Here is a 144,179-nt window from a genome sequence, read left to right as displayed (position 1 = left end):
GAGGAATACTGGTTTTTGTGCTGTGGAGAGGTGGCATGTCACACTGTGGTAACTACAGGCACAGTAATACACTGCACTGCTGCTCAGGTGGAGTTCTTCCAATATCAAAGTGCAGTTCTGGCCTTTGGATGCACCCCCCTTCATCTTTACAGCCATTCCAGGTTCTGGATTTGCAGAGTTTATCCACATGTAACCGAGGAGCTGAAAGCTCCCATCCACACTCTGCTTGTACCAGAGGATTTGATCATAGTTATAAATAGTGTGTGAACAGTGGATTTCAGCAGTTTGGTTTTCTTTTCTGAACAGGTCAGGAGGAGTCTGGTGTATCTGATCACTTAGTGAGGAACCTGTGAATAAAGTAATAACATATATGGATTTCCTGATATCTTTTCAAACTTAACAGGTGAGGTTTGGTCGACTTACCATGAAGAACTTCAAAATGTACTAATATGCAAAAGATGGTGATCATCAAGTTTTGATTGAAGGTGAACATGAAGAACATCCTTGTTGTTTCTTTGCATCCATTCATTTAGTTGCATCTAAATGTGAGCTCACACATTCTGCAGTGATAAAGTGGGTGGTATCATATCATATATAATATAGTGGCATTCTCTGCCTTCACTTTGGTTTTTAGCTGTAGACACACTGCCACCATGTGGAGCAGGAAAACATGTTACAGTAACTATAAAGGAGGAACCTTAGCAGCAGGTTCAGTTCTGAGGGTCATGTGAGATAAACAAAGTTAAAGCAGAGTTTTGTAAATAAAACGTACTGGTGCACAGATCTGCTGAGATTGTATAAAGCACATATGCAATATGGCAGCCTTGGGGTCACTTGCAGCCCTCGGCCTTTTTTGTGTTGCCTCTAAAGTAAACGCACAAAATTAAAATAAATAATAAAAGCTGCCCATATTTGGTATAAAGCAGCAGTGGTGAAGTAAAACCATTAAACACAGGACGTGATGTTAAATCGTCCTTTGTACCAAAAGATGGTAGTCACATGAGGTTTACCATTTGAGAGTGGCGTGGGAGCTTTGTCTCTGATATTTGGGACACATCATCAGTAGTGTTCCTTTAGATCAGGAGGTGTTTTGGCCCTTTACACACTGGACACCCTCATCAAAGGTGGCCAGCTACAGGTTGATCAAGCACAAATGTTCACTGTGACTAAAAACCATGTTGCATTTCATGCTGCAGGTGGATCCACAAGAGCACCACACACTGTATGAGACACTTTACACTCATTGATCAATACAATCAAATCAGTCACCTGTTAAATCATATGATGTTGGGACGGTGGGTGAAACATGGAAAACAATCTGCATCATCAATAAAAGGTTGAGCAACAATGCTACTATGTAACATACAACGTATATCATATTTGAAATGAATTTAAAGGTATTTTGATGTTCTTAGGAGATCAGTTGGTTATGTTTCATTTGATTAATCGATTTTATTTTGTTTTATAGTTCAACATATAAAGTCCACACTCGACGTTCAACATTTTTAACTTCAAGTTTGAGTCCAAGTTATTTCTGCTCATCCTAAAATGTGATTTTGCAAACATATACAAATGTAATTTGCTATTAAAGCTTATGGTGCCTTTGATATTATTTGCAGGGCAATTGGATACCGCTCCATGTCAGTAGATGTCAGTAATTGGCACAATCGTAATGCTATGAGTCCAGTGCACCTCGTCCCAAAATGAAGATGCTTTAGGATTTAGCAATATTGTTCACTGAATAGGTCCTTCAGAGCTGCTTATACACAGACAAAATGTATTGTTTTAGAAAAATGTAATAAAGCCAAAGAAAACAGTATTTTCAGAAAATTAATCACCACAATCTCTCTATAAAAGCAAGAAAGTTCTGAGTGCATGTGTGTGTGTGGACTTTTTCTAACAGCTTCCACATAGACCGAGTGTGTGCATCCGTGATTTTGGACTTATTTGGTGTTGCAAAACTTGTTTTTAAATTTTATTTCTGCGGATGGCACATTTATGTTTACCCAAAAGTGAAACCTATTCAGTTTTTGGCCTCAGTGTGAGGGGGCGCTTTTTTCGTGGTACTTCCATGCTTGGTTTTTTTTTCTCTCTCAAGTATCACGCGTTGGGTGTGAGACACACGCATTTCAACAGCCTGTGACGGAGTTTGTGCATGGGCGCGTTTGATGCACGTGCGTGTGTGTGTGAGAGAACCCATGGAGGAGATGGAGAAAGTCCCACACACACACACACACATCTCAAAACACGCCCTCAACACACATAAGGTATTTATAATAAAAATAAACTAAAGGAGTAAAATAAAAATAAAAACTAAACAATGTTTATACAAAAAGTAAGCAAAACGACAACAGAAATGCACAAAAATATACAAAAAGGCTCCAAAAACACACAAAATAACTCCAAAAAACATACAATACAGAAAAATACACTGTGGGGGGCGAAATTATTAGTTAGGCTTAATAATATATTTACTCATATATTTTAATCCTTAAGCCTTGGGTAACTTTCCATTGTGTGATTTTCATGTCATCAACTTTGCTGGGTCAGACTGCCTTGTCCAAAGCACACGATATCTCCCCAAAACAATAATCGCACAAGGACGCATAGGCACTCTGTGTGCGCACTCACATGCTCACACAGTCACATGTCACACATACACACGCCATACACATTCATTCACACACACAAACACATAAACGCACACCCCTCCGTCTCTATGACAACCGGCAGATACCAGAACTGGTTGTTTAGACCAGTCACGGTGGTCGGCCCTGCGTCACGGTGGTCGGCCGGTGGTCGGCCCTCGGACAGAGACTGGAGCACGAACCATCGGTTGAACCTCAAACAGCAATTCGGACTAAGGTAAAGCTGCCTTTATAAACATATATATATAAATTTTCATTTACATATATATTCGCTCTGTGTTGATTTTTTTGTAACCAGTCAAGCATTGTATTGATTTTCAGCTTTGATCTTGATCCTCAGCTGTTCTGTGTTTTGACAGTGAATAGGCTGCTATGAGAAAGGCTCAAATGGTTGAGGTTCTTTGCTTTTTAATGCTGTGGGTTCCCTCTGTTTTTCTTCGGGCTGGTCATTATTTACTTTGGGTTTGTTCAGGCACCTCCACGGACAGCCCGTGAGGTCCTGACCATAAGATAGGCAGGCAACCAAAGTTTCCAAAACACCCCGCTGAGTTCACCTCTGTACCGATATAAAAATAGAGTTTTACTTCTTTTTATCTTTGTTTTTATTTTGTTTGAACGTGTGAATGGTTGTTTGGCTTTAATGCTTTCATTTGGACGAGTGTCAGCTTTTGGCTTCTGTGCGCCTTGGTTTTTTTCTCTCGCAGAGAGAGTCTCTCACACACACACACACACACACACACGCACACACACACACACACACACACACACACACACACAAGAGAGAGAGAAAAGGAGAGAAAGAGAGAGAGGCAAACACGCACGCATGCACCCACGCACAGAGAGAGAGAGGGAAGTACGCGCACGAGCGCACACGCACACGCACAGCCACACCCACGCACAGAGAGGGTGGAAGAAGTCACACACACACACAAGAGAGAGAGGTAGCGCCCCTCATTGATTTCGTGACACAACATTGTGATTTCTCACGTCTCCCCCTGCCGACAGAATAGTGCCATTACACACAGACACTATTTTTATTTTTATTTTAAATTTTATTTTGATTTCATGTTTGATGGGTTCACTCTAGAATGACCATGAGCAACACACACTCAAACACACACACACAGATGAACACAGTATTTCATTTTATACTTAATTTTAATATTACTGTTATCATCATTATCATTTTTTATTATTTCATTGTTAGTTTCTGTTGGCTTTGCGGTTGTCCCTCTGAAACGACATCTTCAATAAAAGAAATCACCATCAACTCTTATGCAAATAGACCAAGCATCAGAAGAGGACCAAGCATCAGAAAGACAATCAAAAAACTCAACTCCCATTCAGCAAAGCAATGCTGAAATAACTCGCTCTGTCCCAAGTCAACTCTTCATCGTCTAAGAATGGGCCGCATGCCAATGCTGGGATTAACACATCCTGCCCCATCATCAAAGACTGAGAACCTGTGGGCGTCGGAGTGGTTGGACGCTCCCCCACCAATGAGTTGCGAGTTAAACGCCACGATTACTGCCTGAATGATGGGCAGCAACTGCAGATTGGTCACACGTCTGCTGGAATATCTTCACCAAAAAAAAGACACTGTTTCAAAAGCCACAAGGATACCAAGCCACAAGAAGTCCACCACAGCCTTTGGTGGTAGTGCTATATCACCTTAGCCTTGAACTTTGGCATGGAGGGGGACAACTAGCAAAGAGCCAACAAGCTTCTCCTTCGATAGGACAATACTAACCCCTCTATCTTCTGACTGTGCACTAGATTATTTTGTTTTCATTTATTCTCTCACACGCAGACAGACCAGACATACAGTCACACACCCACATTCATAACTATGAGCTGAAACACAGGACCACCAGAACTTCACACAGAACCCTTCTGTTTGCCACATGAGACCATGTGTGCCCATCATTTATCTTTGCTTTTATCCATTATGTTGCTCATTTATTTACACTGCATTTGCCTTTATGAGAAAAGAACAAACAAAGGGGAAGAAAATAGTGTTACTGATAAGGTTGTTTTTGTTTGCTTTTCTTTCATTTATTTTCTTGTTGAGGGGAGGCCCCCCACAATGCAAGATATGGTTACATCCGCTGAAGAAAGAGCCCTCTGTTGCCTCAGCTTTTGGAGCTGAAGTTTTAATTTTTTATTCTTTTAATTGGCCATGATTTTTTTGAGCTCACACGTTTTTCTCCTTTGTTATTTCTGAACGATTCTTCTTTTACTCTTTTGTTTTTACTCAATTTCAGGAAAATTGAGACGGAGATTGAGGACTGCAGCCTCAACCAAGTTTACATTTTGACATTTTTTGACCGATACCCTCGTAAACAATCTGTACCTTACCCTTTTTGAAGCTGCTTGCGACAGACAGCCTAGTTCAACATTCATTGTTTTCATTTTGCGCGCCTCCCCCTTACCGCGTCGGACTGTCTTGCCGGCCCGAAGCCACTGGACAGCAGGGGGGGGTACCAAATTTTTCCTGAGAAAACTGTCCCATTAGTTGCTATGAGTACATAGGCAATTACTTTTTAAACAAGAAGTCCTGGTTTAATGTGCAGGGAAAAAAAAGGATAAACCTTGCTAGGGAAAGCGCTCTTCGGGGGATAGTGGTCCACCTGATTTGATACATGCTTGGTAACCGAATACCGTTCTGAACAAATTTCTACGTTCCCTTAGAGTAAGGGTTATTAGAGGTTGCGTGCTCCGTTCAATCTTAGAGGTGCCCAATAAAGTCCTGACAGTCTGCGTTGGTGTTTATAGTTCTCCCCAGCGGTAGCCGGAGGTTGAGAGTGTGTTCATAGTTCTCCCCAGCGGTAGCCGGAGGTTGAGAGTGTGTTCATAGTTCTCCCCAGCTGTAGCCGGAGGTCGAGAGTTGTTGTTGTGTCCATAGTTCTCCCCAGCTTTAGCTGGAGGTCGTTGTTGAGCTTTAGCCGGAGGTTGAGGGGTCCCCCCCCCCCCCCATAGTTCTTCCCAGCTTTAGCCGGAGGTCGTTGTTGAGCTTTAGCCGGAGGTTGAGAGTTCTCCCCAGCTTTATATTTTACAAAGCCGGAGGTCGAGAGTTGTTGAGTTTGTTGCGTTAGGCACGGCCGTGCAAGTTCTGCCTGATCAGCAGCTAGTAGACTGTCTGTACTGCAACGGGCAATAATCTAAGTGTAGACTCCGCAAAGGCGGAAGTAAAAAGGAGCGTACCTCTTAGTAATCAGATGATACCAGTAAAAAGCAATTAATTAACACTAAAAGGTTGCCAAGCATGGGGGGGCAATAAGAGCTCATTGACCCCGAGAGACGAGGTGGACTGGCTATCGCCGCTGGTGGTCTAGATGAGGCCTATATTCTACTTAGACACTATGCAGCAAAACCTTGTGAATGCATGGACGTGAAAATTGAGGCATGAACGTGTGCGGTGCATGAATGACTGCCTGAGAGACGTGTCATTGAGTGATTGACCGATGAATGGCTGTTTGACTAAACATGTTCCTCTGTTTTGCCTTCCTTTCCTCCTGGGTTTTGATGCACTAGATCTTCTCCCTGTTTTTGCCAATTATGTAGTGGGGTGTTCAGAAAACACTGCTGCTTGTTAAAAAAATTATGGTTTTAGGCCTTGGGCCTTCTAAAAAGTTTACCAGGTTTTAAAGGTTTTTTTCTGGGTGTTTAAAAACACCAAACGACGTTTTTTATATATGATACCACTTTCAGTGGAATGACTGGCTTTGACCTTGACTGACCTTACTGTTCACGTTCAGTGTCCATGTTAGTTGTTGTTATATGTGTATACTCGTTGTTATGTGCACTTGTCTATGTCTTCGTCTTAGTTGTTGTTATTGTGTTGTTTTTTCCAATACACAGGTCGCTGACTGTATACTCAAAGGAGACGAATCAAATCCAACTAAAGAAAAGAGATATTTTAAATTATCCAGTTAAGTCTTAATGTTTTCCTCTCTTTCTGTTTCTGAGTGTTTCCTAACAGACAATGCCACCGCCTTCTCGACTCCGATCCTACCCCCTTCGCCGCCATGCCTGGTCACTGCTCTTATGATGAAGGATGAGAATTAAAGGGAAGTATTGTCCATAACTGTAACTGGGAAGCAAAGGGGAAAGAGATTGAAATAGACATGTGACAATATGACATATTGTGGATGTTCTAACATAATATCTATTCCAGAGACTACAGAGACTTCCAATCCAACTGCGAAAGTGGGGACAGATCTTCAAATTTCCAAAAGGAGCGTACAGTTGACCCTGGCTTTGACCTTTATGGCTGAGGAGGAGGAGGTCGAGGAGGTTGGAGGGCACAAAGGCAGGCGGACACAAGAGAGAGGAAAACGGAGACACATCCAAAATGATCAGATAAGTGATTTTCCAATGATATTTATCATATGGTTTTAAGAATTCAAATGTATTCTTATGTAAAAAAGGGAAGGGAGCGGGCCAACGTCCCTCTGATTTTTTGATTTATATTTTATCATAGGAAAATATACCTCAAAACCCTCCAACCATTTTCTTCTTGTTCCACCAGCACTTAGCGTGCAAGACCATAAAACACCTTCACTGGGTTTAGACACTTTTAAGGGAAAAATTAAGCGTTCTCAACATTGGGTTGGTGGCCCAATCTGGGTCGCCTGAGATTTAAAAAGGGTCCTCCTGAAATTCTTGATAATTGATTGAAATAAGAGATAGTTTAAAGTTAAGTAACTTCCAAGCATTTAAGGAAGCTCTCCAAACCGTGCTGGGGCTCGTCACCCCAACAAATGGGATAAATACAGAGAGCAAAAGACAATATGATTGTTCGACTCAACTTAACTTTAATCCTGTCTAACCTTAAAGGGCCAATAGTCTTGCTAAACTCTGGTTCAGACGCAGAATAGGAGACACTTTTGCCACCAATTGACCTTCAAAATTAAGTAAATTACATCTCAAATAATAATTATGAAAATAATGAAATAAATGAACTGACAAATTCAGCTCTATAAAAGAATTAGGCTATGTAAATAGGTGTGGAGTGTTAACATTATTCAGAATAAATAAAGGATAGAATAAGATTTCTCCTTCACAAATTAGAGATAGCAAAGAAAAATAAACAAACAATTTAAATAAATAAATAACATTATTTATTTATTTGGTTAAACTTATTTAGCTTTCTCACATCTCCATGTCTCCCAATTGTATGTATTCATCTTGAGAAGACATGTAATCACACTCCACACTTCTCCGTCCGACTTGCATGTCCTTCTCCGTCCGACTTGCATGTCCTTGTAAATAGTGGTTCTCAAATTGTTGCTTCTCACCAGGTAAGTAGACGTACCACAGTTTGAGAATCACTGCAACTCCAGCTATGCTTCTTCTTGCTCCAGGAAAAGAGAATCGAATTAATACTTCCTGCTTTTCTTTCAGCCTCATATTTTCCCACTCGCGTGCGAATGCTACAGATAACATTGAGCTAGCTCACTAACCCACACCTAACCATTGTGTGATTGTGCAGCAGCACCTTTCAGGATCTGAAAAGCTCTCAGATCCTGACCTCTGACCTGTCTCTGCGTTCCTGGCCATACTAACTATTCATTTAGTTAGTTAACTAACCCTAACACCCCTAAACTTTTATTTTATTTTATTTTATTTTATTTTATTTTATTTTATTTTATTTTTATTTTATTTTATTTTATTTATTTATTTATTTTTTTTATTTATTTTTTTTTTCTCCCCCCCCCCCCCTTTTTCTGTTCAGGTACCAGCTAAAGCCTACCAGGTACCAGGTACCAGCTAAAGCCTCAGTAGTGGGATCGCGCCTGTTTTCAGGTACCAGCCAATCCCAAGAGTTTTGTTTTGGTGTCCCCCCCCCCACCTCTCTCTTCTGTTCAGGTACCAGCCGATCCCAAGAGAGGTTGCCAGGTGTGTGGAGACTACCCTTCCTCAGACAACAACCAATCATCTACAACGCCGACCTAGAAATGAACGACCGAAGGTGGACCGACACTTTCCGAATTCAACTTACGACCCACACGGCAGTGAAGGTCGCGGAGCGAGCCACGTGGATTCACGCATCACACTCCAGGTAGGTGCCAACATCACCACTGATCGTGGAACCGCAGTAAGGAGCGTTTCCTCTTTTCTGGATTAGGAGCAGTGTTTTGAGGAGCCTTTGTTTGCCTTGAAAGTTGCAACGAAAGGCAGAAAAAAAGACCCCGGGGTTAAAAGCTAATCTTTCAAACGGGGCATATGGTCTGTTGAAACCTTTGAAATCTAACCTTGAGGACATTGTGGGAGATCACAAGCATTTTCCCGCTGTGATTGAAGAGGTCACGAGTCCCTCTGTTTATGCCCCAGGAGCAGGCTGGAATTATGCCACTATTCTGTCGTTTCATGTCACTCGTGTTCTGGTCATCGATTGGCACGATGGCCCTGTCCGCAAGTCCAGTACTCCTCTGGCTCCTGGCCTCCAAGGGGGCAATCAAGGACACTGGACTTGAACCAATGAATACAAGTGTTGTTCCTAATGAATGCTTTTTTACAGGGTGACTAACGCAAGCAGAAATAGACGTTGGATAAACGACATCGTCCTGCACGACACTTTAGCTGCGACCGATGTCACTCATCCGTTTTTCACGAACACCTGGTACCGATACTCGCACTATCAAGCTAAAAGTAGAGGCCTATCCAACTGTTATGTTTGTTCTTACATGCCTGTGTCATCAACACCCCCCCGCTTAACCGCGATACCAATGGATGCTTCCGACTCCTTTTGTTATTTGTCTTACTCTAACTTCGGCATGGGGGACCCCAACCGTTGTTCTAAACAGCCAGTAAAAAACTGACTACACTACGCGATGACACATCTTCCGTATGTAGATTACACGCGATCCACACTTTTTCCCTTCTGTTTCGCCAGAAATGGAACTCGCAAACTAGGCCAGATTCCCGGTCACAATTGCAATTATACCCTGGGTCCTGAATGCGACACCGCACATAATTCGCACACATGTGCCCACGTTCATACACCCGGGACTAATAGCACGTTTAATTTAGCAAACGGTTTTGACTATGACTTTAATCCACACGACAATCTGGGGTACGGCTGCGCGTCGAAACCTTAGAATACAGGTTTAAGTCCTTCGTTAACGCGTCATTTTTGGCCCTTACTGGCCTCTCGGGGGGGAAATCACGAATATACGCTTAAGGGTCCCACAAAGTAGAATGGTCCTAGACCTACAGACCGTGGCCAAAAGAGGCGTTTTGCGCAATGGTAGGTGCATCTTGCCACGCGACGCCATGAACAAAGACCGCCACGTCCTATAACCCTTCCGCCGCCGGAAGTCCAGCCTGAAGTGTTTATGATGAGTGTTTTTGATGTCTCAGATGATGACTCTGCTTACTGATGACACCTACATATGTTTTTGTTGTGTGCTGTGCTTACATTTATACCATGTGTGTTTTTGCTACTAGTGATATATATATATATATATATATATATATTCCATATTCATTGATTACCAATGATGGTAGTTGCTAAGGATATTTGATTTTATTGTGCAGATGGTCTTGTCTCACGTAATATTCATTATGTGTTCATGGGGTTCTTTGCCTTCTCCTCCTTTTTCTTGCTCCGACTTTGCTTATATCCATAGTGTTATAACGGTGTCAATATCATTTGTCCTACGGACCATGAGGTTGCGCTAGAATTACACTAATTTTGATTAATGTTTTATGTGTTTTGGGCTGTGCTTTGCTAAAGTTAAACAATTTACTAACTAATTTCGTTTTTTTTGTGTTGGACTTTGTCCAAAAAGAGTGGATTGTGGGGGGCGAAATTATTAGTTAGGCTTAATAATATATTTACTCATATATTTTAATCCTTAAGCCTTGGGTAACTTTCCATTGTGTGATTTTCATGTCTTCAACTTTGCTGGGTCTGACTGCCTTGTCCAAAGCACACGATATCTCCCCAAAACAATAATCGCCCAAGGACGCATAGGCACTCTGTGTGCGCACTCACATGCTCACATAGTCACATGTCACACATACACACGCCATACACATTCATTCACACACACAAACACATAAACGCACACCCCTCCGTCTCTATGACAACCGGCAGATACCAGAACTGGTTGTTTAGACCCAAAGAAGAAACTGTCTTTCTTTTTCACCCTCTGTCCTCACCTCCTCCCTCTCCCTTTATCTCTATCTCCTGGGGGGAGGAGGGAGGGGGACTGAGGGGAATATACGTGTTGGATCAGAACTGTGTGTCACTGAATCATCGGACCTCCGGCCCGGACTGCCACCATCCACATGAACACACCCCAAGTCACCCACTGAACCCCCATTCAACCAGAGCAATAAATCATGTCTCCAAATGAGGTCAACTGCAAATTTTGCCGTAACAACACCAACTGAAAAAAATACAAATATGAGTAAAAAAAACAACAAACACATTCTTCATGTGCATGTCCCATAGAATTTAATCAGGGAAATCACACACACTATTTTACTTTGCACCTGCAAATAAACCCCTTTTTAACACTACAGAGTACTGAGTATGTACACCTCTTTGTACATCCAACATTCAAAAACATACTAATTTCGCCATAATTGACTACTCTACTTAAGCTCCTCCCATTATATTAATACATAATTCCAATGGGCACTGTACTAGTACATATAAAACACTTGATGAAGTGAGTATTTTTGGGAATGTATTAACCTTTCTAGCTTATATTTGCCAGGTTTAAAGAACTGATATGAAGCAAGTATGGTGAGGCCTAAAGCTTGTATTTGTAATCTAAACTTACAAATTCTCATTTACTAAACACAGTCTTCTTACACATTGTTCCATAATTCTCATCTAAGAAACAGAGCGCCGCCCTGCTGCCCGCTGCTCCACAGTTCTCCCGCCCCTGTCCCCCCATGTTATAAGTGATTGTCTTTTCATGTTTCTTGGTCAGGATGTAATTGAAACTGAATTTCCCCTCTGGGGATTAGTAAAGTAAAATCAATCAATCAATGAGTTTGAAAATGTACATCAGACTGATAATACAAAGTACTGCACAACAACAGAACAACACCCACAATGTGTTGGGAAAAAAAAGGAAAAAATGATTAAATCTCCTGATGCTCTGTTGTCTGAGGTCTTTGCAGGTGTTGAGGAGGGTAGATGTGTTTGCTGTCAGGCAGTTTAAAGGAGGTTTTTGTGCTAACTTTGTTCTTATTTACAGCACTGTGTAGCTCGCAGCGCAGAAATACAAGGCACTATCATTGAAGTTTAAATCAGTAACTCTGAGGGTTGATTCTTTACGACCATCACCGTCAAAACGGATCCTTTCTTCGAGATCTTCCTCATAGTTTGGGATGTCCGTGTACAGATATCCCAGGAGCTTGAGAGATTTTCCTCTGTCTTGTTTGTACCAAAGAATAACTTGATAATTTGTTATGTTGTGTTTACATTTGATTTCATTGTTGACTGAATCTCCATATTTCCTAATTATGAATGGAGGTTTTTGCTCCACATGTTTGCTGTCAGATGCTCCTGTAAAAACAGCAGAAAGGATTTTTTTAAATAAGATATTTGAATTCTCTAATTTTGGAATATTGTTTTTTTTCTCACCCACAGTTCCTGACAAATGAAGAAAGCAATTTAATAAGCCCAGGAGTATCATAGTGAAGCTGTTCATACTTCTTTCACTGCAGACATCAATGACTAAAGTCCTGTTTGTTGCCCTTAAACAGGAAGTAACAGAAGGAGGTGACAAAGATGCGTCAACAGGACTTTTTTTTCTTTTAAATCAGAAATACGATACACTATTTTTTAACATGTTCCTACTGCCCATTGGGTCATTCCATGTGATTTAAACAAATGGCCCACACACTTCGGTCTAAAGAAAATCGGAAATTTTTACCAATTGGTTTTACCCTTCAATAAACAACTTAGCATATGCCTTAGCTCCCTGTAATTGTATCATATTTGAGCTACGAACATAGACTGTTTACATCACTAATGATTAGTCACATATTAAAAATCCTTTAAATGAGGTCATTTGCCTCTGTGTCTTCATATCATTTATTGTTTATTAGTTTTTCACTAGTAACATAAATTAAATCACATTTTGCTTTCAAACATTAACACTGGTATCCACACAGCTTTCTCACTAACCACAATTGTGTTGTCCTTCTCAAAGGATTATTAATTTATATTTCATTATTGTGTTAAGATTTTTCATTTAATTTTTTCTATTGACTTTAAAGTAGCACGTCACAATATTTTGGTGGATCAGTTAATAATATTTTTATTTTACTACTGATAAATTTTTGAATTTAAAATCTGAATATTTGGAGTGAGTTTTTGTGTTTGATAAATAGTTTTTTTTTTCATTTATTCACAAAACAAATTCATTAGTGTAAAATGAAAGGCCCACAATGATATAAAACCACATTTATTATAATGTTTGACTTGCAACATTTGTTTGACCATTTCAAATAATTATGGTATTTGGCCTGAATATCTTCACAGCAGAAAGTTCTTTAGGTGAATGTGTTAAAATGGAATTTATTGTTCAGAGGGATGCCCTCTGCTCCTCTGAACTCCTCTGCAATGTCATCAAAAGTGTGACCTTTGGTCTCTGGCAGGTGATTCCAGGTCAGAATGAAGGCAAACAGCGCCACCATCATGAAGAGGAGGTAAACATAGGCACCGAGGATTTTCTGTTTGTGAGGGAGACAAAAAGAGAAAACACTGAAGTGTTAAACTTTGGATCACACCAGACTAACACCAGAATCACTATGTAGTTTTTACACAATAGATGACTTTGGTGTAATTTGCACTATATAAATGAAGTTGAATTTAACTGAATAATAAACGTGTGTTGTGCAACATTTTAAAGACTTTAGAAGTAAGAGTGTCCAGACCATAAAATATATTAGATTATATCAGTCATATCAACCTTTTTATTTTATACAGATGCCTTTGTGGAAAATAATAAAAGTTCAATTGTGCAAGATTTCATCTCTTCCTTTATAAGTTTATACATGAGATATTTACTGTATACAAGGGAACTGTGGCAAGATTTATTACCAAAAATAAACGTGGGGGTTAAAGTAACTCGTAACTTTTACTTTGAGAACTTTCTAATTGAGCTACTTTTTGTTTGTACTTGAGTACTTTATGTATAACTTACTTGTACTTGTATTTGAGTACAATTTCAATCAAGTAACAGTACTTCTACTTGAGTAGAATATATCAGTAGTATTTACACCTCTGGTTGTTCTGACTTAAGAAAAGGAGTATTTATAATAATTTTATATCATTACGGGTTTGTTTTGTTTTTGTTGGATTACTGTAATCTCCACTTTACTGCTTTTAAGGCAACATATATACTGTGGGCTGTGCTGCCACCTGTTGACAGAAGCTGCTCAATTTACATCTTCTATGTAAGATCTGAATGTTCTTCATGCCATGATTTTGTATTTTAATTTAAGATTGCTTGGAAGTCTGACCTTAAAAGTAAATATGTGTAATGGGTACACACAAAATATTTATGCTTAATAAGTAACTTAATAAGGAATTTTCACCATGTACTTCCATGTATCTGTAGGTAGCAGTTAGTATTATTCAGGCAATGATCCTTTATTGATATTGGTCATAGGCTGATAAACATTAAACTACAACTTTGCTGAAGGTAAACACATCATTGTTTATTAAAGAAAACCCTTCTGTCAGTTCACCACAATAGGATGTCAGTAAATAACAGGGACAACACAAGTCTATTGATTAGTGAGTCATTGATTGGTGTTATGATTATGTATATTACTACAAGTCAACAAAGTCTTTCTGAAGCAGATAATCCAAAGATCATGTAAAACCTAAATATGTAGATCTGCATACACAGAACCAGCAGCTGATTTAGGTTTGAGCCAAAAATACACATTAGATACATTATTATGTATGATATATATATATATACATATAAATGTGGAAGATGATTTATGTTTTTTTTTTAAATATAAAAATGAGATGATTAATACACTAATCGATTGCTTCCTTAACCACTACGCCACCACTGCCTAAACTTTTGAAGAAAAAGTGTGATTCTGCGTGGATGTTGAAATTCATACATGAACAAGAATAAGTAAATCAGCATCTTTCAGGCTTTCATGACAGCATCTAACACTTTCTGGAGTTGTTGCACAAACCAGTCATTGTGGATTTGTCCTCAGTGTGTTTTTGTCACAGTCCAGGGCTCGACACAGCACTGTGCAAAGCTGGCAGCACACAGATAGAAAGCTTCATCTCTCTCCTGAATCCTGGATATGGTGAGGGTCCACTGCTTTTTGCTCAGCCTCACCGCCTGATACCCAGATTTATACTCATCTTCATAGTCAGCTGTGCCAGCTAATACGCTGGCCATCATCTGAATGGTTCCACCTTTCTGTTGTTTATACCAGTAAAGGTATTCATATTCTGTGTCATTCTGATAACAGTTTAATTCTATTGAATTATTTAAATGGCTGAAGATGTAACGAGGCCACTGAGTGATCAAAATACACTCAGACACACCTGAAACACAGAGAGGAGGAAAAGTTACAAACTTACATAGTGAACAATACATGTCCAGAAAAGACTTTGAAATTCAATGAAAAATATGGCCAAATATGTAATTAAGCAATGTTTAATTTTGTGTATAGTTGTTCCTCTTACCTGCAGCCCAAAGAATGAAGAAAGTGTGCCAGGTGAGACTCATTTTCAGTGTGAACTAGACTCTAGTCACTGAGTGATCCAACTGATGGTGACTGTTGACAGGAAATAACGTCACTAAGTCTCTGACGTGTGAAGTGCATCAAAGTCAATACTTTGGGATCAAAAATGACTGGAAGTAATAATTTAATCCATCACAACATGTTCATAATGTTCTTGGTTCTTTATGCAAAAATAAAGGTTCAATCAGTGAAAAACTGTATTGTTTGTTCTAATGTCAACATTCATGGAAACATGCTGACTAAACATTCCAACTGTAACATGTGCGACAAATAAGTGTTTGTGTCTGTATCAATAAATCATTAAACCACTTTCCTGCAGGTGCATCTTTGTGGCAGTGATATAACAGATATTTGAAGTTTAACCAGTAAATATTAACTGTTATATTTGACACTAGGAACGTTCTCTGTAGCATCTGCTGAATCCCTGTTAGAGGCGTTACAAACTGGGTTTTACTTTTTTACTGGAAATGAGGATTTTTATGGTCTATATGGGTTCCAGTGACGCATTAATATCATTGATGTTAACATTTTACATCTAAATGTTCATATTACAATTAAAATATATGTCATGTTTGAATGATGTAAAGCACTTTTAATTATATTTTATATATGAAAAGTACTATATAAATAGAGTTTGATTTGATTTTGATTTGAAAAATAATAATAATTAGGAGAAAAAAAGTCCTGCAAACCTGAAAAAAAGGAGTAAGAGGGTCAGAAAATGCATAAATGGATTTAAAAAAGTCAAATAACAATATTAATGTTTTATTGCTTATAAATCTAACATGGTCAGACATTTGGGGCCTTTCATTGATATGATCTTATTCTGACCGTCATTGGCTGCAAACTTTAGCTACAAACAGTAATCAATGTTGTGCTTCAGTGGAAATTTTTTTGAATTTCTCCCAAAAGTAGTTTTTTCAGTAAAAATCAAAGGATACTTGCAACTAAAGCATATTCTCAACTTCTGGGTCAAGACCCAAAATGGGTTCTGGGAATCTGCTTGGATCCAATAAAAAAAAAAGGCGGTGGCTATCCGTAAGGTTGCCGTATCAATATACCGACTATTTGGCCAGTTTAGGTCCTGTGACTAAGACTAAACTTTACCTTAATCCTAACCCTAAAAATTGTTACAAAACTAGATTATAACCTAACTTTAAACCTAACCTTAAACCTAACCCTAACCGTACCACCGTGGTTGTCCGTATGGCAACCGTACAAATAGACTTTCTAAAAAAAATTTGATGAGCTTTTATTTTGAAATATTTTTTTTTATAAACAGGCAGACTTTTCTCGAATACAAAGAAGTACTTATTATTTCCAACGTACAACCTTTTTAAAATTATTCCTATTGATAATAAAAAAAATAAAAAAATAAAAAATATATATATTAAAAAACAACCTTAAAAACTACTGCAGAATTTGATTTTCAAAAATGCAGCTGATTGAGAGTTAAAGGGTGTCATTCTCCATCTGGTGTCATTGTCCCAAAACTTGATATCCAGGCTCCTGTAATATAGCAGCCCAATGCTACCCCTTAGGATAAATAATTTTACTGTATAGTGATTATTAAATGATAATATTACCTGCTATACATACAGTAATTGCTTTTAAGTTATCGTATGGATCGTTTCAAGTTCAAACTCCACAGATTCTTTGAAGTTTAAGTTCAAAGTTTTTTCATTTATTTTTATTTCTCATGAATAATAATTTATGGGTCCCAAAGCCATACCAATTGAGAAACACTGATCTGTTGTGATGAAATAATAAATTAGTCTGCATCATTTTTAGTCATTTAAATATTGAACCTCATGGATTTTGAATGTTAGAGAAAACTGTGAGAGCCTATACTGTGCTGACTTATTAGGATACAGTCCCATAGCTCAGAGGTTTCCTGCTGATATGTGTTTATCTGTAGAATCATTATGAAGGTTTTTGTACCACACAGTCACTCTTTCTGTGACTGTGTGCCTTGCTGCACCAAAATATACCCCTCTGTCCTCAGGTCTCAGGTCCAGGAGGTGAAGAAGTGCTTCCTTTTCTCCATCTCCACTCACATTAAAACGGTCCACGAAAGGCTGCTCAACAGTTGGGTCTTTATAATACATGTAGGCAATGAGAATGAGGGCAGTGTCGCCTGGTGAGCACCGATACCAAAGAATAGTATCATATTCTGATGTTACTTGAATGCTCATACAATCTGTAATCTGTGTTTTCACATTAATGTCAATTAAAAATATAGAAATTCATATCCATGGCAGCACCTGGAAGAAATACAGAGAGAAGATATTAAACAATCAGTCATAAGAAACGCAGTGTAACCTTGACCAAATATGACACAGACATGCACTTAATTTGGTGGGATTTGATGGATATTACAAGAATCAATCTCTCAGTTTCATCAAAACTGTTTGTACTGCTAGATGCATGAGGTAGGAGGGGCATGTTAATCATTCTTTCTATAGGCTACCAAATCAATGGTAGTCTATATACTGTATATCATATCAATAAGCAGATTGGATTGTACATGTATTTCTCACATAGTTCATGCATCTCTAATCAGGAGACACTGTTCCTATTAAACTGATGGGTGGAGGTTATTGTATGAGGCTGAGGGCATTTGTTGCCATTGTGCATAGCTAGCAGCACAGTAGTACACTGCACTGTGCTCAGATGTCTTCAGGTTGGAGATGGTCAGAGTTATATTTTTAGCTTTATCTCCACTCAGATCTCCAGTGAAGATAAAATCCTTTTGGAATCCTTCTTCATACTCCTTGTCATTATAATTCACATGCCCTATGCGCTTCAATCCTGGCTCTCTGTGGGATTGTTGATACCACTGCATGTACCTATAGTCAATCTCTCCATGGCTGCAGACCAGCTGGACTTTGTCTCCAGGTTTTCTGAAAGCTTCTACAGGTGTTTGGTCTACTTTGACGCTCAGACTCACACCTATAGGAGAAGAGAAAGTGAGTGAGCAGCAGTACATGTAGATATCACTCTGACATTTCTAAAAGGTGAAAGTGGATACCAGTGAGCCAAGATATGATGGTTAATAGTAACATGTTCATCCTCTGCCCTCTAATACAAGACACTGGTTCACACCAGTAAACTAGTTTATATCCTGTGATCGTCCAACCTCTTAGTGACATGGAAGCCAACAATGAGAATAATTTACCACTCACTAGTGACATCTACTGGAATGATAGAAAAGTGAAACAAGCTCAAAGTATTTTACTGGTGATATACACGCCCATATAATTTACTGCTGTAAATCAGTGTCAGTCCTCAACAATTTGTCGCCCCAGGTAGGATTTTAGGTGGCGCTCCATTGTTATTTTAAATATATTTGCACAAGAAGCTGAATATCTTTGTCTTTGACCATTTCTTTTATTTTTAGAAAAAATAAGAACTCTAACAGAATAGTTACTTAAATTAAAGTACTCATAATATATTTAATTTTTTTAAACAAGCAAACATTAAACTATATTTTGATGAATAGATGTGATAAAATTTGTCTGAATGAAATGAAAAAAGGTAAACAAGTGACATGAAATAGATTATATACAGTATACAAAATAATTGAAAAATATCTTCATCTGCCTCAAATAACACATCTCACAGTGAGATGTGGTATATTGAGTATAACTATACTTCTCTTTTTCGAGTGTCATCTGCTGGAATAATGTATAAGTGACGTGACATGAGGAGTGATAAACTTTAACAATGTTTATTTTACAGATATTTTTAGACTGAGGTGAGAAATCTCAAGATGGTTTGGACTTTTTTTTTAAAATATTATTGCACTGTGCTTTCACATGTACAGGAACACATATTTTATCAGGACAATACATTTGTAGTTGTAAAATAAAACCTTGGGGGTTTAGATTCACTCTGACATTCAGAATAATACATTTTCAGTCTTGGTTTCATTTTATTTCAGTCAGACTGAAACAAGGGGGAAGGCTGAAACCAAGAAAAAGCAGAAAAACAAGATAGTTAAATTAACCCAAGTAATAGATAGGCCGACACCTGCAGGGGTTGATGGGAGGAATACTGGTTTTTGTGCTGTGAAGCAGTGGCATGTCACACTGTGGTAACTACAGGCACAGTAATACACTGCACTGCTGCTCAGGTGGAGTTCTTCCAATATTAAAGTGCAGTTCTGGCCTTTGGATGCACCCCCCTTCATCTTTACAGCCATTCCAGGTTCTGGATTTGCAGAGTTTGTCAACATGTAACCGAGGAGCTGAAAGCTCCCATCCACACTCTGCTTATACCAGAGGATTATATTATAGTTATCAATAGTGTGTGAACAGTGGATTTCAGCAGTTTGGTTTTGTTTTCTGAACAGGTCTGGAGGAGTCTGGTGTATCTGATCACTTAGTGAGGAACCTGTGAATAAAGTCATAACATATATGGATTTACTGATATCTTTTCAAACTTAACAGGTGAGTTTTGGTCGACTTACCATGAAGAACTTCAAAATGTACTAATATGCAAAAGATGGTGATCATCAAGTTTTGATTGAAGGTGAACATGAAGAACATCCTTGTTGTTTCTTTGCTTCCATTCATTTAGTTGCATCTAAATGTGAGCTCACACATTCTGCAGTGATAAAGTGGGTGGTATCATATCATATATAATATAGTGGCATTCTCTGCCTTCACTTTGGTTTTTAGCTGTAGACACACTGCCACCATGTGGAGCAGGAAAACATGTTACAGTAACTATAAAGGAGGAACCTTAGCAGCAGGTTCAATTCTGAGGGTCATGTGAGATAAACAAAGTTAAAGCAGAGTTTTGTAAATAAAACATACTGGTGCACAGATCTGCTGAGATTGTATAAAGCACATATGCAATATGGCAGCCTTGGGGTCACTTGCAGCCCTCGGCCTCATTTTGTGTTGCCTCTAAAGTAAACGCACAAAATTAAAATAAATAATAAAAGCTGCCCATGTTTGGTATAAAGCAGCAGTCATGAAGTAAAACCATTAAACACAGGACGTTATGTTAAATCATCCTTTGTACCAAAAGATGGTAGTCACATGAGGTTTACCATTTGAGAGTGGTGTGGGAGCTTTGTCTCCGATTTGGGAAGGATGTAAATTTGGGACACATCATCAGTAGTGTTCCTTTTGATCAGGAGGTATTTTGGCCTTTTACACACTAGACATTCTCATCAACGGTGGCCAGCTACAGGGTGATCAAGCACAAATGTTCACTGTGAATAAAACCTATGTTGCATTTCATGCTGCAGGTGGATCCACAAGAGCACCACACACTGTATGAGACACTTTACACTCATTGATCAATACAATCAAATCAGTCACCTGTTAAATCACATGATGTTGGGACGGTGGGTGAAACATGGAAAACAATCTGCATCATGGATAAAAGGTTGAGCAACAATGCTACTAAGTAACATAAAACATATATCAGAAGTTGGAATGAACTTAAAGGTAATTTGATGTTTTTAGGAAATCAGTTGGTTATGTTTCATTTGATTAATTCATTTGTTTTTGTTTTATAGGTCAACATATAAGGTCCACACTAGACGTTCAACATTTTCAATCTCAAGTTTGAGTCCAAGTTATTTATGCTAGTTCTAAAATGTGGTTTTGCAAACATATTTGCGTATAATTTGCTATTAAAAGCTTTTGGTGATAATATTTGCAGGGTAATTGGATACCACCTCATGTCAGTAGATGTCAGTAATTTGCACAATCGTGATGATATGAGTCCAGTATACCTCGATTTAAGAATTCTTTGTATTCTTTTAGAAAAATGTAATCAAGCAAAGGAAAACAGCATTTTTAGAAAATCAATCACCAGAATACATTTAAATCACTTGATAAAGTTAATATTCTTGTGAATGTATTAACTATTCTAGTTTTTATTTGTCAGGTTTAAAGGACTAATATGAAGCAAATATGTTTAGGCTTATTTATGGGCAGAGATCTAAAGCTTGTATTTGTAATCTAAGCTTAAAAATGTTCATTTACTAAACACAATGAGTTTGAAAATGTACATCACACTGATAATACAAAGTACTGCACAACTACAGAACAACACCCACAATGTGTTGTGAGAATGTAAAGGAAAAAATGATTAAATCTCCTGATGCTCTGTTGTCTGAGGTCTTTGCAGGTGTTGAGGAGGGTAGATGTGTTTGCTGTCAGGCAGTTTAAAGGAGGTTTTTGTGCTAACTTTGTTCTTATTTACAGCACTGTGTAGCTCGCAGCACAGAAATACAAGGCACTATCATTGAAGTTTAAATCAGTAACTCTGAGGGTTGATTCTTTACGACCATCACCGTCAAAACGGATCCTTTCTTCTAGATCTTCCTCATAGTTTGGGATGTTGTTGTTCAGATATCCCAGGAGCTTGAGAGATTTTCCTCTGTCTTGTTTGTACCAAAGAATAACATCATAATCTGTTATGTTGTGTTTACATTTGATTTCATTGTTGACTGAATCTCCATATTTCCTAATTATGAATGGAGGTTTTTGCTCCACTTGTTTGCTGTCAGATGCTCCTGTAAAAACAGCAGAAATGATTTTTTAAATAAGATATTTGAATCTTATAATTTTGGAATATTATTATTTTTCTCACCCACAGTTCCTGACAAATGAAGAAAGCAATTTAATAAGCCCAGGAGTATCATAGTGAAGCTGTTCATACTTCTTTCACTGCAGACATCAATGACTAAAGTCCTGTTTGTTGCCCTTAGACAGGAAGTAACAGAAGGAGGTGACAAACATGCATCAATAGGACTTTTTTATTTATTTTTTTAACATGTTCCTACTGCCCATTGGGTCATTCTATGTCATTTCAACAAATAGTACACGCACTTTGGTCTCAAACAAATCTGAATTTTTTACCACATGTTACTTAATAATTAAATTGACACACTGTACATTTTTAGTTTGATCAGATGAACAGTTTTTGAGATATGGACATTTAGGGAGAGGTGAATGAGCCAATTTTTGTGCATCCTTTTCAGCTTCTAATATCTCAAAGATTTCACCACACAGGAAACTAAAATCTTGTATACTAATACAGCTCCACCTACTCTCTCAGAATCTACAAACACATCTGCTATACATCCTATCTAGTGGACATGCCAGCACCTCAAAATTAAAAAAAAGTTTTTCTGGGTTTGGGGGCTCGATCCTCTTTGTGCCTTCAATAAACAACTTAGCATATGCTTTAGCTCCCTGTAATTGTATCAGCTTTGAGCTATGAACATAGACTGTTTACATCACTAATGATTAGTCACATATATGCATTGGTTCTTGAGTGACAGTCTCTTAAAATCTGAAAAATTAAATTTTTTTTTTACTTTTTTAACTAACATTCATTGGCCCATAATTACATGTGGGTATGAAAGCAAAAATATGATATTTGCTTAAATTTATAGTATAAAGATTACTTGGGATATAAAACATTTTTTTTTTTTTTATACGACTCATTCATATTTATTTTGGACCCCAGGTTTAGGTTATTAACACTATTCACGGATATTGAAAATATTTTACATGAGGTCATTGTAGCTTGCCTCTGTGTCTTATAATCATTTTTTGTTCATTAGTTTTTCACTAGTAACATAAATTAAATCAAATTTTAATGTCAAAAATTAACACTGGTATCCACACAGCTTTCTCACTAGTTACAATTTAGTTGTTGTAACACTGTCTTGGCACAGTGTGTGCCAAATCAATCTCAGAGAATTATTAATTTCCAATATTTCAGTGCATATTGCATATTTATATATTTTATACATTTACACAATTGCAGCTGTGATGTACACATGCAAGTGGAGAAGAAGCAGGCATGAGAAAAAGAGTTTCAGCACATAAAAAAGTTTCCTGTTGTGATGAAGCACCGTTGATGACTGTGTTGCCAAATTTACTTTTGAATAGATAAACCATCACAGGATGGAAAGGAAGAGCAGCTGCTGGGAGTGTTAGAGGACTGGTTTTACTGGGGGAGACAGAGCCAAGGGTTTTTGTTCAGTGGTTATATTTAACTGTATTACTGTGCACTCACAGCACAGAAATATAAGCCTTCATCTCCCGGCTCCACATGTTTTACTGTGAATGTCCCTTGTTCAGCAACAGTCTTTGTCGCTGCAAATTTCTCAGTGCTGAAGGTTCCAAAGTCGTGATCTTTTGATCCGGTTGTTGTAAAAACAATTATTTCCATGGTTTTCATGGGCAGCTGTCTGTACCAGTACATCTGGTAGTAGGATGTTCCCATGTTGTGTCTGCAGTCCATGGTGGCATTCTGGCCCCTTATTGTCCACAGGACAGACGTCTGATTGACTTCACTTCCAGCTAGGGCACCTGTGTGTGTTTTACAGAACAAGTTAGTGACAAACATGCAAGACCTTGACTTAAAAGGCAATCTGATTGGCCCATGTGTTACCTGAAGTCCACAATAAAAGTATTAACATCATAAAGCAGATGTTATCCATACTGTACTGGACAGAGACTGGCTGTGTATGATGCTGTTGTAGAGAAATAATAAGAGAACAGAAATAAAGTGCTGTCATCCAGGTCTGCTTCAAACCAATGGTATCAGTGAGGTGGGATCATTATCAGCAGTGCTTGACTCCCCCTACAGCACACATTTGGAGAGAGTAACTTTACATCAACATCGTTGTACATCATGTTTTCCCACATCATGTTTTTCTGTCTGTGTGTTGATCATTTATTTTTATTTTTATTTATTCAGTTTATTTCCGACATGGTTACATTCACTTTTTTTTTTTTTTTTACATTTTTTGTACATGCCGAAAAAGGAGACGAGAGAAGCAGTTTGCTTATCTGGGTCCCGTCCCCTGTTTTACCATCGCAAATTTACATGGGTTTACATGTCTCTCTGGTCAAACATTCTTGAGTTGTTGAACAGTCCTTTCTTGTGTATTCTCATCTGTAGTCAGTGTTGTCTTGTTTTTATTCCTCTTCCTCTCTATCGTTGTTCGTGTTGGCCTTGTTCCCTGCCAGACGTTGTTAGCATTCCTCCAGTTCAAGAATAGTTCCTCTTTCGAAGTTGTTTGGAAGTTTTTTTTTTTTTCCCTTTTCATCCATAATGTCACCACTCTGGAATGTCTCTTGTTTTGTCTCTACATGAAGGATAATCCAGCTGTTAGTTCTATTGGCAGTGTTGTATTTTCCACTGTTAGATTTAACTTGTATAAACACATTATTATATCTTAGTTCATAAGCAAGGTAGTAATTTCATTGTACAGGAAAACGTGTTTCTAACTGCACATATGACAATAAACACTTTGAATTTAAATTTAATGTAATCCTTAATCACCCCACCACCTAGCAATTGAAATGAATAAATGACAGACCTTTTTTACTCTTGGTTTCCACATTTAATTCAGTCTCCGTAAAATAATCACAGTCTGAGTTTTGTTTCCAGTGTTTATATAGATCTGGGTCCATATCCATGATTACCATCAGTAATGTTGTTGTTTAGGTGGATCCTTCGTATTTTCCCAGGTCTTCCATCGTTTTGACGAGGATTGGTTTTCCGTTTATTGGGGTGGGGGGGTTAGGAAAAGGCAGAGGGTGGGGCTGGAAAACCGTACATCATTTGGTTATTTTTGGTTATTTTTGGTCAGTCTTTGATTTATTTGTTTTTTAATCAATTGTTTGTAATCTGCTTGATTTTGTTGTTATTTATTTATTTATTTCTCAATAATTGTACTTCTGTTGACTTAATTTCTCTTGCCTGCCTGGGTCCAAAGCTCCACCATCTCCATCCTTCAACCTCCACAAGAACACACAGGGACAGAATCATCTGGCCAAACTTGATCCATAATGAGGGTATTTTTATTTACTTTTAAACAAACTCTCACACAGCTGATATCTGAATAGACTCCACCCATCACTATCCAACATCACACCAAGTATCTGATGGAGTAGTGCTTAGATTTAGAACCTTTTTTGTCATTCCACAGTGTGCAACGAACATTTGGGTATTGTCCTACATAAGGTGCAAAAAACTTTCACTGAAAAAACATATAGAGTTACACATATTAAGATAAAAAGATGAAAAAAATACAATGCATAAATATATAGAATTACAAATAATGTATATAGATACATATATAAACATGTACATATATACTGTATATGCATACACACATATGTACACGTGCCTATATATACAGTATATTGTCCCTAAGTTTATTTGTTCTTGACCTCAGCACTCTATATCTCCTTCCAGAGGACAGCAGCTTCAACACCTGATGTCCTGTGTTTGTGGTCTTTTTAGACAACGGGTGCTGTAAAGGTCCTTCAGGGAGGAGAAAAGGAGTCCATTAGTGACTATTCATCATGCCTTCTTGTGTGCCCTGGTGCAGCTAGTGAATCACACAAAGATACAGTAATATCAGCATAATCCTAATCTCAATGAAGTTGCGGAAGAAGATGGTTATTGGTCAGCAGCTCTCAACTCCTGATGATCCTCAGAAAGTGGAGATGATGTTGGACCTTTTTCACAACTATTGTAGTGTATGGAGCTCCACCTAAATATGCAGATCTGCATACACAGTACCGGCAAGGAGCTGATTTAAGCTTGAGCTAAAAATATACATTAGATACAATATTATATATTATATATATATATATATATATATATATATATGTATGTATCTATTTTTAAATGTGTAAGACATTTTATGTTTTTTGAAAAAAAATTAATTGAATGATTAATACACTAATTGATCATTCTTTGAAATATATCAAATTAAGGTAACTTTCTGAATCAGATCGTAGTTGTTTGTAGTTTTCTGTATCTATACATTTGTTTTCTAAATAATAACACTAATGTATCCTTTATTAATCACCATAGCACAACCATAGTGAAATTCTATCTCTGCTTTTAACCCATTTTCCTCGAGGGGTAGCAGTGGAAAACTGTATTGTTTGTTCTAATGTCAGCATACATAGAAACATGTTGACAATTTCACTCTTTAATTGTCATTTCATAAAGATTCCAACTGTGTGGGAACATGTGTGACAAAGAAGTGTTTGTTTCTGTATCAATAAATCATTAAACCACTTTTCTGCAGGTGCAACTTTGAGGCAGTGACATAACAGATATTTGAAACTGAACCAGTAAATATTAACTGTAATATGTGACTATAGATACGTTCTCTGGAGAGTCTTACTTCACATTTTCTACACACATACACATTACTACAGAGTAGAGTCTGTAGAGTCTGTAGAGTACACACACATTATCTCACATTTACTTGGACTTTTTACTTCTTAATGAAACGTGGTTGAATGATGGTGATACTATTCTCAATGAAAGTGCACCACAAAACTTTATTTATTTCAATAAGTGTCGTACTTGCAGGAAAAGTAGTGGAGTTGCCGCCATCTTTAAATCAATATTTCAGTGCAAAGAAATAACATTTGGTGATTTTATCTCCATTGAATATATGTTCTAAATAAAATGTGATCCAAGAGTTCTGTTTTTAGTTGTTTATAGACCACCAAAATATTCTGACCAATTCATGGATGAGTTTTCTGAACTGCTGTCAGTTGTATGCACTGAATACAAAATGTCATTAATAACAAGTGACTTTAATATTCATGACAATAACATTGTCAATACTGCCAAAGCACTATATGCTTTATGGACACTTTTGGTCTTATATAACATGTGACTGGTCTGACACATACTCAAGGTCACACTTTGGATCTGATTATATCTATAGGTGTTGATATCTCTGCTTTTGATGTAAGAGACTTTGCTCTATCTGATCATTTCTGTGTCTTTTTGACTTAGAAACTGTAACATTTGTTCCCCCAACGTATGTGTTTGAAGAAAAGGTACATTAATGACAACACGTGCACTGTTTATGGAAGCCATAGCAATGACACCAACCTTGAGTGCTGAGACAGTTATAATAATATTTTGGATGAGTTTAATACAAAAGTCTATAATGTCATAGATGTGGTGGCCAATCAAAACTAAGAGAAAAACCAAACACACAGAAAACACCTTGGAGGAGGACTGAGATAATGCAGAATTTGAAATCTGACTGTAGAAGAGCTGAGCGTAAATGGAGATCAACAAAACTCCAAATTCATCTAGAACTGTACAAAACAAGTCTGCATAAATTCAATGATGGCTTGTTCAAAGCGAGGCAGCAATATTTTTCTGAAATGATTGCTAAAAATGTCAACAACTTTCACATATTGTTTTCTGGAATTTAAAAGCTCACAAACACCCCCCCAGATCAGATAACCCCTGAATTATTGACAACTGGAAAATACAATAAATTTGCTTCATATTTCAATGAAAAAATACATTTAATAAGGTTAAACATTAGAACAAGCCAGTAAAATAATGAAAAGCTTCAACAACTACAATGTTAGAATTTTTTACAGTGAACCCAAAAACAATAGAGTAAACTGTTCAGCAGCTGAATTCATCATAGTGTTGTCTTGACACAATACCTTCAAACTTCTTTAAAACTGTTGTAAAGTCAATTATCACTGATTTGTGTCAGATAATTAACTGCTCATTCCAATCAGACATGTACCAAAATCCCTGAGAGTTGCTGCTGTGAAACCTCTGTTAAAAAAGAGAACACTGGATGCCTCTATACTCGCTAACTATAGACCAATTAGCAACCTTCAATTAATGGCCAAGATCATTGAGAAGGTGGTCTTCAACCAACTGAGTCATTACTTACCATTCAACAAAATATTTGATAAATTTCAGTCAGGTTTTTGTTCTCATCACAGCACAGAAACTGCTCTTATCAAAGTGATCAATGACATGAGGTTGAACACTGATTCAGGAAAAGTATTTGTTCTCATTCTATTTATCTAAGTGCTGCATTTGACACTGTAGACCATACAATTTTGTTGCACAGATTGCAAACATGGGTTGGACTAAATGGTAAAGTAATGCAATAGTTTAAGTCCTACTTGGAGGAGCAAAGATACTTTGTAAGCATTAGGAACTTTGAATCTGACAGATTACAAATGTCCTGTGGGGTTCCTCAGGGCTCTGTTCTTGGACCCTTTCTGTTTAGCCTTTATATGCTTCCTTTAGGACAAATTTTACAAAACCGTACGGTTGATTATCAGAGCTACGCAGATGACACACAACTATATCTTTCACTGAATCCAGATGATTATGATCCCATGAGGTGTTGTGTGACTGTTTAGAAAAAGTAAACTGCTGGATGAGTGAAAATGAAAACTGAGAGGAAGATTTTTGGTCAAGTTGTTGATGTAATGTGTTTGTTGATGATTTAAACTGATTTTACTGATGATTTTGAATGTTTATACTGATGATTTTGAAGGTTTTATTGATTTTAAGCTGTTGAATGTTTTATGTTGCACTTTTAGATCATGTAAAACATATTAAGTTGCTTTGTGTATGAAATGCGTTATACAAATACATTTGCCTTGCCTTGACTTATGGATTTTGAATGTTAGAGAAAACCAGTGGTTGGAATAACGGCGTTTAAAATAATGGCGTTATGGAACGTCGTTTGCATTTTAGTAACGGGGTTAACTAACTAATTACTTTTAACGTCATTATCGTTACTGAACGTTAAATGCGGTGCATTACATGCATTGATTGAATAAAATGTTATCTGAAAGCAGGAGGTGGGTTAAAAACAAGGTAAGCGATTATGATTGGCTTAGGCAGCGTCATGTTTCATGGTAGCCAATCAGAGCCAGTGTTTTTACACATGTGCCAGCAAAAGGAGGCGGGTTAAAAACAAGGTGAGTGATTATGATTGGCTAAGGCGACGTGCCAGCACACACAACGCACACACACACAGCAGATTGGATGAAGCAGCAGAGATGGTGAGAGTGGAGCAATCTGATGAAAAGTTGACATTTTTAAGGTGACGATACAAACACTACTTTAAATTAATCGTGGTCAAAGACAAGAACGTGCATGTGAAGTGTTCATTATATCCAGGAGAGAAAACTTTGTCTACATCCGTTGTAAGCAACTCAAATTTAAAGAAACACCTCACGACACACGCATCTAAAAAATGTGAATTCTTTGACAAAGAGAAACTTTTTTTTTTTTAATAGTAACGCAAATAGTTACTATCCTTGGTAATGAGTTACTTTTATTATAGAGTAATTTAGTTACTAACGCAGTTACTTTTTTGAACCAGTAGTGAGTAGGTGACCGTGGCTCAGGTGGTAGTGGGTTGTCTTCTGATCGACAGGTTGGGGGTTCGATCCCAGTACCTGACTATGCGTCGAAGTGTCCTTGGGCAAGACACTGAACCCTAAGTTGCTCCCAGTGGTCGACTAGCACCTTGCATGGCAGTCCTGTCCCACTGGTGTGTGAATGTGAGAGTGATTGGGTGAATGAGCTGGTATGTAAAGTGCTTTGAGACTGCTTCAGTGTGGTGATAAAGCACTATATAAAATCAAGTCCATTTACCATTTACTTTTTTAAAACTAGCGTTCCCAACACTGAAGAAAACTGTGAGAGCCTATACTGTGCTGACTTATTAGGATACAGTCCCACAGCTCAGAGGTTTCCAGCTGATGTGTGTTTATCTGTAGAATTATTCAGAAGGTTTTTGTACCACACAGTCACTCTTTCTGTGACTGTGCGCCTTGCTGCACCAAAATATACCCCTCTGTCCTCAGGTCTCAGGTCCAGGAGGTGAAGAAGTGCTTCCTTTTCTCCATCTCCGCTCACATTAAAATGGTCCACGAAAGGCTGCTCAACAGTTGGGTCTTTATAATACATGTAGGCAATGAGAATGAGGGCAGTGTCGCCTGGTGAACACCGATACCAAAGAATAGTATCATAACTTGGGATTTTGTGGGAGAAAGTCAGGCTGACTTTACTGTTTGGTTTGCTCAGCTGTTCTTTTGGACTCTGAGACACTAGTTTGTCATTAACTGAGTAAACCCCTTCAAAGAGAAAAAACAACATTATGAGGTAATGATTCAAGAAGCAAATAAAGAACATGATGACAATGCTGGTATAGTGAATATTCAGTGTCCTGCTTTAATTTCACAAAATAAAACATTTCTAAAGTGTAGATAGTACCTTCAGTCCAGATCACAGTGAAGATGGATATGATGAAGTGAAAGAGTTTCATGTTGAGTGTTGGAAAACGACTCATGTACCAGAGGCTTTTGAACAGAAGGTGAAACAGGAAGCAGTGAAGATACACGACGTGTGTTCACAGGATCTATGCTTCTGCTTCACCTCGTCAACAGATGAGTTATTGTCCAATGAAATAAAGCCACTCTGTATAAATCTTTATGACATCACCTGACCACCCTGAATGTAAAATAATAAAAGTCACTTTTTTCAGGTCAACTTCCATATTTTTTAGGTACACATTCTGATTAATGTCAATTTTCATAAGAACAGTGGCCAAGTATTGGTACTTTAGACCCACAATCCTGTAGTGTAGTATCTGAAAGAGCCATTACTTGCTGAGTGCGAGTTGTTATAAACAACAAAAAACATGTTCTTATTAAAAGTAATATTCCTCAACTTCTCTGAGAGCAGATAGGAGTAAAATCCACAATTTAGATGAAGGCACGAGTTGTTCATTTCCTATGGTGTTTTTATTTATTTTCATTAATTTATGGGAAGGATTAGAATTATTTGCTGCATATAATCCATGGGTTTTTTTTCCTCTTCTGAAGAGAAATAAAAAAGTGAAGTAATCCATATTTTTTATCTTACAGCGCCCTTAGCATTGTACAATTATCTAATGATTCCATCACTGCTAATAGCTGTGTTTAACAGTATATGAGTCTGTTTGTGTTTGGTTGAATGTGAAGAACATCAGCACCTCTGTGGCCTTTGTAGAACAATCAGAAGGAAAGTGATAGAACTTCATATCTATGGCAGGATATGTGGCAAAGCAGAGAGATGATAATAAACACACAGTCACATAAGGAACTCAGTGTAATATTTGACAAAATGTGTCACAAACATGAACTTAGTTTGCTGGGGTTTGATGGATCCTGCAGGAATCTGACATTCAGTTTCATTAAATTTGAAACTGTTCATATTACTAGAATCATGCGAGGTATGTTGTTCATTCTTTTTTATCTATTAATCTTTATAACCTTTTATTGTTATAGGACAATAACCTGGAAAATGTAATTTATCACCTGAATAATCAAATTGTAAATGTATTTCTCACATAGTTCATGCATCTCTAATCAGGAGACACTGTTCCTATTAAACTGATGGGTGGAGGTTATTGTATGAGGCTGAGGGCATTTGTTGCCATTGTGCATAGCTAGCAGCACAGTAGTACACTGCACTGTGCTCAGATGTCTTCAGGTTGGAGATGGTCAGAGTTATATTTTTAGCTTTATCTTTACTCAGATCTCCAGTAAAGATAAAATCCTTTTGGAATCCTTCTTCATACTCCTTCTCATTAAAATACACATGCCCTATGCGCTTCAATCCTGGCTCTCCGTGGAATTGTTGATACCACTCCATGTACCTATAGTCAATCTCTCCATGGCTGCAGACCAGCTGGACTTTGTCTCCAGGTTTTCTGAAAGCTTCTACAGGTGTTTGGTCTACTTTGACGCTCAGACTCACACCTATAGGAGAAGAGAAAGTGAGTGAGCAGCAGTACATGTAGATATCACTCTGACATTTCTAAAAGGTGAAAGTGGATACCAGTGAGCCAAGATATGATGGTTAATAGTAACATGTTCATCCTCTGCCCTCTAATACAAGACACTGGTTCACACCAGTAAACTAGTTTATTTCCTGTGATCGTCCAACCTCTTAGTGACATGGAAGCCAACAATGAGAATTATTTACCACTCACTAGTGACATCTACTGGAATGATAGAAAAGTGAAACAACCTCAAAGTATTTTACTGGTGATATACACGCCCATATAATTTACTGCTGTAAATCAGTGTCAGTCCTCAGCAATTTGTCACCCTAGGTAGGATTTTAGGTGGCGCTCCATTGTTATTTTAAATATATTTACACAAGAAGCTGAATATCTTTGTCTTTGACCATTTCTTTTATTTTTAGAAAAAATAAGAACTCTAACAGAATAGTTACTCAAATTAAAGTACTCATAATATATTTGATTTTTTTAAACAAGTAAACATTAAACTATATTTTAATGAATAGATCGATAAAATTTGTCTGAATGAAATGAAAAAAGGTAAACAAGTGACATGAAATAGATTATATACAGTATACAAAATGATTGAAAAATATCTTCATCTGCCTCAAATAACACATCTCACAGTGAGATGTGGTATATTGAGTATAACTATACTTCTCTTTTTTGAGTGTCATCTGCTGGAATAATGTATAAGTGACGTGACATGAGGAGTGATAAACTTTAACAATGTTTTTTTTACAGATATTTTTTAGACTGAGGTGAGAAATCTCAAGATGGTTTGGACTTTAAATATTATTACACTGTGCTTTCACATGTACAGGAACACATATTTTATCAGGACAATACGTTTGTAGTTGTAAAATAAAAACTTGGGGGTTTAGATTCACTGTGACATTCAGAATAAAACATTTTCAGTCTTGGTTTCATTTTATTTCAGTCAGACTGAAACAAGGGGGAAGGCTGAAACCAAGAAAAAGGAGAAAAACAAGATAGTTAAATTAACCAAGTAATAAATAGGCCGACACCTGCAGGGGTTGATGGGAGGAATACTGGTTTTTGTGCTGTGAAGCAGTGGCATGTCACACTGTGGTATCTACAGGCACAGTAATACACTGCACTGCTGCTCAGGTGGAGTTCTTCCAATATTAAAGTGCAGTTCTGGCCTTTGGATGCACCCCCCTTCATCTTTACAGCCATTCCAGGTTCTGGATTTGCAGAGTTTGTCAACATGTAACCGAGGAGCTGAAAGCTCCCATCCACACTCTGCTTGTACCAGAGGATTCTATCATAGTTATCAATAGTGTGTGAACAGTGGATTTCAGCAGTTTGGTTTTGTTTTCTGAACAGGTCTGGAGGAGTCTGGTGTATCTGATCACTTAGTGAGGAACCTGTGAATAAAGTAATAACATATATGGATTTACTGATATCTTTTCAAACTTAACAGGTGAGTTTTGGTCGACTTACCATGAAGAACTTCAAAATGTACTAATATGCAAAAGATGGTGATCATCAAGTTTTGATTGAAGGTGAACATGAAGAACATCCTTGTTGTTTCTTTGCTTCCATTCATTTAGTTGCATCTAAATGTGAGCTCACACATTCTGCAGTGATAAAGTGGGTGGTATCATATCATATATAATATAGTGGCATTCTCTGCCTTCACTTTGGTTTTTAGCTGTAGACACACTGCCACCATGTGGAGCAGGAAAACATGTTACAGTAACTATAAAGGAGGAACCTTAGCAGCAGGTTCAGTTCTGAGGGTCATGTGAGATAAACAAAGTTAATGCAGAGTTTTGTAAATAAAACGTACTGGTGCACAGATCTGCTGAGATTGTATAAAGCACATATGCAATATGGCAGCCTTGGGGTCACTTGCAGCCCTCGGCCTCATTTTGTGTTGCCTCTAAAGTAAACGCACAAAATTAAAATAAATAATAAAAGCTGCCCATGTTTGGTATAAAGCAGCAGTGGTGAAGTAAAACCATCAAACACAGGACGTGATGTTAAATCGTCCTTTGTACCAAAAGATGGTAGTCACATGAGGTTTACCATTTGAGAGTGGCGTGTGAGCTTTGTCTCTGAAATTTGGGACACATCATCAGTAGTGTTCCTTTAGATCAGGAGGTGTTTTGGCCCTTTACACACTGGACACCCTCATCAAAGGTGGCCAGCTACAGGGTGATCAAGCACAAATGTTCACTGTGACTAAAAACCATGTTGCATTTCATGCTGCAGGTGGATCCACAAGAGCACCACACACTGTATGAGACACTTTACACTCATTGATCAATACAATCAAATCAGTCACCTGTTAAATCACATGATGTTGGGACGGTGGGTGAAACATGGAAAACAATCTGCATCATGAATAAAAAGTTGACCAACATTGCTACTATGTAACATAAAACGTAATTCATATTTGGAATGAATTTAAAGGTATTTTGATGCTCTTCTTGATCAGTTGGTTATGTTTCATTTGATTAATCGATTTTATTTTGTTTTATAGTTCAACATATAAAGTCCACACTAGATGTTCAACATTTTTAACTTCAAGTTTGAGTCCAAGTTATTTCTGCTCGTCCTAAAATGTGGTTTTGCAAACATATATACATGTAATTTGCTATTAAAGCTTATGGTGCCTTTGATATTATTTGCAGGGCAATTGGATACCGCTCCATGTCAGTAGATGTCAGTAATTGGCACAATCGTAATGCTATGAGTCCAGTGCACCTCGTCCCAAAATGAAGATGCTTTAGGATTTAGCAATATTGTTCACTGAATAGGTCCTTCAGAGCTGCTTATACACAGACAAAATGTATGGTTTTAGAAAAATGTAATAAAGCCAAAAAAAACAGTATTTTCAGAAAATTAATCACCACAATCTCTCTATAAAAGCAAGAAAGTTCTGAGTGCATGTGTGTGTGTGGACTTTTTTAACAGCTTCCACATAGACCGAGTGTGTGCATCCGTGATTTTGGACTTATTTGGTGTTGCAAAACTTTTTTTTAAATTTTATTTCTGCGGATGGCACATTCATGTTTACCCAAAAGTGTATCCTATTCAGTTTTTGGCCTCAGTGTGAGGGGGCGCTTTTTTCGTGGTACTTCCATGATTGGTTTTTTTTTTTCTCTCAAGTATCACGCGTTGGGTGTGAGACACACGGATTTCAACAACCTGTGACAGAGTTTGTGCATGGGCGCGTTTGATGCACGTGCGTGTGTGTGTGAGAGAACCCATGGAGGAGATGGAGAAAGTCCCACACACACACACACACACACACACACATCTCAAAACACGCCCTCAACACACATAAGGTATTTATAATAAAAATAAACTAAAGGAGTAAAATAAAAATAAAAACTAAACAATGTTTAAACAAAAAGTACGCAAAACGACAACAGAAATGCACAAAAATATACAAAAAGGCTCCAAAAACACACAAAATAACTCCAAAAAACATACATTACAGAAAAATACACCAACTGAAAAAAATACAAATATGAGTGAAAAAAACAAAAAACACATTCATCATGTGCATGTCCCATAGAATTTAATCAGGGAAATCACACACACTATTTTACTTTGCACCTGCATTAAACCCCTTTTTAACACTACAGAGTACAGAGTATGTACACCTCTTTGTACATCCATCATTCAAAAACATACTCATTTCGCCATAATTGACTACTCTACTTAAGCTCCTCCCATTATATTAATACATAGTTCCAACGGGCACTGTACTGGTACATATAAAACACTTGATAAAGTGAGTATTTTTGGGAATGTATTAACCTTTCTAGCTTATATTTGCCAGATTTAAAGGACTAATATGAAGCAAGTATGGTGAGGCCTAAAGCTTGTATTTGTAATCTAAACTTACAAATGCTCATTTACTAAACACAATCTTCTTACCCATTGTTACATAATTCTCATCTAAGAAACAGAGCGCCGCCCTGCTGCCCGCTGCTCCACAGTTCTCCCGCCCCTGTCCCCCCATGTTATAAGTGATTGTGTTTTCATGTTTCTTGGTCAGGATGTAACTGAAACTGAATTTCCCCTCGTGGGATTAGTAAAGTAAAATCAATCAATCAATGAGAACAACACCCACAATGTGTTGGGAAAAAAAAGGAAAAAAATGATTAAATCTCCTGATGCTCTGTTGTCTGAGGTCTTTGCAGGTGTTGAGGAGGGTAGATGTGTTTGCTGTCAGGCAGTTTAAAGGAGGTTTTTGTGCTAACTTTGCTCTTATTTACAGCACTGTGTAGCTCACAGCACAGAAATACAAGGCACTATCATTGAAGTTTAAATCAGTAACTCTGAGGGTTGATTCTTTACGACCATCACCGTCAAAACGGATCCTTTCTTCTAGATCTTCCCCATAGTTTGGGTTGTTGTTGTACAGATGTCCCAGGAGCTTGAGAGATTTTCCTCTGTCTTGTTTGTACCAAAGAATAACATTATAATCTGTTATGTTGGGTGAGCAGGGGGATCAGGTTCCAATCACTATTTTGCGTGACACGGGAGCAACCCAGACCCTTATTTTGCGAGACATTTTGCCGTTTTCCGATAAGTCTTGTTGTGGTTCTAACGTCCTTCTGTGGGGTGTTGAGATGAGCGTAACCCGAGCGCCGCTGCACACTGTTTTTTTGTGCTCACCTCTTGTCTCTGGTCCAGTTAAGGTTGGCATTCGCTTTCGCTTACCGGTGAACGGTGTGGGACTCATTCTCGGCAACGATTTGGCAGGTAAAAATGTTTTTCCGATGCCCGAAGTGATCGATATTCCTATTGTGGATACGTCTGCTGCTGTCAAAGATTCCTCCGTGTTTCCGGCTTGTGCCGTTACACGTGCCCAGGTACGCAAGTATGGTGATGTGACAGATTTATCTGATTCATTTATGTGCTCTGATGATTCTAAGACAATGGAAAATACTGTGAAACATGTGACTGAAAATTTGCTGCCAACTGATGCTAGTTTGTCTTTTGTTGTTGACAGGGCCGAGTTTGTTCTTGCACAGCACTCTCACCCTAAAGGGAAAAAAAAAAAAAAAAAAAACATTGAGGGTGATGTTTTTTCCTTAGGGTTGGGGGTGTTATGACTGTGGCCGTAATGAGAGCTGTTTGTATCTGGTATTTTGTTTTGGAGGAGAGTGAGTGCTCTGTCGTCGTGTGGATCTTTGTCTGTGTCTTTTTATTTTTCCAGAGTGAGTGCTGTGAGTGGATCTTCGTGTGCCAGGTGTTGCTGTCTGATTGGAGGAGACAAGCTGCACTGATTGATCCTCTACCTATAAAAGGCAGCATGCAGCTGACTTCGGGGGGAACCTCTGACAGCAGCACACCGTGTTGTCCCCAGCCTCCAAAGACTGAGATCTTTTGGTTAGAATAATGACTTTATTCAGTTTCTCTGCCTTTGTTTTGTCTGTCAGTGATTTCTCTGGATCTCTAGAAAACGTGAGTGTTAGACTGGTCCTTAGTTGTGATCCTGTTTTTGTGCTTTATTGTTTTGTACCATATTGTTGAACACTATAAACTGTAAACATACCTTATGTCTGTTTAAATCATTTATTTGGGGACTGGGGACAAAATTACTTCCGGCATAATATGGTTATGTACTTACCTCCTAGACGGGTGCATAACATATTTACATTTGATTTCATTGTTGACTGAATCTCCATATTTCCTAATTATGAATGGAGGTTTTTGCTCCACATGTTTGCTGTCAGATGCTCCTGTAAAAACAGCAGAAAGGATTTTTTTAAATAAGATATTTGAATTCTCTAATTTTGGAATATTGTTCTTTTTCTCACCCACAGTTCCTGACAAATGAAGAAAGCAATTTAATAAGCCCAGGAGTATCATAGTGAAGCTGTTCATACTTCTTTCACTGCAGACATCAATGACTAAAGTCCTGTTTGTTGCCCTTAAACAGGAAGTAACAGAAGGAGGTGACAAACATGTATCAATACGACTTTTTTTTTTTTTTTTATCAGAACTACGATACACTTTTTTTAACATGTTCCTACTGCCCATTGGGTCATTCCATGTGATTTAAACAAATGGCCCACACACTTCGGTCTAAAGAAAATCTGAATTTTTTACCAATTGGTTTTACCCTTCAATAAACAACTTAGCATATGCCTTAGCTCCCTGTAATTGTATCATATTTGAGCTACGAACATAGACTGTTTACATCACTAATGATTAGTCACATATTAAAAATCCTTTAAATGAGGTCATTTGCCTCTGTGTCTTAATATCATTTATTGTTTATTAGTTTTTCACTAGTAACATAAATTAAATCAAATTTTGCTTTCAAATATTAACACTGGTATCCACACAGCTTTCTCACTAACCACAATTGTGTTGTCATTGTCAAAGGATTATTAAGTTATATTTCATTATTGTGTTAAGATTTTTTATTTAATTTTTTCTATTGACTTTAAAGTAGCACGTCACAATATTTTGGTGGATCAGTTAATAATGTTTTTATTTTACTACTGATAGATTTTTGAATTTAAAATCTGAATAGTTGGAGTGAGTTTTTGTGTTTGATAAAGTTTTTTTTTCATTTATTCACAAAACAAATTCATCAGTGTAAAATGAAAGGCCCACAATGATATAAAACCACGTTTATTATAATGTTTGACTTGCAATATTTCTTTGACCATTTCAAATAATTATGATATTTGGCCTGAATATCTTCACAGCAGAAAGTTCTTTAGGTGAATGTGATAAAATGTAATTTATTGTTCAGAGGGATGCCCTCTGCTCCTCTGAACTCCTCTGCAATGTCATCAAAAGTGTGACCTTTGGTCTCTGGCAGGCGAATCCAGGTCAGAATGAAGGCAAGCAGCGCCACCATCATGAAGAGGAGGTAAACATAGGCACCGAGGATTTTCTGTTTGTGAGGGAGACAAAAAGGGAAAACACTGAAGTGTTAAACTTTGGATCACACCAGACTAACACCAGAATCACTATGTAGTTTTTACACAATAGATGACTTTGGTGTAATTTGCACTATATAAATAAAGTTGAATTGAACTGAATAATAAATGTGTGTTGTGCAACATTTTAAAGACTTTAGAAGTAAGAGTGTCCAGACCATAAAATATATTAGATTATATCAGTCAAATCAACCTTTTTATTTTATACAGATGCCTTTGTGGAAAATGATAAAAGTTCAATTGTGCAAGATTTGGTCACTTCGTTTTTAAGTTTATACATGAGATGTTTACTGTATACAAGGGAACTGTGGCAAGATTTATTACCAAAAATAAACGTGGGGGTGAAAGTAACTCGTAACATTTACTTTGAGAACTTTCTAATTGAGCTACTTTTTGTTTGTACTTGAGTATTTTATGTATAACTTACTTGTACTTGTATTTGAGTACAATTTCAATCAAGTAACAGTACTTCTACTTGAGTAGAATATATTAGTAGTATTTACACCTCTGGTTGTTCTGACTTAAGAAAAGGAGTATTTATAATATTTTTTATTATTACGAGTTTGTTTTGTTTTTGTTGGATTACTGTAATCTCCACTTTACTGCTTTTAAGGCAACATATATACTGTGGGCTGTGCTGCCACCTGTTGACAGAAGCTGCTCAATTTACATCTTCTATGAAAGATCTGAATGTACTTGGTAAATGGTAAATGGACATGATTTATATAGCACTTTATCACCACACTGAAGCAGTCTCAAAGCACTTTACATATCAGCTCATTCACCCAAACACTCACACATTCACACCCCAGTGGGACAGAACTGCCACGCAAGGCGCTAGTCCACCAATGGGAGCAACTTAGGGTTCAGTGTCTTGCCCAAGGACACTTCGACACATAGTCAGGTACTGGGATCGAACCCCCAACCTCTCGATCAGAAGACGACCCACTACCACATGAGCCACGGTCGCCTTCTTCATGCCATGAATTTGTATTTTAATTTAGGATTACTTGTAAGTCTGACCTTAAAAGTAAATATGTGTAATGAGTGCACACAAAATATTTATGCTTAATAAGTAACTTAATAAGGAATTTTCACCATGTACTTCCATGTATCTGTAGGTAGCAGTTAGTATTATTCAGGCAATGATCCTTTATTGATATTGGTCATAGGCTGATAAACATTAAACAACAACTTTGCTGAAGGTAAAACACATCATTGTTTATTAAAGAAAAACGTTCTGTCAGTTCACCACAATAGGATGTCAGTAAATAACAGGGACAACACAAGTCTATTTATTAGTGAATCATTGATTGGTGTTATGATTATGTATATTACTACAAGTCAACAAAGATAAACACTAAAGTCTTTCTGAAGCAGATAATCCAAAGATCATGTAAAACCTAAATATGTAGATCTGCATACACAGAACCAGCAAGGGGCTGATTTAAGTTTGAGCCAAAAATATATATTAGATACATTATTATGTATATATATATATATATATATATATATATATATATATATATTTAAATATATATATATAAATGTGGAAGATGATTTATGTTTTTTTCTTAAATATAAAAATTAGATGATTAATACACTAATCGATTGCTTCCTTAACCACTACGCCACCACTGCCTAAACTTTTGACAAAAAGTGTGATTCTGCGTGGATGTTGAAATTCATACATGAACAAGAATAAGTAAATCAGCATCTTTCAGGCTTTCATGACAACATCTAACACTTTCTGGAGTTGTTGCACAAACCAATCATTGTGGATTTGTCCTCAGTGTGTTTTTGTAACAGTCCAGGGCTCGACACAGCACTGTGCAAAGCTGGCAGCACACAGATAGAAAGCTTCATCTCTCTCCTGAATCCTGGATATGGTGAGGGTCCACTGCTTTTTGCTCAGCCTCACCGCCTGATACCCAGATTTATACTCATCTTCATAGTCAGCTGTGCCAGCTACTACGCTGGCCATCATCTGAATGGTTCCACCTTTCTGTTGTTTATACCAGTAAAGGTATTCATATTCTGTGTCATTCTGATAACAGTTTAATTCTATTGAATTATTTAAATGGCTGAAGATGTAACGAGGCCACTGAGTGATCAAAATACACTCAGACACACCTGAAACACAGAGAGGAGGAAAAGTTACAAACTTACATAGTGAACAATACATGTCCAGAAAAGACTTTGAAATTCAATGAAAAATATGGCCAAATATGTAATTAAGCAATGTTTAATTTTGTGTATAGTTGTTCCTCTTACCTGCAGCCCAAAGAATAAAGAAAGTGTGCCAGGTGAGACTCATTTTCAGTGTGAACTAGACACTAGTCACTGAGTGATCCAACTGATGGTGACTGTTGACAGGAAATAACGTCACTAAGTCTCTGACGTGTGAAGTGCATCAAAGTCAATACTTTGGGATCAAAAATGACTGGAAATAATAATTTAATCCATCACAACATGTTCATATTGTTCTTTGTTCTTTATGCAAAAATAAAGGTTCAATCAGTGAAAAACTGTATTGTTTGTTCTAATATCAACATTCATGGAAACATGCTGACTAAACATTCCAACTGTAACATGTGTGACAAATAAGTGTTTGTGTCTGTATCAATAAATCATTAAACCACTTTCCTGCAGGTGCATCTTTGTGGCAGTGATATAACAGATATTTGAAGTTGAACCAGTAAATATTAACTGTTATATTTGACAATAGGAATGTTCTCTGTAGCATCTGTTGAATCCCTGTTAGAGGCGTTACAAACTGGGTTTTACTTTTTTACTGGAAATGAGGATTTTTATGGTCTATATGGGTTCCAGTGACGCATTAATATCATTGATGTTAACATTTTACATCTAAATGTTCATATTACAATTAAAATGTATGTCATGTTTTAATGATGTAAAGCACTTTTAATTATATTTTATGTATGAAAAGTACTATATAAATAAAGTTTGATTTGATTTTGATTTGAAAAATAATAATAATTAGGAGAAAAAAAGTCCTGCAAACCTGAAAAAAAGGAGTAAGAGGGTCAGAAAATGCATGAATGGATTTAAAAAAGTCAAATAACAATAATAATGTTTTATTGTTTATAAATCTAACATGGTCAAACATTTGGGGCCTTTCATTGATATGATCTTCTTCTGACCGTCATTGGCTACAAACTTTAGCTACAAACAGTAATCAATGTTGTGCTTCAGTGGAAATTTTTTTGAATTTCTCCCAAAAGTAGTTTTTTCAGTAAAAATCAAAGGATACTTGCAACTAAAGCATATTCTCAACTTCTGGGTCAAGACCCAAAATGGGTTCTGGGAATCTGCTTGGATCCAATAAAAAAAAAGGCAGTGGCTATCCGTACGGTTGTCGTATCAATATACCGACTATTTGGCCAGTTTAGGTCCTGTGACTAAGACTAAACTTTACCTTAATCCTAACCCTAAAAATTGTTACAAAACTGGATTATAACCTAACTTTAAACCTAACCCTAACCGTACCACCGTGGTTGTCCGTACGGCAACCGTACAAATAGACTTTCTAAAAAAATTGTGATGAGCTTTTATTTTGAAATATTTATTTTTATAAACAGGCAGACTTTTCTCGAATACAAAGAAGTACTTATTATTTCCAACGTACAACCTTTTTAAAATTATTCCTATTGATAATAAAAAAAAAAAAAAAATAATATAATATATAATATAATATATAATAATATATATATATATATATATATATATATATATTAAAAAACAACCTTAAAAACTACTGCAGAATTTGATTTTCAAAAATGCAGCTGATTGAGAGTTAAAGGGTGTCATTCTCCATCTGGTGTCATTGTCCCAAAACTTGATATCCAGGCTCCTGTAATATAGCAGCCCAATGCTACCCCTTAGGATAAATAATTTTACTGTATAGTGATTATTAAATGATAATATTACCTGCTATACATACAGTAATTGCTTTTAAGTTATAGTATGGATCGTTTCAAGTTCAAACTCCACAGATTCTTTGAAGTTTAAGTTCAAAGTTTTTTCATTTATTTTTATTTCTCATGAATAATAATTTATGGGTCCCAAAGCCATACCAGTTGAGAAACACTGATCTGTTGTGATGAAATAATAAATTAGTCTGCATCATTTTTGGTCATTTAAAAGTTGAACCTCATGGATTTTGAATGTTAGAGAAAACAGTGAGAGCCTATACTGTGCTGACTTATTAGGATACAGTCCTATAGCTCAGAGGTTTCCTGCTGATATGTGTTTATCTGTAGAATCATTATGAAGGTTTTTGTTCCACACAGTCACTCTTTCTGTGACTGTGTGCCTTGCTGCACCAAAATATACCCCTCTGTCCTCAGGTCTCAGGTCCAGGAGGTGAAGAAGTGCTTCCTTTTCTCCATCTCCACTCACATTAAAACGGTCCACGAAAGGCTGCTCAACAGTTGGGTCTTTATAATACATGTAGGCAATGAGAATGAGGGCAGTGTTGCCTGTGAGCACCGATACCAAATAATAGTATCATATTCTGATGTTACTTGAATGCTCATACAATCTGTAATCTGTGTTTTCACATTAATGTCAATTAAAAATATAGAAATTCATATCCATGGCAGCACCTGGAAAAAATACAGAGAGAAGATATTAAACAATCAGTCATAAGAAACGCAGTGTAACCTTGACAAAATATGACACAGACATGCACTTAATTTGGTGGGATTTGATGGATATTACAAGAATCAATCTCTCAGTTTAATCAAAACTGTTTGTACTGCTAGATGCATGAGGTAGGAGGGGCATGTTAATCATTCTTTCTATAGGCTACCAAATCAATGGTAGTCTATATACTGTATATCATATCAATAAGCAGATTGGATTGTACATGTATTTCTCACATAGTTCTTGCATCTCTAATCAGGAGACACTGTTCCTATTAAACTGATGGGTGGAGGTTATTGTATGAGGCTGAGGGCATTTGTTGCCATTGTGCATAGCTAGCAGCACAGTAGTACACTGCACTGTGCTCAGATGTCTTCAGGTTGGAGATGGTCAGAGTTATATTTTTAGCTTTATCTCCACTCAGATCTCCAGTGAAGATAAAATCCTTTTGGAATCCTTCTTCATACTCCTTGTCATTATAATTCACATGCCCTATGCGCTTCAATCCTGGCTCTCTGTGGGATTGTTGATACCACTCCATGTACCTATAGTCAATCTCTCCATGGCTGCAGACCAGCTGGACTTTGTCTCCAGGTTGTCTGAAAGCTTCTACAGGTGTTTGTTCTACTTTGACGCTCAGACTCACACCTATAGGAGAAGAGAAAGTGAGTGAGCAGCAGTACATGTAGATATCACTCTGACATTTCTAAAAGGTGAAAGTGGATACCAGTGAGCCAAGATATGATGGTTAATAGTAACATGTTCATCCTGTTACGGTGAAATTTACGGTTACCTCGTCTTTGACTTGAAAACACACTCTGTGGTGATAAATGATGAAGACCAGATAGGAGAGATGATGAAGTACTAAAAAATGATTTAATATAAACTAAATAAAAAGGTACAAAGCGGGATAGACAAAGAAGTGGTCTCCTCTGGCCAGAGGAGAGACGCGAAGAAGAAGGGCCCAAATGTTCCTTTCACACACATTTTTACCCCACTGTCCCACCTCCCCCCTTCCACAGACAACAAAGAAGAAACCAGGGGGGTAAGGTCAGTCTGCCGGAGGTGACACCTCCGATGTCGGGATGAAAGTTAGATGTGTGTGTGTGTGTATGTGGGTGTGTGAGTGAGTGTGTGTGTATGTGTATATGATGTGTGTGTGTGTGTATGTGATGTCTGGGGTGGGTTTGGATGTGCTCTGGCCTTCGAGATTAAACTGAGGCCAACTGACATTCCTTTAGAGAAGCTGTATTATGGGAGTATGGGCCCACTGACTTTGCAGGAAGAGGAAAAGACATCAGACAGGCGTGAAAAGTTACAAATTGGGGTATTAAGTTGAATGAGGTCAAAAAGCAAATATATAAGTATACATAATTAATCGATTTTGCCACCACAATCCACCCTTTTTGGACAAAGTCCAACACAAAAAAAAAGAAGCAAAATTAATTAGTAAAATGTTTAACCTTAGCAAGGCACAGTCCAAACTCATGAAACTTAATTAAACAAAGTTAGTGTAACTTTAGCTCAACCCCTCGTAGTCCATTGGACAAACAATGGTGACCGGGAAAGGCTTGCGATCGGTATTTCTCCCACGACGTCCTCAAGGTTGGATTTCAATGTTTCAACAGACCATATGCCTCGTAAGAAAGGTCAGCCGGTGACCCCCCGAGGTCTTTTCCTTTTTCAGAATCAGAATCAGAATCAACTTTATTGGCCAGGGGTGAATGAATACACACGAGGAATTTCTTTTGGTGACCTGTGCTCTCTCAGGTAGTATAACATTAAATAATAACAATCAACTAGAATAAAGGAAAATGAATAAAATAAAGAAAAATAAATGAAAAAAGAAGTATAAACATAAATATAAGAGTAGTTAGACTAATATGTGCAAACTAAATAAAAATAACAAGATAATAATAATAGTAATAATAATAATAATAATAATAATAATAATGAAATAAAATAAGAATACAATAATAATAATAATAAGATAATAGTGCAGTAGTGCATTGATGAGTAGTGCAAATAGGTGAACATTTAAATGAAAAAATTATGTCCATGAACATTCACAGTGACAGGTTGTTCCAGGGTTGATATGTTTAGTTCCAGGTTATATCACAGTAACAGAAACAGGTCAGACACTCTTTGACTGTTTAGTGTTGATCAGAGTGACAGCCTGAGGGAAGAAACTGTTTTTATGGCGGGAAGTTTTGGCGTACAGTGATCTGTAGCGTCTGCCGGAGGGGAGGAGTTTAAACAGATTGTGTGCAGGGTGGGAGGGGTCTGCAGTGATGCTACCTGCCCGTTTCCTGACCCTGGACAGGTATAAGTCTTGGATGGAGGGCAGATCAACACCAATGATCTTTTCTGCAGTCCTGACTATCCTTTGTAGTCTGTGTCTGTCTAGTTTGGTTGTAGATCCAAACCAGACAGTGATGGAGGTGCACAGAACAGACTGAATGATGGAGGTGTAGAACATTATCAGCAGCTCCTGGGGCAGGTTGAACTTCCTCAGCTGTCGCAGAAAGTACATCCTCTGCTGTGCCTTTTTCCTGGTTGTGTCTATGTGGGAGGTCCACTTCAGGTCCTGTGAGATTGTGGATCCCAGGAACCTGAAGGGGTCCACGGTAGCCACTTTGCTATTCAGAATGGTAAGGGGGGTGAGTGGGGGGGGATTTCTCCTGAAGTCCACTGTCATCTCCACAGTCTTGAGTGGGTTCAGTTCCAGGTGGCTCTGACTGCACCAGAGAGCCAGCTGTTCCACCTCTCGTCTGAAGGCAGACTCGTCCCCATCCCTGATGAGACTGATGACGGTGGTGTCGTCTGCAAACTTCAGGAGTTTCACAGAGGGGTCCCCTGAGGTGCAGTCATTGGTGTAGAGGGAGAATAGCAGTGGGGAGAGAACACACCCCTGAGGGGCGCCAGTGCTGAGTGACCGGGTGCTGGATGTGATGCCTCCCAGCCTTACTTGCTGCTTCCTGTCAGTCAGGAAGTTGGTGATCCACTGACAGGTGGAGGCCGGCACTGTGAGCTGGGTGAGTTTCTGGTGAAGGATGTCCGGGATGATGGTGTTGAACGCAGAGCTGAAATCCACAAACAGGATCCTAGCGTAGGTCCCTGGGGAGTCGAGGTGATGCAGGATGTAGTTCAGACCCATGTTGACTGCATCCTCGACAGACCTGTTTGCCCGATAGGCAAACTGCAGGGGGTCCAGCAGGGGTCCTGTGATGTCCTTCAGGTGGCTCAGTACCAGCCTCTCAAAGGACTTCATGACTACGGACGTCAGGGCAATGGGTCGATAGTCATTAAGTCCTGTGATGGCAGGTTTCTTTGGGACTGGGATGATGCTGGAGCTTTTGAAGCAGGATGGTACTTCACACAGCTCCAGTGATGTATTGAAGATCCGTGTGAAGATGTGGGCCAGCTGCTCAGCACAGGCTTTCAGGCAGGAGGGAGATACTCCATCTGGTCCTGGAGCCTTTTTGATCTTTTGTCTCTTGAATAGCTGGCACACATCTCTTTCATTGATCTTCAGGGTAGCTGGGGGGTCAGAGGGTGAGGTAGGGGGGGAAGTGGGGGGAGCAGGAAGGGCAGAGTCCAGGTGATGGGCTGATGCTAATGAGCTGGGGGGTGGGTGAGAAAACCTGCAGTAAAAGCTATTCAGGTCTTCAGCCAGTCTTTTGTTACCTGCAGGGTGGGGGGAGGGTTTCCTGTAGTTGGTAACCTCACGCAGGCCTTTCCACACTTCTGAAGGGACTTTGTTTGAGAAGCTTTGTTTTAGCTTCTCAGTGTAGCACCTCTTGGCTACTTTGATCTCCCTAGATAGAGTGTACTTGGCCTGCCTGAACAGGTCCCTGTCCCCACTCCTGTAGGCTTCCTCCTTAGCCTGACGCAGCATCCCGAGTTGAGGTGTGAACCAGGGTTTGTTGTTGTTGTATGTGCAGAAAGTCTTGGTCTGCACACACATGTCCTCACAGAAGCTGATGTAAGATGTCACAGTGTCAGTCAGTTCATCTAGGTCTGATGCAGCTTCAAAAACACTCCAATCAGTGCAGTCAAAGCAGTCCTGTAACTCCTGCTTTGACTCCTCTGTCCATTTCTTTACAGTCCTTACTACAGTCCTTTCGTTTGCAACTCCTTACTGTGGTTCCTCGATCAGTGGTGATGTTGGTTCTTCCTCCGTTGGACCAGTTGCCTCAAGATCAGGGTCGGCTTGTGTTGGCACCTTCCTGCAGTGTGATGTGTGAATCCACGTGGCTCGCTCTGCGACCTTTTCCGTCTCGCGTTGTGCATGATCACCTGGAAGAATGTCATGGAGGTTCTCGGTGGAGGGCCGCTCGTACTCTGGACCTGTTGAGAGTAAGAATCGTGGAGAGTTGTGCACAGTATTTTATCAAACTGTCGTCCTGGAGAGCTGTCTCAGCCCAGGACGAAACAGAGGGGGATAGACCCACATTGGGTGGCCGCCCAAAAAGGATTTCAAAGGGTGAAAGTTTAGATTTCGGATGGACCTGTTGTCTCATCTGAAGGAGGACAAGCGGTAAAGCTTTGATCCAGTTCAGCCCTCCATGCACTTGTTTAACCTGTTTTTCAGAGTACCGTTAGCTCTTTCTACGGCCCCAGCGGACTCAGGCTGATAGCTGCAGTGTTTTCTAAGATCCAAATCTAATCTTAGCCCTAACTCTGTTATCACCTGGCTGACAAAATGTGTGCCGTTATCAGAAGAGATTTTGTATGGAATGCCCCACCTAGGAATGATGTCTGTTAGCAGTGCTTTGGCTACTGCTGTGGCTGTCTGGTGTTTGGTTGGAAAGGCCTCAATCCATTTAGAGAACATGTCTATGATGACCAAACAGTGCTTCTTTCCCTCACATGGTGTTAGCTCAACAAAATCCATCTGCAGGTGATGAAAAGGCATGGATGGCTGAGGATGGGCTGTCTGGCTAGTCAATGGTTTCTTTCTGCCTGGGTTGTTTTTAGCACAGATCATACATTTCTGACAAAACTCGGCTGCAAAGGAAGAAAATCCCTTTGTGTACCACACTGTCTGAACAGCAGATACCATACCACCCTTTGACACATGGGCTTGACCGTGTGTCAATTTAGCATAAGCAGGGAAAAGAGCAGTCGGTAGGCATAGTTTTGAATCGGGGCCATACCAAACCCCACTCACCTGGTGACAGTCTGAGGCCTGCCATTTGCGGCGGTCGGCTGGTGTGACAAAGGCGGAGAGTTCGGACAGAGAAGGACATGCAAGTCAGACGGAAAGTGTGGAGCGTGACTACATATCTTCTCAAGATGAATGCATACAATTGGGAGACATGGAGATGTGAGAAAGCCAAATAAGTTTAACCAAATAAATAAATGTTATTTATTTAAATTGTTTGTTTTATTTTTCTTTGCTATCTCTTATTTATGAAGGAGAAATCTTATTCTATCCTTTATTTATTCTGAATAATGTTAACACTCCACACCTAATAACATAACCTAATTATTGCTATAGAGCTGAATTTGTCAGTCCATTCATTTCTAAATTGGTGGCAAAAGTGTCTCCTATTCAGTGTCTGAACCAGAGTTAGGCAAGATTATTAGCCCTTTTAAGGTTAGACAGAATTAAAGTTAAGTTGTGTCGAACAATCATATTGTCTTTTGCTCTCTGCATTTATCCCATTCGTAGGAGTGCCAAGCCATAGCACGGTTTGGAGACCTTCCTTAAATGCTCGGAAGTTACTTAACTTTAAACTATCTCATTTATATCTATCAATTATTAAGAATTTCAGGAGGACCCTCTTTAAATCTCAGGCGACCCAGATTGGGCCACCAACCCAATGTTAAGTAAGTAAGTAAGTAAGTAAAGTTTATTTATATAGCGCTTTTTTCAGACCAGGGTCACAAAGTGCTTCACAATTTACAGTTTAAAAAGGGCGCAATGCATATAAAAGTCCACTACAATGATGCTACAATGTATAAAAGAGTCCATTCACAAACAGGAGTGTGTCAAGAAAGCCTCCATAAAAAAGTGAGTCTTTAGATGACTTTTAAAAACATCCACAGAGTCCAGCATCCGCAGAGTGTGTAGAAGAGCATTCCAGAGACGAGGAGCTACCGCCTTAAAAGAGTGATCACCTCGTGTTTTAAAGCGGGTGCGGGGGACCATCAGCAGGTTTTGAGAAGAAGACCTCAAGCTCCTGTTTGAAACATAGGGCTGGATCAGACCCTCAATGTATTCAGGCGCCTGGCCATGAAAGGCCCTGAAAGTCAGCACAAGGATTTTAAAATTCATCCTGTAGATGACAGGGAGCCAATGTAGAGTTTTTAAAATAGGAGTGATATGGGCTCTCCTACAGGTACGGGTCAGGAGGCGTGCAGCAGAGTTCTGGACCACTTGAAGACGAGCCAGATCCTTTTTGCTAAGGCATGTAAACAGACTGTTACAATAGTCCAACCGTGAGGAAACAAACGCGTGGATGACCATCTCAAGCTCAGGACCAGAGACTATGTGTCTCAGCTTTGAGATGTTTCTCAGGTGGAAGAAACAGTTCCTGATGAGCTGCTTAGAGTGACGTTCTAGGGACATCTCTTCATCAAAAATTACTCCAAGGTTCCTTATAGAACTTTTAACAGTGCTACTTAGGGCGCCAAGGTGCTGTTTGATAAGAGGAGCAATAATGTCCGGGGCAACGAGTAGGGTTTCCGTTTTACTGGAGTTCAGTTGGAGGCTATTTTCATTCAGCCATTGTTTTACCTTTACCAGACAGTTTGTGAGGGAAAGCACGTTTTGGGGTTCGGAGGGCTTAAAACTGCAGTACAGCTGGAGATCATCTGCGTATAGGTGATAGGAGACATCAGGGCACTGCTGGATCAGCTCACCGAGAGGGAGTAAATAAATCAGGAACAAAAGCGGCCCAAGGACCGAGCCCTGAGGTACACCCCACTTTAAATCCGCAGTTTCTGACGTTTCGTTGTTGTGGTACACAGAGAATGTTCTACCGGTCAGGTACGATCTGAACCACTCCAACACAGGGCCCGACAAGCCAACCACATCCCGCAGTCTGCCAACCAGGATTTGATGATCCACCGTGTCAAAAGCAGAAGTTTTGAGAACTTTTATTTTACTCTTAAAAATGTCTAAACCCAGTGAAAGTGTTTTATGGTCTTGCACGCTATGTGCTGGTGGGGGAAGAAAATGGTTGGAGGGTTGTGAGGTATATCATTTTCCTGTGATAAAATACAAATCAAAAATCAGAGGGGCGTTGGCCCTCTCCCTTCCCTTTTTTTACATGAGAATACATTTGGATTCTTAAAACCATATGATAAATATCACTGAAAAATCACTTATCTGATCATTTTGGATCTGTCTCCGTTTTCCTCTCTATTGTGTCCTTCTGCGTTTGTGCCCTCCAGCCTCCTCGACCTCCTCCTCCTCAGCCATAAAGGTCAAAGCCAGGGTCAATTGTACGCTTCCTTTGGAAATTTGAAGATTTGTCCCCACTTTCGCAGTTGGATTGGAAGTCTCTGTTGTCTCTGGAATATATATTATGTTAGAACATCCACAATATGTCAAATTGTCACGTGTCTATTTCAATCTATTTCCCCTTTGCTTCCCAGTTAAAGTTATGGACAATACTTCCCTTTAATTCTCATCCTTCATCATAAGAAGCAGTGACCAGGCATGACGGCTGAAGGAGGCAGGATCGGAGTCGAAAAGGCGGTGGCATTTTCTGTTCGGAAACACTCAGAAACAGAAAGAGAGGAAAACATTAAGACTTAAATGAATAATTTAAAATATCCCTTTTCTTTAGTTGGATTTGATTGGTCTCCTTTGAGTATACAGCCAGCAACCTGTATATTGGAAAAAACAACATAAAAACAACAACGAAGACGAAGACATAGACAAGTGCACACAACAACGAGTATACACATACAACAACAAAAACATGGACACTGAACATGAACAGTAAGGTCAGTCAAGGTCAAAGCAAGTCATTCCACTGAAAGTGGTATTATATATTAAAAATGCCGTTTGGTGTTTTTAAACACCCAGAAAAATAACCTTTAAAACCTGGTGAACCATTTAGAAGGCCCAAGGCCAAAAATCATAATTCTATTAACCAGCAGCAGTGAAATTTGAATACCCCACTACATAATTGGCAAAAACAGAAGAGTACAAAAGAGAACAAAAGAGAAGATCTAGTGCATCAAAACCCAGGAGGAAAGGAAGGTGAAACAGAGGAACATGTGTAGTCAAACAGCCATTCATTGGTCATTCATGCGCCGCACACATTCATGCCTCAATTTTCACGTCCATGCGTTCACAAGGTTTCGCTGCATAGTGTCTAAGTAGAGTACAGGCCTCATCTAAACCCACCATCGGCGATAGCCAGTCCACCTCCTCTCTCGGGGTCAATGAGCTCATATTGCCCCCCCATGCTTGGCGACCTTTTAGCGTTAATTAAATGCTTTTCACTGGTATCATCTGATTATTAAGAGGTACGCTCCTTTTTACTTCCGCCTTGGTGGAGTCTACACTTAGATTATTTGCCCGTAATTTCCCGACAGTCCGCTTCGTGATGATCAGACACGACTACACTGGCCAGTGCTTCGGAACACCTTGTCCGTAATAAAACACACAACAACTCTCAACCCTTAAACGGGGAGACACGCACACAAGCTCTCGACCCAACTGTCTTAGGGAGAAAAAAAAAACAACGGAGAGACAGTCACACAAGCTCTCGACCCAATTGTCTTAGGAAAAAAACAATGGAGAGACAGTCACACAAGCTCTGCAGAACTGTCAGGACTCTGGGCACCACTAATATTATTCAACTTTAACTGGACCGGAGCCAGCCTCTAACAACTCTCACTCTAAGGGATTGTAGACTGAGAAATCTGTTCAGAACGATATTCGGTCACCAAGCATGTATCAAATCAGGTGGACCGCCATCTCCCGGCAAGACAGTACGATGCATGTTCAGCGAGTCAAAGATGGTGTCCGGGAGAGTGAAGCATTCCCCAGGAATTGTTTCGTCTGTCAGAAAAGAAAGACCCCCCAAAGAGCGCTTCCCCTAGCAAGGTTTATCCTTTTTTTTCTGTAGATTAAACCAGAACTTCTTGTTTGAAAAGTAATTGCCTATGTACTCATAGCAACTAATGGGACAGTTTTCTCAGGAAAAATTTGGTACCCCCCCGCTGTCCAGTGGCTTTGGGCCGGCAAGACAGTCCGACGCGGTAAGGAGGAGGCGCGCATAATGAAAACAATAAATGTTGAACTAGGCTGTCTGTCGCAAGCAGCTTCAAAAGGGTAAGGTACAGATTGTTTACGAGGGTATCGGTCAAAAATGTCAAAATGTAAACTTGGTTGAGGCTGCAGTCCTCAATCTCTGTCTCAACTTTCTTGAAATTGAGTAAAAACAAAAGGGTAAAAGAAGAATCATTCAGAAATAAGAAGAAAAACGTGTGAGCTCAAAAAGAAATCATGGCCAATAAAAAAAATAAAATAAAATAAAATAAAATAAATAAATAAATAAAAATAAAAACTTCAGCTCCAAAAGCTGAGGCAGCACAACAGATGTAACCTTATCTTGTATTGTGGGGGGCCTCCCCTCAACAATAAAATAAAAGGAAAGAAAAGCAAACAAAACCAAAACCATTAGTAACACTATTTTCCTCCCTTTTGTTTGTCTTTCCCATAAAGGCAAAAGCAGTGTAAATAAATGTGGGTTCTGTGTGAAGTTACGGTGGTCTTGTGTTTCAGCTCATAGTTATGAACGTGAGTGTGTGACTGTATGTCTGGTCTGTCTGCTTAAAGCTCACCTTCTTCTAAGTGTATCTCAAAGCGTGTCAGAGAATAAATGAAAACAAAATAATCTAGCGTACAGTCAGAAAATAGAAGGGTTAGTATTGTCCTATCAAAGGAGAAGCTTGTTGGCTATTTGCTAGTTGTCTCCCCCCCATGCCAAAGTTCAACTACCACCAAAGGCTGTGGTGGACTTCATGCGAACTTGGTATCCTCGTAGCTTTGTGAAACAGTGTCTTTTTTGGTGAAGATGTTCCAGCAGACGTGTGATCAGTCTGCAGTTGCTACCCATCATTCAGGCAGTAATCGTGGTGTTCAACCCTCAACTCATTGGTGGGGGAGTGTCCAACCAACTCCGCAGGTTCTCAGTCTTTGATGATGGGGCAGGATGTGTTAATCCCAGCATTGGCATGCGGCCCATTCCATAGATGATGAAGAGTTGACTTGGGACTGAGCGAGTTATTTCATTGCAGCATTGCTTTGCTGAATGGGAGAGTTGAGTCCTTTGATAGTCGATTTCCTTCTGAAGCTTGGTCCTTTGTATGATGTTGACATTTCATTAGCATAAGGGTTGGAGGTGATTTCATTCATTAAGAGCTTTCACTGAAGATATCATTTCTTCAGGGACAACCGCAAAGCCAACAGAAACTAACAATAAAATAATAAAAAAAATTATAATGATGATAACAGTAATATTAAAATAAAATAAAATGAAATACTGTATTCATCTGTGTGTTTGTTTGAGTGTTGCAATGGCTTTGCACTATTCTGCAGGCAGAGGGAAAGGTGAGAAGCCACAACATTGTTAATTTTGGCAATCTATGTATTAATAGCAGACCGTATTACAAGTATGTAGTGTCTTAATCATGTGACCTTTCACTAACCTGGCCAATGAGGGGCACTACGCCTGGATAGAGTCAATGTGTGTATGTGTAAATAATTTCTCTGTGTCTATTTCTCTGTCTCTCTCTGTGTGTGTCCCTTTCTCTGTGTGTGTGTGTGTGTGTGTGTGTGTGTGTGTGTGTGTGTGTGTGTGTGTGTGCCTCCCCGTGCGCGCGTGTCAACACAAGTCCGTACGTTCAGCTGAGAAAAAAAAAAAAAAAAAAAAAACGCACAGAAAACACAGCAGCCGACTCGTCCAAAGTGAAAGCATTAAAGCCAAACAACCAAAGAGAGAAATCCGATTCCATTCACACATTTAAAAAAAATAAAAAATAAAAACAAAGATAAAAAAGAAGTAAAACTCACCGAAAGCTTGCCGGTTTCATGATCCGAGTTCACATCATACCGAGAATGTATATGCGCATGCATATACTATTTGTTTATTGGATTTTTCATCATATTTAAGAACTCATTTTCAATAAATAGCACTAACTTATCCAAAGTAATATCCCACTGATATCTTCATCTGTCTGTTTGATCCCCATTATTAGTGTTTTACTCCCTGTAGTCTTCACTACAGTTTATTGGATTAGGTTAGGTTTGGGGTTTTAATCCATTTTGGTCTCAGTACAGAGGTGAACTCGGTATACGGCACCGGGGTGTTTCGGAAACTTTGGTTGCCTGTCTATTCTATGGTCAGGACCTCACAGGCTGTCCGTGGAGGTGCCTGAACAAAATCAAAGTAAATAATGACCAGCCGTCCTAGATGCCTGAACAAAAATAACCGGAGCCCGAAGAAAAGTATAGGGAACTTATAGTATTAAAAAGCAAAGAACTTCAACCATTTGAGCCTTTCTCATTACAGTTTTTTCACTGCGTCAAAGCACAGAACAGCTGAAGGGGGAGAGAACCTCCAGAATGATGAAAATCAATACAATACTCGACTGGTTACCTGTCTATCAACACAGAGCGTATATATACATATACTGTATATAAAGGCAGCTTTACCTTAGTAGTCCGAATTGATGTTTGAGGATCAGCCGATGGTTCGTGATCCAGTCTCTGTCGAGAGGCAGACCAACGCGGGGCAGACTCGGAGTCCCATACCAATAAAAGCTGGCTTTGGGGTTTTAAGCGCGTTCGCTTTCCGGGTACCGGTCCGCGGTAGAAGCCCCTCAGAGCAGAAGATGGATCCTGTTCGTGACGCTAATTGTTACGGTGAATTTTACGGCTACCTCGTCTTTGACTTGAAAACACACTCTGTGGTGATAAATGATGAAGACCAGACAGGAGAGATGAAGAAGTAATAAAAGTTGATTTAATCTAAACTAAATAAAAAGGTACAAAGCGGGATAGACAAAGAAGTGGTCTCCTCTGGCCAGAGGAGAGACGCGAAGAAGAAGGGCCCAAATGTTGCTTTCACACACATTTATACCCCACTGTCCCACCTCCCCCCTTCCACAGACAACAAAAAAGAGACCGGGGGGAAGGTCAGTCTGCCGGAGGTGACACCTCCGATGTCGGGGTGAAAGTTAGATGTGTGTGTGTGTGTATGTGGGTGTGTGAGTGAGTGTGTGTATGTGTATATGATGTGTGTGTGTGTGTATGTGATGTCTGGGGTGGGTTTGGATGTGCTCTGGCCTTCGAGATTAAACTGAGGCCAACTGACATTCCTTTAGAGAAGCTGTATTATGGGAGTATGAGCCCACTGACTTTGCAGGAAGAGGAAAAAACATCAGACAGGTGTGGAAAGTTACAAATTGGGGTATTAAGTTGAATGAGATCAAAAAGCAAATATATGAGTATATATAATTAATTAATTTTGCCACCACAATCCTCTACCCTCTAATACAAGACACTGGTTCACACCAGTAAACTAGTTTATTTCCTGTGATCGTCCAACCTCTTAGTGACATGGAAGCCAACAATGAGAATTATTTACCACTCACTAGTGACATCTACTGGAATGATAGAAAAGTTAAACAACCTCAAAGTATTTTACTGGTGATATACACGCCCATATAATTTACTGCTGTAAATCAGTGTCAGTCCTCAGCAATTTGTCGCCCTAGGTAGAATTTTAGGTGGCACTCCATTGTTATTTTAAATATATTTGCACAAGAAGCTGAATATCTTTGTTTTTCTTTTTAGAAAAAACAAAAACTCTAACAAAATAGCTACTTAAATAAAAAATACTCGTGATATATATTTTTTTTTTTTTTTTTTAACCAAGTAAACACAAAACTATATTTTGATGAATAGATGTAATAAAAAATTGTCTAAATTAAATGGAAGAAAAAGGTAAACAAGTGACCTAAAACTTGGGGGTTTAGATTCACTGTGACATTCAGAATAATACATTTTCAGTCTTGGTTTCATTTTATTTCAGTCAGACTGAAACAAGGGGGAAGGCTGAAACCAAGAAAAAGGAGAAAAACAAGATAGTTAAATTAACCAAGTACAATAGATAGGCCGACACCTGCAGGGGTTGATGGGAGGAATACTGGTTTTTGTGCTGTGAAGCAGTGGCATGTCACACTGTGGTATCTACAGGTACAGTAATACACTGCACTGCTGCTCAGGTGGAGTTCTTCCAACATTAAAGTGCAGTTCTGGCCTTTGGATGCACCCCCCTTCATCTTTACAGCCATTCCAGGTTCTGGATTTGCAGAGTTTGTCAACATGTAACCGAGGAGCTGAAAGCTCCCATCCACACTCTGCTTGTACCAGAGGATTCTATCATAGTTATCAATAGTGTGTGAACAGTGGATTTCAGCAGTTTGGTTTTGTTTTCTGAACAGGTCAGGAGGAGTCTGGTGTATCTGATCACTTAGTGAGGAACCTGTGAATAAAGTAATAACATATATGGATTTACTGATATCTTTTCAAACTTAACAGGTGAGTTTTGGTCGACTTACCATGAAGAACTTCAAAATGTACTCATATGCAAAAAATGGTAATCATCATGAACATGAACATGAAGAACATCCTTGTTGTTTCTTTGCTTCCATTCATTTAGTTGCATCTAAATGTGAGCTCACACATTCTGCAGTGATAAAGTGGGTGGTATCATATCATATATAATATAGTGGCATTCTCTGCCTTCACTTTGGTTTTTAGCTGTAGACACACTGCCACCATGTGGAGCAGGAAAACATGTTACAGTAACTATAAAGGAGGAACCTTAGCAGCAGGTTCAGTTCTGAGGGTCATGTGAGATAAACAAAGTTAAAGCAGAGTTTTGTAAATAATAAGTACTGGTGCACAGATCTGCTGAGATTGTTTAAAGCACATATGCAATATGGCAGCCTTGGGGTCACTTGCAGCCCTCGGCCTCATTTTGTGTTGCTTCTAAAGTAAAATAAAAAATAAAAAATACACAAAATAAGAAAAATTCACAAAAGCATAACAAAAAAATCCCAAAAGCACAACATACATACACAAAATGACTGCAGAACATATATAAAATTAGAAAAAAAGATACCAATAGACAAAAAATTACACAGAAATTACAGGAATATATACAACATATTGTCATCAGATCAGACAATCACATTTTTTCTGGCCCCCACTGTGATAAAAGCAGCAGTGGTGAAGTAAAACCATTAAACACAGGACGTGATGTTAAATCGTCCTTTGTACCAAAAGATGGTAGTCACATGAGGTTTACCATTTGAGAGTGGTTTGGGAGCTTTGTCTTTGATATGGGAAGGATGTAAATTTGGGACACATCATCAGTAGTGTTCCTTTAGATCAGGAGGATTTTGGCCTTTTACACACTAGACATTCTCATCAAAGGTGGCCAGCTACAGGGAGATCAAGCACAAATGTTCACTGTGAATAAAACCTATGTTGCATTTCATGCTGCAGGTGGATCCACAAGAGCACCACACACTGTATGAGACACTTTACACTCATTGATCAATACAATCAAATCAGTCACCTGTTAAATCACATGATGTTGGGATGGTGGGTGAAACATGGAAAACAATCTGCATCATGGATAAAAGGTTGAGCAACAATGCTACTATGTAACATAAAACATATATCAGAAGTTGGAATGAACTTAAAGGTAATTTGATGTTTTTAGGAAATCAGTTGGTTATGTTTCATTTGATTAATTGATTTGTTTTTGTTTTATAGGTCAACATATAAGGTCCACACTAGACGTTCAACATTTTCAATCTCAAGTTTGAGTCCAAGTTATTTATGCTATTCTTAAAATGTGGTTTTGCAAACATATTTGCGTATAATTTGCTATTAAAAGCTTTTGGTGATAATATTTGTAGGGTAATTGGATAACACCTCATGTCAGTAGATGTCAGTAATTTGCACAATCGTGATGATATGAGTCCAGTATACCTCGATTTAAGAATTCTTTGTATTCTTTTAGAAAAATGTAATCAAGCAAAGGAAAACAGCATTTTTAGAAAATCAATCATCAAAATACATTTAAATCACTTGATAAAGTTAATATTCTTGTGAATGTATTAACTATTCTAGTTTTTATTTGTCAGGTTTAAAGGACTAATATGAAGCAAATGTGTTTAGGCTTATTTATGGGCAGAGATCTAAAGCTTGTATTTGTAATCTAAGCTAACAAATACTCATTTACTAAACACAATGAGTTTGAAAATGTACATCAGACTGATAATACAAAGTACTGCACAACTACAGAACAACACCCACAATGTGTTGTAAGAATGTAAAGGAAAAAATGATTAAATCTCCTGATGCTCTGTTGTCTGAGGTCTTTGCAGGTGTTGAGGAGGGTAGATGTGTTTGCTGTCAGGCAGTTTAAAGGAGGTTTTTGTGCTAACTTTGCTCTTATTTACAGCACTGTGTACCTCGCAGCACAGAAATACAAGGCACTATCATTGAAGTTTAAATCAGTAACTCTGAGGGTTGATTCTTTACGACCATCACCGTCAAAACGGATCCTTTCTTCTAGATCTTCCTCATGGTTTGGGTTGTTGTTGTACAGATATCCCAGGAGCTTGAGAGATTTTCCTCTGTCTTGTTTGTACCAAAGAATAACATCATAATTTGTTATGTTGTGTTTACATTTGATTTCATTGTTGACTGAATCTCCATATTTCCTAATTATGAATGGAGGTTTTTGCTCCACATGTTTGCTGTCAGATGCTCCTGTAAAAACAGCAGAAATGATTTTTTAAATAAGATATTTGAATTCTCTAATTTTGGAATATTATTATTTTTCTCACCCACAGTTCCTGACAAATGAAGAAAGCAATGTAATAAGCCCAGGAGTATCATAGTGAAGCTGTTCATACTTCTTTCACTGCAGACATCAATGACTAAAGTCCTGTTTGTTGCCCTTAGACAGGAAGTAACAGAAGGAGGTGACAAAGATGCATCAACAGGACTTTTTTATTTATTTTTTTAACATGTTCCTACTGCCCATTGGGTCATTCCATGTCATTTCAACAAATGGCCCACGCACTTTGGTCTCAAACAAATCTGAATTTTTTACCACATGTTACTTAATAATTAAATTGACACACTGTACATTTTTAGTTTGATCAGATGAACAGTTTTTGAGATATGGACATTTAGGGAGAGGTGAATGAGCCAATTTTCATGCATCCTTTTCAGCTTCTAATGTCTCAAAAATTACACCACACAGGAAACTAAAATCTTGTATACTAATACAGCTCCACCTACTCTCTCAGAATATACAAACACATCTGCTATACATCCTATCTAGTGGACATGCCAGCACCTCAAAATTAAAAAAAGTTTTTCTGGGTTTGTGGCTCGATCCTCTTTGTGCCTTCAATAAACAACTTAGCATGTGCTTTAGCTCCCTGTAATTGTATCAGCTTTGAGCTATGAACATAGACTGTTTACATCACTAATGATTAATCACATATATGCATTGGTTCTTGGGTGACAGTCTCTTAAAATCTTTTTTTTAACTTGTTTAACTAACATTCATTGGCCCATAATTACATGTGGGTATGAAAGCAAAAATATGATATTTGCTTAAATTTATAGTATAAAGATTACTTGGGATATAAAACAATTTTTTTTTTTATACGACTCATTCATATTTATTTTGAACCCCAAGTTTGGATTATTAACACCATTCACGGATATTGAAAATATTTTACATGAGGTCATTGTAGCTTGCCTCTGTGTCTTATAATCATTTATTGTTCATTAGTTTTTCACTAGGAACATAAATTAAATCAAATTTTAATGTCAAAAATTAACACTGGTATCCACACAGCTTTCTCACTAGTTACAATTTAGTTGTTGTAACACTGTCTTGGCACAGTGTGTGCCAAATCAATCTCAAAGAATTATTAATTTCCAATATTTCAGTGCATATTGCATATTTATATATTTTATACATTTACACAATTGCCGCTATGATGTACACATGCAAGTGGAGAAGAAGCAGGCATGAGAAAAAGAGTTTCAGCACATAAAAAAGTTTCTTGTTGTGATGAAGCACCATTGATGACTGTGTTGCCAAATTTACTTTTGAATAGATAAACCATCACAGGATGGAAAGGAAGAGCAGCTGCTGGGAGTGTTAGAGGACTGGTTTTACTGGGGGAGACAGAGCCAAGGGTTTTTGTTCAGTGGTTATATTTAACTGTGTTACTGTGCACTCACAGCACAGAAATATAAGCCTTCATCTCCTGGCTCCACATGTTTTACTGTGAATGTCCCATGTTCAGCAACAGTCTTTGTCGCTGCAAATTTCTCAGTGCTGAAGGTTCCAAAGTCGTGATCTTTTGATCCGGTTCTTGTAAAAACAATTTGTTCCATGGTTTTCATGGGCAGCTGTCTGTACCAGTACATCTGGTAGTAGGATGTTCCCATGTTGTGTCTGCAGTCCATGGTGGCATTCTGGCCCCTTGTTGTCCACAGGACAGACGTCTGATTGACTTCACTTCCAGCTAGGGCACCTGTGTGTGTTTTACAGAACAAGTTAGTGACAAACATGCAAGACCTTGACTTAAAAGGCAATCTGATTGGCCCATGTGTTACCTGAAGTCCACAATAAAAGTATTAACATCATAAAGCAGATGTTATCCATACTGTACTGGACAGAGACTGGCTGTGTATGATGCTGTTGTAGAGAAATAATAAGAGAACAGAAATAAAGTGCTGTCATCCAGGTCTGCTTCAAACCAATGGTATCAGTGAGGTGGGATCATTTTCAGCAGTGCTTGACTCCCCCCTACAGCACACATTTGGAGTGAGTAACTTTACATCAACATTGTTGTACATCATGTTTTTCTGTCTGTGTTGATCATCATTTGGTTATTTTTGGTCAGTCTTTGATTTGTTTTGTTTTTTAATCAACTGTTTGTAATCTGCTTGATTTTGTTGGTTTTTCATTTATTTTTTGCTCAATAATTGTACTTCTGTTGAATTAATTTCTCTTGCCTGCCTGGGTCCAAAGCTCCACCATCTCCATCCTTCAACCTCCACAAGAACACACAGGGACAGAATCATCTGGCCAAACTTGATCCATAATGAGGGTATTTTTATTTACGTTTAAACAAACTCTTACACAGCTGATATCTGAATAGACTCCACCCATCACTATCCAACATCACACCAATCATCCGTCTGTTTCTCAAGAAGAGTCCACTTCCTGTCCGCTAAACATTATTGATCTCTTTGAGCAGGTTTACTCTGGGAAGTGAAAAATTGACACTAAGAACCAAGGAGTGTCTGATGGAGCAGTGCTTAGATTTAGAACCTTTTTTGTCATTCCACAGTGTACAACGAACATTTGGGTATTGTCCTACATAAGGTGCAGCAGCTTCAACACCTGATGTCCTGTGTTTGTGGTCTTTTGAGACAACGGGTGCTGTAACAATCCCTCAGGGAGGAGAGAAGGTGTCCAACTTATTATTTTTTTTACAGGCGTTAGTGACTATTTGTATTGCCGATGCAGCTGGTGAACCACACAGAGATGCAGTGATACCAGTACGATCTCAATGAAGTAGCAGTAGAAGATGGTCATTGGTCAGCAGCTCCCTCCTCAGGTTGACACTCCTGATGATCCTCAGAAAGTGGAGATGATGTTGGGCCTTCTTCACAACTATTGTCGTGTATGGAGCTCCAAAGGAACTCCACACACTCCCCATTGATGGTGATGGGTTGTAGGTCAGACTTCCACCTCCTGAGGTCTTCTTTGTGTGAAGGACCAAGTTGTTGTCTGCACACCACCCCACCAACCTCTGGAACTCATCCCTGTGTATGCCATCTCATCGCCACCAGAGATGACACCCACCACGGTTCAAATATAATGACGGTGTTGTCAAGGTGGGACGCAGTCATACGTGTACAATGTGTACAGAAATGACCCTTGTGGAGACAATAATTTTACTGCCAGTCTGTCCAGTAGTATTGTTTAAAAAGGCAGAGCGAGAGTCAACAAAGAGCAGCCTAGCATAACCCCCTGCTGTTTGATTGTAGTTTTGAAACAGCAGCTTGACAATAACACAATAATTGCTGCAAATCGCGCACGCACAGAACGACCCGAAATAACTTAAAGCAAAAATAAGCAAGTTAAGCATTTACAAGACAGAGGAATTATCTAATTTGGAATTAAAATTTGAATAAACCACCCATTTTATTTGGATTTAAGTTGAACTAAATTAGCATTAGGAATTAAGTGTTTACATGGTCAGTTTAAAGAGGAATTAACTTTTATTCTGCTTTAAAAAGGAATTAAAGCTCCTTTGTAAATGTGGCCAATGGCGTGCCTGTGTCGATCTGTTAGCTCTGTATACAAACTGATGTAGGTCCAATGTGAGTGGGAGACAGGACATGATGTTTTCACAGCAAGAAGGGTCTGGGTTCAAGCCCTGAGGCGGACACTTGTGTACTGTCTGTGTGGAGTTTGCATGTTTTGCCCGTGAATGCGTGGGTTTTATTCAGGTACTCTAGCATCCTCCCACAGTCCTAAAAATAGATTGCCTGTAGAGTGTGTGTGTGTGTGTGTATTACCCTGTGACGGACTGGTTAAGTGGAGATTCTCTGGCTTCTTCTCACAGTTTAAAGCTGCCAACCGTAGTCTTAGATTTAGTACCTTTGTGTGTGTGTGTGTGTGTGTGGGTGTTTTTTATACCAGGATTTTCTTCTTAAAAATACAAGAATCATCTTTTGTTGCACTCAGATTTTTACCTACAGCAAGTGGTCCTAACCTTAACCCCCAACTGACTAAAATATGAAGTTAAAATTAACCTGCTGCAGATTTGATTTATCACATTCATAATGACAGTACACCTGAACTCCTATAGGAGGCGTTTTTTCTACAACACTTATTTCGTTAGTTGATATTATGTTATTGTCTCGTCAACGTAAGCATGAGCTTTTGTCAGAAAACATTGGGTTAATATTATTCATCACACAATCAGCTGAAAATTTTCAGCGAAAAAAATTACTTAGCACACGGCACAACAACTCACAACTCTTTAATAACTAAGTAGTAATTATTATTGGGTTTTTTTCTTAGCACTGTTTGGTTTGAGCAATTCAGACATGAAGCCTATCCTGTACAGTAAGATATGATAATTTGCATAGTAATGGCAAAAAGGTTTCCTAAACCTGTACCAGATACCAGTCCACCCAGGTTCATAAAAAAATGTAGTCGGTGTCAAGATAAATGAGAGTGTCAGATGTAACTGTTTGTATATTCATAGACATGAACTAAATACCAGAAAAATTGTAATTGATTTGAACTTATCAGTTACATTTTGTAGCTACATATTTTATATATATATATACAAAGTGCCAAAATTTGATTTTATTCAATGAAATTAACTAAAATGAAATTAACTAATCAAAAATATCATTTTTATTTGGCTATGCTCCAATTTTAGATTTCATTAATGTGTTAAGATGTCTTTTTTTTTTTTTTTTCAATTAACCTAAAATAAAGTAAATTTTTTAGCACGTCACAATATTTTATCAGTTAACAATGTTTTTATTTTACTACTGATAGATTTTTGAATTTAAAATCTGAATAGTTGGAGTGAGTTTTTGTGTTTGATAATTTTTTTTTTTTTCTTTATTTATATACAAAACAAATTCATCAGTGTAAAATGAAAGGCCCACAACGATATAAAACCACGTTTATTATAATGTTTTACTTGACCATTTCAAATGATTATATTTGGCCTGAATATCTTCACAGCAGAAAGTTCTTTAGGTGAATGTGTTAAAATGGAATTTATTGTTCAGAGGGATGCCCTCTGCTCCTCTGAACTCCTCTGCAATGTCATCAAAAGTGCGACCTTTGGTCTCTGGCAGGCGAATCCAGGTCAGAATGAAGGCAAGCAGCGCCACCATCATGAAGAGGAGGTAAACATAGGCACCGAGGATTTTCTGTTTGTGAGGGAGACAAAAAGGGAAAACACTGAAGTGCCAACACCAGAATCACTTTGTAGTTTATCACAGAATAGATGACTTTGTTGTAATTTGCACTATATAAATAAAGTTGAATAAAATTGAACTGAATAATAAACATGTGTTGTGCAACATTTTAAAGGCTTTAAGTGTTGTTCCCTAAATGATGACACCTTTCGCTAAATTATGACACCTTTAGAGCTATGTTGGCATTTTTGGGTTATGTGGAGGGATCTAGTAGGGTTCGTTAGGGTTAGGGTAATAAATGAAGGACACTTAATGACAGCCTTCATGACACCTTATTCATGCTAATGACAGGTGTCATGTCATGATAATGAAAGCATAATGTCAGCCTTTATTTATAAAACTTCAAGTAAAATGTTACCATTTTTTTTTTTTTCCTCTGGCATTGGGTTTTGGATGGCAGCCATTCTGTATCAACAAATAAAAGTTAACTAGGAGAATAACTATGAAAACCGGTCAATCAGATTTGAAAGGATTTAGTTGAGTGTTACCAGAGCTTAATTTGGGCTGGATCTTGCCGGAGCAGGATCTGGCACCTCCCAGATTTTCACCGGCACTTATGTCCTAAATTTAAGAACTTAGATGTATACATAAGAAAATATTATCACATCAGAATATAAAATTACAAACTATCTTTAACGGTTTCTAAGAAAAGCTGTCCACTTTGAAGATAAAAAAAGGCACAAGGGCAATAAGTCCAGGAAAAATATCTGCGCACTTCTCATTTTCAAACTCCATCAAGGTATTGATACCCTGAAACCACACGCCGAATTTGGTTATCCTATCCTTAAATGGTTTCAGAAGAAAAGCTGTCCCCTTTGAAGATACCTCGAACAGAGTAAAAAAAACGGAACAAGGGCAATAACTCCAGAAAAAATAATTGCGCGCTTCTCATTTTCAAACTCCATCAAGGTATTGATACCCCTTCCACACTTTGTGGTGTAAACACAAAATGGATTGTAGACACACAGCGCGAATGTGGGGAAGAAAGTGGAAAATCAAGCCTTGCCCCCACGCTACTCGGGTGATTTTGCGCAAAAATAGTTTCTCTGTCAGCGCTGTCCTTGTTGCTGAAACACGGCAGATTTTGACAACTGTCACTCAGAGTGAGAGACGGATGCTCTGTAACAGGTGTCTGTGCTTCTTTAACGCTGATTGGTTGTTTGTGTTCACGTGATATCATTGGCCCATTTAGTTAGCAAAAGGCGCTATAAAAAATGTATTTTGTTAAATGTTTGTCTCTCTCTTAGTGCCGGAACAACACCCTGCGTTTGCTCAGGGACCTGATGATTTACAAATTAAGCACTGCAAGTAACTGAAGCAACGTACCAGTAATGGTGGAAATAGAAGCGCCAGAACAAACTTCCCTCCCCAGTTGAGCATACTGGTGAAGGCCATGGCAATGGGTCTGCTGGGCTGGTCGAACAGCTCAGCAGCAATGAACCAGCTGATGGGCCCTGGACCGAGCTCATAGGCTGAGATCAGGCAGAAAACCAGCAGCACCTGCAGGCTCCTCAGCTCAGGAACCAGATGCTTTAAAAAAGGATTAGAAGTTTCACCAAAAATCATGTGGAGGCTTTACACACATTTTATATTAACATTAACACCCAAATGTAAAAACGATAGACATTTGATTCTAGACAACCATTACACTCTAATGTAAACTTACCAGCACAGAATCAACAATGGTCATGAGTAAGTTGCACACAGCTATGGAGATAAAACCAGTCAGGAGCAGCTTCCTCCTCCCTGCCCTCTCCATCAGGAAGAACTAGGCACAGAAAAGTGATGTGATTGCGTAATGTGTTGCCTCAAAAGGAAACAATCTGTGGCAGAAACATTACTTACTGCAACCAAAGTGAAGGTTACATTGACGGCACCAACACCCAGAGTTAGATATTTAGCTTCATCAAATTTGGCCTGGAACATTTTGGTTGAATAGTTGATTATCTGTTGGAGGAAATAACATTTGTTAGAGATAACAACTTGGACATCCTAATTGGAAAACTGGACAGATTAAGTAAATGTGGTGTATGATAGTAAAATAACAGAAGATATCACAACATAAATCAGCATAAGATGAATTGGATTAAGATAAAAAGACAACACATGTCCTTATTACAGGTCAGAATGGACAGATTATAATAAAAAGGTGAACTCTATGGGGTGATTATTGTAAAGTTGTGCATGCTAAAATAAACAGTAAATTTTCGCAATATTTTATTTTTTTAATTTTGACCAGATTTACAGGAATATTTGTTTACTTTTCTCGTAAAAATATGCTATCAATGTAATTGTAAATGTTAAATATCAAATCTAAATGTTAAATGTTAAATCTAAATCTAAATGTTGAATCTAAATATAAATGTTAAATGTAAGTATAAATGTTAAATTTAAGTATAAATATTACATTTAAGTATAAATGTTAAATGTAAATGTTAAATGTTCAATCTAAATGTTAAATCCAATTGTCACATATAAAACTAAATATTGAGCTAATATGCAAATTCACTGGAAGTACCAAAATAAAAAACTCATTGACGCAATAGATTTAAATTTAACATCTAACATTTAAGATTTATATTTAACATTTCGATTTAATATTTCGCATCTAGATTTATCATTTATATTTAGATCTAACATTTAAATGTTTTTACAAGAAAAAAAATGTATCACAAATTTCACAAATATTGCTGTAAATCTGGTCAAAGCGAACATACAAAAAATCACTTACGCTTTTTAAATGACGTTCATTGCAAAATGTTGCAAAAGTTGCTCTGTTTTTTTTTATTGGCATGCACAACTTTACAATCGGCACCTCATAACTCAATCAACTTTAATGAAGAAAAGTTTTTGTTTACTGCGTTAAATCCAGACAACTGGCTTCCCAAGTTGACAATGAGGACAATGATGATTGGTTGTCTGTAGCTGCGTTTCCTGAAGAAGTCGTGAATGGTGACGGCGCTCTGAGTGTGAGCCGCCTCCTCCTTCATCTCCTCCAGCTCAGTCTGGACTTTGTCTACATTTCCTCTCAGCCTCAGCAGAGCTGCAAAGGACAAAGAACAACTGGCAGCATCTTTTCTACAGAGCTAAGGAAGAGTGATAACTCAGAGGATGGAATGAGCTCAAAGAACAACAATGAAATGAAATAAAATGTTGACATTTATTGACTTCATGGTCAAGCTGGACATTAACACGATCAATGCTGTGAGGTGAACATTAACGCACAGTGACACTCACCAGTTTGTGCCTTGTCCTCCACTCCCCTGTTGATGAGCAGGAAACGAGGGCTCTCAGGGCAGAAAGGGAGCAGCAGGTACTGAAGCAGGGCGGGGATGAGAGACAGGGACAGCATCATGGCCCAGTTATGCTCTGTGCCCAACAAAGTCTCCAAACCCGCAACCTATGAGAGAAAACACAGCAGCATTTAGATTTTACACTGCAGTCAAACTAGAAACATAAAGCAACTTGTGAAAAAAACAAATAAAAATTTTCTAAAATAAAGTATTACACTTTAGTAGTAGCATTTATAATCAGCTACTGTATTAGACTATTTTAACAGTTATTACACAATGAATGTTTAATAATTTCCAGCTTATGATCCATTTCCATTGATTCACATTCCATTTTTACTCCTAAATGTTGGTGTGGACAAGAGTTACATGACTTGGACTCGAGTCACCAATTCGATGACTTTAGATTTATGCTGCGTTCACACCGAATGCGTCACAAAATTACATACAAAGTCAATGGAAAGATGAGGCCCAGAGACAAAATCTTTCCTGTGTGCCGATCCGCGCATCAAGAGTGTCGGCCGTGAGAGCGTGCTCCCGATTTTTTGTTATGTTCGCACATTTGCAAGAATTGAAAATATTGAACTCCTGCGACTGTTTCGCATGACGAAAGCCCATCAAAGTCTTTGTTGATGATGACATCAGGCCATCAACACGGACACCGGTCTGTTCACCCATTCAACCATGGAGTAGAAGCTGTGTGTGACCACCTGGAGCTGTATGACACAGCCTTTATAACCGGGACCGGACTAGGAAGGATTTGGTGTGGAGGAGAATCAGTGAGGAGGTGGTAGTAGCAGGTAAAAGTTCTCTCTGTAGTTTTCATCTTCGAAAGTCGGCACTGAGCTAGGATAGCATTAGCTGCTAATCAAACTGGCAGCAGTGAACGCAGCATTAGACTAAGGACTTGCAACTAGGCTTAGACTTGAAAACAAATGACTCGTGACTTAAGTCAGACTTGAGCCCATTGATTTGGGAAGACTTGACTTCCTACTCGTCCATGACAAAAGATTTTATAAAATGCAATTATTATTATTATTATTATTATTATTATTATTATTATTATTATTATAATAATAATAATAATAAGTCTGCTCAAATCCCTGGTGGATGGCACTGTGCCTTTTATATAGCCTATGACATATTTGTATTATTTATTTTGTTCAATATTTACATTTTTCCAAACTACTTAAAAACTGACATTTGTCTTAATAAAGAAGTGTTGCTTGTTTGTTTTTGTTTGTTTTTAAGCAAAATGTTTGCTGTTTGATTTTTTTTAACAGGTAATAAGTTCATATGTAATTCTGTGCAGTATGCTTTAAAAGTAAAATTGTGTGCTAAAGTAAAGTCAAACTATGGGCAGATGGATTTTTCTCTCTTCATTAAAGCCACTGGGCAGGAAAAGGATGCATATTTTGAAAACAAATTTTAAAAGTGTTTTCAAGCCTTCTTTGGGTAGTCCTTACTAATCCTAGTGCTAGTGGATTGTAGTTTATAGCAGGCAGAAAACCTTCCAACCTGGCACTTACTAACTCCAAGCAAAGCATCTGGTCTCACCATTCCCATCAGGATGCCCGAGGCGAAGGACACCTGGTTGAGAGTTGCAAAGGCACCTCTCAGGTTTGTGGGGGAAACTTCTTGGATATAGAGTGGGTTCAGACTCATCACCAGACCACAGAACAGACCAAACACCAAGCGACCCAGAATAAGAACCTCAAAGGACTCGCTGGCTTTGGACAAGAACATCAAACAAGCTCCCACCACAGACAGACAGTTTACTATCAAGATGGAGTTACGCCTGAAAGAGAAAGTATTCAATACATAAAGATAAACTTATAAACATTCTGCAGGAATGACTTGATGGGGGTCTTTGTTACCTGCCATAGGTATCTGCCAAGTATTTGACTCCCAGTGAGCCGAGCAAAGCCCCAAAGTCCTTAATGCTGACAGAGAGTGACCACAGGAGAGTGAGGCTGTGGTCTGGCATGGACGCATTATGTCTGGATCTCCACGTGTGGTTGAAGAATTCTTCAATGATCTGAAGGAGTTCAGAGAAACAATGTAAAGAACATGTGATAAAAGAACGTTGCTGCTTTTATGAACATCTCAAAATGTTGGAAATGCTTCATTGGCAGAAAGAAAGTTGTCTTGAAAGGACACAGGAACAAAAGTAGTCAAGTTTTGGTGCTTAAATAAAGAAAATTTGATCTGGAGCTGAGCCAGTAATGTTAGGAGAATTTTGAGCTGTTAACTTTTCTCCTGTGTCTCAAGATTGTATTGACTTGATGTTGACAGCAATTTCAACCTTTTTCATCTTTTTTTTCGAGCAAATTATCTTTAATTTATTGATCTATGAGGCAAACACTATGTTTTTATCTTTATTGAAAAAATAATCTCCAACAGCTTCAAGAGACACTCTATTGCTACAGTTTTGTTGGACGTTTAATTATTTTCTTTGCATTCATTTCATTTTAAGAGTCTCATTAGTCTTGTTTTTTTTTTTTTCTTCCCTGTCTACAAGCAGAAAGTAACTAAACTAAGTAACTAGGATAGATTCCTAAACATGTAGTAACAGAATCATGTGAGAAGTAAGCAAACACAAAGCATTCAATCCCCTGTATGCCAAAGTCATGATTTTTCTTTTTTGAATAATAAAATGACCTAAAATCCGTGGGTTACCCCCTCACGACAAAAATAAAGCATTACTTTTCACTCTTGTGCAGAATATTCATAAAAGACCTTTCACAACAACAAAAATGTATTTCAACCTCAAAAAATCCCATGTAAAAACTGAATTATCTCTAGTTGTTTAGGAGCTAGCAAATTAAGCCGATGTCTAAGTTTAATGCACGAATGTGTTCCATTGTCTTCTGTTGACTGCCAGTAGACATACTGTGGCAGCCGTGGGGAGGAGGCCGGCTGCAAGGGAGTGTGGGAAGTACACAGTTGCGTTCTCTTTACCACTTTAATGTAGAATTGTACCCTTTGTTAGCCCATGTTCTGAAGTGTTCTAAGTTGTGTGAAAAATAAGCTGTCCTCGCTGCCTTGTGCTTCAATGGCTACAATACTGTAGTGTATCTGGTTAAAACCACAGTCTGCTTCACACTCTTTTGCTATGTTTCTTCTCTGGACATGGACTTGCTCACCTTTGCAGGAGCATTGATGTTGCCTGTGTGGTAGCCAATCTGCAGAGATCCAAGGACAGCTGCTAAGATGGAGATCAGGAGTGTGGCTGTCAGATGGCTCTGCAACAACCACCATGTAGACATTATCATTCACTCATTTTTGTACTTGCTTTACCTTTTACAGAGAATGAACACATGCAGGACTCTGTTGGAGCATTGAATATACAGTACAATCCTATAGGCCCTGCTGTCTTTAATGATTTTTAGGACTTTGTCAGTACCCTTTAAGATGACTATAGACAATTAACCAAAATTCTGAAACACTGATGTTTTTTTCATTTTGAAACCAAATTATTCCAAGAAGAAGGTTAGAGGGTACACACCTCCATTTGTTCGGGTCACTCCTAAAGGATGCAGGTGCATTTATTGTCCTCTTTATTTGTAGTCTGAAAAAATGATGATGATACAGTAAGATTGCATTACTTACTCAAAGATTGATTAATTATACATACATTACTTTACACATATTGTTAAAAACATGACTTAAGTAAAAAAAAATGTAGATAAAAAGTGTTAAGAGTTAAGAAAATGTTGAATTTTTAACAATCCCCTTAATCCTAACTGGCTTTAGGATAGTGCTATAACACTAGCAAATGTTCCAAATCCCTCTTTCCTGTTAAAAGCATTGGCTCCTTTATTGGCTGACTTACCTGAGTATTGAAGTAACACAGTTTTCTCTTTTTGTTCCAAAGCAACGAGAACATAAAAGGAACAGTAAAGTCCAGCCAGATGTTCTTTAATATTTGCTCCAATAAAGTCAAAAGTAAGCCCTCATGTTGATATCAACATTTTCTTAAAAGTTCCTCATAGTAAAATGGTTCCTCACCACTATCCCTAAGGAGTGCACTATGATCCGTCTTCATCCCTGAGTTTTACTAGTCACTGTGTATAGCTGGACACACGTGTATAAAGATGAGGGAGCCCGATGTTGAAGTCACACTCAGCTGGTGAATTTCGGGCAGATCTGACAGAATGTGAGCTAAGGGCCTCTTCTGGTTCTTATAAAGCAGCTGATCCACAGGCTAAGGTTTGACTGATCCTGAATCTGTCAATCAAAACCTCAGGATAAGTAAAAAAGCATCAACAATGTTCCCAGGTCAGTGCTAAAAACACAGTTTTTTTTTTTTCATGCATGTGCGTGTGCGTGTGTAAGTGAGTGAGAGTGTGTGCGTGTTTGTGTGGTGGCCCTTGACCTTTAAACTTCATGTATCTCTAGTTTCGAGGAACTCACGTCATAGGGCTTCACGCTAAACGTTCTCAGAGGCTGTTTGCAGACTCACTCACAATGTTTTACATACAGACTAGCAGCAGAATTGACAGATGACAATATCATATTAAAAATAATCCTTAAAAAAGAACTTTATTTTCAAATTTGTAGCTTTTTTTTATTTTTAAAAAAGTCTAAATGTCTGTAAATGTCTCTAAATGTCAAGGAGAGAGAAGGTTGCAACCACAAGAGTTAAAATTGGAGAACGTCCTGCAGGTTATATAACACAGGTGGCTCTATGAAAGACTGAATCCTGAAATCTGGGGGATTTCTACTCAAATCTTCGGTCCTTGGGTCAACTCGGGCCAAAGTGGAAGGCAAGAGCAAGAAGGTGAAGAAGAAAATGACACATCTACATGCAGAGAAACTCTCTTTGTATCTCCAAATCAAATGAAGAAAGGTCATAAAGCTGATATCTTAAGAAGAAGTACAGTCTGTGATGACAGACTCAAAGAACAACTACTTTTCAGAAAAAAGTAAACAGATTAGAGAGGAGAAAAAATGTATGAAGGAAGAGGTGAAAAGAAGAACTCCTGATCCCTCAGTTACTGAGTCAGGTGGCTAGCTTCTACTGACCTGGTTACACCACTGAAAAAGAAAAGAGCCATACTAGCGAGGAAGGAATTCCAGGAAGCGAGTACTGGAAACTGGACACAGGGGACATGGGACACATGACGGGCCTTAGAGAAGAAGCAATCATGGAGTTTGAAGACTACCCACAATTCACACATATTATCTTTCACAGAAGCCTAATGCCAGCAAAATTCTCGGATGAAAGTTTTTTGTGATGTGGTGTACTTCAGATGGGAAACAACATCAGGTTTTTAAGTCTGACTTGTTGAATAAAAATCCAATCTCCAACCACTTTAATAAAAAGGATAAGCGGTTAGTCAAAATTTGTGGGCTAGTCTTTGCACCAAGGTTGAAAAGATCCATTGAAAACCATGGCCGAAAAGAGATAGGCGGATGGTTTCACCTACTAATCACTTATACTATCAGACCTTCTTTTAAAACAGAGTTAGAAAAATACTGAAGTCTGGATCTATGAAAGAATGAGGTTGGATACCAGGGGAATGTATCCGCTGACATTCTGACAAGAGCAACATTCCCAGAATATCTTCATTTGACAGGAAGACTATAGGAGCTTGGGCAAAAAGTCGGTGAAAGAAATTACTGCTTCTGCCGGAGATGGGATTAAGAAAATGGGGAGAGACTTTTTCAGCAGTATTGACTAATAGTCCAAGGGAAGTTAAGTAGGTAGATGAACCATAGTCCATGAATAATATGGCTAAATCTGCCCCAAAGGTCTTCAAAAGCTCAGAGGATAGGTTGTGTGTTTCAGGTGACTGTGGCAAATCCACTAGATGCACAAATATTTATCAGCTTAAATACATCTTCTCAGAATCATTATTTGGCTGGCAAGGGGTGCCAAAAATTGGGAGAGTTTGTCAATGACACACTTGACCTTTAAAGGAGCCAAGTTGAAGGCAGCTCCTTTAAGAGGATAAACTCATGTAAAAGAGAGGACTGTTGTACTTGTATTTGTACTGTTAAACAATGTGATTACACACAGAAGACCCTATTTCTTCCAGAAAGTCAGAGTTCCTAATCTGCATGGGAGAAATCCAATTTCTTAATATAGGCAAAGTTTCAGTGCCTCTGCTACATTTTACATCTTGCATATTCACTCCATTGTTCAAAAAGCTCATCAAGCATTTCATGAAGAGATACCTTGGGTTATTAAAGGTCAGATAATGGACAGGGAAATTGTGGGCAGTTGTGTTCTTAAGGCTAGGGCAAAGAGATCTATGCAGATCATGAGTGATCTTCATCAATACAGCTCTTTCCCAGTTGTTCAATTTGGACCTTATGAGGTGACAGATGATGGTGTGAGGAAAAAATTCAGGTTAAAGCTTTGTGGCATTGTTTTCTGCCGCACTGGAATCCAGAGCGATACACACAGATGTGGTTGGTGAGCAGTCATCTGAAAGATTTGCCCTGGCGTACCAAAGGTTTACTGCTTTGAGAGGTGACTCGAGAAAAATATGGTCACAATATTTCTGTGTGTTTTATGGTGTTTGTGTGTCTTTTTGTTTTCAACAACTTCTGTTTGGAATGTCTGGATGCTGCTGCTGCTGTGTGTTTGCCCTGCTCCACCACCATAAGTCTGGGCCCTCCAAAACCTCCTACCTATCAGAAATTATTAAATACTGTTTCATGCCTCTGACCACAATGATTGCTGAGTTTTATTATTATCTGATTCTTTATTGGCATTACCTTGTCTGCACATGCTGTCGAAGGTTGACAGAGTGCAATATTTTCACGACAGCAATGCATGTTTTAATATTGCAAATAAATAAATGAATTTATTTGATCGCATAATTGTGACCATCACCAGCCCTCCCTAATAAAGGGTAAGTAAAACTTTATTCAATGGAGAATATAAAAAAGAGGGCAGTGTTGTACGTTGGTGACGGGAAGGGGACAGGGAAGAGAGAGTCAGGGTAGGACAGTGGAAGGGGTGGGGAAGAGTAGACTATTTCAAGGTGAGAGTGCAATGTGAGGGTATAATTGTGTTCAGTCAGTCTGGTGACAAGTGTGGAGAAATTGAAGCGGGTGACACAGCACCAGCTTAAAGAGTAACTAAACCCCTGCTTTCTGCTGACCTGCCACTAGGGTGAAATTCACAAAACGATTATGGGTCATACTGCTGTAGCAGTAAGACACGCCCACTCAGGCAGCCCACAGAGCTGTGAGCTGAGACAGACGGTAATGCACACAATGATGTGTCTACACATACACATATGGAGATTTGTCACTGCTGCCACAGGCACACACAATCACAACGTGAAGCTCACACACAGCCATACAGACACCATTCAGGGGCAAACAGCCCTACTCTCCCACCACCTCACACATATAGCAATAAGACGTACACACACGTCCACGCACACGCAGAGACAGACGGGAATACACACACCATGTGTCTGTAAATACACACATAGCTTGATGAACCCTCTGAATAGTGTCGAATCTGCTCTTTATAGAAGGACAAAAACATCACAGCTGAAGTGGGCTGCCTCACACAGAACATTAGACGTCCTCATTAAAACTGTCAATCAATGCTCACTGAGGGCTGTGATTGGAAGAAACCCTCCCCCATCCTCTCAGCTTTTATAGGAGGGGCGGGGCTAACAATGAAAGTTGATGATGCAGGGGAATCCAAAGAAACTGTTGTGAATATCAGATATAATAGCCGACCTTCAACCCTTAGAGCCTAGTAACGCTGACATTTTACAACCTAAATAGGTCAAATTAAAATACTTTCACTAAAATGTTAAGAGTGGGACTAGAATTCATAAACAGCACTACTTAAAACCCAAATACATATGTATTCAGCAGAAAGAAGTTGGTTTAGTGTTTTGTTACTCTCTAAGTATAATGATGGTGGTTGTGAACAGAGGGAAGGAGTGAGTGGTTGTACCCAAAAACCGGTATTTGGGATCAACGTGTCTAAGGTTAAACCCAGTACGAGCTTATCCCACAACCCAAGACATGCCAGTGCATCCAGTACCAGTGTGTGTGTAAAAAAGTGCATCATCTATCTGCCAGCTCTGCTGCTACAGCTGAGTTCTTAATCAGCGTGTGGACACGCCTGTCTGGAGCGTGACCTTTGACCCCAGGCTCCTGACTGGGAACCCTGTGACCCTGCACAGAGAGCTGAGCAGGTGCTGCTGCAGGATCAGACACAAAAGGCAACAAACAGTGTGCACCGTCAACTACAACCTTCACCGTGCTGTCACTAATAGTAGCTGTCAAATCAGCTAATGGCTCCTCTCTAAATGACCTGTAATGATGTTACTGATGTGTTTCTAAGTGTTTCAATGCACACAGAAAACATAACGTTACTTATTTACTCCAAAATGTGGCAAAGGAAAGAAACACTCCCTGAATTGGACAAATGTACTCGTACGCTTGTTAGATGAACAACGATAATGGAAAAACATACTGGAAAATTATTATTAGTAATAGTTTAATCAGAACCAACAGCTTCCTAATTTAAATATCAGTTTAGGAGTTATTGGTGTTATTTTGGCATATTGCAGAGCACCAGTCACAGTCAGGGATGAGCCTTTTTTGGACTCAGAGGAAATAGTTGTAACATCAATGAAGTATCACAGAATGTTCTGGGACAAGGAGTGAATGTGTGTTCATTGGCATACAAGTAGTAATGTGATCTTGTCATTTTTGTAGCTTCCTTGTGGTCAACACATGTTATTGATTACTTATGGTGCAATAAGAGTTTAAGAGAGAATAGTTTGTGTGTCTCTCTCTCTCCATTTTTATCAGTCAGTCAAGTTTTATTTCTAAAGTACTTACAACAACCAAAGTTGACCATAATGCTGTACACAACAAAAATACAGCTTTTAACAGACCATTATCACATATACAACCAGTGCCAGAGAACTACTGTATGTGTCCAAAGCTTTTCTAAACAGGTGAGTCTTTAGTTTTGCTTTGAACAGGAGCAGGTCTGTGATGGCACGTAACTCAAGTGGCAACGAGTTCCAGAGTTTGGGACCTGCTACAGCGAAATCACCCCACTGTCTGTAACATGACCTGGGCACCTGAACAGGTGGTGTTGGGCAGAACGTAGGGCTCTGCTGGACTGGTGAGGGGGTCAGAGTAACACATAAATACACAGGTGTGAGGCTGTGGATGGAACTAAAAACAAAAAGCACAAATTTGTACTGGATTCTGAAAAGGATTTTACTCTTATTACAAGTTGTGCAATCATTAGCATTTGAAGTATCATGCATATTCAATCTTGTCTTGTACTTTTATATTGCTTTGGAATGAAAAACCACACATAAATTATATCACTTTAGCTTCGGTTTTTGAATTTTGTATAATGCAGTACAGTATATGTAATATGCATTATGTAAGCATACATTTCAACTTAAAAACAGTTTATTCTGTAATTTAATCTGCTGGTCTTTCAGATTTCAAAGGTAAAAAAAGGATGTCTTGAAAACCATTATTTTATTCCTTTTGATGGAACATTGTTGTATAAATAACAAATCACCTTTTCCATGCACCATTAGTAACTTTCAAGCTTTTTGCCTTATGAAAATAAGTATCGCGATAAATATGGAACAATGTCTAATAATGCTGAACAATGGTTAAGTGGAGTGGGTGTGGAGAGGAAAAAGCTAATTATATACATATGCTTCTTACATGTCCTACTCTGAGCAAATTCTGGAAAGAGGTTGAGAAGGCACTGACAGATATCTGAAATTAGAACACCTTTTAAGAATGTATTTACTATTAATAATAAACAAGGCAGATCTTCCACTTTTTAATATTTTGTGTGTTGCAGCCATCAAGCAGGTGACAAGGCCATGGAAACAACAAAACTCACCAAAATGAAATGTTTGGTTGAGCAAACTTTAGATGATGAAAAAATAACATTAACAATTACAGAAAACTTCCAAAACATGAATAAAATTTACTCTGAAAATAGACTAAGTAGACTTCACAATTACATAATTTCATTAAAGGATGTGTGACAAAAAGGCACTTACATGTTTTATTTATCCCCAATTTATGTATTTATTTTTGTTGTTTTCTGTTATATTGAATACAAAAAAATGCAGTGTACTTTTGATGACAGTTGTCTGTGAAATTGACATTTTTCTTGTTAATTAATGCAATAAAGTATTAAAAGGAAGAAAAAAACACAGTTAGAGCTCCTAAAAGAAGCCTCACTCAGCATCTGTACTGCCTACATATCCTTTTCAAAAACCCAAACCCAGCCTTCACCTATGAAGGCCCTGCAGCAGCCTGCCCACCCTTCACCCCACCTTGAACAAAGGAGAGAAAACACATCCCTAAGCAGCTGCGTCATTAGAAACCTCTTTTGAACTTCACACTGGAAGTCAAATGCCACATGTGTTAGTACAAGACAGATGTACTGCAGCTGCCTCCGAGCTCCTATTTCATCCATCATATCAAAACACCCCCTTTAGATCGAAACGCTTCCATAATGCACCAACAACACTGGCAGTCCAAATCCAATACCCAAATATTTCATTCAAACATCACCATTTTCTGAATTAAAAATTTCACACAAATCTTTAATCTTATTAGAAAAGAAAGAAACATTAAAGACACATTTATGTTCTTTGAAACCTTTATTTATACAGTTCATGTTGTGTGTGACAACATTACAACCTGCAGTGAACCATTATCCCACATAGTATCACTACTGAAGTCCTTCAGCCTCTGCACTGTGAGCCTAGTATCTACAGATGTGCATGAACGTTGGATCACCACTAAAGTATTAGGACATGTACCACTCTCTGGGTGGATTATCATATTGTTTGTATGCTAGAATGAAAGTACACCAAAACAACACTTTCATGTTGTCCTAAGGCTTCCAGAGGAAAATAAAGAATAAAACCTGAATCTGACCAATGGCTTCACTTGTGTCGGCTCAACACTAAGGTGTACAGGATGCTTAATGTATTGTTACTATTTCATCGCTGACTTATTTTAAACATTTGGCTCACTTTCAGCTCATTTTTCTTTCATTTGAGACAGAAATTCATGTAAAGTAGCATGTTTTATATCATTGTTAAAAATGTGTGAACATGAAAAACAAATCTAAATGTAAAAGTTAAATATAAAATGTTAAATAGGTTGCAGTGTAAAGCTAAATGTTTAGAAATTATACAAAGCGGGGTTGTTCAGCACCTGTCGATCACCAGATTACACATTTACATTTAGATTTATTTTTCATGTGTACACAATTTTAACAATGATTTGGAACATGCTGTTTTACATTCATTTCTGTCTCAAGCGAACGAAAAAAATAGCTAAATGTTCAAAATATGTGGGCTATGAAAAAATGACAGTTTTTACATTTGGGACCCCATACAGGTGGATCGGGACCCATAAGTGGGTCACGGACAGCTGGTCAAAAATAAATGAATACTTAATGTCTCTCATGCTGGATTTGTCTTTTATTTCAAAAGAAACCTTTTTTGACAGGCATGCTGTGAAATGCATGTTGCACATGAAAATATATAGATTTATGTTTTTAAAAAGATTAAGTGTTTTCAACAGCTAATTTTGAAAAACTAAACTTGGTCTGAAGAGTTCTAAAAAACAGAAGAGTGACAAAATGTGGGTTCCAGGGTGAAACCAGTCAAGAACCCCTGTTCTACAAGATATACGTAACTGATGTGTTCACCTCTCAGCTCAATGTTTGCAGATATTTTCCCCATCATTTTATTTGATGAATATCAGGCTCATCACTAGTGATACAGGGCTACATATATAAGTGAGTCACACTTGTTTTTTTTTTAAAAAAAAAAATACTAACATGTTTGTCTGTTTTTATACAAGCTCAATCAACAAGAAGCGTACTTTAGTTTATTTCAATTCAAACATACCAAAACTCTCAGCTGCTGTAAATAAGAAACACCAATTAAAAACATTCTTCTGATTTTCCTCCTTCATGTTGACAGTGATCTGGTGAAGACCCCCCACCCCCTAGTGTGATTTGCAGTGATTATTAGCCTAGTTAGGGGTTGTTAAAGATCGTGCATGTCTGGAAGCACTTCACCCAACACACAAGCCCCAGTGTTCAAACCTGGATTAAAGGAGGACACCTGCACAGGTTTCCTCCCTCACCCGTAGCAAAACCATCAACTTCAAACCAGACACAAAACCTGTGATTGGTGGGATTCAAACACTAGCGAACGCCATACATTCTTGACAGTTATACATGTGCAATGGAAGCTGAGACAGTATATTAACCCAACCACAGGTCAGATAAACATTCATCAACACCAGCTTGATTTAAGCTTCTCAATGATGGGATGGAGCTACAGTAGTAGCCTAACGCTACACATGTACACAACAGATACATCAATTACTTTCACAAGCTGGATGGACACAGGGAGACTTTGCAAACTTAGTGAAACACACAAAATACAATGTACATATTTACAATACAAGCCTTGTTTTTTACAACTTAAACCAAAGCAGAATAACAACAGTAATACAAGCATTTCAACCACATTAGTGGGTATAGTCTTAACATCCTAAATAATTTTGCTGTCTTATTTCAGTTGTGATTTGCTTTTTAGGCACATTGACAGTTTTTACTCTGCATCTCTCATACATTGGCAATTACAGTCCAACATGTGTCATCATGATGAAGTACGTCCATTCATGAGTGTCAATTCGAGGATTTCTTTTATTGGTTATTGTGTAAATCCCACATAATAATTTTAACAGCAAGATTGCCTCATAAACCTTGGGTGTCCTTATGATTGTAGTTTTTGAGGAGAAATGCTTGCTAATCCCATTATTATACTTCTGTACATTACGCTGTTCTCTCCTGGAAAGCTTCGCATGTGAGACCTTTCACGTGTTTCTAGTGGGAAAACTGAGCAGTAGCATACAGGACATGACCAACTCTAATCCTAACCCTAAATATATTGATCCAAGGACAAAATGCAAATACATTTAACCTAAGTATCCATTACTGTCATCAGATACTGTCGTTGTTTCATGCGTAGTGTACAAATGCAGGTTTTCTCTCATTTTGTGTGTGCAGTGTGTGTTCTGATACCTTTCTTTTGCATTTTAAGATACATTAGCTCTGCTCCTGGATTGGAAACAGGGATTAGCTTTCCACTATGATTTGAGAAATACTGATCCCTACAGACCAGGAACACTTCAGTCTGTCACTCCTGATCCTTAGACCTATTTTTTACATCAACTTCTTTCGCATACTGCTTATTTATTCCAATTTCTGTCAAGATTATGAGTCAATCAGTGCAATTCACTTCACTTGTCACTGTTAATAATGTTACAGGTGATACAATCCTAGTATGTATTATTATGGAAGCGCAGACTAAACATAAACTGGAATAGGGAACCACATACACTCTTCTTCCTCTTGTGCTGAACTTGTTATCTCTTCACAAAATTATACCTACTCAGCCTACATTTCAGTCACATAAAGAAAAAAACACAAATAATATAATGTCAAACATAGGGAGGAGAAAGTGCAAATATTTTGGCGCAGCTGGATTTTCTTGTCGGTTTGAAAATTGCTGTGACCTCAGTTCCCTCTTTTTCTTTCCCATCAGCAAGCGTACGATGCCTTCCCTCTGCTCTGGTCTCAGCTCCTTGATCCTTTTCTTCTCACACCAGACGTCCTACTGGGATTACAAAGACAGAGCGAATGGCATAAGCAAACAAAAACGCCACTGATTGTTGTAAAATATCACATTATACTGACCACGTTGATTATATATGTTCACATTTGAAAGTGCACATAGGAGAAACAATAACTATTTTTTTGGTTTTCTTTTAATTGTGTGTAAGACTTTCCACAATGTGGAAAAAACAAGCCCTATCTTTCCAATCATGTCACACCAGTATTTCTGGTAGCAAAGCAGTAAACTGGCCTCATGCTCATGTGGATGATCACTGAGGGATACACAGTAATTTCATTGGTGGTGGCTACAAGATCACTGCTAGTAATCGAGTAAGGTCATTTTCACATCTTCTGAGATAGTGTTTATTTCAAAGTACCATATGGATTTCCCCCACACCACCCCCCAAATGATCTCATCATCTGTGCATTTGAACTTCATTAGCTGAAAACCAATTCAGGGTAAAAATAAAAAATAAATCAAATTTTCTCCCCAAAATTTTAGCAAAAACGTTTATACACAACAAATGTCTAAGTCTGTCTGTTTTAACAAAAAAGAAAATGTTCTGACACATCCATGGTCAGTTGTGGGGGCAGCATCCTAAGCAGGGAATCCCAGATTTCCTTCTCCCCAGCCACTTCATTCAGCTCTTCCTCCAGGCCAGATAAGAGACATAGTATCTCTAGTGTGTCCTGGGTGTTCCTCAAGGTCGCCTATCGGTGGATTGTACCTGACCCTGAACAGCTCACGAGGAAGGCTTCCTAATCTGGTGACAGAGCCAACTCCTCTCGCTCCTTTCAATGTGGAGGAGCAGCCACTCTACTGCAAGCTGAATGACCGAGCTTCTCACCCTATCTCTAAGGGGGAGCCCACCAAGGAGGAAGCTCATTTCAGCCGCTTGTACCTGCAATCTTGCTCTTTAGGTCATGACCATAGGGGAGGGGAGGAACAAAGATCGGCCAGCAAACAGAGAGCTTTACATTTGGGCTCAGTTCCCTCTTAACCATAAAGAAACATTGCAGACTACAACAGATGCCACAACAATCCACCTCTTGATCTACTGCTCTATCCTTTTCTCACTCAGATGAACTACAACTCCTTTCCTCCACCCTAACCCTATGCAGCCTAAAACAAACTTGTGAGCGGATATTTCAACCTTCAGCATTTGTTTGTAAGTCTTTCCGTTTTCCGGAAGAAATATCTTTGATTTATTGATCTACTGTGTTTATCTCCATCATAAAAGTGTTAGTTATCATCCCCAGCAGCAGGTATTGCATTTGGGAAAAACAGATGTCTCAGGAGAGTAGGATGGCATTTCTTATTTCTCAGATTGTTTTGTCCTGTGTTCTTGTTTGGTTTAGTACCTTGTAGGGTTTGATCAGAGCTCAACAGCGTTATTATGTAGCTGTATGAATGAAACTGAGTCTTGATCTTTTGTAATGTCCTTTCCTTTCAGTAACAGTTAGAATGCATAATCCAGAACTGGGCCTGTTACTCCAAGAGAGTCACATTTTTTTAATATGACAGAAAGTAACCTTAAAGGATCTAGTAAACATGCACTATTGCTCCAACAGCCCTGTCCGTCTTTCACTCTATGTGGTAAGCTCTATTTCCTGAGCTGTGCAGTGGGACTAATTCCCCTGGTTGAAGTCATGTTTGTTTTCCTTGTCAGCTCAGATCAACATCTCTGTTGTAGGTAGCACTAATGAAATGACTCTGCAATTACCTGTCCCTCCTTCTCAGTCAGTGAGAACACTGCCTATCCACGGACAGTTTGGCTCAGCTCAATGTGAAAAGCTGGGACTAATCTATGCTGGGACCAGCCAATAAAGACATTCTGGGAATTATTTCTACAGAAGAAGGAGGAGAGGACGTAAACACAGTCTGCAGTGTGCATGATGCAAAGAGCCCGCAAAGGTCCAGTTTGTCAGTCTGGTTAATGTCAGTGTAAATAAAACAAGTGGAGATGAGGGATTGTTTTTGGCTCTGTGAGGACAGGATTCAGGTTTTTCTAATGGTTTTACATCCTGCTTAATAATGGCTTTCTTTCATTCCTGTGTGATGACAAAAAGTTCCAGGACAAACTAGAGAGGAACACGGGAAATCAGAAAAGATGCAGAAAGGAGATGGTAACACTTTACTTGAAGTTTTATGCATAAGGCTGACATTACGCTGTCATTATTATGAATAAGGTGTCATGAAGGATGTCATTAAGAGCCATTCACAACATTATGACACCTTTGGACCTATTTTGGCATTTTTTGGGTAAGGTTGAGAAATCTTGTAGGGTTAGGTAGAGTTAGGGTTAGGGTTAAGGTTATGGGTTTGGGGTTAGGTTAGGGTAATGAAGGGTTAGGGGTTAGGGTAATGAACGGCACTTAATGACAGCCTTAATGACACCTTATTCATGCTAATGACAGGTGTCATGTCATAACAATGGCAGTGTAATGTCAGTCTTATGTATAAAACTTCAAGTAAAGTGTAAGAGAAGATGTGATCAGAAACACCAAAAGTATGACGATGTGAGTCTGTTTTGGTCAATTCAAGCCTCGCCCACAGAATTAACTTTAATTGGCAAAAAACTGCCTCAATACTCCTCCGCTGACAAAGAAACAAGACAAGTTTGTTCTAGTCTCTGATTTACTTTGTAGAGCTTTTCACTTGGTCTCCCAGTTAATTCAGATGTCATACCCAATTCCAAATGCACATGGAACACATCCAGTCAAATGTCCAACATTGCAACAGTAATGATTAAGTAAATGCAGAACATTGCCATGTTTTTTACTTTTCTGTCCTGTCAGTGTTTTCTCTACATTCACACCTAATGCTCTACAGAACCATCACTGGCTTGGAGAGACAGCACAAGGAGCCACATAAAGCTGTCAGAGCGTTAGCCCCCAGCTCCTGAGCATGAAGAGGATGAATTTAGTGACCAGAACAAAAACAACCGAGCCTCCTCCTCCGCTCGGCCAATGCTGAAGCTGTTTATCCTGGCAGGCATGTCCACGGTCCGAGAGCCATGACATTACATCCTTCAGAGCAACATGTCTGCAGGCACATGCAGGGAGCCAGGATAAACACATGACCTCAGTGATGAAGAAACCCAGTGGACACAAGCTGCAGCACCAGTGAGACCAGTATTCACTCGACTCGGGAGATCCCAGAAGAGTAGAATGAGGCAGAATGATGGATAAGGGATGTGTCAGACAGATGAGAAGATAAATAGGTCTTAATGTGCTTTTAATACTCCCTACCTCACGCTGTGAATAAAAACAACACTGAAAAGCCAAAGCCATGACCAGAAACTACGACTTAGTAGGTTATATGCACTCTACCAATAATCATGTTGTTTTATTTGGAAAAGCATTATATAAATGGAACCAGCCATGCCTCCTCAACCAGAGTTTGATTAAACAGCATATCAACACCATAGCTAGGGCCTCCAATTTTCCGTGATCGCAGAAAATTGACGGAAATTATAGAATGCATTTACTGCAATGGAAATGGTGATATTGTTATTATTTTTCAAATTATTATTATTATTATTATTATTATTATTATTATTATTATTAATGTTATTTTTGGGACAAAATCAGGCAAAAATGCCATTATAGAACTGAAAATGTTTTGGGAACATATCACGCATATATGCGTAATTTGTCTTTGTAAACAGGTAGCCAGAGAGATGGAAATGTTAATTCTCGCATAAAATTGGGTGTGATATGACGCTATATGATGGACTTCACCTTTTCAAATGCAAATAGCTATAAGACATGGACTAAATAGAAAGTGATAGTAAAATCTTTTTTTTAATCTACTAGTTAATGATCGTATAGTTATGATTAGAGTGGAATATTACTCACACTTATTCAACTTTACACGATACACCAACTTGCATTCATACTGACTAAAGTTGTCGTTTACAATGCTGATGCCAAAGTGACCTGCGAGCATGCTCCCTTTGCAATGTCATCTGAAGCTAATATCGTCACCAGATTCAGTATTTGATTAGACTTTGACCAGTCAACACGTCACTGATTGCGCATTGTATAAAGAATCAGCAGACAACTGTTGACTGAATTAACACTAGGTTGTATTCTTAAACTTTGCCTTAACTTGTACAAGTTCTGTTAAAATGCATCAGAGACATTTTCACACTTTCGTTCTTTAAAAGCAAATTTGCCAATAACAAAAGTTTACGCTGGAAGCCTGTAATGACGTCTGATTAGGGAAAGTCAATGAAACTGTATTCAAAGAGTAACTAAACCCCAAAACCGCTTTTGTTCCTGCTGAAAACAAACGTTTGTAGTTATGAAGTAGTGTTCTTGATTGATCCTTTAGTCAAAGTATTACAATGGCGTATTTTGTTGTGAAAATGTAAAAGTGACTGTCCTCTATAGGTTGAAACCTGGCAATTACAATCTACAATGCTATTGGCTGAGAATGGTGTTTTTTGGTGGCTGTTAGCCCCGCACCTCCTATAAGAATGTGCACCTGTGGACTCTACAATCTGTGGTGAGTAGATCAGATTGAGAGTTGTGAATAGAGAGGTATAGTGAGTGTTGAGTAGCTAGTTAGCATAGCATAGATTGTTATTTGGAGATTTTATAGTATAGACTGCCCATAATGAAGGCATGTTGTTATTTCCCCTGAGTGGCAGGTCAGCAAAAAACGTGGGATTATTTACCCTTTAATTAGGGATTTATTCTCCCAATGTGTGTAAGTCCAAAAAGCCACACAGCGACGCTGTTTTTGGCTGTGTGCTATTCTCCCCTTGTACTTAAGTCAGTCACTGCGCACCCTCATCCCAGTTACGCACTGTGGGTGGAGCAGTCCTGAAATGTGGGTGTACCCATTTAAATCTGGCTTTATGCGCATTCTCCGGTGTGCGTAAGTCCATTTCCTCTAACGCGCTTCTAACCCTGGAATAAGTGCAGCGCCCCAATAAGGTGAAACTTTATATTGCACTAGAAATATGGACTTAGTTACATTTGAAGCCACATGGACTTGTGCGTTGCGCAGCAGCAGCTGTGATCACTCAGCTGCTGCTGCGCGATTAATTAAAACTCTGAAAGATGCAGACTTCTGTCCACGTTGGTCACAGTGATTCAACTATTTTCATACTATGTTCAGCATAAAGTCACAGTTTGATCCACTACAGAGTGCCACAAGTTGTCATATGCAGATGAGGATGGACCAGAAACTGTTCCCACACATATTTTAATGAGGCTCAGCTCAGGTCGTTTTAAGCAATTTATATTTAAAACTGCGTATTATGGAAGACAATAGTTCTGTTTCACTGCAAACATCCCTCTGTATTAAAGCAGGACGCTCTGCGGCCGGGTTATTTCCTCATATCTCCAGCGCATCTAACAAAGCGCTTAAGTCCAGACGGAAGAATAGACCCCAAAATAAATAGCTCATTGTTAAAGAAAATTGCTGAGGCTTTAAGACGTTACATCCTTTTACCATATGCTGATTGGTCAGGTTGAAACCGCACAACTGAAGATTGATTTGAGGGTTTTTACCCACAGTAGAGGGATGAAATGTGGTGATGGTATAAAAAAAGACTGGGCATGAGAATGGATTGATTTTGAGGTTATGGTGGTTTTCTAAAGTCAAATTAAAAGTGAATTTAACAATATCTAAAATTGAGATGTACTACTTTGATGAAAAGACTGATAGAATTTAAATGTGGACCAACTTTTACGTGTCTTCTTCCTCTCCAAACAAGTTTCCAGAGTACAGTAGTATTTTAACTTAAATAGTTCTTAAAGGTTAAACATTTTTTAACACAGAATATTCATAATGATGAATGTGACATTAGACTTCAGCCTTAAGCAATTAAAAAACAAAACAATTTTGGCTTTTTTGGTGCAAACATACAGTAGATGAAAATATACCTATTGTTTTTATTGCCTTAGCACGAACAAGTAGAAGCTCTATTGATGAACACAGTATGCTCACGTGATGGGAACGGCCTTGCAGAACATTGAACATGAGAAATAGAAAAAAAATTCTGCACTCAAATAACTTCAGTATTATTATTTTCAAATATGTGAATACACATTTTATATTATATGAGTTTTAAAGCAGAATAACTAGAAGTTTTTAAAATTTTATTGCAATTGACTGGGAGGCGGGGCTGAAAAAGTTTGAAAACCACAGGTCTACACTAATACATACATATAACACAATACTGGTGAAATAACTGTCAGTGGATTACACATTGAAAGCCAACTACAGCCCCTAAACCTATATGCTATGTTAGTAAAATTAGTTTGTCTTACTGAACAAATTTGTCCCTTGCCTTGTCCCGTGGTTCCCACTTGTCACTGAGCTGCCTGAAGACAAAAGACACATTTTCATATACCACAGTCAAAAGAACATTCTGAAAACATCTGAACATTTCTCGCATTTTTAGACACCCTGGAGAGCAGAAACTAACCAAAAACTATAGCTAACAATTCAAGCACATCATTTTTTTCTTAACATGAGCCAAAAGTCAAGATGAGTATTCACAGATTTCCTCTGAAGACCAGGTCAAACATTAAAGTGAAACACCAGTCTTCCCTGAATATTAAGGAGTCAGTGTTGAAAAACACATGGCCCTTCAGCTAGTGGCCAATACATCTGTTCATGATATGCACCAGTCATTTTATAGTCATTAACTTTTAAATCTCAAAACAAGATAAAACTGCTGATTTTGCCATCATTAATTCTAACAAGCTCTAATACGCTTTTTTTTAGCTTCTTTATCTTCTGAATCTATTATTGTCTCGCCTCTTTGTTCTAAAAGGAATAAATGCAGCCTCTAACTCTACCATTGTTGCTTAAAAACATTGTTTTTCTTCTCTTACCCTCCTTGCTGACGCCCAAACAGCCTTTCAGCTCTTGCAGTGAAATGGTTTTGTCCCTATTCAGGTCACAGTAGTCGTTGAATTTGCGTGCACACTTTTTGGGTTTGGCTTTCTTCTTTAGGTACCTCTTGAAAGGTTTTTGTTCTTTCTTGGTGATGTCATTACTACCGTTGATGTCCAATTGTGCAAAGTACCAGTGCACCACCCTCTCCTCTAAAGTCTGGCTGGGGTCAGGCTCTGCAAACCTGGACGTTAGAGAGAGAGAGAGAAATTATGAGCGGAAAAGTGTGTTTTAGATAGAAAGAGTTAAAGTTAAATTACTCAAAAAACAGACACCAGCACAGGTATAATCTAAATGGTTATTTAAAAAGTATATATTTTTAATGAGAATATGAATATGAAGTAAAACATATTCAGTAAAATGTATTATCTTTTTCTAATTCAAAATGTTAAATGCCTTGTACTTAAAGTGCTTTTAATGAAAAATAATCTGAGTTTGCAATGTCAAAACATTTTTAAATCATTTTTTCCACCTGCTAAGCCCTGTTTGGGACACTCCCACCCTCTATAAGAGGGAGGCCGGATGTACAGTTCTGTATTCAAAATAAGCACCTGTTCTCACTCGTCCGAGCAAGAAAGGTTGTCTGGTGAGACATCGCACTCATATTACTCATAGAACTGGGGTTATGTAAATAACCTCAGTTCTATTTCATAATATATAGAGAGATGTCTCACTATGGGACATGGCAGCTCTCGTACTGCAGACCAGCAGCGTCTGTTATACATCAGGACAGTAGAATTTGCCCGTGCCACAATAGATGAAATGGAACTGACAATATTCAAACAAGTCAGAAATCTAAATAATAGATTCTAACCGAATCTTCACTTTAAATTTCCTACATTTTGTAACCAATTTCTATTTCATTAAGGGAAGTATTAGGTAATAATTTAAAAAAAAACTTTTTAAAGGATTTTACAAGAAGTTTTAGTTTTTTCAACAGTTTAACATTAAAAATGACTGCAATTATGCAATATATGTGTTGAGTTTCAGTTACACAATGATTCATGTTTTTTCTGTATGTTTTCTGGATGGTCTAAAGGGCCCCCGGACCTTGAGTTTGACATATGTGTTGTAGATTTTCACAACATAAATAAGCAAAATAACCCTTGGATACATTCATCATCATCCTCAGTCATAATAGGCTGCTTACCTCCCACCACCAGAGGGAGCTGGTGAGTTTATGGCCTGCACCATGTCCGTGGTGAGGGCGTCTAACAAACTTGTAATGAATTCCACTTTCCTTCCCTCTGGACAGCCTGTTACACATCAAAACAATAATAAAATGTTATCCCCCCAAAACAAATGTAGGTCATTACTGCGCACGACAGCTCAAGTGTCCCAAAACCACAACACAACAGAAATAAAATGTATGAATTATGGTGGGGAAAAGAATAAGAGTAGGCCTGTGTGATTATGGATGACAACATCAAGACCAAAAAATCTATAATTAATATTTACAAGATGTTTTAGGGAAAAACTGAGCTAGGGACAGGATTGTGCTGTGATGAGGGAGCTTTGTGGTGCTATGCAGACCTGTTAACTTTTACTATTTTAAACACCTTGGGTAGCGGTTTTTAACTGCCCAGATGTATGGCTTTAATTGCATGCTAAACCAGTGAAAAATGTCCGCTCTTAATTAAGTCTCTTTAAGCACAACTTCAAACACAGCTGCTTATTTAGACCATTTTTTTTTTTTTTATAATTCTGCACATTTTTATCCATTCTCTTTAGCCCATCCCCTCCTCCTCTTCTACTGACCACTCCCTCGTACCCACGTCATTTTTATTATTTGGTACAGGTTTATGCTAGCTCAGGGCGACATGTGGGAGGTTGTGCACTGCGTCACCAGGGAAATACAGTTGGAATCAACATCTTTGAGGAAGCACTGCCTTGCTGTGTCTTATCCAAGCGTTAAATTGAGTAGTTATGAAGCGTAAGCATGGTTACATGCATGATGCAGGGGTACTTAGACCGCAAAGCTGGCACTATGTTAAACAATTGTTATTGTTTATTCATTTGTGTTTATTCAGCAGCTCCTCAAGGTACTTTTAGGGTGTGTTCATATGTTCAAAAGGATGTAAAATTGAACTTTTCTCATATAAGCTGCATGTAAAACCTGTGAGTCAAGTCCACATACAGTTGATTTCATTATGAATAGGATGCAACATTAGCCTTAGTGATAAACTACAATAATAACCAAGCTACTGGTTTAATATGATCTGAGTTTTTACATAATATGAGGGAGTGTTTCTGTGTATTGAATCGCTATACACTGTTCTGATGTGTAAAATACGATTATAGGACTTGCTCACTGCACATTTGCCAAAATTAAAAAAGGGACAATTGCCAAGTGCCAAAACATACTAAAATATTTACTAATCATAGGATTTAATGCTTAAATGTGTTGTCAGATGAGAAAAGTAGCAATACCTGATTCTTTGTATTGCCAAAGTTTGCTTCCTGGTACTGCAGGCAGCTCATAAGAGGTTATTTACAACAATTACTTACAAATCTTTGTATTATAAATTATACATCTTGAAATTGGGATTGTACTTCTATCAAAAAAGGGATAGACTCATTTCATGTGACGTATGCATACTAAACTAGGTGCATGCGCGCGCAGTCTCGGTGCAAAACAACCAGAGAACTGCATTGCACTAGCATCGGCACGCGACTGAAACACTATTGTTTTCGTATAAAAACAACACAATGCCATCCTGTCGCGTTGTTGATTGCACAAATAGGAGTACCAACAATCCAGGACTTAAATTTGACAACATACCGGCTGGTGGGGAGAGAGCGCTGAAACATTCCGGATAAGGTAAAAATCAGCCGGTTTATGACAGAAATAAACAGTATGAAGTTGCCAAATAACCATGTTACGTTTGTTCAGAAGTGATCGTGTCAACGTAATCGCTGCTGAGGCGATGGTGCAGGGGAGCAGACGGAGCGCTATCTCAGTCTGGATCCAGTAAAAAGTGACCATGAAAATCTGTAAAAGGACTGATATGCAGACGTGGGACAGTGAGGAGGAGACTTAATGTATATATGGAAACTCATACATTGAAACTGATCAGAATACGCGGAAATACACGAAACCTTTTGTTAACAGGAGTACAGCAGCCCGCCTACCTGCCCGTTCATAACAAGTAGTTATGTATAAGCATCTAGGGACTTGTATGCTTTTAGGTTTTCTTTTGTATATACACTGGGTTTTTCTATCAGATATGTATAGCTGGCCATTGAACATCTGGTCAGGAGCGCACATCAGATGACCACTCATTTTCAGGAAATACTGCATGGGTCCCGCAATCGTTCACCTGTACTTAAAGTGAGTTTCCTTAAATAAGCGGCCGTGTCCTCAGATGACAGCGGATCATTCATTGAATTTTTTCCAATTTTTCAAGCGTCACATGTGTCAACAACAACATGGTGGTGCACGCATGTCAGTCACGTGTCTCATGTTTGTCAACATTGACATGGGTCTATATTAAAACCATATTTAAGATTTTTAAAACTCCTTTAAAAATTGACTGTTTTGTCTTGAAGCCACCTTTTGAAGGTGTAAAGTAGGGTTCCATATTATTGAGTTTAGCAATGAGACTATTATATTGTTAATAGAGACCTGGATAAAATCCAGGAAACTGTCCAAGTTATCCCAGTTTCCTTTATTTTGATCCCATTCCAGCTATTGTAAACAGAAGGACCTGATTACAGTCAGACTTTCAGTTTTCCTCATTTTGACAGAGGTTGTACTAAAACTGTGTAAAATCAAACCTGTTCACACACTACCCACTGATATCGTTCTTTACCATGAGTCTTGAACTGAACAAATAAAATAAATAAATTGTTGAAGGTGAAATAACAGCTTTGTTGTGACGGTTCAACAGTACATTAAAAAATATGTGCACAAAGCTTCCCGTGGTCTCCAACACCCACAGCCTCCATAAAGCAAGCCACACATCTGCTGCGCAGTCAGAAATATGCTGGACTCTGTTAACTTACCAGATGGGGATTTAAGTAAGAGTTACAGTGAAACCTTAAAGGTATAGAGAAACATAAGAAAGTGAGCAGTATGAGCAGTAACAAGAGAGCACGAGTAAGAAGAGGATAGGACCTTTGCTTTATAGGAAAAGGCTGTGATCATTTTTACCTTACAACACAAACTGGGTTTACATGAGCTTGTAACTTTTACTTAAAAATCTAGACGTGCCGCTAAAAAGTCTATAAATTCTAGTTCAAAGTTTCACATAAAAAAATCTGACAGTTTTCAGCTGCAATGTTACATTTTTATTAGTGGTGGGACTCGATTAGAAAAAATAATCTAATTAATTAGAGACTTTGTAATTTATTAACCTTGATTGATTTAAATAAATGGCATAAGAATATTTGACATGGGAAGCAACATTTTTCCAATTTAAATTGGTATATCACTGAATCATTTAAGTAATAATAATAATCATACATCAATTTTATATAGTGCTTTTTTGAGGACTAAAAGTCTCTTTACAGAATACAGAAAAATAAAAAAACAACAAAAAAACATAGTCATCAACATCCCCCGTCAGATTGGTTCTCATTATAACTCACAACCTTTTCCTAAATATCCTAAATCTAACTTAGATGTATACATAAGAAAATTTTATCACATCACAGTATTAAATTACTAAATATCTGAAACGTTTTCTAAGAAAAGCTGTCCCCTTTGAAGATAGAGTAAAACAAGGGGAAAAGGTCAATAACTCTGGAAGAAATAATTGCGCACTTCTCATTTTCAAACTCCATCAAGGTATTGATACCCTGAAGCCACACACTGAACTTAGTAATGTATCTTAAACAGTTTCTGAGAAAAGCTGTCCCCTTTAACCTATATCCCCCATCACATTTTTTGTGGCGGGGGATAATAAAGAAATAACAATAAAAGTAAAAGAAAGGTAAGCTATATTCATGCTTTTCCAGATTTTTTGTAAACTTTCAAAACAAATTTTTTTTTTGTGTATAAAACTAAAACTGAACATTAAAAAGGAAAAAGTGTTAAGCGGCGTTGTTTTTTTTTTTTACTGCGTTATTTTCCTGTGGTGAATGAATATATAAATACCAGCCTTAATTTTTATTGATAATTTCTAGGATGTTTCAATGTGACTGTATCAATGTATGGAAGGATGTCGCCCCAAACACAAGAGTTGGGGATTGCTTTATTCCCATTCAGTCATTTGGGCACAATGTTTGATTCAACTACAACTCAACACATGAGCGGATTAATGTATAACAACACCAATTATAACCCTATGTGAATGCATCCCAACAATCAGGCCTTCAAAGACAGAAGAGAGAGAGAAAGTGAAAAAAGAACTGGAATTGTTGTAGCAGAATCTAATTTTAATCAGACGGGAAATCATTTAAACAACAAAAAAAAAAACAGGTAGAAGAAGATTACACCTGTATGCTGCTTTAAGTGGTTAATTCTGTGTTTTTTTTTACTGTGTCATATTAAAACTTTCACACGTTAAACTTTATGTGACTCTAGCTCAGTCAGACAGCAGATGTAGAACAAACCTGTGAGATCTCTGCTTTGGAAAGGGTCTTCTACGTCTGAAATGCGAGAACGTGCAGCTCCATCGCATTCTGGCATCTGGTACCTGTTAGAACAGAGACCAGCACAGAAGCTTCGACAATCATCAAAAAATAAGATTAAAAAAAAATTCATTTGTGACGCTACCATGGAACACTAACAGTTTATTTTATTATTATTTTCTCTGTCAATATAAAAACAAAAGATTGCCAGACCGGTACTGATACGTGGACCATTTGGTGCCAGGCCACAAAAAAAGACAAAGCTTTAAAAAAGGAAATGTATTAATGTTTGTGTTCTTTGCATTTTATTTTGAAAAATTGCTACTTCCGCTTGTGCGTGCATCGCATCCACATTTGACTCAGTGCAGAAGTGACATTATGGTTCATTGTCTTTAGAATAATGGTATCACCTGGTGGAGGTTCCAGGAATGGGTCGCCCAGTGTCCACCAGAACACACCAGCAGTAACCTGTGGACTGGTGGCACTGGACAGCCTTGTAAAGGCCCCCAGGCCCACAGTCAGGGATGAAAAGGGCCTCTCGTGGGTTCTGCCGAGCATCGTCCAGGGCGTTCTGTCGCTCCTGATCACAAGAAGGAAGTTTCTCTAAAAGCATAAGAAGCAAACTTAAGACAGAGACAAAGGGAACACACATTCTTTACTTAAAAAAGACGATGCTGTAATACGTAATGCATTTGAATGATGGATGAAGGGTTTCTCAGTGCTCATTCATGTCATTACTGATGGAAACTGAATGGTTTGATCATTTGTTTGCTTGTTAGGGATTATTTCAACATTTAGGGTTGCTTTCTTTTTTTCGCTCCAACAGTAATTTCGGTTCACATTAAAGATGTTTGATATTGTCCAAATTCTAATTTCTGATATTAACCAATATATACATAAACCCTTCCCTTCCAACATAACTGTAGGTCACATTATATACATTTCCATGGAATTAACAGATAAACATATTTTCAATGTGATTCCCCACTGGGTTTATTCCATATAAAACATCTGTGAACTACAAAGAAAACTAATTTAACCTTAGTTATGGGAAAAGAGCCATATTTATTTTCAACACATCTTAAGTACAACAACAAATCTTTCAATATTGCTGGGTAAAATAAAAGCTGTGTTTTGGGGCCTGTCCTATAAAGATGGATAAATATATGCGGGATGTCTCTCCATTAGCAGGCTTCACCTAACCAAACATTCTCCGTCAGAGAGAAGCTGTTCTACGAACCGGAATATCAACACATTCACTTAATGGCGTTGACTTCAGACAGACTATGTACATGCTCCAGTGGAGGGGGTGGAGACTGCAGTGACAATCAGAAAAACCGTGCAGACTTATGTCACAATTGAGGAATAATTCTTTCAAAATACAAAAAATTAAAATAAATAATTCAGACCAAAAACAACACAGGAATTGATGACTGTTAATGCTTTAAGTCTGTGTGAAGCAGAAATAAATGTGTGTTGTGAGTTTGTCACACCACAGACACATGTGCCATTGACCACTGAGCCAAATTTGAAAGATGAAAAAAATTGGTCTCAAAATCATGGAAAAACAGGCACTTCTCTCTGCTCTGAAACGCTGGGGGCGTGTCAGTTAGAGGCGTTGGAAGCACGCCACGAGCGGGAAGGACGTCGCCTCCGTGTATTAACCCTAACCCTATGGGAGAGAGCAGTGTGAAAGAAAAAACTTTTTCAAAAACCACGAGGTGTCAGCGGAGAGGTCTTCTCCGCCCGAGTCATGATATGTTCATCCCTCCTGATTAGAGTCAGAACTGCGTCCGCGAGAGGGGAAAAACAAACTTGCGGTGCAAAAATAGTGCTCAATTCATTGTAAATGTGGCACCAGCGGACGCGTTTCATTCCCCCGACTCGGAATATGTGGTTTGTTTTTGGCTAGAGGCCACAGAAGTTTGGTGTGCTTCAGCAGCAGGGTCAGGTTTATGCTAATGATGGCTCTGTTATGTAATGTGGCTATGATTTCTGACCCGCCCATTAAATCCTGAACACAGAAACAGTTTGTGAAGCCTAGCTCCACAGTTAAATTATAAATGGTTGAATGGCTTTTTACATGTTTTAAGGAACACATTTATGACCTACAGTATTTAATGTGTTCAGAAGAAAATGGCTGAATTTGCTTTACACAGAGTTTAAATTAGTGAGATTATCTAATATTAATTCATGGGAAAATACCAGACACTGTGATCAGTTTCACTTATACAAGTTTGCAACAGCGGCCCAATGGCTGTTGATTTCTAGCTTTAAATGCTGCATACTCAGTGGTGTGGTGGTTTCTTATGGTGAATAAGGTAGTGTTTTGTTTGCAGCTCCACCAGGACTTTTTTCCACGTTATAGGAATTACAAATTGCGATCCTTTGCTCTCTTTTTTTGTGTGCTACTGTCGAACTGCCGACATGCTAAGCTAACCTGCCTCCGTGTCCATGAGTGTTGTTCTCCTGTAGCAGAGGCATGCGCACGCAGGCACATGCTCACATGCAGCTTCAGAGCTTTTAGTGTATTTGTTATCTATTTACACGTCTGGAACACGGCGCAGCGTAGCGTTCCAAAAGTTGTGTAATTAAATACACTGGTATGGCAGAATATTTAAAAAGGAATATCATAACAAAAATATATACCAGTATTCGGTATGAACCGGTATACCGCTCAGCCCTAGCGTGATATGAGGAAATCCAGATTCGTAGTACAGGCCCTTTAAATATATTTTTCCTTTCTAGGTTCTTTTCTAGTGTTGTCGGTTTTTTTTTTTTTTTTTTTTTTCAAAAAAAAAAACACATACAGTTTAAGAAAGGATAGCACTACATGCAGTATCAACCTCAAACAAATGCAAACATGGAGGAAATAATATATTTTGGTTGAAAAACAATAATAATATTAACCAATATTACATCTTATGGCAAATATTGACGGATAATATAATTCATCACACTTTTCCAACTTGCACAATTGGCACAAAGTGACAAAAACTTAACTTTTATTTCCATGTGTTTTATTTTTTAGTCCAATTTCTCCATATCGTTTATCACTCTTGTGCGTGATAAACTCAATGTGCTCAAATGAGTTTGAAGCCTAATCAATCGAGGTTGCATAGACGATCTCAATGTTGATTTATTTATAAATCGATTTTTTTTATAAATCACACTTGGCAAAGTCACTGTTTTCTGATGAAATTCTGTGTTCTGTTAGATTGACTTCCTATCTTGGAGGTTTCATTCTGCTTTGTGCTCAACACTAGCAGGAATTAGTCATTTATACAGTATATTTTCTTAAAATTTTGATTATTCCTTGTTTGTATAACAGATATTTGGTAAACTGATTAGCATATAATGATGGCATATCCTTTTCAGGCAAAACCTCTTTGATTTTATCTTTTCTAGTGTGTCTTTTGAATGAGGATGTATAAAAATTGTGTATATCATAACTTTACATCACTTTTTCTTTCTTTCTGAGTTCCCCTCTGCCCCCCCCCTCGCCTCCCCTCCCCTCCCCCCATTTCCAAAAGTTCTCTTCTTTGCTTCAATTCAATGGTTTTCAGCTGTGGAGTAATCGCTACAATATTGTCTCTCCCAAGTCGGTTTTCTTCAAAACAGCGGGAATAGTAGAGAAAGCGTGTCGTGACAAATCGCTGTTTGTCCAGATGCAGCTGATGTAATTCACACTGGAACAACTAGACAATATAAAGCCAACCTGAGGTTGTAACTGATATGATATGACTTATTTGTAGCCCTTCATCCTTTACTCTGCATAATTACCGGAGAAATAAATCTGTTGTTTGATCATTTATCTAAAGTAGTTTTTAATTCCACTTTTTTCACTCAGTTTTCACATAATAATACAAAAAAGCATCTCTGCTTTACTCAAGAAATGAATCGCCTCATGATTAGATTTCTAAGACTCCGTGTAATTGGAATAACTGTGGCATGACTCAACACAAAATAAAATTGCGGTCTTAAACGTCATCATATCAAATGTACGACAGAGCATTTAACAAAAATAATAATAAAAAAAGCTAAAATAAGAAGCTTGTCATAGGTTATAGACAGATGTGATCGGGATTAAAAAGCCAGATTTACAATTATTAGTTAGATTGTTTTAATGGGTTCACACCATATGCATCTATGGCTTTAGAAAGCACAATAAAGCTGTACTGTTGTACTTTAACTGACATTTCTTTCTGAGCACACTAAGAATGTGTTACATTGGATTTCTGAGTTGTGTTTTTACGTTTTTATTCAGACTTTCTTTTAACTGTTAAAACTACTTATCATATGACTTTTAATGTTACAATGGCTCTTGAAACTTTCAATATTACATGTGCTCTTTTCTTTTTATCATCTGTACTTTCATTGTGATGTGCCTGAGTTTTTTTTTTTTTAAAGCGCTGTATAAAAATGAAGATATTATTGGTTTTTTTTTTTCCAAATATTATCATTATTATGTGTTGCTGCATGTCTGCATGCAGGCATGTGTATAGAAGTTACATTTGTTTTCCTTACTTCTAGCTTCTTACTTCATCAACGTTCAGTAAAGAGTTCTATCACAAATTCATTTTTGTTCAAAGATGTATTTTCAGGAGAATAACACATGTAGGTAAAAAGAAAAGAAACAAACGGCTGTTTTGCAGCTCTTCTGAGCTTTAATAAAAAACTTGGAAATGAAAGCCCTTCAATCCTAATACACATTCACTCTTTCTCAACCCTGAGTGCATTTACTCGCTGACTCAGTACAGAAGCGTGAAAGCCGTCCAGCTGCCCAGAGCGAGGCCGATGTTTCAGGGCATAATTGAAAAGGACACGGAGAAAGCTAAACAAATTACACCAAAGGAAAGAAAGCAAGAAACCTAATCCTAGTGATGCAGGACTGTAGTCAGATGGTAAAGCCTTTCTTTTATCTTAAATCAAATGTTTTGAGACTGGTTACACTCGAGGCCAAGTTGACACTCAATGTTCAAACTGTTTCTCTGCTATTGTTTTCAGATGCTCATAAGAAGAACACATGGTCAATAATTCATCCTGAGACAGCATGAAGACAGTGTAGAATAGATAGAAAGGGAGATCACTCATGAATGTGGTTTTAGTTTACTTAGTTTAGTATAGTGTGGGCACTTTGTTATGTTTTCCACAGTAAATATTAAGGTCAATGGGCTGTTAATTAGTGAGATACAGATGCAGATCTCCCAGCCTTGTGTTTCACCTTAACTATACTTTATTGTGGTAAAGCTTCACTGCTATTTATTTTGGTGTGTTCTGCTTCTCCATAGCCTCTAATCATCATTTGGAAGTATGTCTCACACAAATTTTGCACGTCTCTGAGTAAAAACGCCCTGCCCTCACTCACTCTTACATATAGCTGAGGGTCAATAAGCGGTGAAAACGCTCTAGGATTCGTTTTCCTGGAAAGTTTGTCTCCTTTGGGTCGGTGTGAACAGGCAGACAAAGACTGGAGTGGATCAGACAAGCAAACATTCAGCTGCGCTCTCATCTCGCACCAAACACAGGAAGTATCAAAGATGACATACAGCGCACGGATTTGTGGGTGGGCAGGATACTGGCTACGACCCAAAACAAAACATCAAAAACACCAAAAGCAGAGCAATTTGTTGCTGCTCCTTTGTTGAATTTGTAAAAGAACAGGTGGAGAAGGCTGAATTTTTTGAGTACGCGCTCACTTTGACCAACAGATGTAATCTCAGTAATACATCCTGGACAGAGCACCAGTCCATTGCAGGGCAATACACACACAGACAACGACTCACACTTCACACTGCCTCCTTCAGGCAATTTACAGACTCCAATCCACCTTACAGTCATGTTTTTGGATTGTGGGAGGAAGCCTGAGTACCTGGTGAAAACCCACAGAGAACATGCAAACTCCACACAAGGTTTGAACCTTCTTGCTGTGAGGCAGACACGTTAACCACTACTCCACTATGCACCTGCTGCAAGCACAAACTGAGCAAAATCAAGGTGATAAAAATATGGGAGCTCCCTAAGATGACAGACACAAACAGAAGAACTGTGTTGCCTTGTAAATGTTATGTTGGCTGATAAAAGCTGTGGATAGAGGCTGATGTGACCAGACTGGAAACATGGTAGAGGAACTGGAAACCGGAAACAGTTCGTTTTTTGGGTTTTTTTTTTTTAAAGTTGCTAGTAGGGTCTAAAAAGTTGCTAAATATACCAACAAAGTTGCTAAGGTAGCAGTAATGCATAGCATCTCTCTCCTTCTCAGTCTATACCTGTATCTGTCTGTGTGTCTAAGTGTCCTTGGGCAAGACACTGAACCCTAAGTTGCTAACAGTGGTCGACTAGCACCTTGCATGGCTGCTCAGTCCCATTGGTGTGTGAATGTGTGTGAATGGGTGAATGAACTGATATTGTAAAGTGCTTTGAGAGTACTTCGATGTGGGGATAAAGCGCTATATAAATCAAGTTCATTTCCCATTCTTTGCCACACTGGTAACATGGCCTCTCCTCTCTTAAAGGGTCCATGTAATATTCACAACAGAGATATAAAAAGAAGAAGATGGACTTCTGAGTTGAAGAACTATGTGCTTCAGACCTGCCCTGAAACATGCAAAACAACAGAACTGACTGACACTTGCTGTCCTTATGGAGAGAAAAGCCAAAATCTGCACATGTTGATAGTGCCTGTGTGGCATTTTGCACCAGGTTTTTTTTTGAAAACATATCAAGGATTATATGTGTAATACCATTTGAACAGAAAATGTCAAGACCATAGTTTTAATCCATATCACTCAGCCCTGGATGTATATTTCAAAAGAACAAAAAAAAGTGCATTCCTCAGGACACCTAAATCTAAAACCTGGGTAGGAATACAAAAATGCACTTTCCCATTTTCAGATAATTGCAGAACCCTGCAAAATCTCAGCCCAAACAATGTGAGACTATATCTTCAATAAACGAGCAAAATCAAGGCAGTTTCATTTTGTTACCATGTTTCCTGGTACTGGAGCTGTTTTGCTTATTCTCCTTGTAAACCAGTTGTTTTATCCACAACGGTGGAGCAGTTATCTCTGCAAGGACAAAATGATAGATTTATACATTTCAGTCTCAATGAAAAATAATCAGTTCACTCTGAGGAGAGAAATAAAAAAACAGCTCCAAGGATTCTTACCATCTCCCTCAGGTGGTACGTGAGTCTCCATTGTGGGTGTAGACCTTAATCCATCATCTGGGTTCAGAGTGAGAAAGAAACGGAAAGAGACTACCATTATTGAGGTTAATACAATCTACTCTCCAGAACTGTTGAATGGTTTGGATTTGCACATGGTACGGCCATGACAGACACACGAGCTGAACAACATCCATTCATTTTGCCCAGACTTCCCTCTCACAGACAACACAAATAACAGGACCCCCCCCCACACACACACACACACACACACGTCAAGAAATCACAGCAACATGAAACTACAAGATCATCACATTAACCTCATACCAATGTTTTACACACATTTAATTAGCAGGACTTCAAAGTGTGTCACCTATAATTCCATGACCCGTAAGTAATAAATGCAGTGGTAGCTTAGTGGTTACAGAAGTGGGCTTGTAACTGGAGGGTTGCAGGTTTAAATCCACTGTGGGCCATCACTGTGGGATCTTTAGCAAGTTCGCTACACCTAATTGCTTCCAGGACTCTCTTGAAAAAGAAATTATTAATCTTAATGAGACGTTCCTGGTTAAATTAAAAAAAAAAGTTTAAAAACATACATTTTAAACAATTGCATTTGTCAATCCAGACCAGCTCATTGTGAGTTTTACTGTGCAAAAGTATTTACATCAATAAATGAGTTTAAAATTATTGTCATTAATCCCATTTATCATCTTGAGCGCTGTCTTAAATAACAGCAATTTCAGAAAATAAGAAATATTGTTCTTCTTGGATGATATCTCCCTTTTGGCACTACTTAAAAACATATATATGTATTAGCTGAAGCATCAGCTAAAGAGTTGCATCAGGACAGGAATCATTATAACAGCCAATATCTATGAGCACTGTAGAGATCCATCCAGCTCCAGTCCCAGAAGAGCCTTGGGAGAAGACAGAGGATCCATCAGTGTGGTTCATCGATTCTGCTACTACAACCTCAGTCATATATATATGTACAGTATATGTAATTTCTTCCCTTATTGTTCAGCTCCTCTCTGCATTGCCTCTATCACTTAGGAGAAAACTGTCCCCACCCTCAACTTCAAGTCTTGCAAGCATGTGTCTGTTGTTGATGAGATATTAATGAGGAGGAGGAACGGGTTTGCAAGAGAAAGCTCAACGCTGACTTATTAGGAGATGATTTAGATTTCATTCTGATGCTGTGCAGAAGCAAAATGCCTCTGCAGAGAACGCTGACAACAGACGCTTACTAGAAGTTCAAGTATGACTAATCTTTTTTTGTCCAGTCTTTCCAAAGTTCCTCTCTGAAACAAGCCATGGTAAAGACCACACTCACACATGCTGTCCATTATAAGATTGATTGTGCAGCAGGCTGTTAATAACAGTGACTGTGTTGCATTTTTGCACCAGTGACTGAGAATTGTCTTCATAGTAAAACTAAAGAAATAAATATAGAGATATCATTTGTAGTTAATATCACCCAGCACTGGTTTATGAACACTATCGGTCAAAAGTTTAAAAACACCCTAATTTTTCCAGTTATTTATTGCAATTTAAATCATGCAAGTCCAATAAATAGCTTTAAATGATACAAAGATAAGTACTGAACAGCCAGAAGTTAAAAAAAAATGTTTGGTTACCCAAAACTTTTTCAGGGAACACAAAGTGGGTTAACAATGTTACGCTGTTCTGCAGCAATGAAGGTTGAATCAGCATTGAAAGCTGGTGCTACAGATTCCTTCAGGTGTTCTAACTTTTCTTGGTTACTTCCAACCCCCTCAGTCTGCATAAAAGCAGTGTTAGAACACACTGTGGTACCAGACCCTCATGAGCATCAGGTGAACAGTATTGTTCATGGATTCCATCATTTCTTTTTCAACTTAAATTTCTTATTTGTTCTATGCTTTCATTTCAGAGTGCAATGACACAATAAACTGAATAATTTTGGAAAAAGTGTGGTGTTCTAAAACTTTTGACCGGTAGTGTATACAGTACATAAATGTATATGTTTACAGTCTGTAATTGTGCCTCCTCTCCACACACAGCTATAAATAGAATACTTCCAACACCATTATGGAAATAAAGAATGGAATAAAACCTGTGCAAATTTTTATAATATTTTTTAATTTAAAAAACAAACAAATCAAGAGTGTAAACATAAAAAAGAATAAAACTTATTTCTCTCAGAATAAGTATAGAGTATATAAGCACTTATGTGCTTATATATACACATAAACCATCAAATTAACTAAGGGAAGTGCAAACAAGATTTTTACATTACTAGTTTTAAACCATTATTATTTTAAATAAATGTGGAAAGACAAACAAGATTTATGTTGTAGTTTAAAAATATAATTCATGAAACTATATTTTTTTTACATTTTTTACTGCTAGCACACGAATAAAAAAGTTAAACTACCCAGCTATATGATAAAGAAATATGGGCGTCCACACACAGCACACAAGTGAAACAACACATTATCATTGCATCTGTTTATTCATTTCCAATTATTTTTATTTGTCTTCAAAATTTAATTTTTTTTTCTCAAGGTAGATGGTTAATCTTTCTTTGCACAAATCATCTTTTAAGTACAGTTATTTCACCAAAAACATAAGCTCAGGTGTGCCCTTAATAGTTAATACAAACATTTGTCAGGCTTAAAGATCACTAAGAGTGTCAGCTTTTTTTATTCAATTCAAGCTGCCTAGAATACTCACCCATGTGTAGTTTTGGAGCATCTGAAGGAGTCCTTAGGAAAGGATTCAGTCAAAATCAAACAATAAAAACAACTTTGACCAAAGGTGATATGACACACGGATGTCTTTAAGTGACATCAGACAATTGTAAACAGAAATACTTTGGTCTAAAATGTTTTTCTTTGTTGAAAGCTGAAAGTTTCTTTGTTGTTTTTCTCTGAAATAAAAAGCTGTGAAATGAGTGAGAAATTCAGTGGTTATACTTGCTTTGACAGCAGGTTTACCTTCACAAACAGCACACGTCAACAAGATTAAATCATGGTTTGATTACTTCCTTTATACTATTTAACAGTTTTTCCCATTTAACAATCATTCTAATTTCACCCTACCTTGTAAATAATTAGATTATTCCTTACTTTTCCTTGTTGCGTGATATTCAGACAGGGATAAGTTTTTTTTTTCATTGTAAAGTTTGCAAGCCGCATGTTTGCGCACTACTATGGACTTTGCACGGATCAAACAGAGCTTGATTAGGTCAAAAAGACAGAGTGAACTTTTGTTCTCGTTTTTTGTGCAAACAGAGAGATGTGCACATCCAGACCGAAACACAAAAAACATCTAGCAGGTCTCAACTCACCTTTTCGACCAGCGTTTGCTGGACCAGGTGGTCTGTCGGTTACGGACCCTTTAATGATGCAAAGACAAGAACACAGAGAATTACAATCCACTGAAAGATGTTTAAATTTATTTATTTGATCTGGGCTTTTTTGTTTCCAAAATAAATCACACCAAATAATAAAAAACTTTGATCCAATTGTTATCTAACCTCCAAACACACTGAGGTAAAGTTAATTCTGTTAGTACGTGTTCAAAAGGTTCAACAATCATAACATCTGCGTTCTGTGCGTCACTCTCTTCTGGTGCATGCAGTGAGGTGGTCTCATGCATTGATGCATGGGGAAGAAATAATGAGATGAGATGATGCACTTTTAATTGGAAATGCAAACAGGATAAATTTACAACCTGACAATCCACTTGTCCCAGCACGACTTCCCATAAATTCACGGTAGTTTCCTGTGAATGTATGCAAGATGATTGATTTGGGTCATGCCATGCAGGACCATCTGAGTCTGTCAGCAGAATTTATGTAAGGGGGGGAAGGGAAAGTCGGGTGACCAGATGTGCTCCTTTTATTTAGGCCGATAGCGCCTCAGTTTGTGTTTGTAGAAACAAAACTGCGGCAGTAAAGGGTTTCTATTTTTAGCTCTTTAGAAACTGTTTTGGTTCAGATATGTTAGATCAGGTGTGGTAAACTCATTTTAGTTCAGGGGCCAAATATGAATCAGTTTGAGCTCAAGAGAGCCACAAATTTTATGCGGGAAAACAAGTAATTTCAACGTTATTGTGCCCTAGTTTGCACTTGTATGACGTATACATAATATACAAAATATGTAAGAAACTGACAATATCCAAGCAATAAGTGACAAGATCTTCACCTAAAATTTCTTAGATTTTTGTGACCAATTTCTATTTAATTGAGGAAAATGTTATGTAATCATTTTAGGAAACAGTTAAACATAAAAAAATGACTGCCATCGTGTGACATAAGCAAATATTGTTGAGTTTCATTAAACAATGATTCATGTTTTCTCTGTCATTTTTACTTTCTCCTATGAGCCGAATCAGATGCTCCTAAGCCTTGAGTTTGACACGTGTTAAATATGAAATAGTATAATATTAATATTATGTACATTCATGTGTGTGTGTGTGTGTGTGTGTGTGTGTGTGTGTGTGTGTGTGTGTGTGTGTGTGTGTGTGTGTGTGTGTGTGTGTGTGTGTGTGTGTGTGTGTGTGTGTGCATGTGTGTGTGTGTGTGTGTGTTTGATGTGCATGTACCCAAAATTAGATTTTTTAATGTTGTTTGTTCTGTTTGGTTTTTCTGAAGACTGCCAAAATAAATTCAAAATTTTAAACATTTGTAGATTGGCTCTTATTTTTATTTATTTATCTATTTATTTATTTATTTATTTATTTATCTATTAGCTCCTAACACTTCGAGGCAAGCACCCACACATCACTTGTAAACACACTTCAAACATTAATGTGATTTTTGTTTTTCTCACTGCCTACTTATATTAAGCTATTCTTTCTCAATTAAAATTCTTATTTCTCTTTCAATCGCCAGAAAAACTCACTTTCACTCTTTGCTGTAAACTTTTTGGGGGAATCTACTTTGAGTCCATGTCTTACTTTCTTAACATTTTCCTTCTGTCTTTATAAGAACTGAATTTCAGGTATAGAGCCATTTTCTTTCATGCTTGAGAGAAGTTGGGGGTAGTCACAATACTGGCGTAGAGTCCGAGCTGAAGAAAGCCTTCACTCATCTGTGAAGCAGCTTCAGGGGGACGTGAGACGACTTTTCCTCCACACAAAATGTGCACCATATGTTTTGGTGAATCAGCAATCCAATTTTGGCAAAGATCGTGTGTATTATCTTCTGAGGGAAAATGATGGTGATTATCATAAAGTGTTCCCATCCAGGATAAATGTGCAGAGTGCTGCACTCTCTCCTCCTGCCTGCTGAGAACACTTAGATGAGAGGAGAGCACTGAGAGGCCCCTCTGTGCACGGCCATTAGCCCTCTTGTTGACCTTGCACCTGCTACGCACCATAAGACAAGTAATACACATGTGTCTATAGCGTGGCCCACATTTCACAGACAAATCTGCTTTAACTGTCATCTGCAGACTGCATTCAGTATTTCCCTTTAATGAACAGGATCTTGTTTCCTGTAATATCAACTCATTGATAATTTCACTCATCTTAAATTATACCTGTAATCATCCATGTGGTTTTCCTCAATGCTGATGATGTGCATCCCCTACTTAAATACAAAACGTATGCATAGTAACAATAGAAATAATGTACTTTTTTTTCTTCTTCACCCTGTTTAGTGCAAACATCTGGCATGAGAGTGAAAACCAGCCACCTAGATTGTCCAACCTGATAAGTTCCATATAAGCCTACTTCAAAATCTTTGAGATTTAATGATTGAATTCACAACATCCTGAACCATGCTGTGGACTGGTGTTTATTACCAGGGCTTCACATTCACTTTCAAAGGTAACTTGTCATGTTTGGCAATTAGGGCATCCAATCAACTTACAGGACAGGAAACTTACTTTTTAATGCTCCTTTCCATTCATGTTTTTCTTTTTTTTGTTCCAATGTGGAGGATAAATACATTTGTTTTATGATGTCTTGAATGAAATAACTTACCACATGGCAAGTTAAGAATTTGTTGAGAAAACCAAACTGTGTAACTACAATCAACTAATATCATCCATTTGGATGAAACATCCTCCCAATATTTTTTGGCTTATGACATAAAGAAAATGGACGATTGGCTGGTAAGGAGACAATATAATGGCTAACTTCAAAGAAATTCTGATTCTGAAACCAATTAAAACTAACAACTTTTCCCAATTTTAAACTTTAAAACAAATCTATTCTTAAAAATCCTCTTTATAAGAGTGTCTGAATATCTAGTCTTGTGTCTCTCTCCCTTTTCCTGTTCCGTGTGCAGCGCTCTCTCTGTAGCCCCTCCCCTTCCTGAGACACAGACGGAGCGACCCATGGTACGTGTGGTTGAAAACCATGACAAATAAGCTGAATATCAGAAGCCAACGCCCGTTGTTCCCTTCTATTAATCCCAAAAATGTGTATTCTAACATTTACTTCAGTGCGGATTGGTTATTTTGATGTGCATGCCCCTGATTATCTTACAATCCTGTCTTGGTTAGACAAATAATACAAACTGTTCCCATCTTACCAAATGGATTCACAGTAAATCCCTGCAGTATAATGAAGTCAGATTAAAGTACCTGTGCACCAGTCCATCTCAAGATTAAAAAAAAATTACTGATGCATGTGCAATTCTTGTGAAGTATACACATTTGTATTAGTATTATCAAATCATAATTGTGTTGATTTATCCAGCGAATTTTGGCCCCTCCCCTTCATACCTGAACACACCGGGGTCCTGTTGTGCACAGAGGAGCCACTCACTGGTTTGCCATCACTCGTGACACACCAGCAGTAACCTGTCATTGTGTGGCATTGGACCTGCAGAGGTGAGATAGAAAGATGAGCTGTAGGATATTATATGGTAGTGAAAGTTGTCATTTAGATCCACCTCAAAGTTGGCAACTTCAAAGATGATAACACAGTCACATTCCATACTAAACAGTAAACTTTGTCTTCTGCTTCTTCTTAAAATTAATCTTTGTGCGTTGTTGCCAAAACTTTTTCCTTAGTATGAATTCTAAACAAGAAGATAGTCATCAACATCCCCCACCACCAAAAAAAAACAGAATAAGGGCAATAACTCCGGAATAAATAATTGCTGTTTCTCATTTTCAAACTCCTTCAAGGTATTGATTCCCTGAAGCCACGCACCGAATTTGGTTATCCTATCTTAAACAGTTTCTGAGAAATGCTGTCCCCTTTATGTAATTTCCCTTCAGGGATTAATAAAGTAATTCAAATAAAATTAAATAAAATTAAATTGACTTGGAGACGCACGGACGGACAGACGGGCGGAGCTCAAACCTTCCACACTTTGTGGCGAGGGATAAAAATACCATTATACAAAAAATCCGCTAGCTTCATGCTAACGTCTATGGGAAAACCCATGTATATGCTCATGCTAACATTTAGCGCGGCAGTGATTTATATAACACATCGTTTATGCTTAACTTTCACAAACACAGTCTTAGGAGTGTTATCAAACAGTACACCTAAACATACTCACACGCATATGTTTTTTCAAGCCGAAAACACAAGAACTTAGTTAGTAGAGATTAGTAGGCCATGGGCTTTCCAGATGGCGACTTTCTACTACTACGGCAACAGTGGTAGGTCAAAACACACAAACTCAACCAGAGTAAAGAAAAACAAAACAAGGGCAATAACTCCGGAAAAAATTATTGCGCACTTCTCATTTTCGAACTCCATCAAGGTATTGATACCCTGAAGCCACACACCAAATTTGGTTATCATATCTTAAAATGTCCCCTTTAACTCAGAAGGACAGACGCACGGACGAACGGACTGAGCCCAAAACTATATCCCTCTTCGTCTTTGTGGCGGGTGATAATATCCCACAAAAGAGAAATATGATAAGCTGTTAAAAACTTTAAATTTAAATATTAGCAAAATGAGGTATAAATACCAAGACAATTTGTCAGTGATACAATTGTCAGATACATTATTGTAGATCAGACCAGAGATTAGAATGTGAAGATCTGCATTAATCACAGATTTTAAGAACAGAAGCAAAAGTAAAATTAGACATGACACCGTATTCTGAATTGCTGCCTGTGACTGAATAAAACATTAAAACAGTTTGATCTAAGCATGAAAGTTGTGATGAGAGACAGACCTGTGCGAATGTTCCATCTTCGTTGCATTCAGGGATAAACATGGACTCGTGAGGTCTCCTTGGTTGATCCAGAGCCAGGTTCCTCTCAGCACGACACTTCATCTGACCTGAATCTGTAAGTATTGATGGAGCTGTTCAAACACATTACATCTGCTGTTGACTTTGTCCCCCTCCCCCAACTATCAACAGCACTTGCTAACAGCCAAGCCTCACCCACCAACCACCATGACCTGGTCTTTACCTCCAGCCAGGTAGACAGGTAGTTCTCATGACCCGAGAGGAACAAAGCAATTGAACCAAACAGCATCAGCTCCAGGGTCCTCAGAGTGTGTTCTGGGCATCTTGCAGGTGTATTCTAACACACCTTAAATCTCTCCCTGGGATTGAATGCTGTGTCTAACCTGTGAAAAACTTCCTGCATTGTTCCAGAGCCAAAGAAAATACAAACTAAAGTAGCTCCCTCAACCTTAACCTCCTGCAATTTGGGCGGCTAGCTGTGTATCCAACACAGTGTCAAGCAGCAAACTGTTTTGTCTACCCTCCTCTTCACGTCAGACCTCCAGTCCAACTGTGGATCCTGTCACCACCAAAAGTGTTCTGATGACTCTTCTATAGTCGGATGCATTAGCAATGATGATGAGAAGGTGTGTAGAGGACTTGGGTACAGCTGTGTCATGCAGCTTTTCTCACAAACAAAAACTCAACATCAGTCAGACTGGAGATGGTGTAGACTACGGGATGAACTAAAGACAGCCTGTTCCTAGCTAGGGGGAGAGGTGGAGATAATGGACTACTCTTCCACCTTGGGGTCACCAGTAACGAAAAACTGGACTCACAACACTGATTCTCTCCACAGGAAGAGCCAGAAAAGGAAGTTCATTCTGAAGAGCCTGAGGTCCTCAGCTCCTTCTATCAGTCCATGGTAGCCACCACACTATTCTTGGCTGTCGTATGAAGGGGGGCTCTGTGGTGGAAATGAACCTTGGCAGCCTGGAGATGGTGGCAAAATCTGGGGAACAATCCCTCTCACCCTGCATAATGAGCTGTGACTGATGGGCAGCTCCTTCTAACCCCCATGCTCCGTTTCATGGTTGCATGGGTCTGCTGGTGCTTATCTCAAGCTGTCATAGGGTGCTAGGCAGGAATACACCCTGGACAGGGCACCGGTCCATTGCAGGGCAACAAACATACAGACAGACAACCACTCATGCTCCAATTACAGTATGTATATCATATATTTATACCTTTTTTTTTTTACATATATTTGGATTTTGCACCACTATTTATTACCATCTCCTTCGATTTGTTATTAATGGTATTGTTGAAGCTGCTGTGACTCCAAAATTTTATGATTTGAAATCAAAAAAGTTATAGAATTCTACAATTCCATTTAGCATACGCTTTTAGCCATAGGGATGTACAACACAAGCAGTTAGGGTTAAGATACTTTCTCAACATGCTATAGTAATGGCCAAGGTTGGATTCGAACCCATGCCCCTCTGATTACAAGCACCCTTCCTTAACAATTACACATCCATTGCCTGCCTATCTGTCTATCTACCTATCTATCTATCTATCTATCTATCTCTACTAAACCTGTACACCTGTTTCTAGGTAACATCCTTCATTCATACCTCTGTGCAACTAGCTGAAATTCTTAAGTGCCTTGCTCAATAGCGTATTTTAGGAGTTGCATAAAATGACAAAACCTTTATATTTGAATGAGTGGTTTTGACACAATAAAAGCTGTATTAAACCCAGACAGACAGGCCAACCAAGCTACGAGGGACTATACAATAAAAAAATATGAAAACAGCAAATTATTTAACATCAACTGTTGGCCTAAATTTGTCATTCTTTGAGAACCAGGCCTGCTCTGTCTCAAAGGACACTGGTGATTGTGGCTTCACAGCAGCTGTACCTCTCTTATATAAACTCCAGCAGCAGCTACTGTTTCTGTTGTGTTTACAGCTCATGTGGAGACAAGCTTCACATTTAACTATTCCTGTGAGAATATTCACACAGTGGAGCTGACGGAGTCCTCCACTGCGGGCAAAGCTTCAGCCAGGATAAACAAAGGTTTAAAAACTGTCTATGGACCTGAGAGGAGGCAGACATGCTGTCTCCTGACTCTGTAGAAGTTGAAGGACCAGGTGGTGATGTCACCTTCAGAACGTTACATCATTTTATTAACATTATAAAATGTATTATTCTTTACTATAGTTGTATAAAAAAACATTTATTGTAAAATTTTACTTCTGAGACAGGAACAAGAACAAGTATTATTGTGTTCTGCTGATGGAAAGACACATGTTGCTCTGAATTGAACAGGACCATATGCCAAGCTGCAACCTTGACTTTAGACCTATCAATCCCTGCTGTTGTTGAATGGCTGGTATCCAAAGACGGAGGAAGTTTGTGATCCTGGTCTGTAAAAGCTTACACGCCTTCAGAGAGGCGGAAAATGTAAAACATTTGGTTCCACTTCTCTAAACTTCCCAATGTCAGTCTCCAACCCAGGAGTCTGTGTCTGTCTGTGTCTGTTTGTCTCTCCTTCAGCAAGTTAGTGTTACGGTAAAAGACTGGCCAGGGACAAGGGCCGCAAATAAGCTAGAGCGAGACGCTCCATTTATACACATTTTCCTCTTAATCTGAGGGAATTATGTTTGTATTGTCCCTGATAAATAAATGAATAAACAAATAATAGTGAATGGGTGGATCCAGTAAGAGATTTGTGTCATTGGATTGGGTGTGGGTGCGTGCATGTAGTGGGTGTCATGTGAAGGTGGTTGGATCGGGTTTATGCGTGTATGTTGTGTGTGTGTGGCAATGTTGTGGAATTGGGTGTGTGCATGCGTGCATGTTGAGTGTGTTTGGGAGTAACATCGGATTTTGGTGTGCGTGAATACATTTTGGTTTCACTTGGGAAATTTGTTTCATGTGTATGTGATGACTGGATGCTTGGGTGTGTAGTGCATCTGAATAGTCCCTCGTATCTCATTTCCTATCCACTTTTCCTTAAGCCTGTGACATTATTCACAGGGTTAAGGAAAGGTGTTAGGAGATGTCCTAAAGGAGTTAGGAAAAGGCTATCACGTTTGTTTTGACCATCATATGCACTTCCACTAGATGATGTAATAATCCGACAGCAACAAATACTGTATTAGTGACGTCTACCATGTTGAAAAAAACTACACAATTCCAAAAATGGCATACTAAAAGTGTTTGAATATAAATCCAAGGAAAAGAGGCTATCAGGCTACGAGGAACAAAAGTGAAAATAAAAAAACGTCACATTGAGAATGGCTGCTCACACTCACCTTCCACTCAGAAACCAACATTAATCCAAAATAAGTATGATTTTATGAAATTGTTACATTAATGCAAGATGTTGTAGGAATACACATGTACTTTTTTTTTTTTTTTTCCTTTGTCTGCACATGCTGTTGAAGGTTAACACTACAAGAAGTGCAATCTTTTAACAGCAATGCATATTTTATTATTGCAATTAAATAAATTTATTTATTTCATTGCATAATTGTGACCATCACCAGCCCTCCCTAGGGAAGGGTAAGAAATATTTTATTAAAGGGAGGATGTAAAAAAGAGAGGGTAGTGTTACACCAAGGTGAGGGGGTGGAGGGGGGTGGGGAAGTTAACAGGGAAGAGGGATACAAGATAGGAAATGGAATGGGTGGGGAGTAGTCGATAGGTTTCAAGTGATGCGATGTGAAATTGTGGTTGTGTATATTGTGCTTATTGTTGTGTTATCAAGCCAGTTTGGTGACCAGTGTGCGGCTTAGGAATAATGGTGGTGGCTGTGAACAGAGGAAGAAGTGAGTGGAAATTCCATAAAACAGGTATTTGGGAACAACGTGTCTATGGTTGAGCCCAGTATGAGTGTTATCCCACCGCCCAAGGCCAGTGCATCCATGACAAATGTATTTCCAAGAACCGCCACTGCAAAACCCACGAGCCGCCCCCGGGCCCGAAGAAGCAGTCAGGCCAGCAGCAAGAGCGGGCAATCTAGGGGCCCCCGGCGACCACCCCACGGCCAAGCAGCCCCCCGAACGCCCCCAAGATCCCAAGCCGAGAGGCAGCTATCGCCCCCCCCATACACACCCGAGAAAGCCCCAAGGAGCCAAGGACCCAGCGCACCACGCCGGAATACACATGTACAACCTCACAAATCATTTCTTGGTGAATGAATGTTGAATTAAACATAATGTGGTTAAAAATGTCTCCGATCCATTTTTCTTGAACTACAGAGTCCTGTGTTTTCAGACATTGTGAGTTTCCGTGAACGCTCAGATGAGCGGGTCCCTTTAAATGTTGTAGCCGCAAGGAATTGACCTTTCGGAAAACCCCGCCCACAAACAGTCATTCTCCAATCATACGTCCAAGCAACTGTTATGTAAACAAGGTCCGACATGCTCAGAGCGGGCACAATGATGAAGCCGTGCGCTCATAACTTGTGCAAGTCGGATACAAGGTACCCCAAGAGTTTGGCTGGCGGAGTCGTGTTCTTTCCTTTCCCAAAGCCAAAAAACACAACTGGAGTGATGTCTACAATGGACTATAAAACTATAAAAACGTCTCCGGGATGCGTGTGTGTCAGTATGCGTGTATGTGTAGTATGGGAGATGTGTATGTTTTCAACCTTATCTTGTCTGTACTAATGTGTATGTTCAGCAAAATGACAAAGCTTAATTTGATTTGATTTTGATTAAATAAGGTGACATAACTACATTCACGTACCTACAGTATAGCGCTGTGAGCCACGACTCCGTAAACACTAGCAGGCTCACCTACCGGAAGTCCTTCTCATGCCGGGTTAGCGCCGCTAGCTCGTCCATCTTATTGGAGATAGCTCTAACATTCCCCATGATGACGGCCGGGAGGACAGGCTGATATCTTCTCCTCCTTGCTTGGTGCTTTGCCCCCGCGTGACATCCCTGTCGTTTCCTCCTCAGTTCACAGGGGAGCGTCGCGTCGCGTCTCGCTGCATAAGCTGGCATAGCATTAGCACAGAGAGCTAACAGCTGATCTCGGGTGAAAATATTGGAGCCGTGGCTCCGAGCAGTATCTCCCGACACGATAGCAAAAATTGCAGACACAAGCAGCAGAAAAAATAGAGCAGTTTGGGCATCCATGTTGAAGAAGAATAAAGGAACACACTAAGAATAAAAAAAATATAGGTAAACAGGGTAAAATGAAAGAAAAAGTTGTGGTCAGTTGTGAGCTGGAGCTGCTGCTGCCCCTCGGTGAATCGCTTCGATAGTTGTAATATCCCCTTCGTTGTTTGTTTTAATATGTTGAATATATCCCTCCACAGCATACTGTAACCCCTTTTTGCCTGGATCTGGAGAATATAGTGCAGGTATTGCTCCAAAAAGAGTCACTAACGTGCACCGCGAAACCATTCCAGACGAGAGCAACTCGGGAAAATGTCGGATATACCAAAAGTAAACAAGGGGGGTGGGGCTTTTATGAAAGGACAATTGTGGGGCAGCATTATCTGGACTCCTTTGGTAAAGGATGCATCAGTATTTCCTAGGCTAAAGGAGGTTATAAAGGAAGCATTTATCCTCCTTTCCTTAGCTTTTTTTCCTTAGAATTTTAACATCTTTAATTGTCATTAGTTGTCTCTGCAAGGGACTCTCGTCTGCATAAAGAGGTCATCATTGCCACCTGTCCGTGGATGGAAATCTTGTTCGTCCACAGGAGTGACACACCCAGGACAGTAAAGGAAACCAACAGGACATAGATGGTGAACCCCACGTGAGTATGCCGGGACCCTCAGCTGATACTGTCTGTATCTGCCCAGTCTGCTAGAGGTTCCTGAAGTTGTAAGTCCTGCCTAAACATATTAAAGATGACCTTTAACCACCACTCTGTGTCTGCCTGAGTCCAGCATCTAACCAGCCAAGTAAAGCTTTCTATACATGTTCAATCCACATCTGAAGAATCTACAGTCACTACTTCTAAAATCAGGCGAGACAATAATGTCTGAACAGAAGGAGTAAATGAAAAAATAGTCAAAACAACTTGATGTACTGTTTTCTACCAAAATGTCTTCAATTCTTACCTTTTAGGTCCAGACGTCTCCCTGAAGATGTGGAGGTTGGTGAAGGAGCCAATACTGTTGGTAAAGCAGCCACCTGCAGCGGATCTATTTTAACCCAACTTTTCCCTGCCGAGCAACAAAAAAGGTGTCATTTTATTTACTTTTTTCAGATTTGACAAACACCGTCCTACACACATATCCACCACACATCTGGATAAAACTCCTCTTGGTGGAGTGATAGAGGAAACAATCCTACATGTCTGAGTCAAATTTCCTGAAAATCGGTTAATTACGAACTGAGAAATTATTTTGGGAAATTTCGCCAAATATGAGAGATAGGGGTTTGTTTATCGTTCAAACTGATCGAGATTCAGGATATTGAGGTAAATCATCCCCAAAATCTAATCACTTGTTCCTTATCCCATTTCAAATATTACCAGAAATTTCATCATTTGTTTTTTGAGTAGACTGTTCACAGAAAAACAAACAAATACATAAATAAATAACAAAGAATTGAAAGCAGGAGGTATTTAAAGTACATCAAAACCAGTGTGAAATTTTAAATCTATGTTTGAACGTGCTTTCGTTTAAGTTTTCTTCAAAATCTCAGTTTCCTTTTTTCATAACACTGTGGTGTGTTGGTTAGCGAGGAAAAGAGTGAATCAGTGGAGAAATGTGGGTCAGGGAACTACTCTTAATTGATCACAATGGCACATTGTGATTAATCACAGCTTTTTTATATCTTGCAGGGGAGTGTGTTGATGTGCTTTGTTGGTGAACCCTTACCTGAGAGGGAGTTTTGGCACATATTCATATAAGGCTGTAATTATAGATGTAGTGACAATTTTTGTAAACAATGCAATAGTTATTAACTAGTCTGGCTCTTGGACAAATCAACTATCTTTGACAAAAAACTGTTACACAAACTAAGGAAAATGTTACTTTCTCAAATGTTTTTAAAGCAGAACTAAGTAACTTGCGCTTAGCGCTCCCCCTAATAGTCCCTTTTGGTTATATCACTGTCGTAAACACTCCACACCCCCCGCTGCCTGCCCCACCCCACAGCTACATGCGCACCTCTGCTCTCCCAAGACGGTAGAAGGATAGAATAATCCAACTCCTGTTTCTTTTTCCTCCCCTCCTCAGACAAAGGTCTTCTCTGCATTTGTTTTGCTGGCTCCGCCATGATATAAGTTTGAGAGTGAATTTGTAGAAAACCGTGAGCAGCCACGGGGATGGTCATAATCTAGCATTAGTGTGTATTGGGCTGTCGTAAGCAGTACGTCTTGCCGCGAGAACAAGAACAGAGCTGCAAGACTGGCACCGGTTCGGAGGCAGGTAAAGTTCCAAGCGTGGTTTTCTGGCCAGAGACAGCAGAGGGAAATGAAAGACCCCCCAATCACCCCATAAACACTTGTATTACCCTCACAGGGACTATGAGAAGGATTTATTAAGGTGAAAAAGTTACTCAGTTCTGCTATAAACAAAAGACGGTTTTTAAAAGGATACCGAAAATGCGTGAAGGGTTTCGTAATGTCAACTCTCACCTCTGCACCGGCCTCTGTGTGCCAGAGTCAGTGTCTTATCTCTGCAGCGCGCCCTTTGCAGCTCACAGCCGTTCTCGTAACTCCTCCCATCTGAACCACACACTGGCTTCCCATGTGTGCGTGAGCAGATGACCCCACAGTGACTGTCTCTGTCTCCAATCAGCCACTGCAATTAGAATACAATGTAAGTCCAACAGATTCCCCCAATTCTTCTGATTTAAAAAAAAAATGCTAAATCTGCATTGAGCTGGACCTGAGAATTTCAGTCATGATTAATCTCTAAAAATAGCTTCATTATTTACCATTGTGATTATTCCTTCTACCTTAAATTCAATGGTAAAGGATTTCTGGGAAGTCTCCCTCTTCTCGTCTTTTGTCAGCGCCCAGTAGTGTGCATCAGCCAGTTAAAGTAGACAATGTTTCTTTCTTAAACTTAAAGGAAAAGCTTGCACAATGTTATAACCCATCTCAAAGTAATTGCCATTTAGGTGCTGTTAAACTTTTCTTAGAAACACAAAACCCAAAGAGAACAATTAAATCATTTTTCATGTAGGAATCGTGTGCAAATGGATGTTGTTGGGTTGTTTATTTCGTTTTTTACCCGTCTAAAGTAATTAGTGGAGAGCTGGTAAAATCCAAAACCAAAGATCTTTTGAAAGGTAAAAATAGGATGAGGTCTTGAATGGAAAAGTTACATCATCAGAAAATGCTTTACTTTCCATCCATGCATTGCTGATGATCTAAGGCTATAATCAAATAACCACCTCTTAATATGATCGAGGTTAAAACTCTACAAAACTGCATTTTTTTCTCAAACATGTTTGCCTCGATGCATATTTCTTGTTAACAAATGTGATCTAAACATTAGATTGTAGCGGCGCCAAATGGTGTGTCATGATTGAGTTGGTGGACGACTGGACATAGTATATACAAATGCTTTTCTGATGCAATGGTTTTTATATCTTTTTTGTGTTACTAGTGAAAAACACAGGGGTAAGCTACAATGGCCTCATTTCAAGGATTTTAAGTTAGGGTCCAAAATAAAAATGAAGAAGTCGCATAAAGAAAAAATATTTTATATCAGAACAAACTAGAAAGGATAACCTTTATACTTTTCTTACATTCCCACATACAGTTATGGGCCAATTAAAATAATTAAAAAAAAGTATTTTTTCAGATTTCAAGAGACTGTCACCCAAGAACCAATGCATATTAGTGACTAATCATTAGTGATTTGAACAGTCTATATACATAGCTCAAAGCTGATCAAATTAGAAGGAGCTGAGGCATATGCAAAGTTGTTTACTGAAGGCCTGAAACTCCAATAAACCTTTTTCCAATTTTGAGGGGCTGGCATGTCGACCACATAGAATGTATAGCAGATATTTTTGTATATTTTGGGAAAGTAGGTGGCGCTGTAATACTATAACTAATTTTTCCTATGTGATGTAGTTCCTGAGATATTGGAAGATGAAAATGGAAGAAAACAAAGGAAGCACAAAAATCGACACATACCCCCCTCACTAAATTGGCAATATCTCAAAAAGTATTAATCCGATCAAACTAAAAATGTACAGTGTGCCAATTAAATAACAATTGGTAAAAATGTGAAGTGAAGTGAATGGGATAGACTGCAAATTCATTGAAATGACATAGAATGACCCAAGTTTGTTACAGATCTGAGTAAAACTTCTTTTGTGGGTGGATTGAGATTGGCTAAAATTGTTGATATGCCATATTCATTGATACGTCATGAGATTAGGCACTCACAGACTTATATTAGGGCCAACGTGTCACATCAGATCATCAGGTTTATTTTGCAATGATTGGTAAGTGTGTCTCACTGTGAGCCTGTTGAACTACCACTGTATTGAAACACACTACCACCCTGTCCAACCCACCTCCCACATAAGCATGAGTTGCATTTGTTAGCTACTGGTCTGGGAGTGAGACACTGACTGATTTTTTTTACCTTGTGAGTGAGGCCAGACAACTGTGTGCATCATAGAAACTGTGACTCATGAAACCTCTAGAAAGAGCCCCTCAAAGTGGACTAGAATGCAATAAAAGTGCTGAATAAAATAAATAGTCTTTATGACAAACTGATGAACTGGCAAATCCCTATCCAAACCATCCTAAATAAGGCCCTTTGGTGTTTTTGGCCACTCCTCCATGTTGGGAACCAAGAGTCAGGCCACTGCCAGTAGACTAACCTGTCCTCCCTATTACTGACTCACAACCCTAATGAAAGCAATACCCACTGTCATAATAACGCATTAAATCAAAGAATTTAGGATAGCATTATCTATGTGGAAATAAACAGTTCTCTCTTTAACTTCCCACATTTCTTAGTCATAATGTCCCACCCACAGACTTGACTCCCGTAAAGGTAAAACCAGGAGATCATTCAGACTACCAAATTATGGTTGAGAGTCTTTGACTAAATCATTCCTAAAGAATTGGTGAAAAGAGGGAAAGTGTGACTCACTCAAATAATGACAATAACATCTATTTTTGAAAACCTTGACAGTGGTCATTTGCTACTAGAAAGAAAACTTTAACCAAAACCCTTCTTAAAAAAGTTTTTGTGAGAGCTGGATGGATTTAGAGCGTTTTCAACATGTTTTCAGATTTAAAAACTAACGTAGCATTACAATATTTTGCTATTACTGCAGGAATATTCACCTGTTGACTCGCCCACATATGGCCCAGCTCGTAGACTTTCAAAAAAATGTAAGAAGAAACTCTTACAATAGTTGAAACATTTTGACAGATATTTTGAGAGAACCTAAACATGTCACTACAATTATTATTTTTTTGTCTTTTTCTTTCCAAAAATATTGTATCATTATCATGAGCTTATTATCATCTATCGCAGGGATATTTAAATACAAATCCTAAAGTTCCAAAGGGAATTTTATATAACAAGTCACTATACAAAATATAATTTTAATTCAAAACATAAAAATACACTAAAATAAAATAAAATGCCATTTCATTTTAGACACAAGTTCAAACAAATACTCAAATAAAACAAAATCTCTGCAAAACAACTATTTCATGAGGTTAAAAAATCATTTTCTTTTTAATCTTTTTTTTTTTTTAATCGACAAAAAAAGATTTCAAGGTGTCATGTTGATAAACTGTTATAATAAACTACATTGCTGTTTAATTTTGAAAAGGCATCTTGTGTTTGTTGCCAATACTTTGAACTTTGGTGTGAAGGTCAGCCTAAGACACTCATACATGTTCATTCAATCTTAACTCCAACTTGTAGAAAAGTGTTAATTAACAAACTGCATCAAAAACAAAAAAACACAAATGCAATGTCGCCACAGCTGATGGATGTCTAACACGGTCTGATCATCATTTATACGGGTTTTGGACCAGCAGTCGACAGGGAAAATGGACTGGGACAGGTCGACACTAACCAGTTGCCATACAGCTCTAAACTGAACATGCTGTTTCCAGTCTTTTCTCTTGGCACTTCAAATTAATACAAATTACTTTGCAATGGCAACAAGCACCATGTGCATCATCTTCAATCCCTTTTTTTAAGAGCAAGTTTCTGTTTGACAACAATCAGCTGGTACAGTATTAACTGGGATGACAGGACCTGTCTTATCTCCTGAAGCAAGGAACCACTTCGGTGATGCAAGACATGGTTGGAATCGGGAGCAACTTGACATCATAAAGTTAAAATTAAACAAAGTGTCTAAATTAAACAGCCTTAAGGATAACAGCCGTTATTACAAGGTCTGCTTAGTAACAGACGTGGCTGAAAGTAGCAGAAACTGTTTCTGGCTGTAAGGAGAAACTACCTAATACTTCCTCTGTGCACAACAAATGCAAAATTTTACATCATTGGCCAAAAGGCAGCAAATCAAAGAGAGGTGTGTATTTATCAAAGAGGGAATAATTTTCACTTTAAACCCAGAGATATAATTCCTGTGGAATACAATGATTTCATGACCTAAGGAAATAGAGATAACTTAGATTGGTTGGATTTTTTATTCTGATCCCTTAGTCAAACAAAACAAGCCGGAAAAGAATAGTGATGTAATAGCCATGACCTGACCATAGATTATTTTATTTTACAAGCTCAAGTCCCCATATTGACACATAAACAACGTCACACCCTCCAACATTTCTCAGCTGGAGGACCATAAAATCCTTAAGCCAACTCAAAACACTACACAAATACAAGTGAAGAAGAAGTGAAACACAACTCCCAATGGACACATGGGAAAAATACTGCCAAAGTTTTTAACATCATAGGAAGAAATCGCTTCCATCTTGACACACAGTAGAGATAAGGTAAGGATTACATTACGTAGTACAATACTGTTCGATAAAAGCCTTGATGACAAATTTGTATAAGACTGCTTAAGGTTCCTAAATACTGCCAAAAGGAAGAAACTGTCTTCATGGGATGGCCTGTCTTTCAAGGGTTATAAAAGTCATTTTAGAGAAGCCAGGAGTTACTTGCGAGTTGTAGTTGGTGTTTTGGCAAATCATGCAACTAAACAAAATGGTGGTTCAGGTCACTAAAATCTCTATTCTATTGTGCAAGTCACAGAACGAACGTTCAAATGTATGAATTGTATGAACAAATGCTATGCTATGTAAGTATGTAGTCTCAACTTTTAAAATTTTGTATATGTTTTATAAATGTTGTTGGCATTATACACCTTGCCCAGGGACAACAGTTGAAAACTAGCTTTGCAGCAAATACGGACACATTTACAGAAATGTGTACTGTCCCTGTCAAATAAACTAATAAATAAATAAATAAATTCTGATGGCTTAAGTCCATGTTAACTTGAACTTCAAATACCTTGTGTAAGCCACCATCAGCCACCATCAACCCTTAAAGCTAGGGGTTGATGGTGGCTCCATGGAAGCGACCGGAATCACTAATTAGTTAGTTCACGGAGTGTGTCACAACACCTCATATGACTGTGACGTGCAACTTGACGGTTAGCATGACTGAGGAAACAACACAACAAAACTTAGCAGGGTTTTCATTACCCTTGGAAATGTGCAAAATAAATAGTTGAATAAAAACTGCTAATGGAAATACCTGAACTTCGAAAAAACCCTCAAATATCTCTAAAAAGTTTTTACGCTTTCATGAGGAGGAGTTTAAGACGTTTCAATATTGAGATGTATCGCAAAAGTGCTATGGAAACATTTTTTCCGCAAATACACATCACAGATGTACTTGGTCACATGACGTGACGTACCTGGTCACATGACCACTTCTCTCCAAGAAAACATGGCGCAGTACGTGTAGACAGAAGAGGGGGCCGAGACGTTTCTTAGCATTATACTTAATAAATTATTACTGCCACAGCAAACAACAAAGGAATATACTGTAGAGTGTTATAAGGAGGTTTGGAGCATCCGTCTTCCTGCAGCGAAGTCTCTCAGGAGGAGATTTCATGGACGTTACGAGGCTCCAAAACAACCTTCAATGAAAACGCATTCAAAGCGCAACTAACTCAATATTTAAAAATATTGCCTTTATTTTATGCCTCTCGTTTACTTTCGCTTTCATAGCGGACACTTCTGTTCATTCGGGGCGGTGGTGGACACAGAAGCGCGTGTGTGTGTGTATGCGCCCCACCTCCGCTGTACACCTGTGAATATGGACTATAAGCAACAGCAGGTTTTGCGATGACATAGTCAGTAAATGTGTATTTGCTCCTAATGCTAATGCTAATGCTAGTGGAGGCTTCATGTAGTTCCAGTGTAGTTTGCTTCCACAGCTTCATCTCCATCTCTCTTGTAGTTGCTACACAGCAGTCATTGAGCATGCCATGGGACTCCGGTTTAATTCAACAGCTGCAACGTTTATTTTGCCAATCACTAAAAATGGCATACAGCTGATAATTGATCTGCTCCGATCTCACACGCTTTCTCACTCCACACACGGTCGAGTGTGCAGTTAAAGGGCCATGCACCAACACAGACTAGGGGTTGAACAGACTAGCTGACTAGTCAACTTTAGTGTTGTCTCGCGGCTCTGTCTACACAACGTTGACTAGTCGCAGTACCTGACTTTTGCCCAAGATGGCGGTGCAACACAGCAAACAAGGTACCCCTAGTACGCCTGCAGAGCACGGCAGCACAACATCAACTGTTTCTCCTCAAACTGCAGCTGGTAGGCAGATACTATGGCTAATATACATGCTAACGTTAGCTGTAGTGGTAACATGTCTGTGAATTGAGCAGATCTGGAAAACATCAGCAGCGCAGGACAGACGCTCCGTTAGTGGAGAAAGACTGCTGTTGTGCCAAAATCTGTGACCCGAAAAAATCTGTGACTGGAGGTGGCGACAGTTCCAACTAAGGGTGTGCGATATGACGATATTAGATCGTTAAGGATTTCAACATGACGACGATCTCCCAAATCACGGAGATCGTAGAACCGTCTGTAGTTCACATTTTAACCCTTGCGGTGCCGTGTCTGTGTCATATGTCTGTCGTCCATACACAGAACATCCAATGTTTTTTTCTCTGCCAAATCACATCATTTGCTAGTCAACATGTCAGCATTACAGATATTACAGATTATTAAGCGCTTAAACACGGCAGAATTACGCTTCACTCCCCCAATGCACGGACACACAGAGTTAGCTGTGCTGCTTCCTCCGTGTTATCGGCTGTCTGTCAGAGGCTCAGTGCAGATGTCTGTCTGTCTGTTAAACTCTATCAGTTCTGAGTGTTGAAACACTGTAATATGTTTGAGAAAACACCGCATGTGTTTCTCTTCTCTAACTAACTCTGTCGCTGCGCTGTAGCAGAGATCTGCTGCTGCTGTAGCTCACGGGGCTGTTTCCACATTCTTAAAGAGACAGTGTCCTGAATGTGATTTACTTTAAAAACTACTTTCAGCAGCTCAGAGCTGTCCTGAAAAAAGCAACACTACATAATTTAATCACATTTCAGTCTTAATGAAGGAAAAAGTCAAAAGTGACACAAAATGTTGTTATTGTGCTGCTAGTGATTAATAATAAATTGGCATTTTTCTCCACTGACTTTAACCCATTGTTTTTCTTGTAAAACTATTGAAAAAAATATAAATAAATAAATAGAGTTTATATCACCTATTGCCATTTTGAGGAAAAATATAGAGATATGAATATTGGTCCATATCACCCAGGCCTAATGTAACCAAAGCAGTAACGTTTTATCTTGTAAAGGATGTGATTGTCTAAACTGTGTGAAATGAGGCGTTCAAACACTGATTAAAGTAGGATTTTATTAATGAGTGTGTTACCTCAATAACAAATATAAATCACTAGACTGATATGTTGCCTTGTTATGTAGCAAGTGTTGCTAATGCTAATGCTACACCACTTTAGTTAAACAAAGTAAAAAGACTGTGACTAAAATAACTTGTCAGCCTTTTTGTTTGATGTAAATTGTACTTGGAACCAGTTTGATGAATTGCTTACATCATACAAAAAAAAATTGATAATTACCTTGTCTTAAATAATCTATTATTCATTTTTTCCATTTAGGGCGATGATTTTAAGTAGGTTATTTGGTTTGCTTTATTGGTAAATAACTTTAAAATAGTCTAAATGATTTGAATGAAAAAAATCGTGATCGTGATATGATATTTTTCTCATATCGCCCACCCCTAGTTCCAACCCCTGCAGCTTCTTCGTCTACCGTAGACTCACGGTAAGCCCCGAGGCTTAAGCCCCGGCGTTTAGACATTGTTTGGGCTGTTTTTAAGGTAGCTTCGGCTTCCTTCACCGAAGCCGATGTTGTGCCAAATTCCGTGACCCAAAAAAATCTGTGACCGCTGTGGCTTCTTGGCGGTTGAGAAAAAGAGTGCTAAACCTCTTCGTAGCTATTTACTCCCCCATATACATGACATTCCAGTGGGTGAAGTAAATACAGACTGGAGAAGAATTACAAATGTGTTTAAGGGGGAATAAATGTCCACCGAGAAACTGCAGGGGTTGGAACTGTCGCCACCTCCGGTCACAGATTTTGGCACAACACCGGCACTCGGCTGCCGCTCGGCTCTTGGTGACGTCATCAACTAGTCATAGAGTCGAACTTTAAAATTATGTAGTAGTTCAACCCCTGACACACACACACTCTGACAACAAATGTTATAGAAATTCTTCAACTCTTCCACTCCCTCACAGTCACAAGGCTGCGTTTAGGTCCTGAAAAAAATTTGATTTTCCGTGAATCTGTATCAGGTAGTACCGAAGGAATTCAGTCGTTACTTAAAAAAAAAAACCTGAATTCATATGATCAGATCGGTGATCGGTTATCATTTTTTTTAAACTCACTGATCGGTGATTGGCCCAAATTTCCTGATCGTGTAAAGCCTACTGACCATCATGACAGGAACTTTCTCTTCTCATTATTCACAGTTGAGTATTATTGCCTGTTAATAGATGAGATAGTTGAGCAGCTGTAGTAGAGCCCATGCTCACAGCTGCTGCCAATCAGTTTCCCTCATAACAACAGTCAGTATAGACAAAGAAAAGCTGTTGGCATTGACAAAGCAAATTATTCTTGGGTGTGGCCAAGATATTCAGATCTATAGCTCATCCCAAAAATTACTGTTCCTGACAAATGTGGCATCACTTTAAAGGAAAAATAAAAAAACTTTCCATGGTACCACATTCTTTTCAAGGACACAATGTTACACGAAAGGAAAAATCCACCAGATACAAGTTTTAAAAAAATCACATCACTAAAATGGTATTACCCTTTAAAGTACTTGATAACTGGAGGTATAATGTTTTTATTTTGTGTGTTTAAAATTGAGCTCACAGTTTCTGCAAATGTGGAGATGTACCTAAAAACATAGTTTTTTTGCTTGTTGTTTTTTTTTATATCTGCAGCACCTTTTTGTAATGATTCTAGTTTTCAGTGGCACTCCAAACTAATTTAAGGGATTAGACTTTACACTTAATTGGCACTGGCAGACCCCCGCGACCCCGATAAACGGGAATTAGCGGGTTTGAAGATGGATGGATGGATGGATGGACTTTACACTTTGTCCAAGATCAACCGAAGGGCATTTTATACAAGACATCTTTTACACATGCACTCATGCCAGCTGCAACATGTGGGTACATTTTTATGATTGAACTTAGAGGAGAACATCCTTTACAGGAACATGTGTAAGCTAATAGTTTACAAATTACACTTCCCGGCTGTGCTCATCAGCCTTTCACCTCTGCCAAAAATCTGACCAGAACACGCTGTGGCCTTACTTACAATATAAGTCATACAATGTGCAAATGAAAATGTTGATATTTGAGCTGTTGGTGTGGTTTACTTTTGATTAGAAGCTACTAATCTTTTTGCATTATCAAAAAATCTACATGCCAAAACACCCCCTGCAAAATGCTCTTTTAAGGCCACATTTGATTTGAGCATAAAAGGGATTTTGTCACACTATTAAAAAAAAGACATAATTTATCCCCAAGGGGGGAAATGTGGTAGAAATCAGAGAAAGACATCTTATGCATTGCCATTTTACAATATGTATGTTGTCAAATGGGATTTGCGACTGTTACAGAAAAAACGAAAATCCACATGTTCACATGCTTGCAAATTGTTTTAGATTTCAACATGAATAAATATTTGAAACATGAGGTTGTGTGGTCTATGTAGAAGCCCAGGCTAAGCAGCACATGAAAAGATTGAAAAGTGGTTGGGATAACAGAATAAAAACCAACAAATGTTAAAACAAATATTCATCAGAAATCTAAATCTGGAGAAGAATATATTATTTCTCTTCCTTCAGTTCATCCTAAAATAGCTTAACTCAAGTCCAGCACTTATTCAGATATGAAATCATGTGAAATGGTTAAATCAGATATAAATCAGATCACTGCAACAACACTCTACTTAATTGAATTTAGGAGAACATGCCCCTCAACATGAATGACATCACTGTTTTAAAGGAAGATGAATTCATTTGTCTTGGCTACATCAGTGTGTGTCAGAGCTCTGTGTGCCAGCTCTACTCACATGTGTTTGCTTCATTAACTCCTCTGCCGGGCACACTAACAACAAAGAAATGCAACAACATGTCTCAAAACATACATACAAGACCCTTTACATCATCTGTGTGTCATTAACCATCAGGTGATTTTGGTATTTCTTCAATAAAAGAATAGTTGATTAGTGGAAATGATCAAATATTGTAACTGCAACTGCAATGACACTGAATGCTGTCAATGGCCATGGTTACATGATGTTTTATAATTCAGAATTAAAGTGTTATGCTTCATGTTTACATGGAAATAGTAATTCCAGAACTGAGGTTTACATGGAAAACCAGTTTATTCGTCTTTAGATAATTCCGCTTTAGGTCAGGCGGTTGGGAAGGCTCTGATTGGACAGGGGGTGAACATGATGTATCACGCCTGTCGGGAGAAACACACAACAAACCTTTTATTGTCGTCTATAACACAGAAGACCACACAAGAACTGTTTTCACCTTTATTTTGATTGTAGTTTTGAAGCAGCAGCTGGACAATAACACAGGGTTTCAGTTTGGACCGCGGAGCGGAAGAGAGATAGGAACTAATTACAAGTAAAAAGTCCAGTAAAACTCTGGAAAACAATCTCCAGGATTAAATATTTGCTCCCTGGTAAAGATAGTGGCTCTAACAACAGGTAAAATGATAAACTAGTGATATTACAGCCTGTGAATGCAGTACGGGATGCATTTACTCCGCCTCCGGGTCCTAGTGCCTGCCGTCCGGTGAAGCCTATTACGTTTACCGAGCTCCATGTGTGTTTAATAAGTCACTGTGAAAGTCGGCATGTTTATGTTTCCATCCATTTGTTCTTTTCATTATATCCATGTATTTTAAGGCTCTTATTAAATAGTCTCAGCTGAAATCCGGGCCGCTACCATCTTGGATTATGTCGTCACCAGCGCGTTATCACCGCAAGTCGCGCAAGCGCAAAACAATCCGAATTAACATAAAGCGGCTTTAACCAAGTTAAGTGTTTACAAGAAAGAGAAATTATCTCATTCAGAATTAAAATCGGAATAAACCAGCCACTTAATTTGGATTTAAGTTTAATTTCAAAATTACATTAGCATTAAGAATTAACTGTTTACAAGGTCAGGTTAAAGAAGAATTAACTTTTATTCCGCTTTAAAGAGGAATTAAAGCTCCTATGTAAACGTGACAAGTGTCTGTAGGCAAAGTACATTATATACACCTTGATTGTGGGCCCACCTCTGGACAAAAATTGATCTAATGCACTAGTTTTATAGATTCAAAATATTATACATTAAACAATTACAAAAATGAAAAAAGACTGGAAATAACATACAATCATCATAGGATTCTGTAAACAAATGAAGAGATAAGAGAAACTGTGATGATCAATGAGCAGAAGATCTGATTTACCAAGCCTGGGGCATTAAATTAATTTGCATTTGCTTCATTAGAGGTAATTATGTCAATAATGTTAAAATGTAAGTAGACCATCTTGCTCAAGTCTCACTGTCCAGTCAGAGTACTTGGACCTGGGTGGTTGAAACCAGTAGTTTCAGTTCAAGCTTTTGAATTTTTAACTGCGTTTGCATTTTATTCGAAGCTTAAGAATAAACATTTCATTTCATGGCTAACAAATGTTGCTTTTAACAAAGTACAGCAGGAATAATTAAGCTAGGAAATATTAATTAATAAGTACTTCCTGTTTTCTTTCCTAGACTGTACACATGATTGGGAAAATGCCTCAAACATTTTGTGGTTAAATGAAAATGAAAAGAGTTTAAGGTTATATTAATGGCGATACATTCATTAGTACACACCACATTTGTAGATCCTATGATTTTCCCTTTGAATATTTCCATTTCAGGGTATACCCATTTCAGCGTTATTTTACACTTTGCCGTTTTGTTTCTGTTTCATTGTTTTTCCATATTTCTATGACTTTACTGGCTATTAAACTTGCTAAAATCGGACCAAGCATGCTAAATATAATAGAGGTAACAATTGTTATTGATTTTATATTCATATGCTCCAGATGACTTATGGAAACAGGAAGGTTACTCTGAAATCTTGGGAGATTACTTCTGGTGTTAGCAGCTGCTAACACCACAGTTAAACTAATTCTAAGTAGGCAGTAGCCAAGGCAGAGACAGAGCTAACTAGCAGCAGCTTGTTAGCTCCACTCGGTAGAGGTGTTCTTAGCGAGGTGAAGAGCGTAAGAACTGAAGGATGACTGTGATGACAGCATATTCATGAGGCAGGCGGAGCCTCATTTACGTCATCACAGATCATCTGCCTTCAAGGCGTGATTAGAGGTTTTCTTCAGTAGGCCACGCAGGGGTGTGACATCCCATACTATATGTGTTGTACCGAGTTAATCGACTGAAAGGGAACACACTTCAGATTAAGCTCTGCATGTATTATTAGTCATTGGATAACATGATCTCTAGTAAAACCATAACAAATAGTGCAAGATTTTGAACTAGAGATGCACTGAATAAAAAATTCTTGGCCAAAACCAAAAACCAAAAATGAGGAAACTAAGACCGAAAACCAAAACACTTTCAAGTTTGGTACAACAATTTTCAATCTATAATAATGTGTAATAAAAAGATTCTATCTTTATCTAAACGTTTAATAACAAAAAAAGTTTCCTATTCTTGGTTATCCACATTAATTTTCAGTAAGCATGGGTAGAATGCACAGGCTAACCATTAGGACAGCTGCACCTATGCTCACCCACATGTGCAGACCTCACACCTGCACTGAGACTGTGATCCACCCCACACCAATAAAAAAAAACTCTTTCCTGCTTTTGAACCAGGATCTGCTTTCACATGTTAAAGTTAAGCAGATACAGTCTTGGCAGCTTTGCCACAGATTTCACTGATGCTGTCACCAAAGTATGCTGCCTGTGCTCAAGGCACAGCGTTGTAGGCACAGGCAGGATTACTTTTCTGGCAAAAAAATAAATGATTTTGCTTGAACATGAAACATCCAGCTATAGCTCTACCATGGAACTTATCCAACCTTACTTAAGGCAGCTACAACTGCAACAGACCTCCAGTTCAACATTTTTCTTTCTTTATATATTTTGTCTTTTTCCCACCACAGTTTTTTCTGACTTTTTCGCATTCCGATGTGAGCCCGCCCCCTTTTTGTTTACATTTGTTTACCCTTTGAGTAGGCTATATGTGTGCCACAGACATGTTACATTTTTTATATGCACTTTGCTGAGATGCTTAGGGAAGAGTATATAATTTTTTTAATTGTAATGTTATGTTATAAAATATGTAGTTAACCCTAACCCAAACTGAAGCTACTGTGAAGTTGCTGTTGCACTTTTGCCTAAACCTGGGTTAAAGCTTGAAATAGTTGAATAACAGAGACTCATTTACTTTTTATTTTGGGATTGTTTTATGTATTTTAACTCTCGAAGACAATCACAGCAATAAAGTTGCACTTTTGACAATATACTGTATCTGATGTCTGTAGTCCATTTTAAGTGCATTAAAAAAAATCAAAAATCCAATCGAAACTCTAATTTTTCTTCAAAAAATCTGAGTTTTTTTTTCAGGCAAAATCGCCCAGCCCTATTCTATCCTTTGCAAAAGCAGTCATCACAAGTAAACCCACAAACCCAACAAAAATACCTGAGCACGAGTAGAGTTGGACCTTCATACAAACAAAAGACATAATTATACAAATAAAATAATATATGCTTTAAGGCTGAATGAGTAATTATATTTGCGATATTATCGCAATATCACAAAGCGCAATTTTCTAATCGCAAAGGCTGCAATTTAACTTTTTGTTAGTAATAATTTATTTTTTAGATTGTTGGGAGTTTGATTTACCTAAAACATGGACTGGACTAGTGGACTAGATTTTATATAGCGCTTTATCACCACACTGAAGCAGTCTCAAAGCGCTTTTACATATCAGCTCATTCACCCATTCACTCTCACATTCACACACCAATGGGACAGGACTGCCATGCAAGGCGCTAGTCGACCACTGGGAGCAACTTAGGGTTCAGTGTCTTGCCCAAGGACACTTCGACACATAGTCAGGTACTGGGATCAAACCCCCAACCTCTCAATCAGAAGACGACCCTCTACCACCTGAACCTGTCCTATTGGTTAAAGCAGATATTAGTTCTCCTACATGTTTCATGAACGGTGTAGTTAGTTAGATATGTTGAAGAGGTAAAGCCACAGATTTGTTTGCTTTATTGTTGTAATCTGTGCTTTAAAATGTATATTTCATGTTTATTTAAAGTTTAAATGAATCTGAAATTGTGTATTATGAAACAGATTGATTTATTGTTTGTGTTCATTGAAAAATACACGACGAGAGGCCCTTGAAAAAAATAATTGCATATTAAATCGCAATCGCAATATTGAGGGAAAAAATTGCAATTAGATTATTTTCCAAAATCGGAAAAGGGGTGTCAAACTCATTATGTAGCAGCTTGATCTCAAGTGGGCCACAAATTTTATGCAGGAAAACGAGTAATTTCAACATTATTGTGCCCTAGTTTGCACTTATGTGATAAACCAACAATATCCAAGCAATAAGTGACAGATATCATTCCCAACCGGATCTTCACTTTAAATTTCCTATATTTATTGTGAACAATTTCTATTTAATAAAGGAAAACATTATGTAATCATTTCAGGAAAATTAAAAAAAAAATGTTGAGGTTTTTCAACAGTTTAACAATAAAAATGACTACCATCATGTGATATAGGCACCGGGAAACTGTGAGCCCCTGCAAATATTACACAAGATTTATTCATGTTTTCTCTTTCGTTTTTACTTTCTCCTGTGGGCCCAATTGGATGTTCTAAAGGGTCACGATTTGGCCCCCGGGCCTTGAGTTTGACAAATGTATTAGATGTTCTCGGCGCAATGAGGATGTTTGACCTGTAACCAACTACCTACTACAGTATTAAGCATTCAGGTACAGCTGTGGCTTGAATGAGGAAGCATCAGATTGAGCTGATGATAATTACTAAGGAAAAGACGACTCGGACTTTCAAAGGACAAGTGCTTATTGTTCTCTCAGTAGTCTCGTATACGGGTAACCCTAGGGGTAGGCAATGGCACTACAGGGGGTACTTGAGAGAGAGAGAGAGAGAGAGAGGGAAAATTAACAAATGAAGTGGTGTAAGATAACTGGAAATGATAAAAACTATAGAAATAAATCTAATCAGTTGCTTCTAAATCAGCGTTTTTCAACCTTGGGGTCGGGACATCATGTGGGGTTGCCTGGAGTTTAAATGTGGTCATCTAAAATTTCTGAAAAATTAAAATAGATTTTTTAAATGCTTTAAATATGATTCTTTTTTTATTTTTATTTTTTTTATTATTTAAACAATTTTAAACAATATATATATATATATATATATATATATAAGCTCAAACATGATCAAAAACAAGAATTTCTAGTAAAAAAAAAATCTTTGGAGTCGCCATAAAATCTTGACATCAAAATGGGGTCACGATCAAAAAAAGGTTGGGAACCACTGCACTAAATCCTGTTTCTTTCCTCTTATTTACAACATGAGATTATTTAAAATGTGTGTCATCACTTAATTCCATCACTATGCTCTATAGTTGTTTTTAAATAGTTTTCTAAGCAAAACATTGTAGTTGGACAAAGGGGGTACTTAATAAATGTAATAAATTACTTGAGCCAACAGTTTGAGAACCACTGATCTAGTGTTTAATAGCATGTCTGTAAGTGTAAACTGGAGTCTCTAAACACTCTGTATACATGTGAATTTATTTGTTCCAATTTGTTTTCTGACTGACAAACTAACGACCTGAACTTCTTTGCGTCCCCAGCTGAGCTGGTATTAGTTCCAACTTATTAAACTGTAACGTTAGAGCAGAGCAGCCATGTTTTATTGCTGATAAACGCTCTGAATAACAAGAATACAACTGGTTGTAGTGGTACAGAAAATAACTAAATCCGTGATGAGGCACATACTCTCTCTGTGATGCAATGATGGTGTAAAGATGTTGAAAAAGTTCCAATACGTAAGAGGGTATTGGATTATTCATTCCCTGAACTGTGAGTCAGACGCCCACCCTTTCCTCACCACAAATTACAGAGTTTACGATGTTTCACTTTTTCATGTCACAGTTGTTTCCCTCTCTGACTGCCTCGTGCCACAGGAGTTTGTAAAGGAGCGCTACCATAAAGTAGTGACTGAGCTAGAGGTTCCCAAAGTGAGGTACGGGTGCCCTCAAGTATGCAAATTGTCATAGAGGGTACATGAATGAAAATTAAAAACTTTATGACAACATTAGAAACTATAGAATAAATAGTGCAGCTAATGTTAAGTTAATGCTAATGCTATTACAAGGCTAATGCTAGGTTAAATTTAATGCTAAGTGAATGCTAATGTTAGGTTAATGTTAATGCTAGGCTAATGCTAGGTTAAAGATAATGCATTGCTAATGCTAGGCTAATGCTAGGTTACTGCTATTGTTAGGCTAATGCTATTGCTAGAATTAAGGATAGCTAACGCTAATGCTAAGCTAAGGCAGGACAACATGCATTTTCTTCAGGAAATGCAAATATTCTAGTTATTATTATTATTATTATTATTATTATTATTATTATTATTATTATTATCATGTATTATTCCTCAATAGGATAGGTAAAATTCAGGGAGAAATTTTGCTGTACTTTACATTTTATATGACATGTTTATTAAGTACGGGGGTGTATGGCTTCAGGTTAAAGGTGTGAAGGGGTACAGGACTGTGAAAAGTTTAGGAACCACTTCTCGAGAGAGTAAAATCTGAAAACATTGCATTATAAATGGGCAGTGGAAACACCAAAAAGATGCTAGATGATCTATTACAGCTATTTTATTTAGGTTAAACATGGGTAATACAGGCTTAAGTTAGCATGGTGTAGTTTATGGGTTCAAGAAACTAGAAAATGATCTGCTTTTGAATCTTGAAAAAAGATCAAATGTTATGTTATTGAAAACTGTCATATTATACCAGAAATATATTATATATAATAAATTGTGATATATGATAAGTTCTGACTTTATGCAAAGGTTTTCATTTAAAAAAATAAAGTGTATATCTGTTTTATGGATGCTCTGTCAATGCTTTGTTGCTAATTGAACTTTGTTACAACTAATAATTTCAAAGCACTGATAAAATGTAAAAATCTACATTGTATGCAATTTTTCCATCTTAATAATTGTTAATATTAGGATGCTATTATGGTCTATGTATATATGTTCCTGCATGCTTGGTCAGTCATCTTGTTAGGTAGTTGTTATTGTAGTTATTAGTTATTATTCAGCCAAAATTAAATTAAGATCAAACTCCAAGACCAATACATAACACCAGAGGTATAAAGAGTATTGATATATCTTACTCAAGTAGAAGTACTGTTTCTTGATTGAAATTGTACTCAAGTACAAGTTAAAAAAAAATAGCTCAATTAAATAGAACTCAAAGTAAAAGTTACTAGTTACTTTAATTTATTTTTGGTAATAAATCTTGCCACATTTCCCTTGCATACAGTAAACATCTCATGTATAAACTTAAAAAAGAAGACCAGATCTTACACAATTGGAACTAAAAAAAAAAAATTCCACAAAAGCATATGTATAAAATATTTGTCAAAATGTACTTTTTTTAAAAAAATAAAATAATACCAATTAATTCAATTCAAAATAAAACAAATTATCAGGCTCTAAGTATAGTTAAATTTATGAAGTCAATTCATTTTTTGTAGTTTCAAAATGTCCATTGATCATTTTAAAACAAAAAATAATAATAATTTACTCAGTAATGGTTGGGTGTAGCAAAGTAACTTATTACTTTACTCCTTTTAAAACATACTTAAGTTCAAGTAAAATCAATGTTTTTTAAATATATGTATAAAAGCAACTCCATTACAGTAGCGTGAGTACTTGTAATCCATTACTTTCACCTCTGCATAACACAGTAACAATTATGAACAACAGATAGTGTAAAAATAACATTAATTTGAATACATTTGGAATATTTATCAGAACCTAAAAAAAAAAAAAAAACGCACAAACCCAAAACAAATTTAAGAAAATACATTTTCTCCATACTTTGAATGAATGGAGCATGAACAAAGAAGAAGTGTTCTCATCTTATTGCTTCACATTTACCTTCAAGTCTGCCAAAATCTATTCTGATGCATAAAACCTTTATCACTCATGGAACAACTAAAAAAACAAGAGTTAAGAGAAGCCTGGGGCTTGTATCAGTCTATAACAGTGCTTTTCAACTGGCGGCCCGCGGGCCAAAATCGTCCCATTCCTCAAACTCAACCGGCCAGTGGCCCATCTATCTATTAGTGAATAAACTGTTTAATATCCAATAAGATCTGTACACACGTAGCTTTGCTACACTTCACGGCACTTTGTGACATATTGCAGCAATTTGTGATCTTTTCCGACACTGCTGTTTACAGCGCGTATTATAGAAAGGTGCTTCAGATAAACAGCAGGCATGGCACATTCAAAGGAAAAGCGACAATGTCCGACGGCACTTCCCACGCCAACTGTGATATTGATTATAGGTTCAGATGCTCAGCAGACAAAACTGATAACACTTGCTTTAAACGACCAACGAGGCTCAGCAATCTTCTCCCGCACTTGCACGCTGCAGCAGAAGGCAACCGTAGCTCCTCTCTGAGCAGCATGGATACTCACCATAAAGAAACAGTCATTCACAAATGCGGAAAAGGTGAAAGAATGCATAATTGCCGTTGTCGATGAGGTGGTAACAGACAACAAAGTGAAACAACAGGTAATATCTTCTATTAAGGGAATTCCTCTGTTGGATACGACAACTGTGAGAAGGGTGGATGTTTTAGTCACAGCCATTTTCAGTTTACTTATTTCTTGCACTTTTTAACCAGCAGGTGCTGTCATTATTATTTAATTAAACTTGAAGCCGCTTGTGTTTTTTATCACTTCTACAAAAATCCAACTGGTGCTGTTTATGGAATTGAAAGAGTTCAATAAAAATATTTGTGACGATAAATGTGATGCTTTGTGTCTAGGGGTGTCCCGATCCGATGACGATATCGGATATCGGTCTGATATTAACCTTGAAAACAAATATCGGATTAAAATTTTTGGATTTTCCGATTTTTTATTTTTCAATTCATTTTTTTATTTATTATATTCAATTGTAGAATACTGTAGATATTATGTTGAAGGTTAAAAATGATGTAACCAATTGGTTAATAATAAATGGCTCAGTTTTTCTCATACTGTTGCTGACTATTGTTCTCTGTTTGAGTAACATAAATGATCAAGCCTTTTCTAACATTCCAGACTACAAAATAAGTATTATTTTTATTAAAGAAAAGAGAGGGAAAAAAATAAAATAATATTAAAGTATGTATGATTCATGCTGATATCGGATCAATATCAGTATTGGCTGATATGCAAGGCTGCAATATCGGTATCATATCAGAAATGAAAAAGTTGTATCAGGACATCACTATTTGTGTCATTTCACTACGAGAGCAACGGTACCAGGAATGTCCGGCCCATAAACCATAGCATTCCGACAATATGGCCCACAGCAATGTGTAGTTGAATATCCCTGTTCAATAACATCCAGTATTAAACTGTTATTAACATTCCATTAACTGTAACATGTGAAAGCCATAATAAGGCAGAGGAGAGGAACAGTGTGCTCACCCGTGTCCCGGGCTTCTGTGTCGATGCTTGGGGCAGGTAGAGGAGGACCAGAGGAGCCATGAGGTAGGAGCAGGTGAGGAGCACGAAGCCACACACAAACATGATGGAGAGACGGTGTGTGCGCAGCAGGAAGCAGCAGGTGTGCGCACACGGTCTGTGTCCGTCTGTCAACCCGACGAGCAGCGCTCCAGCAAAGTGGAGAGAAGATTACTACAAAAAAAAACAACTATAATAATAATAATTAATAAAATATACTAAAAATTAAAAATTAAAAAAAAGGAAGAAAAACTAAACACAAAAACTCGCGCTGATAATGCTTTTCATTCAAATAACTTTCTTTAGTGCTAATCACATATTACCAGGTGTGACGTGAGGAATCAATGGCCACAGTTAATCTCCGGCTAAAGCCACAGGTTACTGAAGCGGCTGCTGCAGCTTCATTTAAAGGCAGAGGAGAGAGGGTGTGGTCATGATGATTGACAGTCCTACGGACCAATGAGCGATGAGAGATTGAAGGATGACACGCCCCACTCTACCAGAGCTCGTGCTGCTGCTGAGCTGCAGCTGGACAGTCAGTAAGACTTTAAACTAGTGCTGGTTTATTATGTACAAAAGTTTAGAACACCATGATTTTTACAGTTATTTATTGTAATTTAAGTCCAATGAATAGCTTGAAATGGTACAAAGATAAGTACTGAACAGACAGAGGTAAAAAAAATAAAGGTTTGGTTACCCAAAACTGAAAAATAATGTACATTTCAGAATGATACATACTGTATAGGCCTTGTTCAGAGAACACGTAGTGGGTTAACGATGTTACGCTGTTCTGCAGCAATGAAGGTTGAATCAGCATTGAAAGCTGGTGCTACTGATTCCTTCAGGTGTTCTAACTTTTCTTGGTTACTTCCAACCCCCTCAGTTTGCATAAAAGCAGTGTTAGAACACACTGTGGTACCAGACCCTCATGAGCATCAGGTGAACAGTACTGTTCATGGATTCCATCATTTCTTTATCACCTTCATTTCTTATTTGTTCTATGCTTTCATTTCAGAGTGCAATGACACAATACATTTAATAATTTTCAGTAAAAAAAAAACTGGATAAAGTGTGGAGTTCTGAAACATTTGACCGTTAGTGTAGGTAGATTTGTATCTTTATTATTCAATAATAATAAAAATACACTTTAAAAAAAAAACTTTACAATCAAAAATAAATATCTTCAATCAAAGAAAAAAGTGTTCAAATGCAACAAAAATATTTGAGACCCAAATAATTGCATTTGAATTTATTTTTTTTTCTTTGATTGAATTATTATTATTTTTTGTTTGAAATGTTTTAGACACAAATTTACCTCCATACAAGACACCTTAAATCAGTGGTGTCAAACTAATTTTAGTTCAGGGGCCAAATATGGACCAATTTGAGTTTAAGTGGGCCACAGTTTTCAGGTGGAAAAAGAGCAAATTTGGCATTAATGTGTCGTGGTTTGCACTTCCACATGTAAGTGATTTATAGTATGGTGAAATTCCCCTGATCTTGGGAATTTGGGGAAATTTCATGGATTAATTTGAGGAAAATTTTCCAGATTCAACAATTTGAGTTTAAAAATGATTGCCGCTACACCTCCAAAGACTTGTATGTTTTCACTTCATCCATCTTGTAGGCACTTAGACTGTTCACCAGATAGTTTACAATGTCCGGATACAAAACGGCCAGGAACATATCTATTGTCGGACACCCATTCTCTTTTCCCGATCTCATACGGATCTTTGTTGTTGATTTCACTCACTTTCTGTAAATACCTCACTTTGCAAGTTGCATTCCAACTGTCTCTGTAGATTGTTTGTTCCTTTTGGCTATTTTTATCGGCAGTGGCTATCCGTACGGTTGCCGTATCAATATACCGATATTCCCTCCTTACGCAGCGCCCCCTAAACCTAACACTGCAACTGTACAAATAGACAATAAACACTAAACAATGAAAGCTGCCACACAACGGAATTGTGGGAAATTCGTGACGTCATCGGAAACCCATCTATACAGCTGCAATCATCTTTCCTGAAAAAGCCTCTTAGAATGGATTTAAAAACAGCTCTGGACAATGCAGTCAAGCCTCTCAGTTTCCATCTTTTTTTCCCCTTTTAGAGAAGTTCCGTGAGGCCTATTGAGAGTGAGTGTTTTACGGAGAGTGTTTGGTGCAGGTGTTCAGCTTTAGTCCAGCAATGCCTTAATCATCTGGAAACTGGGCTTTTAAGAGCTGAAAAGGACCATCGAGTCACCCTTTGCTAAAGCGACTATAACCCTCTGCTCCCTCCTTCCAGTCTTTGTTCCTTTAGATATTTTGAATTGTTGGTTTTGACAGTTCAAGCTGTTTTTTTGAGTGCTTCACTGAAGAGCTCTGTAATTAGAGCTATTGAGCAACTGGATATGGCACAATTAGGGTCAGCATTAATGTGCACTGGTTGGATTGGTTAAAGGATTGAATAGAATACAATTCATGGAGAGTGCCTGGATCGGATACTCTGGATTTTTGTTAGGAAGACAACTTTAGTGTTAGAACAGAGTGAAGTTACTCTCGTGTTCAAACCTGAGAAGCATTCAGAGAGTCAGAGTCAGAGGTTTTGTTTTGTTCGAATCAATCAATCGTTTTACTAACACATTTTAAATAAACAGAAATTAATCAACAAGAATTTCAAGTCAATAAGAAAACAGGCACACATCTAATACACAGTTGTGGTCTGAAGTGGACCCTAGTTCTGAACGCCCACAGACTCACTCCACCCCCGAATGGAGTTTTTCGGAGCATTTTCCAGAAGTTATCTGGTCTCTCCTCCCTTTGGGCTGGCACAAGGCTTGCTATGTGTCTTCTATTGTTATTATACGTAAGACATTTGTGAGTGTCACGGTCAAAAACATGAGCTCATCAGGAGATAAAGACATTATTTGAGCAGGAACTCAAAAGTTTATATCTAACGTTAGTCTTTAATTAAAAGATGTTTTACATTTAGAAATGAAACGAGCAGTTATTGCAACTGCATTCATCTTTCCTCAAAAAGCCCCAAAGATTGGATTTGAAAACAGTTCCAAACGATCCAGTCAGACCTTCTCTGTTGACCCCTTTGTTACTTGTTCTCAAACTGTTTTTAGTGATAAAATGACTGTCCTGAGGTTGTTTGTATCTGATTGTCTCGTTGCTTACGTAACGCTTGTGTTGTTAGATTTAGATTTAGTTCAAATCAGATGTTTTGAAACCCGACTTGAAGCTTGGCTGTAAGGATAATTAGTATAAGGATATATAATTATAATATCTCAAAAAAGAAACTATGAATAATAATGTGTAATAGGTGTGATGGACCTTACTCCACACTGCTTCTCAGCCTGCTCTTCGTTCTGGGAGATAAGGATGAGGAGCACAGGGCGGGCGGGGGGGGACGATGACTGGAGTGTCTCTTGGAATGTTAACGAGATCAAATTTATATCAGCTCTTCTCTCGCTTCAACCCTCAACCCTAAACAAAAGAGACAGAGTTTTCAAGGGTGCAAAGCTGTTGTGGTGAAAGCGTAGCTCCACACTTACATTCTGCTTTCATTTGGCCAAACATGAAAGAAAACCTTGGACAACACAAACAATGTACACCCAATTACTGCAGCGACCTTTTCTGAGATGCCCCAGTCACAGTGGTAGTCCCTGGCTATCCCCCCCCCCCCCATCCAACTCCAACTCCCACCCTAGCCCCCCACCCAACCCCCGCGTAACACCAGCTACATACGATTGAAAATTAGCAGGTGTCTGTGGAAACAGAAACAGACTGGGGCCACCCAGAGAGTCATTGCTGCGTGTTGGGAGGAAGAAGTTACGTCTGTGTACAGACTGACGGGAGGGAATGTTGGAGGAACGCCAAAATACAGTAAGAAATCCATTTAACTCTGACATAGACAGCAAAATAATAATTTTGTCATCAAAACCTCGGTATTTTTTAATGTTTTATATAAGGAAACAATGTTCAGATGTTAGAGTTGTCACGAAAGCAAAAAAATAGCTTTAAAGTCACTGACAGGGTTTTTTTTAGAAAAAGGCTGTTTTCTCAGCTTTTTGCTCTGAAACTGAAGATTTGTGTAAAACTTGCTCTATTCAATGGCTGATTACAAAAGAACAGAACGAGCCAGAAACAAATGGTTTTTTTCATGACAGTAGAGGCTTCTGGTGTCGGATTTCAGATAGTCATAGTAGAAAATATTCTGTGGGTCTTTAAAATCAGTCAAAATGCTCAAAAACGGCTGGCACTAAGGGGGGTAGAAAATTTGAAAATGGCTGGCACTGAATGAGTTAACAGAGAATGTTATATTACTGTGATGATGCTATCTGGCTAACGTTAGCTTGTTAACTCCTCTGAGGGAGGTTTGGAGGCAGGACAAGAGAGAAGCGGGGAGGCAGGTGGAGAGGAGGATCTGAGAGTTGCGAATTGCACCTTTAAACCGCAGTGTTTTTTTTTTTTAGCTGTTAGATAGTTGGAGAGGGATGCGCTCACATTGTGGGAGGCGTGGATTATGTCCATGGTAGGAGGAGAGAGGATTTTCAGGAGGAGGACTTTACGATAGGTGACGTCACCTGTGAAATCCAACTCGCCCGTTTTGAGCTGACTTTTTACAAAATGTGGAATAACAAGGAAGGGAGGAAACAGAACTTTTCTGAATGAAGCTAAAGGGATGTATATTACTGTGTTTTTCATCATACCTCCCCTTCAAAACTTTTTTGGGTGGGGGGGTTGTCCATCCATTGTTTGCATACCCATCACATATGTGCCCAATATGTATTTTCAACCCTTAAGGAATGTTTGTGGTTCATATTTCAACATCCTGATCCACCGTAGGCTAAACCAGTTAGCATTGGCCAGTTGCTACGGTACATTGCTAATGTGCTACATCTTGTCCTTGAACTCTGCAGCCTGGAATATTCTCCTGCCATGGAGATCCAAAGACTCCTCCTCTGGTTTTCTTTCTTCTCTCGTTGGAGATCCCTCCCACATATGGCCTGAATTTCCCTGACAGCCGGATTACCTACACCAGAGACATCCTACTGCAGCTTGTCTTCATCCACTACCCATGCACCTTCATCACAAATCATCCAAATGTAATAATACATTCGATAATGAATAAAAATGAAAGTATATTTCTTCACACAGAACAAAATCAAATTTGAGCTAAATTGTTTTTTTGGAAGCTACAGACTAGTTGGGAAGGTATGCAATAAAAGCTACGTTTTTGTGTGGAAAGCAGAACAAGGTGGTGCAACAATCGCAACTTTATTGCCAGGTTGGGCACAAAAAACTGTATTGGTTGGGTTTCAGACTTGCAATATTGCTGTTTATTCTTAGCCAAGAGTTTGTTTAATTGGATGTTGCTTCATTGCTCTGGCTTGGGGGTGAGTATTCGATATCCACTTTGCAAGACTTTCTACTGGGTTGTTTTTTTTTTTTTTGTGTATATTTTAACCATTTTCTTTATTGTCTAATCATGATTTTTTTTTTTTAAGTCACCATTTGCATTAGATGTGTTGTATTTTTGTTTGACGCAATATGATTTGAACAAAAAGTCTCTCCACGAACGAACAAAAGATGCTTTTGGCCCATATAGGTACAAATAAGCAATTTGTAGTTCTTCTTCTGCCTCACAGAAATAAAAGCTCAGCCAAAAGACAAATAAATTCAAAACATTTCACAATAAATCACAACCAGATGCGTAAATTATCAAAGACAACATATGGACTTGAAAATTCCTTTATGTATAAAAATGTTTCTCCCGTATTGATATAAGTAGATGACACGTGTCCTAATAATTATTGCGCTCTGAAATGCTCAAATTATACTGTCCTAAACAACCAACCACAACCACTGAATGAAAATCAGACTATAAAATGTACGCAGGTGGAGAGCTGAATGGAAAATGCAAAGATCAGATAGAAAGCCCCTTCTCTTTTTAAAGTGTCATCTGGATTTCATTTAATAAAATTCCACATATTTTACATGTAGTGGCTGCAATTTTCACTAGCTGCTGAAAACAAGGTGTGTTATACAGCCCTTAGCAGGCCACAATATCTGGCCAACAGCATCCTTGCCTTTTATCCCCCTTATTAAACACACACCTGCACATAAACACTCACACAACGCGACTGGCGTGGAAACCTGCCTGCTGACCGAAATGCACGGACACAAATAAATATGTCCACACAGCTTAATTCTGTGTGATGTTTTCCAGACATGTAGGATTTATACACAGTAAGAGTTAAAGAGAAAGTGGCAGCAGAGAGCTTTGGGTGTGAAAAGGGCCAGTGAGTGTGAGCTGGGTTGTCCAGCACCTGCACTGTCTATTCACCCCACTGTTTACACACTGTCATCCACAATTAATACCTCCTGGGGACTTGGGCTGCCTGCCCTCCACAGGGCCCCTGGACCCATCTAGGGTCCTTATGGATGCCTAATTGAGCATACCGCTCTCCTGATTGAATTAACAGCTCAGTCTGTGGGACCTTTCCCCCCCACCTCCACTGAGGAGGAGGATTATTCCACACCCGTATGTGACCCCTGTACGGTCCAAAAGAATACCGAGCGGAGGATGGGGAGGGCCGGGCTGGGTGATTGGTAGGTTGGTGGCTGGAGAAAGCAAAGGGTCAGAGGGGGGATTTGTTGAAACTGTCCAGAAATAGGGACCCTTTCTGTTGGCAAATCCAGGCTGGAAATATGAACTGGGGGCAACCAAAGGTCTCAGTCTTCACAGGACCAGCAAGTTCCATCTGGGCAGCAAGTGTAGCATAAAGAGAGAAAGAGAAAATATATCAGAACACAGTACTGACACACACTTTACTGCTCTAGCTGTATCCTTAAAATACATGTTTACCATATTTAAAGAATGAAAATACTGGCATTTAAGTGTGATATTATAGATACTATAATCAAGTCGCAAATCAAAGTACTAAATTGAAAACATTGAAAGGCAGATTTATCATATAAATACTGGTAACCACTCATGGTTTTAACTTTAAATTAGTATTTTGATAGGTATACTGTATGTGTTACTGCAGTGCAAGGATTTAGTAAAGCCAACAAAAATCCAATTTAAATAATAATAATATCAATGGCTTGGATTTTTTTTAGTCCTTTTCCAATGAGTAACACCAGTCACTCACATCAGTCATACAGGTGGCAATAAGCTACATTGTAGCCACAGTTGCCTGGGGAATACTGACAGAAGCATGGCAGCCATTTTGCACCTAC

General features: G+C 38.3%; 2 protein-coding genes and 2 gene segments (V, D, J or C); all 4 read right to left on the bottom strand.

The window, feature by feature from the left end:
• Positions 1-17,932: 17,932 nt before the first annotated feature.
• LOC114456731 (immunoglobulin kappa variable 1-33-like) lies at positions 17,933-18,484 on the bottom strand. The segment is given in 2 exon segments: positions 17,933-18,356; positions 18,436-18,484. Coding segments are annotated over 2 exon segments (414 nt in total).
• A 13,050-nt stretch (positions 18,485-31,534) lies between these two features.
• On the bottom strand, positions 31,535-32,142 carry LOC114456738 (immunoglobulin kappa variable 1-33-like). The segment is given in 2 exon segments: positions 31,535-32,014; positions 32,094-32,142. Coding segments are annotated over 2 exon segments (414 nt in total).
• Positions 32,143-64,551: 32,409 nt separating this feature from the next.
• slc2a1c (solute carrier family 2 member 1c) lies at positions 64,552-72,208 on the bottom strand. The gene is made up of 11 exons (XM_028438106.1): positions 71,905-72,208; positions 71,578-71,640; positions 71,216-71,314; positions 69,947-70,107; positions 69,627-69,867; positions 68,017-68,179; positions 67,638-67,822; positions 66,625-66,726; positions 66,446-66,547; positions 66,106-66,309; positions 64,552-64,731 (listed from the first exon to the last, which is right to left on the bottom strand). The coding sequence occupies exons 2-11, from the start codon at positions 71,581-71,583 to the stop codon at positions 64,552-64,554; spliced, it is 1,443 nt and encodes a 480-aa protein (XP_028293907.1). The 5' UTR covers positions 71,584-71,640; positions 71,905-72,208.
• Positions 72,209-78,696: 6,488 nt separating this feature from the next.
• Positions 78,697-137,310, bottom strand: smoc1 (SPARC related modular calcium binding 1). 4 transcript variants are annotated; one of them, XM_028438704.1, is made up of 14 exons: positions 136,910-137,310; positions 117,172-117,337; positions 115,646-115,750; positions 109,558-109,670; positions 108,140-108,239; positions 104,752-104,799; positions 101,421-101,510; positions 101,239-101,319; positions 94,663-94,855; positions 94,235-94,317; positions 89,829-89,934; positions 88,618-88,862; positions 88,048-88,101; positions 78,697-81,760 (listed from the first exon to the last, which is right to left on the bottom strand). In XM_028438704.1, exons 1-14 carry the CDS (start codon positions 137,009-137,011, stop codon positions 81,744-81,746), a joined length of 1,503 nt encoding a protein of 500 aa, XP_028294505.1. In that variant the 5' UTR covers positions 137,012-137,310; the 3' UTR covers positions 78,697-81,743. The 4 variants fall into 4 exon arrangements, with proteins under 4 accessions (XP_028294505.1, XP_028294504.1, XP_028294507.1 ...); XM_028438703.1 differs by having other exon boundaries at positions 88,068-88,101; XM_028438706.1 differs by having other exon boundaries at positions 88,068-88,101; positions 101,421-101,477.
• Between the last annotated feature and the right edge of the window lie 6,869 nt (positions 137,311-144,179).

This window comes from Gouania willdenowi, chromosome 22, assembly GCF_900634775.1.
Source record: "Gouania willdenowi chromosome 22, fGouWil2.1, whole genome shotgun sequence".
Classification (NCBI taxonomy): Eukaryota; Metazoa; Chordata; class Actinopteri; order Blenniiformes; family Gobiesocidae; genus Gouania; species Gouania willdenowi.
Note: the sequence above shows the minus strand (reverse complement) of the source record. Positions and strands in the feature narration are given on the sequence as shown.

Bases quoted from the DNA above. Each gene is read 5' to 3' on its own strand.
- smoc1 (XM_028438703.1), bottom strand. From the start codon at position 137,011: ATGTTTGTGTGTGGCTTCGTGCTCCTCACCTGCTCCTACCTCATGGCT. The intron at 115,751-117,171 runs GTGAGAGTTGAC...GTTGCTCGGCAG, and splicing joins ACACAGAGGCCGGTGCAGAG to GGAAAAGTTGGGTTAAAATA. The intron at 108,240-109,557 runs GTCTGTCTCTCA...TCACCTCTGCAG, and splicing joins AAGATGGAACATTCGCACAG to GTCCAATGCCACACAATGAC.
- slc2a1c (XM_028438106.1), bottom strand. The intron at 70,108-71,215 runs GTGAGCAAGTCC...GAACTCCTTCAG, and splicing joins ACATCAATGCTCCTGCAAAG to ATCATTGAAGAATTCTTCAA. The intron at 66,548-66,624 runs GTAAGTAATGTT...TTCTGTGCCTAG, and splicing joins TAACCTTCACTTTGGTTGCA to TTCTTCCTGATGGAGAGGGC.